This window comes from Marmota flaviventris, chromosome 4, assembly GCF_047511675.1.
Source record: "Marmota flaviventris isolate mMarFla1 chromosome 4, mMarFla1.hap1, whole genome shotgun sequence".
Classification (NCBI taxonomy): domain Eukaryota; kingdom Metazoa; phylum Chordata; class Mammalia; order Rodentia; family Sciuridae; genus Marmota; species Marmota flaviventris.
In genome coordinates, this window is record NC_092501.1 from 73,206,169 (window position 1) to 73,350,347 (window position 144,179).

A 144,179-nucleotide genomic window follows, 5' to 3' on the forward strand; every position below is an offset into this window, starting at 1 on the left:
ATCCCTAGGGAAATCCAAGTCAAAAACCACACTGAGATTTCATCTCACTTTAATAATGGCAATTTGGGGGAATATGAACAATAATGAATTCTGGAGAGACCAAGGGGAAAAAGGTACACTCATACTTTGTTGATGGAGACTTCAAATGAATAAAATCACTCTGGAAAACTGCATGGGAATTTCTCAAAAGCTAGGAATGGAACCACCCAGCTATCCCACTCCTCCTCCCTGTTTATCCAAAAGAGCTAAAATCAGCACAATGCAGTCACATCAATTTTTATAGCAGTGCAACTCATAAGACCAAGATATAGAACCAGCCCAAGTTCACATAAGTAGATGAATGGATGGAGAAGGTGATATGTATAGACAATGGTCTTTTACTCAGCCATAACAGTCAATTACGGCATTTGCTTATAAATGGATTGACCTGGAGAACATTACACTGAGTGAAATAAGCCAGACTCAGAACATCAAGGATGGAATGTTTTTTCTCATATGCAGAAGCTAGAACAAAATGAAGAAATATGGGGAAAAGCCTATGGAAATGGAAGGGATACCAGTGCAATAGAAGAAGAGGATAGATTAGGAGACAAGAGGGACAAGAAAAGTGAGCCACTATGAAAGATGTTGATCAAATTATGCTAGGCACACATATGAATATACCACAAAACATTTCAAATCTGTATCTATGGACAAGCACAAATGTTAAAGACTGTAAATAGATAGGAGGGCCAGTAGAATAGAGGAAGGAGAACAACAGAAGGCAGGTGGGGAGAGAAGGAGGTCCTAGAAATTATGTGGAGCAAATTATATTCCATCCATGTATTGTTATGTCAATAATAAACCACATTATTATATATAGCTATAATGCACTAATAAAATTTTTACAAAGGTTTAAATGTAGCAACATCTAAGACAAAGGTCTTTATAAAAAATTATTTTTCTAGGCTTATAAATGACTTTTATTTTAATCATAGACACTGATTTTCACATTTGATTTTTTTATGTGAAACCCTCCCATAGAATTTGGAAACAAAACAAGGATTGAGAAGTTTGCTTACAATTCAAAAGTTTAATGTAGTTCTTTCCAGAAAATTTGTATAGCAAAATTTACCTGATTAGAATGTCCTTGCATCAATAACTTCCACTACCTCATTTGCTTTATTTTTCTCTTCAACGGCAGCCTTGATGGGTTTGGAAACAAGATATTATATTAAAATTGTATATGTCATACAACATATAGTTAACAATTCTAGAAAAAAAATGAAAACATTTTACTCTAATATGAGAATGTTTCCCTGGAGAGACTGAAAAGCAAAAGGGATAGATAATCAATTATACAGGAATATATCAAAAATAATCATAAATTCAGACAAAGTACAGAGAAGAATTCTTATTCATAGTTTGATGATGAGTACTTTTAGCTTTGGACTTTTTCTTTATGTTTATGGCAAAAACATGACAGAATATACTGTAGAAAAATCAGGAATACAGGTTTAATGAAACCTAAAGTTAAGATTCCAGTATCAAGTTTATGTTTTCAATGAAACTATTATAGGAGCTGTGCATGATGGCACACACTTGTAATCCCAGTTTCAGAGGCTGAGGCGGGAGGATTGTGCATTCAAAGCCTTCCTCAGCAATGTAGCAAAGGCCTAAACAACTCCGTGATACCCTCTCTAAACAGAATACCAAACATGGCTGGGCATGTGGCTCAGTGTTTAAGTGCCTTTGAGTTCAAATCCTGGTACAAATATATATATGAATGAAAGTGTACATATAACAAAGTAAATGTACTGATTAGTGGAGAACAACATGATCCCTAGTCAGAGGAGCAACTCACAACCCTAAGAGTTGTGAGTCAAATGTCAAAGCTTATGTTAGAATGTATGGAATATGTTATTGTTGGAACACATTAGAATCATTTACATGATTATAAGATATGTATACTGCTCCTACAATTGCCCTCTAGTGGAATAAGTGCAAATTATGGCATTTGTTGGTTTCTCCATCTCACATTTTGCTTCTGTGTTAATGAAAATGTCTATAATCTCAAGTCAGTAAACAGCACAAGAATGAGCAGACTTTAAGTATCTTACCATTTTCCTGAAATGCTGAACATCTCCACATACTCTTCCTTTTTCTTCAGGGACATTCTGGGAAGGAAGAAAAGCTTTATGTATAATGAGCATTACATTTGATTGTATCACACTTCAAACTTTATTACCAGAGGTTCAATTTCTCAGCTTAACACATATTCTTAGTTAACTTACTATTCCTGGTTGTCTCAATTTTAGTATTAATAGCTTTCTTAAGTTTAGTTGAATGAAAAATACTGGGTTACATACAACTCTAAAAAGGCCCAAACATTCTTCAACCATTTGCTGATGCAATTACATTATTTATTAAAGAACCACACAAACTTCTAAAAACATCTTACATCATTTTATTTATTACTGCACTTTCCCTAGCCCTTACTCTGGCATTTACAATGTGAATTCCCCTACCCATACCACGACCCTTCATCAACACAAATATGGAAGTACTCTTTATTTTTGCAACCTCAAGCTTAGCTATATATACAATCTTATGAATGAGATGAGCATCCAATTCTGAATATGCTCTAATAAGAGCACTACAAGTTGAAGCACAATCTCACATGAAGTAACTCTGGCCATCATTCTACTGTTTGTTCTACTTGTAAATGGATCATTTACTTTATCAACCCTTATTGCAACTCAACAATTCCTAGGATTATACCACCAATGTGACCTCTAGCAATAATATGATTCATCTCAACAGTAGCAGAAACAAACTGAGCTCCTTTTGACCTGACAGAAGGAGGAACTTGTACCAGGATTTAACCTACAATATGCTGCAGACCCCTTTGCCTTATTTTTCCTGGCCTAATACACACAAATCATTATAATAAACGCTTTAACCACATCTCTTTTTTATAGGAGTACTCTTCAACCCACCAATCCCTGAAATCTTTACATTCAGTTTTGCATTAAAAAAACCTAGTACTAACTTCAACATTTCTATGAATTCAAGCATCATACCCATGATTCTGATATGACCAACTCATACAATTAATGTGAAGAAAACTTTTACCCCAACACTAGCTCTATATGCATACGACACATCCCCCTGTCCATTGTCATTACATGTGTACTCCTAACCTAAAGAAATATGTCTGACAAAAGAGTTACTTTCATAGAGTAAATAATAGAGGATTAAACCCTTTTATTTCTTGAACCATAGGATTTGAACCTAACCTTAAGAATCCAAAATTCTTAAGGCTACCTTACACACCATGTCCTATTAATGAGGTCAGCTAAATAAGCTATCAGGCTATTCCACAAAAAATGTTGGTTTATACCCTTCCTGTACTAATTAATCCCTTAATTGCCTCTACCATCAATTTCACCTCATTTTCAGGAAATTTAATTGCACTATTTAGTTTCCACTGACTACTTACCTCAGTAGGACTAGAAATAAGCATACTAGCTTTTATCCCTATTTTAATTAACAAAGCAAACCCTCAATCCACAGAAAATGCATCCAAATATTTCTTAATTCAGGCTCTAGCCTCACCAGTTTTATACACTCAGGACAATGAACTATAATCAACTCACCCAACCAAATTTCACCCCTAATATTTGCTGTAGTGATGTCAGTAAAAATGGGACTAGCCCCATTTCACCTATGAGACCCAAAAATTACCCAAGGAGTTCCACTTATATCAGCACTAATCTGACTAACATGACAAAAAATTGCCCCAATCTTCATTATGTTTCAAATTGCTCCCTCAATCAATTTGTCTTTATGATAATGATAGCAATTCTGTCTAATGTATGAGGAGGCTGAGGTGGACTCAATCAAACCCAACTACAAAAAATCCTAGCATACTCATCAATCACCCACGTAGACTGAATAATAATAATCATCACATTGAATCCCACATTGACTATATTTAACATGATTATTTACAGTATACATACAATCAACAAGTTCATATTTACCCATTATAACAAGAAAACCACCAAGCTTTCGCTCTTCAATATATGAAACAAATTTCTTCTACTAATTTCGATAATTCTTATTGTACTTATATCTCTAAGCAAACTTCCCCCACTAATTGGATTCACCCCAAAATGAGTTATAATTAAAGAACTTGTATCAAATAGCAATGTCATTATATCTATATCAATACCAATAACAGCCTTACTAAACCTATATTTCTATCTATATACGACTTATCTACTCAACATCGCTAACACTATTTCCATCATCCAACAATACTAAAATAAAATGACAATTGAAAACACAAAAATAAACCCTCTCATGCCAAGTCTCATAATTATATCAACCCTCTTCCTTCCCCTTATACCTTAGCTATCAATCTTAAGCTAGGTTTTAGGTTAAATTTAGACCAAATGCCTTCAAATCTCTAAGCAAGTACTTATACTTAATTCCTATAAGTAATTAAGGAATTAAGTATAAGTATAAGGACTATCTATCTCACATCAACTGAATACAAATCAATTACTTTAATTAATCTAAGACCTAAACTAACTATTTTAATTTTATAGACTGATGGTATTTAAACCCATAAAAATTTAGTTAACAGCTTAATGCCTAACTGAACTGGTTTCAATCTACTTCACCTGCCATAAGAAATAAAAAAGGCCTAAAATCTGTAACATTGTTAGTAGGGAAAAATAGCTCTGCCAAATTGTACCCCTGCCCTACCTTATCTCTACATAGGAAGAAAATGAGTGAGTTGACAAAAGTGGTAGAAGTGAGCATATGCCATGACCCAGATCTCACCTAGTTGCTGAATACTGCATCTCAGAGAGTGTAAGAGGACCCCTATATAGCTGATTTCCACAGAAATCACCAGTGCTATGACCGTATGCAGGGCTGCGAGCCTCTGTGTTCAAGTAGGACTCTGGACTTCTGGCCCCCTAAACCCAAGGCCCGCAGTTCTAGCCCATGTACCACTCTCAAGCAGCTTAGCAGAATCATCTATCAGCACCTCTGCAGAACTCCAGACTGTGCTCCGCTCCCATGTGTGTCACTCGGCTACTCCTTATCCAAAGCACAAAGCAATAGCCCAGTTCCCCCCACCTCACCAGACACCCTGGCGCTGGAAGCAGAATTCCTCCATCTTGGATAACCTTTCTCACCATATTGGGTGGGGGCAGTTCCCAGATAGGATCTTCATCTGGCCAAGTACCAAATATCCAAATCAACCCCTCTCTCCTCAGAAGTGAGAACACGGTAACCACGCAACACAAAAACAGCTCTCAGTTGGGCAGGTGTGCAGTGCAACCAGGGAACAGCCCACCTGGTGTGAGCCTGTGTGTGAGAGGTCTCCAACTGGGAACTGCTAAGTGATAAAGGGAGACAGGGTTAAATCTTGGAGCCTAACAGATAGACCACAAACTGGAAATATCCAGGCAAAAGAGGGAAACAGTACTGAATGTTCAAGTCATATGAATGGTCCCCAAAAAGGACCTGTGAAGTGCAGTCTCCCTACAGGGACTGGCAGGTGGCACTCCCTGCTTCCAGACACCCTACACAAGGACCAGTCTTCCCACCCTGGTTACCTCCACCATCCTGAGGGCAGAGACACTAGCTTACAACAGTAAACTCCGCCTGATGAATGAGAAGAAAAGATAAAGAGTTCTAAAACTAGCCACAATTCTGGTTTCTTCCTTCCAGTATTTTTTTTTCTCTTTTTCTTGTACACCTCTATCCTCTGGCCCTCACATCCCCCAACATATGTGAAACCAAGAACTTCGCATGAAAAAGGATTTTGAGGACTGAGTCTTCTGAATAATATAATATAGAGGTGTTGTATATGCCTTTTTCCTCTCTTTTTTCTTCTTTCATTTTTCTTTACCCCTCCAAATTTTACTATTTTAATATCTGTATTTTTCTAAATACATATGTATGTTTGTTTTATGTACTCTACTATCTTTCCACATACTTATCTAGCTTAAGTTACTTCCTGTCTATTCTCTTGCTACTAACACTGTTCATTAGATTTCTCTTTCACATTTCCTAAGATATATTAATTCTATATCCTCACATTCTCCCTCCTCAGCATATCGTCCAACACCCCACCCACAGTTCAGTGTCCACTGCCAAAAACCGTAAACCTTTTTACCAAACTACTGATTATATTTTAGATAATAATTGAATCCAACATTTCTGTACATCGAGCCTAAGCTGTAAATGTCTTATTAACAAAAAGCTCCACCAGAAAATTTCTAGAACTAGTAAATGAATTCTGGAAAGTAGCAGGATATAAAAACACTCATGAAGGCATTCCTCTATATCAGGGACATATCCTCGAAAAAGGAAGTGAGGAAAACTACCCCATTTACAATAATCTCAAAAAAAGATAACACATGGTAATCAACTTAATGAAAGAATTGAAAGATGTACACAATTAAAAATAAAGAAAGGAAGCAAAGAAGACCTTAGAAGATGGAAAGTTCTACCTTGCTATTGGATAGGCGGAATTAATATTACCAAAATGACCAAACTACCAAAATCACCATACAGATTTAATGCAATCCTGATCAAAATTCCAATGGCATGCCTCATAGAAATAGAAAGAGTAGTCATGAAATTCATCTGGAAAAATAAGAGACCCAGAATAACTAAAGCAGTCATTAGCAGGAAGAGTGAAGCAGACGGCATCACTATACCAGACCTTAGATTATACTACAGAGCAATAGTAACAAAAACAGCATGTATTGGCACCAAAACAGACTGTTGGACCAATGGTACAGAATGGAGGACACAGAGACTAACCCACAAAATTACAATTGTCTTATATTAGACAAAGGTGCCAAAAACATACATTGGAGAAAAGATAGTTTCTTCAACAAATAGTGCTGGGACAACTGTAAATCCACATGCAACAAAATGAAATTAAGCCCCTATCTCTCACCATGCACAAAACTCAAAGTAGATCAAGGACCTAGGAATTAATCCAGAGACTCTGCCTCTAATCCAAGAAAAAGTAGGCCTTAATTTTCATCATATGGGATTAGGCCACAACTTCCTTAATAAGACTCCTCTGGCACAAGAATTAAAACCAAAAATCAATGAATGGGATGGATTGAAACTAAAAAAGTTTCTTCTCAGCAAAAGAAATAATCTGTGAGTTGAATAGATAGCCTACATCCTGGGAGCAAATTTTTACCCCTCACACATCAGATAGAGCACTAATATCTAGAATATATAAAGAACTCAAAAAGCTAAGCACCAAATAAAATAAATAATACAATGAATAAATGGGCCAAGGAACTGAAAAGACACTTCATAGAAGAGGATATACAATCAATCACAAATATATTAAAAAATGTTCATCATCTCTAATAATTAGAGAAATGCAAATCAAAACTGCTCTAAGATATCATCTCACTCCAGACAGAATGGCAGCTATTATGAGGACAAACAACAATATGTGATGGTGAGGATGTGGGGCAAAAGGTACACTCATACATTGCTGATGGAACTGCAAATTGGTTCTGCCAATATGGAAAGCAGTATGGAGATTCCTTGGAAAACTGGGAATGGAACCACCATTTGACCCAGATATCCCTCTCCTTGGTCTATACCCAAAGGACTTAAAAGCAGCACACTACAGGGACACAGCCACAACAATGTTTATAGCAGCACATTCACAATAGCTAAACTGTGGAATCAACCTGGATGCCCTTCAGTAGATGAAGGGATAAAAAATGTGGCATATATACACAATGAAACTTTACTCAGCATTAAAAGAGAATAAAAGCATGACATTTGCAGGTAACTGGATGGCATTGGAGAAGATAATGCTAAGTGAATTCAGCCAATCCAAAAAAAGAGAAATGCTGAATGTTTTCTCTGAAATAAGGAGGCTGATTCATATTGGGGTATGGAGGGGGAGCATGGGAGAGGATTAGATGAATTCTACATAGGGAAGAGGGGTGGGAGGTAAAGGGAAGGGGCAGGGGATTAGCAAGGGTGATGGAATGTGATGGACATCATTATCAAAGTACATGTATGAATAACCTAACTGGGTGTCAACATACTTTATATATAATCAGAGATATGAAAAATTGTTGTATATTTGTATAATAAGAATTTTAATGCAAAAACAAAGTACATGTATAAAGGCATGAATTGGCATGAACATACTCTATATACAAAGATATGGAAAATTGTATTCTATATGTGTAATATGAATTGTAATGCATTCCGCATCCTGTATTTAAAAAAATAAAATCAATAAAACTAAAAAAGAAAGAAATCCATAACAAAAAACTAAACAAATGATCCAGTTTTGCAAACAAATAAGCAGCACTAAAAATAGAAATAAGAACTGTTATAGATTAGAAGACCCAGAAGGTCCACACCAACCAAATATAATGTACAGATTTCTGTTTGAATGTGATTATCAAACCAAACATGAAAAGATATTTTGAAAACCTTTCAATTTCAGACTTACAGAAAGCTTGCTAGAGTACCAAGAATTCCCACATACCCTTCATGTGTTAAGGACTTACTATGTTTACTTTATCTCTATCTTACACTGCTGGGAATTGAACCCACGTTCTTGCACATGCTTAGCACATGCTCTCCCAGTGAGCTATGTTCAACTCCTGAATAATATTTGTAATACCTTTATGTTCCCTTGTTTTAAGACCATGATAAAGTAGACAAACAGAAATGCTCATATGTAGATTGAGTTAAGTGGGCTATTTTGACAGCTGAGCCAAAGTGTAGATGATATATTTTATAATAATTCTCCTTCACTAGCATTTCATCTATTCTGCTTAGTAATTTTATTTTTATTCATGGCAATTTTAGTAGAAGAATTGAAAATCACCATCTCAATTGCTTATGACCACTCACATCTTTCAAAGCATCTACTTTTTGTGAAATCATAATGGGATGGATGGCAGCAAAATCATAGTTGATTTAAGCTACCCATCATTTCTGTCATTAATCATGCATGTTTGCAGACAATTTGTTCAGACTTAACTGTTAGTGTCGTAAAGGATACAACTTCATCCAATGCAAAGATAATTGTAGCTCTCTGTGGTTCACTAATTGGGCATTGAATCTCCATTTTGAGACTAGCAAAGTGAGGCAGGACTCACGTACATCAGGAATGAAGTGAGGAGTGGAGCCAGTTTTAGGAGCTGTGGTCAGGGAAGGAGGTGGAGGCCAGGTCACCTAGGGTCTCCTTTTTATTCTGAGATAGGAATCTTTTGGAAAGACTTGAGCAGAGGAGTTAATATGGGAGGAACTCTGGTGTCAACTTGAGCCTCTAAGAAAAAAGGGGGGTAATGTTCTCTGTAGAATTCACCAGCCCTAGTCCAATCCATATACCCATGTGTATTTGAGAATTCAGTAGGTTGTCAAGCATTGCATCAGGGTAGGAACAGATAGAGGGCTGAATCTGTTGTCTAAAGAACATAAACGTGATCAGACATGAATATAACACTGTCTGTGTCCTCAACAGAATCCAGAAATAAGAGCCATCCACAGAAGATAGATTGATGTATGTGGTGATATTTTTCAGAGAACTATGTAAGAGTTAAGTATGGTTAATATACAGAAATCATAAGGTGATTTATAAAATCATTAACAGAAATATCTTACCAGGTGGCAGTGAGACCACTTCAACAAGAACAGGCTTCACTTAAAGTTTTGTCTGATTGTCACCTTAATTTAGAAGAGGAGACACAAGAATTAAAAAGAAACTAGATAAAGTCACAAGTCAAGTATGTATGAAATTGGACATTTAACATTCAATCTAAAGTTTTTAAAGTTTTAGGATACTAATTTCAGTGCATGGCATTCTTTGGATTTCCATTATACTTGATTTTTATTATAATTTTATTATTCTCTTGATTGAACTTATTTATTTGTTTTTGTCTTTCAGTACTGGGGGTTGAACATGTAAGGAGTGGACTTTCTCATATTAGTCTTTTCATTCTGATGTTACCTGACCATATGAATGTTGAACTGAGGAATGAAGAATGGGGAAAACTGAAGCTCTGATACTCAGCCACATTGATAATTAAATCAGTGTTCAACTATGGGCAAATTATATTTCATAGTAATGTTTTAAATTATGCACAGTAGTCTGTGAAATCTTTGAGAGAAAGAATATAATAATAATTCATTGTTTCCTATTTGCTACAGAATTTGAACCCTGACTTGCTAGAACTTCTGCAAACATTCTAGTAAAAATATCTAGTCATTTTACAATCATTTAAAAATATTTTGTACCATGAGTTTTACTTTTTTTGAATTCTGACTTTATATTTTTATTTTATGTTTTTATAAAGCTTCTCTATTTCTGGTTTAGAATTTCAAGTTTGCTTTTATTTATCATTTCTACACATTTAGTTTTAAATGTTTCTTAGTTATGTTTTTAAAATTATTTCTGCTTTTTTAACTTTGTATTTAATCTTTTTAAACTTTACATATTAATCAGCCTGGTTGATCATTAATTAGGAAACTTCTATTACTCATTATTAAACTTTCCAAAATAAATAGAAGACTATGTGTTCTCTCAGTATAACTTTACTGTATTTACTGTAAGATATTTCTTTGTAGGAAAATGTTTTGTTATTATTCCAAATTCCTCTTTAATCTAAGGGCTACATAGAAAAATGTTTTGTTCTTTTTTTTCCACTCAAGTACATTTAGAGTTAGTTGTTGTTGGTTATAATGGGCAGGTCTATGTATTTGTGGAATACACGATTTCATAAAGTTGAATAAAATGAGCATATATTAAATTTAAAAATTGGAATTTTTCTTGGCATCTACAACTAAATTTGAATTGCAAGTATGTACCCATTGGATTTTTATGTACTCATACTACCCAAATTCCAGCTAACTAAACACTACCCTGACAAACAAGTGGTCATTAATAAATTTATGGTTCTAAATATCACATTATTGATGACTTATTTGTATTTTCCAACTTTTATTTCCAACTATGGACCTAAAGATTTAGACTAATATTATTTTGCTATGCCAGTACTGTGGCCCATACCAATGTTTTAATGTTATTACATTATTACAGTGTAATCAACCTTATATGCTTTTTTCACAATTTTATTTTGGCACATTGAAGTTGTGCACAATGATGAGATTTGTCATTACATAGTCATGCATTCACACACTATATAATGTAACTCTCTAACACTTCCCCCCTCCTTCCCTTACACCCTCCCCTTGATCCCTTTTCTTTACTGATCTCCCTTTTATTTTCATGATTTTAGCCCAACATTTCTCTACTTTTTTCATCTCTAGTTTCTGCATGTGAGAGAAAACATACAACACTTGACCTTCTGAGTTTGATTTATTTTGTTTAACATAATACATTTTGCTGCAAAGGATTGATTTAATTTTTCTTTCTGGCTGAATAACATTCCATTGTGTATATACAGCACATTTTCTTCACTCTTTCACCTGTTGAGGAACACCTAGCCTAGTTCCTTACTTTGGCAATTGTGGATTGTGCTGTTAAAAACATGGATGTGCATGTGTCACTCACTGTAGAAAGATGATGTATAGCTGTGTCATGTAGTGGTTCCATGCCTAGTATTTTGAGAAATCTCCATACTGAATTCCATAGTGATTGTACTAATTTGCCTTCCCACCCCGAGTACAAGTGTTTCTTTCTTTCCACATCCTCACATATATTATATGTGTATTCTTGATATCTGTAATTCTGACTGATTTCAGTGTAGTTTTGATTTCTCTTTCTCTTATTGCTAGTGTGTGAAACATTTTTCATATAATTGTTGGCCATTTGTATTTCTTCTTTGGAAAACTGTCTGTTTACTTCATTTACCACTTACTAATTGGGATATTTGATTTTTTTGGTGTAAAGTTTTTGAGGTTTTCATATAGTCTAGGTATTATTCCTCTGTCAGAAGAGTAACTAGCAAAGATTTTTCTCCCATTTTATAGGCTCTGTGTTTATATTCCTAGCTGTTCCCTTTGCTATGTAGAAGCTTTTATTTTTCCCCATTGGATGTCATTCTATGTATTAATTGCCGACATTATTTCCCAAGATCATCTTGTATTTTCCTTACTCTAGGCCCAGAATCAGTCATTTTTTTCCTAAAAACTCTGATTCCTATTAAGGACAAAGATGTGGGCACTATCTATATGAATATTGTCCTTGGGTTTGTCATGTTAAGTATATTTATCATATATGTAACATACAAAGGTGACTATGTATTTCATATAGATAGCAGGCAAGAAGGACTTACATATGTTAGGGATATTTATCCAAATGTTTCATACGTACATATGTACATTAAATATATTTAGTACAGCATTATCATGCCAAATTGGAGATAGTCTAAATACTCTTCAATAAGAAAATAGTTTTATTTTCATATCCGTAAAATAATGTAACACACAACCACCATTTTAAACTATTAGATCTACAGTGTCCTAATTATTTCACAAGTATAATTAAAGTACTCTAGATTGATGACATATCTGAAGCAAATTTATTCTAATATGTGCATCACCTGCTGAGATGCAAAAGGAAGCTGCCTGCTACTGGCACTCTATCTTATTACCAGCAAAGTTATTGTTTGCTACATTTTTATTTTTTGTTCCCAGTGCATGGGTTCTCAGAGAGAGGGCCATATAATTAATCTGAATGTCACTAAGGGATTACATAAGGGGATCCATATCCCACAAGTACTTCAGTGTGTTTGGTAAAGCCTATTAGAAAGGTAACAGAGGAACTGTGATAAACTAAACAAGGAATTGGCAAAACTTTTCTACAGGCCACATAGAAAATATTTTAGGTTTGGTGAGCCAGAAGTTCTCTGTGGGTATGGTCTGGAATCTGCTGTCAATGATAAGTAAACGTGTGTGAATGTTTCCAACAAAACTTTATTTTCAGGGGATAAGAAGCATAGCACAGTGGTAGAGCACTTGCCTAGAAGGCATGAGGGCCTCAGTTCACAACCACTACAAAACAAAACAAAAACATTCCATTTATAAAAACAGGCAATGGACTGAATTTGGTGCAAAGGACTGCTAATGCTGTGAATCTTCCTTTCAGTGGTACTGTGAACACATGACTTGTTCCTTTTTATAGATGATGGTGTGGCTGTGCAAACCATAAACATAAATTCACAAAAATTTAGTTAATAAAATAAGATGATTTTCCAAATTTCTCTCCCTTGTTAGTATTATTGAATTAATAATCAATGTGACTGCTTACATTGTGTATTTGACAAGATTAAAATATGCTAGAATTAGAGCAATATTATCATTCAAGAAATAGTACCCTCCAAATTTTTATCTTTCTGTGCTCTTTATTCATTAATATGAGCAAATTAATAGATTTTATAAGAAATTGGTAAGAAATATTCAAGGGTTCTTCAGTGTATAATTTTATGAATTTACTCCTTAAAACCTTGGTCTAGTATTTTTAGGGACTATATATATATATATATATATATATATATATATATATATATATGTAATTTTTAAAATATTTGAATTGTTATAAGTATATTACATAATAATTACATAAGAATTGAAAAATATAGTCGAACCAGGTAAAAACTAGATCATATTTATGCCACTTAATATGATGGCATTGATAGGCAGATCTGTACTCACTAATTAATTGTCCATTTTTTTCTAAGTACTTGGGTCAACCCCAGGGCATGCTGGACCACTGAGCTGTATCCCACACCTTCCCTCATTCTTAAACTCTCTCTCATGATTTTCTCTCAAGCACTTCCGCAAAGTTGTTTTACTCAAAGTCACCACTGATTTTCATTTTAGCAAATCTAGATATAACCTCTTGCACTGCATTTTACATGTATACATTGAACAATGAAACATATCCACCTCTAATTCCAAGAATTCTCAAATTACTTAAATGGGTGTAGACTCCATGTAAATAAGAAGTTTTGAAAATGACTTCTCTTTTACAACCACACCTGGAGGTATGTATCACCCTCCATCCCATCCAAATAATATTAATACAACTAAGAAAAATCAGAACAAAGTGAAAAAACAAGAACAGACTATTCAAAATGGGGAGAAACTTTTTAGTTTGAGTACATCCCATTTATTAATTCTTGGTTTTAATTCTTGCATTATAGGAGCCCTATTAAGGAAGTTGGGGCCTAATGTGACATGATGAAGATTAGGGCCTACTTTTTTTCAATTAGACAAGGGGTTTCTGGTTTAATTCCTAGGTTCTTGATCCACATTGAGTTGAGTTTTGTGCATGGTGAGAACAGGGGCTTAATTTCATTTTGTTGCATATGGATTTTTAGTTTTCCCAGCATTACCATTTGTTGAAGAAACTATCTTTTCTTCAATGTATGTTTTTGTTGCCTTTGCCTAATATAAGATAATTTTATTTTTGTGGGTTAGTCTCTGTGTCCTCTATTCTGTACCATTGGTCTACCAGTCTGTTTTGGTGCCAATATCATGGTGTTTTTGTTACTGTTGCTCTGTAGTGTATTTTAAGGTCTGGTTTAGTAATGCCACCTGCTTCACTCTTCCTGCTAAGGATTGCTTTAGCTATTCTGGGTCTCTTATTTTTCCAGATGAATTTCATGACTACCTTTTCTATTTCTATGAGGCATGCCATTGGAATTTTGATCAGAATTGCATTAAATTTGGTAGTATAATCATTTTGATAATATTAATTCTGCCTATGCAAGAGCAAGGTAGAACTTTCCATCTTCTATGGTCTTCTGTGATTTCTTTCTTTAGGATTCTTCAGTTTTCTTCCCAACCAAAGAAACAATCAGTGAGGTAAATAGAAAACCTACATCTTGGGAGCAAATGTTACCCTTCACACATCAGATAGAGGACTAATCTCTAGGGTACATAGAGAAATCAAAAAGCTAACTATAAAAAACAAAGAAAACAAATAAATGGCCAAGGAACTGAACAGACACTTTTCAGAAGAGGATATACAATCTATCAAGCAATATATGCAAAAATGTTCATCATCTCTAGCAATTAGATAAATGCAAATCCAAACTAAAGTTTCATCTCTCTCCAGTTAGAATGGCAGCTATTAAAAATACAAACTGCAGTAAGTGTTGGCAAGGATGTGGGGGGGAAAGCACACTCATACATTGCAGGTGGGACTTTAAATTATTGCAGCCAATATTGGGAGCAGTATGGAGAATCTTGGAAAAATGTGAATGGAACCACCATTTGACCCAGCTATCCCTCTCCTTTGTCTATACCCAAAGGACTTAAAAACAGCATACTACAGGGACACAGCTACGTCAATGTTTATAGCAGCACAATTCATAATAGCTAAACTGTGGGATCAACCTAGATGCCCTACATTAGATGAATGGAGTTTTAAAAATGGGGTATATATACTCAATGGAATATTATTCAGCATTAGAAGAGAATGAAATCATGACATTTGCAGGTAAATGGATGGAGTTGGAGAATATAATGCTAAGTGAAGTTAGCCTATCCCTCCAAAAAAGAAAAACTGATGCCGAATGATTTTTCTGATTTAAGGATGTTGATTCATAATATCCTGTTGGGGGTCAGGGGATGGGAGGATTATATGAACTCTAGATAAGGAAAAGGAAAAATGGAGATGGAGGGGAAGGGAGTTGGGAGAGGGATAGGAAAGATGGTGGAATTCAATTGTCATCTGCCGCAGTCTGGCTGGGCACAAAAGAACCAAGCCACCACAAAAACTTGTAGCTTCCAACAGCAACTCTTTATTCCCAAACTCTCACCGGCACTCTACACACATGTTCTGGGGAAAATACACACCGTCCACCGGGCTCTGCGTACCAAATACCCTCTGAATCCCGGGAGAACTCAAGGGGAACTCAAGGAGCGGGCGCCTGAGGCAGCAGGATACGCCCTATTCCCAGCAGGATCCACCCTAAACCTGGAGCCACCCTAATACAGCAGGATCCACCCTAAACCCGGAGCTGCCCTAATTCCTGAGCAAGGTCACCTTTCAAACCAAAACTCTCAAACCTTCATGCAATGTCACTGCAAATGACCTGGGTCCAAGGCAAGCCCATTTCCACAATGGAGAGTCCTCCCTCTAAGCAACATTGGGTGGGCTGACAAGGAAATTGCCATGAGTCATTCCTACTTGGCTATGGCTCTCAGCAGTCATCATTATCCTAAGTACACATATGAAGACACTAAGAATGTGACTCTTCTTTGTGTACAACTAGAGAAATGAAAAATTGTGCTTTATATGTGTAATATGAATTTTAATGCATTCTGTTGTTATATAGAACAAATTAAAATTTGAAAAAAATTAAACAAAATCCTGACGTTTTTTATTTCATGTTTTATTTTTTATAAAGCTAATGATATACTTCTGGTTTAGCATTTCAAGTTTTCTTTTCTTTGTACTTTATGTACATTTGGTTTTTCATGTATTTTAGTATTTCATTGAAAATTATTTCTAAATTTTTAAACTGTTTTAGTGTACTCATTCTGGTTGATCATTAATTAGTAAACTTATATTACTCATTTTTAGACTTTGAAAAATGAATACATAAGACTATATATTTTATCTTAGGACAACTTTAGCTACATTCACTGTAAAATATTACTTTATAGCAAAATATATTGCCACTATTCAAAATTCCTCTTATTCCAGAGGCTATATAGAAAAATGTTTAGTTAAGTTTTTCCACTAATGTGGATTTAGACTTTATTTTTTGGTGGTGATAATATGTGTGCATGTCTGTGTGTGTGTGTGTGTGTGTGTGTGTGTGAGAACACAGATTTCACAAAGTTGAATAATGTGAACATATATTAAAACAAAAACTATTTCTTGGCATCTACAACTAAATTTGAAGTGCAAATACACAACCATGTGATTGAGTTTTATGTACTCAAATCACCCAAATGCTAGCTGATTAAATAGCACCCTAAAAGCCAAATAGTCATTAATAACTTTAGGATCTAAATATCACATTATTGATAGCTTATTTTAATAAAATAAGTATCATTAATAAAATTTTTATTGCCAATAATGGACCTAAAGATTAGGTTGATATTATTTTGCTATGCCATTTCTGTAACCCATACAAATATTTTAATGTTTTTACAATTATTTTAATGCAATCAACCTTATATAATTTTTCACACAATTTATACTAGTATATTACAGTTGTACATAATGATGGAATTTGTTGTTACATATTGATTTATCCACACAATTTAAAAATATTTTGGCTAATATCACTGCCTGGCATATCCTTCCTCCACCCCTTGGTCCCATTCTTCTACTTATCTTTCTTTGAGTTTTATGAGATCCACCCCACATTTCTTTGTCTTTTTCCTCTCTAGTTTCTGCTTATGAGAGAAAACAGGATCCTTGACCTCTGAGTTTGACTTACTTTGTTTAACAAAATGTCCTCTAGTTCTATCCATTTTCCTGCAAATGGCATGATTTCATTTTTCTTCATGCTGAATAAAACTCTATTGTTTTTATACCACATTTTCTTCATCCATTCATCTGTTGATGGAAACCTAATCTGATTCCATAGTTTGGCAATTGTGAATTATGCTGTTAAAAACATGGATATGCATGTGTAACTGTAGAGAGATGACATGAATTCTTCAGGATAAACACTGAAAGATAGTAGAGCTGGGTCATGTGGTGATTCCATGCCTAGTATTTTGAGAAGTCTCCATATTGATTTCCATAATGGTTGTACTAATTTGCCATCCCACCAACAGTACAAGTGTTCCTTTTTCTCCACATTCTCATGTTTATTATATGGGTGTCCTTGATGTCTGTCATTCTGACTGGCTTGAGATGAGATAAGTGCAGTTTGGTGTGGGGAGCCACCCCTGAGCTATTTGAGTGTCTTTTTTGGCCTTGGAGCCAAGGAGCTTTTGGTTTGGCATTGCAAGCTACTTTGTGGCTCCTTCCACTTAATGGATTGTGCAATGCAAGTGATCTCTGTCGTTGCTCTGGACAGGAAGACTGATCACATAGCTCTCCAGAGTTGGAGGTGACCCATGGAAACTGGACAGCCCATCTCCTACTTTAATTGGCTAAGAACATTCTGTAGAAAACCTTTGGCGTTCCCTGATATAAATAAAGCAAATGCGGGCTTTCAGGCTCTCTTTCCAGCTTGGAATCTGGACCCTTAAGGTCAAAGAGCTGTCCTGACCTTGGTCTTTAAAACTACTTTCTGCGTCATGTGATTTTTCAAGGTATTTCTCAGCCAACCCACTCCCCCAATGGAACCCAGCTTTCATCACCTGCAAGGGCTGCAGGTGAGAGTTTCAGTTTCCTTTTCCCTTATTGCTAGTGATGTTGCACATTTTTCATATATTTGTATTTCTTCTTTGAAAATTATATGTTTAATTCATTTGCCTATTTATTAGCTGTATCATCTAGTTTTGGTATTAAGTTTTTGTTTTGTTTTTTAGTTTTTTATTCTGGATATTAATCCTCTGTCAGAAGAGTAGCTGGAAAAGATTTTCTCCCTTTCTGTATGCTTTCTGTTCATATTCCTAATTGTTTCTTTTGCTATGCAGAAGGTTTTTAATTTATTAACTCTTGGCATAGGAGCATTCCTGAGTCTAGGAGTCCTATTGATAAAAGTTGCCTGTGCCTGTATCCTAGACTGTTGACCCTATGCTTTCTTGTAGGATTTCCATTAAGATATAGTTTAATTATTCTGCATAGGATACACTGGTTTTCCCAGCACAATTTGTTTAAAAGGCTATCATTTGTCCAATGTATGTTTTTGGCTCATTTGTGAAGGATCAAATGTGTGGGATTCTCAAATGTATTTTTCTCTGTTTCTTTGGTATTCCTGTGTATTTTCATGCCAGTACCATTGCAGTTCTTGTTACTATAGCTCCATAATATAATATAAATTAAGGTATTTTGATGCCTCCAGCATTGCTTTTGTGGCTCAGAATTGCTTTGGCTATTCTGGTTCTTTTATACTTCCAAGAGGATATTAGGACTTTTTTCTTGGTCTGTGAAGAATGGAATTGGTATATTGATGGGAATTACATTAAATTTTCATATTGCTGTTGTTAGTATGGCCATTTTAACTATTAATTCTGCCTATCCAAGAACACGGGAGGTCTTTCTAATTTCTGAGGTCTTCTTCAGTTTTTTCTTCATTGTTCCATGAATTTTCGTTTTAGAGGTCTTTCACCTCCTTGACTAAATTTATTCTTTGGTATTTTCTTGAGGCTATTGTGAATGGAATTTTTCTGTTTTTTTCTCAGCAGATTAATTGTTGACATGTAGGAAAACTATTGATTTTGTATATGGATTTTGTAACCCACATTTCCAGATTTGTTTATTAGCTCTAGTAGTCTTTGGGTGGAGTTTTTTTTTTTATCTTCTAGGTATAGGATCTTATCATCTGCCAATAGTAATAACTTGACTTCTTCCTTTTCTATTTTCATCCCCTTTATTTCCTTCTGTTGCTTAATTGCTCTGGCTAGAATTTTAGGGACTATATTAAATAGAAATGTTGCTAGTAGACATCCTTGTCTTGTCCCAGCTTTTAAGGAAAATGCTTTCAGTTTTTCTGCTACTGTGAGGTTTGCTTTGGGTTTTTCATTTATAGTCTTTATGATGTTGTTTTAGTCAGCTTTTTCACTGCTGTGACTAAAGGATGCAATGACCACTATTATAGAGGAGAGAGAATTTATTTGAGAGCTCATGGTTTCAGAGCACTTAGTCCATAGAAGGCCAGCTTCATTCCTCAGGGCTCTAGGTAAGACAGGACCCCATGGTGGGAGAAGGTGGCAGAGGGAAGCAGCTCACATCACGGTGATCAGGATACAGAGAGAGTTTTCCACTTGCCAGATACAAATATGTATGCCTAAGCCATTTCCCAATTCCCACCTCCTCCAGCCACACCCTACCACTTCCATTACTGCTCAGTTAATTCCTATTAGGGGATTAACTCATTGATTGGGTGAAGACTCTCACAATCCAATCATTTCTCCTCTGAACCTTCTTGCATTGTCTCACACGTGAGCTTTTGGGGGACACTTCATATCCAAACCATATCAGATGTTGAAGTAGGTTCCTTCTACCCCTAGTTTCTTCAGTGTTTTTATGGGTGCTGAGTGTTGTCAAAGGCTTTGTCTATGTCAATTGACATGCCTAAGTGATTTTTGTCCTTAATTCTATTTATGTGATGAATTACATGTATTGATTTGTGTATGTTGAACCATCTTTGCACCTCTGGAATAAAACCAACATGGTTGTGATGTATAGCCTTCTTCATAAGTTGCTGAAACCCATTTGCCAACATTTTATTAAGTATTTTTCATCAGGTTCATTGGTCCTTTATTGTGTTTCCTTGATGTGTCCTTATCTGATTTTGGTATAAGTGTGATACTAGCTTCATAGAATGAATTAGGAAATATTCCATCTCTTTCTATTTAAGTTATAATTTGATGAGTATTGGCATTAATTCTTATCTCCCATGTCCCACAGGGCAATGGTGTCAGGGTCACTTTGCGTGAATTGGGCTGGCAATGAAAATACCACACAAACACAGAAATACTTTTATTGGGGTTCAAGGATGGCTCTGTGAATATACTATGTATACAACCAGAGATATGAAAAATTGTGCTTTATATATGTAATAAGAATTGTAATGCATTCTGCTGTTATGTATAAATAAAAAAAATTTTGAAAAGAAAAAATGTTAAAAATAAATAAGTAAATAAATAGCTGATCCACAAGAAAAAGTGTTTCATTTCTTTTAAATCAACTAGAATGCTCAGGAAAAAAAAGGTAAGTCAATGAACAGGGTAAGAAGTGCACCTAATTCTGCCTGTGCCAAATGGCGATGATTCTCCAGGAATAACAGCATAAGTGTATCCAACCCAAGGAAGCCAGCGTTAACTCCCCAAGAGTGTCTGTCCATTTGGTCCAGGAGAGGACAATGACTGATCCATTTAACCTGTGCTGACCTCAGTCCCGATGATGCTTTTAATTTTACATGACTACCAGGTTTGGAGTAGAAGCTCCTGATGGTTTCTAACAGAGACAGAACGCAGAAGACATTGTGTTCTCCTGGGAAAGGCAAGCGCTTCTCCTAGAGACACCTAGCAGCCTTTCCTCGGGAAGGAATGACTGCCTGCATGAATCTGTTATTGAGCAATCAAGCACTCAGGAAGAATTTGGGTAATGAGGTAGAAGAAGTGATACAGAACATGTAGCCACACTGACCTAGATTTGAATCCTGACTCCATTACTTCTAAGCTTGTGATCTTAGGCAGTTCATTCAGTCCCTCTTGTTCTGCTATTTTGAGTACAAAGAGCATTAGAATAGACCACTTTCCTTAGTGGGGTGGGACAACAGCAAGGAGGCGGTATGACTGGAGCCTTGTGAAGAAAATCCACAAATAGATAAAGTCAGTTAGGGTGGAGCCCACTGTATGGACCTCGAGCAAAGATTTAGAGTTTCTTCTTATGAGAAGCCATTGGAGGATTTTAAAAAGAGGAGAGACCTGATCTGGCCTCATTTTCCTAAGCCTTCTCTGGCTATGGAGGTGAAGAAGACTTTAGAAGCAGAAGTGGAAGTCCCACAGGTGGTAGCTGCACAATCCTGGGACAGCACATGCTGGCTTGGACATGTGCAGTGAGAGGAGAGTGCTGGGGAGAAGGGTCAGATGCAGGATCTCCAAGGTGCACTCCTGGATGTCTAGGAGAAAAGAAATCACAGAGGAAGAACCCCAGTAGCCAGGAGAGTGTCATCACACCAACTTGGCTCATGATTTAAACAATGTGCCAGAGAAAAGATGCCTGCTGTACTTGGCTTTACCAGTCCTTGTCCTCTTGGGTTGTAGTTGGAAACAGAATGGCCCAGAAAAACAGTGAGACCATGGAGTCCAGTCTCCCAGCAACTACATATGACCATGTGAAGAAGTGTGGCAGATGGGACATTAGTAGGTGTATTTCTACTTTCATCCCCTGGGACATGGGGTATGCTGACCCAGTCATGACCTGAACTGGAAGAATAATCTGGGATTGTACTGAGCAAAAGTTCCTGCAATCTTGTCAGAAGACTTTGTCTCTGCTGAGCCTGGCTCATACACAGGAGCCCTTGATTGCAGGCTTCCACAGAAAAACTCATAAACAATTTTTTTCAATTTGTTTAAAATGATTTATTTAAAATAATAACACTATTATTTAATAGTAAAAAAGCAAGAAATATTCCCCTCAAAATTATTTTTTATTTATGTGCTCTTTATTCACAAAAATTAGCAAATTAATAGATTTTATAAGAAATTGGTGAAAAATATTCAAGGGGTTTTTGTTTAGTTTGCAATTTTATGAATTTATTACTTAAAACCTTAGTCTAGTATTTTTTGGTACTCCATGTATATAATTTTAAGACTCTTTGAAGTGTGGTAAATATATTGCATGATTATTATGTCAGAATTGAAAGATACAGTTAAACAAGATAAAAATTAGATCACCCACAACTATGCCACTTAGTTTGATGTCACTAAGAGGAGGATCTGTACTCACTGACTTCATTGTCATTTTAAGTCCTTGGGTCAATTCCAGGGCAAGCACTACCATTCAGCCCTCTCAGGCTCTTCATTCACTCTTGAACTCGCTCTAGTGATTTGCTCCTCAAGTACTCCTCTAAAGTTCTTTTAACCAAAGTTACCATTCATTTTCACTTTAGCAAATCTAAACGTAACTTCATTCACCACATTTTACATTTATACACTGAACAATGAAACATATCCATTTTTAATTCCAAGGATTCCCAAACTACTTAAAAAGGGCATAGACTCCATGTATATTAGCAGCTCTGCAAAACGACTTCTCTTTCACAACCATACCTGGAGGTATGGACAGCCCTCCATCCCAATTATTTAACAAATAATGTTAGTAAAACTAAGACAACATCAGCACAAGAGTGCAAAAAATAAGAACAGCCTAATTGAAAATGGGGAGTAACAACTACCCAGAACAGCCTGTTCTTAAGTGGACACAATCTGGTATGATCAGAGAAAATAACAAATTCTCAGTGTTCTCCTCGGGAGTCAGAAAAAGGTAACATAAGTCCAACATTCTGGTTTTTCAGGTGATTGTTTTCTGTCTCCTGTGACATAGAGAGCTGAAATAGAGGCCCCTGAGAACAAGAGAGAACTTGACAACTGGTTGAGCACCCATGTACTGCAGACAAACCACAGGAGGAATAGTAGGTTATTCATTTGTGACAGGTCACAGCTCTCTGCTTGAAAGGCTCAGAGAATTTGAATTTTCAGAAAGGATGGAGAGGTCATGAAATATCTAGTTGAGATTATTAGTGAAGGTCTTCCCCTGCATGAAGCCACTCTGAGAGAGACTATCCAAAAAGAAATTCTTAGTCACAGGTATACCAGTATAAGGACCACTACATGATGAGTCAGAAGACACAGCAGGTATTGTACAAAAACCTGACAGATTTAAAATAGACATCGTAGTATTTATGTTAAGAGATGAGCAAGAGTGACAAAAACATTTCCATCCTTAAAATATCAAAAATATTACTAACAATGAAAGAAATGAATGACTTTGGAAATGTAATATCAGGAATAAATTGATACAAAATTCAAATAATCATTAAATTTGTGGCTCTCAATCTTCTTTTTTTCCCCACCCGCAATGATAATGGAACCCAGGGCACCCACCACTGAGAACAGTCCCAGGTCTTATTTTTAGTTTCTTTATTTTGAGACAGGTTCTCAATAATTGGCCCAGGACACTTATACTTTGGACTTCTCTTGCCTCAGCCTGGGTAATCTCTAGAATTTCATGAATGCACCACTGAACACAGCTTAACAACATTTTTTAATGTTTTTTTTTTCAGTTGTAGATGGCCATAATACCTTTATTTTATTTATATGTGGTGCTGAGGATGAAATCCAGGGCCTCACATGTGCTAGGCAAGCACTCTACCACAACCCCAGTCCCTTATCAATCTTAATTAAGGGAAAAAGAAGGCAAGTGAAACTACAATAGTAGTAAAAAGAAAGAAATAACCACAAGTCTGGAAGAGGTTTCTGAATGTTTTTGTTAATGTCTTACACATAATATTAAATTTTCCTTTTACATAATCGTACATACATAGAAAGTAATTGCCTCCACTTCAGTCCCCAGTACTACTCCTTTCCCTACTCTCCTCCTATCCCCTTTCCCATGCTTCTCATCTACTGGACTTCCTTCAATTTATTTGAAGTGTTTTTAAACTACTGGTATCTCCAAATCAAGTGGAAATGTATGTCAGTTCATGCATTCACAAAACACACACTATTTCTTAAAAGTAAAAGTGTAAGTGAATAAAATGCTTTTGATTGTTTTGAGAAAAATAGATGTTTGAGCAAGAATGTGTCAGAGTCTAGGTGAGGTTTTCTCCAAATCAGCATATTCCAGTTTCACAGAGTATTTGGGAAACAGTGACCACCAGTGAAGAGACTGCTAGTACCCACAGACTGATTGCAGCAAGCTTCATAAACCTGGGCCCCAGCAGTCACCAGGAACTAGGGACTTGCAACACTGACAAGTAGTCTGGGAGGGTGAGGCCAGAACCTGTAGGCATGAAGCAGGTGAATATGAGAGCAGGACCATGTAGAGCAGTTGGATCTACTCTGAGTAAGGAGGGTACCTGACCACTGACCTTGGGGCCACTAGGGTAAAATTCACAAACCTTGATCTCCCATTGCTTTCTGTAGTGAACTGTCTCATAGTACTGAGAGGAGTAATGGGGTTTGGAATCCCTGTCAGTTTGTTCTTACCAATTTGAATTTGTGTTAGCAACCTCTTGGTGGTAATGTTTATAAAATTTCAGGGTCAAAGCACATGCCATGCAAAGGATTCATATTTATATGAATATGCAGAGATGATTTTTATTTCCAGCCATTTTCATTTATTTCTAATGCTTAATTCTGACTTGCTTCTCCTTTAGATGACTATTCTTCTAGGGAGTTTCATCCTTCTGCTGGTTCTGATTCTTATCTTTCTTTTGCATGAAATATTTCATTGAGTAAATGACATAGTGCAGGCTTTCTGGTTATATGAATTATTTTAAATTTAACATGGAAGGATTTTATTTCCTTTTCAATTCTGAAGGACAATTTTTGCTGGATTTGTTAATTTTGGTTGGTATATATGATTCCAAGTACTCCCTGCTTTAAGGGTTTGAACTGTGAAGTCATTTGAAACTCTAATTTGCAAAACCACTTGGGATATTTGCACTGCCCTCAAAACATGACTTCCTTTTTCATCCTGAGACTTTCAAAATTCTAACCTTAATCTGTATATTAGGTATTTTTCTTATAATGTGTATTGGAGAGGATCTTTCTTAATCCTGTTTGTTTGATGTTCAAAGAGGTTCTGTATTTGGATTTTCATCTCACTCTTAAATGTTTTGAAAATTTATTGATATTTATTGAAAAGTTTGTGCACTCCTATATTTTGTATTTTGATGCCTTCATCTATGACAATGATTCTTACCTTTGTTATCTCACATTTCTTGAATATTCTGGTTATTTAACATCTTTACTGTTGACAATATTCTTTGTCTTACTGTTGACGATATTCTTTGTCTTCAAGACCCAAGAATCTGTCTTCAAAGTGGTCTCACTTATTGGTGACGTTTTCCACTTAATTTTTAATTTGATTATCTGAATCTTTCCAGGATTTCTCTTTGGTCCTTTTTCAGAATATCTATCTCTTTCTTGAAATCATCTTTTACCTCCTGTATTTTTAAAATCCTTACATTTTCTTTTAGTTCACTGAACATATTAACTATGAACATTCTAAATTCTCAATATTTTCTGCATTGTGGTGTCAATGGGATCAGTTGTTGAAGTTTTGTAGGTTTTGGGGGGTGGTAGGTTTATATGCTTTTTCATATTATTTCTGTGTGTACCCAACTTCTGAGAGGATGATTACCTTTACTATTGTTTTTTTGTTGTACCAAGGATTGAACCCAGGAGCTTAACCAGTGAGCCTCATCCCCAGTCCATTTATTTTTTTTTTATTTTGAGACAGAGTCTCCCTAGGTTGCTTAGCACTCACTGTGTTGCTCAGGTTGGCCTTGAACTTAAGGTCCTTCTGCAAAAACCTCCTGAGATCCTGGGATTACAGCCATGAGGTTCCATACCTGGTTTTTACTTATATTTTTAAACAAGAGACAATTTAGTGAGCTTCTTTGTGTAAGTGCCCTGGGCTGGGTGAATATCCAGGTATTGGTACTCCTGTTCAACATTTTCATCTGTTATTCCCAAACTCAGCATCACTGAAAGAAGATACTAAAGCTTAGTACCTTCAGAGCAAACTTCACGCACTAATAAACCTTAGGTCAAGTGGGACTTGATGAAAAAATTTTCAACTCTTCTCATATTCTGGGTATAAAATTGCAGTAACACTCTGGAGTAGGTTCGGAAATGAGTTATTACAGATAGTAAAATTACTGTCACATCATGTAGGAGATGAAAAGAAGAGTAGAGATTAAATGGAAAGAAAGAAAGAAAGAGACAAAATAGAAATGAATAATACAAACCAAGTTAAAAAGAAAAGATGGCTGGAGGAATTTGTGTTAGTAGCAGATAATGGTATAGGGGAAAGTGGGACTAAGAGGAGCAAGTGTACATATGACCTAGGAAAACAAAAATAGAATGGTTTCCAGTGAATCTTTAAAACATTACAAGAATACAATCAAATATTGATGAGGGTGTAATATTGATAAAAGACGAACATGTATTGATTCAAAATAAAAAGTAGCATGTAAGATCAAAATTGATATTAGTGCTGTATGTAACTGTAAAGGTCAGGTGAGCGTCGGAGGAAGAGACCACCAAGAGACTGTCTCATGCAACAGCAAAGGGTTTATTGGGGTCCAGCATGCTGGGGCTCAGCGCTCATTTGAATAGAGCAAAGAGAAAGAGCCCTGAGAACAGCTTAAGCAGAGCTTATATACTTTTCTTGGAGAGGGCAGGGAGGGAAGTTCATTGATGGGTCAGGGCGAGTGGGCAGTTTGCCTGCAAACAAGTGAGGGAGTGCATCCTGCAGTTTGGCAGTTGGGGACAGCACATTCTGGGAACAAGATTAGCAAACAGTTCTCAGGATTTCAACAGTGTTTTGTTAAGCATACAGAAAAACGGAGTGACAAGTACCTATTTTATTAACCTTTCATTCCCCACTTCTTCTTCTGGCTACTTTTAATCATAAAAGTGATCATTGGGGGGTGTCACATTCTATGTCTGCTAGTGGGGTATATTGTTGTCTGATTACCATAAGTTTGACTTGTCCAATTTGGGCTTGGGGAAAGGAAAGTACACGGTTGAGCAAACAGGGTCCTAGAGTTAGCAACAATATAAGGATTATTAAAGGACCAGCCAGGGCTGATAAAAGCGTAGTTAACCAGGGGGACTGTGTGAACCAAGACTCATACCACCCTTTTTGGGTTTCTCTCTCTCGCTGACGCTCTTCAAGGCATCTTCTTAATTTACTCATAGATTCTTTTAGAACTCCAGTATGGTCGGCATAAAAACAACATTCTTCCCTCAATGCAGCACAAAGGCCCTCTTCTCTCATGAAGAGGAGGTCCAACCCTCGCCTGTTCTGTAAAACAACTTCAGAGAGAGAGGTTAAAGATTCCTGCAAAGCTGTGATGGAGGTTTCTAATATCTTTAAGTTTTGGTCTATTGCTGCTTCTAATTGGGTCATTTGTTGTGTCCCATGGACCAGGGCAGTGGTTCCTGTGCCCACCCCTGCAGCAACTCCTATTCCTAATAGGATGGCTAAAGTGAGGGATACAGGTTCCCGGCGGAACCGGGTTGTATGTCCCCTTATTTGATCTTCAAATGAACCTGTGTCATGATAGAGCACTCTAGGAAACATCTGCACCATTATACAATTAATCACATCTGTTGACCATTTCATGAAAACATAAATAATGTTTAAGTATATAGAATTATACTGTTGTAGGGACGGACAAGGCAAGGCACCTAAGATAGCACCGAAGACAGGGAAACAGTCCTATTTGGTTGCAACCAGATTCAGAGGGCATTGCTTCTGTTGTAATCAATTAATCCCCTGAACCCCAAGTTTAGGTAGTTTCAGAATTTTGTACTCAACATGTAAGGGAAGGGGCTCAGAAGTTCACAGTCTGCAGAAGTTTATAAAAAAGCAGTTTTTGTTTCTGTTTTTTTTCCTCTGTTCTGGGCAAGTTAACTTTTCAAGGACACCTGGGAGGGGGAAAAATTTTTCTTTCTTTTCTTTTTTCCCCCTGCCAGCTGTTACCATGGAGCCCAGTTGATAACTTTTTTATCTTAGAAATGTAGCCATCTCTGTGAAGCCCCAGCTCAAGGCCAGAGGCCTTGTTCACATATTTTGTGAAAAACTAGTAAGGGGGTGTCCAGCTTAGGAGTGCTGATTTTTCCAGCCAGTGCCCAAGTAGAACAGGGCAACATGAAAAGAGGAAGTTTATCTATACTGAACTCTTTTATAGGGACTCTTTTGCTGAAAGTCCTAAAGTCAGCCATGGTGAAGACTTCTGGAGAAGGTCAGTTAAGACTTTTCTGTGGGCCTGGTACAGAGGGGGAAGACAGGGAAGGCGGTGCTGAGAGCAGCTCCGTGGATCTGAGAATGAGGAAAGAGAGATGTAAAAGAATAATGGGAAAGGGGTTTGGGATTTTCCTAGCAACAAAAACTTGAGTAGTAGAACAGGTAGAGCAGAGGGGAAGACTGGAGTGAGTATCCCAAAAAGCCTGTGAGGGACTTTAAATTTTTAGTAACCTGTTTTCAGTGATGACAAAGCAACTTTAAAGGCCATTTTCATTACATCTTGGATAGGGGTCTGAGGGCTCTCCTCAGCTGGTTTGAGCTTTGGGTTAGCTGGTAAGAGGACCTGGTGGGACCCAGTGTGGGCACTGACAGGAGAAGAGAGGAGTGAATGGGTGGAGGGGTACCTCAGTACCTGTTACTTCAGCAAAGGGGCAATGGTCTGAGAACCGGCGGAGGTTTGGGTTTTGATCTAGTAATTGGAGGGGAGAAATCAGGTTGCTGAGGTGGGAGTGACAGCAGAGAGTCTGGAGAAGAAGGCTAAGGGTGAGGATCTATTGGAGAAGCATAGTTTAGGATGTGAGCGAAGGAGGGAAAAGGCCTCCACATAGGGGAATTTCCTTCTACCCTTTTGAGCACTTGCAGAAGTTAAAAAGGTCATGCAGAATTTGAGGATCTAGAGACCCCTCTGGGAGTCTTCGGTTTTGGTTATCTAATTGGTAATATGGCCAATGCTGTGTACTGAATTTGATGAGGAGTTTGGGTTCCACCAGGTAGCCCCTGTATGCTCACATCCCTATGACTTACAGAAGAAGTTGGCTTTTTCCCCACACAGCCGTGACTGTTTGTGGCTTCGATAGTCCGCTGGGCAAACATAGTAATCTAGGTTAGCCAACCTGCATCTGGCTCGCGTGTCCCTACATCCATAATGTTTGTTTCTATTATCTATGGTACGGAAGGGATTTAATGGAATTTTAGTGGGATCCTCTTCATCAGGGATATCCCAATAGGAAAGACCTATAGCCAGCTGACAAATGTCTGGGTGGAGAGATGGCCACCAGGTCCCTAAGGGGGCTGTATGTGAGATAGACCATACTTCCTGTCCAGTAGGATTTGTGATCAGCCATCGCTGCTGAACAGGCTGATGAGGATTAGGACTACTGGTGGTCAAGGGGAGAGTCTATAGCCCTATCCACATGGTGAATACGCAATTTGAAAGGGTTACCAGTCTTTTTTAGTTTCCAGCCAGAGTCTGGATAGGGTGCAGGCTTGAGATGAGAGGCATGGATCCAGGAAGTGATTCCGTCTACCTTTACTGCTGTAGGTGTTATAAGTAGCACCTGGTATGGTCATTTTCAGCGGGGTTCCAGGGATGACACCTGATGTTGTCTTATGTAGACGAAGTTTCCCACTTGATATTGGTGTGGAGTCCCTTTGTCCCCAGGTTGGTAGGCAGTGGCCAGCTGTTTCCACAGGTATCACTGGGTTCTTTCAAGAGCTTTAAGTCTGTCAAGCAAGGGGGTGTGAAAGGAATCTTTAGGTCTTAGAGTTGGGGTCAGGGCCCTTACTGGAAGAGGGGCACCATAGAGAATTTCATAGGGGGTAAGGTTACACAAAGAAACAGAGGGAGTATTTCTTGCATGAAACAGTGCATAAGGCAGGAGCATAGTCCAATTTTTTATGCCGGTCTCTAAGCTTAATTTCATCAAGATCTCTTTAATGGTTCTATTCATTCTTTCTACCTGTCCTGAGCTCTGGGGTCTATAAGCGCAATGTAACTTCCAATTAATCCCCAGGGTCCTGGTTAACCCCTGACTTACCTGGGCCACGAACGCCAGTCCATTATCAGACCCTATTACCTTAGGCAGGCCGTATCTTGGAAAAATATCTTCCAGGATCTTCTTGACCACCATTTGCGCCGTTTCTTTTGTTTTGTGGGGAAGGCTTCAATCCATCCTGAAAATGTATCTACAAAGATTAGGATGTATTTAAGTTCATACCTTGCTGGCTTAATTTCAGTAAAGTCCACTTCCCAAAATTGTCCTGGTCTGGTCCCTCGAAGGTGCCTTCCTACAGGAAGCTTGGAAGGGTAAGCATTAACCAATTGACAGACCGGACAGGCTTTTGTTACCCGTTCAGCTATTTCCTTTCGCTGTGAGCCGGTTAGTGGAAAACTCTGTTCTTGATCCTTTAGGAATGCCTGCAATTTCTTTGAACCAAGGTGAGTGAGTTGATGTACATTTTTAACGTAGTGTAGGGCTTTCTGAAATTGTAGGCTGGGCTCAGTGAAGTCGAGGAGTTCAGTGTCAGTGTCCTTATGTTCCCCCGGTGTGAAAAGTGTTAACATGGTTACTCCGTTTAGGGCTGCCAATTTAGCCTCTTCATCTGCCCTCCTGTTAGATGGGGGTGGTATCTGCACAACGGTTTGTTTTCTGGGCTCAGTGAGCCATCGTTTACCGCCCCTAAGGGAATAGCCCAGGAAGATTACTTCTTGCTGGCAAATTTGGGCCTTTTTTTGCAGAAGCTTTATATTCGAGTTGAGCAAGCTCGGATAATAGTGCTTGGGTCCCAGACTCACAGTTTTCCTTGGTGTCAGCTGCCAGTAGCAGGTCATCCACATATTGAAGCAGGGTGACTTCGGGGTGCGTAATTCTGAAGTTGTTGAGATCTCTGTGGAGGGCTTCATCAAAGAGAGTGGGGGAGTTTTTGAACCCCTGTGGGAGTCTAGTCCAAGTTAGTTGACCAGACGTTCCGGTTTCTGGGTTTACCCACTTGAAAGCAAACAGCAACTGACTATCTTTATGCAGAGGCAAGCAAAAGAAAGCATCTTTTAAGTCCAGAACAGTATACCATTTTCGCTCAGGGTTCAGAGTGCTAAGCAGATTGTACGGATTAGGTACTGTGGGGTGAATGTCCTGCACTCTGTTGTTGATCTCTCTTAGGTCTTGAACGGGGTGATAGTCCCCGGTTCCTGGCTTTTTTACTGGTAGCAGGGGAGTGTTCCAGGCCGATTGACAGGGCCTTAGGACCCCTAAGGCCAGATATTTCTGAATATGGGGCCTTATCCCATCTTTAGTTTTTTTTTTTTTTTTTTTTTTTTTGCTCAGAGGATATTGTTTAATATTAATTGGGGAGGCTAAGGTTTTTAACTCCACTGTTATTGGAGGTTGTTTTACGGCTAGGCCTAACCCAGCAGTTTCTGCCCAGGCATCTGGGTAATCTGTTATCCATTTCTGGGATAGCTTGCCTGTTTGATCAGTCTTGGGGGGTGTGAAGAGTTGATGTTCATCTTCTACTGGCATAGTTAAAGCCATGACTATAGGAGTTTTTACTGAAGGATTTAGAAATTCCATTTGGGGGCCTTCAGGGTTAAAAGTTATTCTTGCCCGGAAGTCCATGAGCAGATCTCTGCCCATCAATGAGGCCGGGCATTCTGGGATCACTAGGAAGGAGTGATGGACTTTTCCTTTCCCCAGGTCCATGGTCCTCTTAGTTGTCCAAGCCCGATATTTACTGCCATTAGCCCTTTGAACTAGAGACCTTTTATTTGATAGAGGGCCCAATGGGGCCTTAAGGGCTGAGTATACTGCCCCTGTATCCACTTCAAAGTTTACTGGGGTTCCCTCCACTTCAAAAGTTACCCTGAGCTCGGGGAGGGGATCTGAGCCCCGACTTTCCTAGTCATCCTCCAGAGTTAGAATGGCTGGCTGGAGTGGCTGTTTCTTTCTAGGGCACTCTTTGGCCCAGTGTCCTTTTTCTTTACAGTAGGCACATTGATCTGAGGCCAGAGGTGGCTTCTTGCATGGGCCCAGGTATCCCTTTCTGTCTCCCTGTCTCTTAATTTCTGGCCTATTTGTTGTTGTGACCAGGACCTTAGTCAATGCCTTAGTCTGTCTTTTGCTTCTTTCATCCTCCCTTTGTTCCCTTTCTTTCTCCCTCCTTTGTTCCTTCTCTTCCTCAGTTTCTCTAATATAGTATACCTTCTCGGCTTCTCTGACTAAATCTCTCAAAGTCATACCTTATAATCCATCTAAGCTTGTAATTTTCTTTTAATATCCAGGGAAGCTTGCCCAATAAAGGCCATCATGACAGATGCCTTTGATCCTCTGCCTGAGGATCGAAAGGAGTATATCTCCTATATGTCTCCATAATTCTCTCTAGAAACATAGAGGGAGATTTATCAGGCCCTTGAATAATCTCTCTTACCTTGGCCAAATTAGTTGGCCGCCTAGCAGCCGCTCGGAGACCCACTATTAGAGCCCGATAAGTGGACAGATGCTCCCTACCTTCAAAGGTGTTGAGGTCCCAGTTGGGTCAATTCAAGGGGAAGTCGGCTTCAATTATGTTGGGAAGTTGTGTCGGTTGCCCATCTGGTCCAAGGATATTTTTTCTAGCTTCCAGGAGGATTCTCTCTCGTTCCTCTGTCATGAAGAGAGTGCCTAGGAGTTGTTGGCAGTCATCCCAAGTAGGTTGGTGTGATAACGCCAGGGAGTTCTTTTAGCCGGGCCAGCTTCCTCCAGGGGAGGAGGGGCTGTGTGTGCAGTGGGGGAGTCATCTGGAGGGCACTGGGCCGGCTTAGCTTCCTCCAATGGTGGAGAGGCTGAGTCAGCAGCAGGGGAATCATTTAGAGGGTGTTGGGGGTTGGAGGACAAGGGCAGGGGATAAGGAGGGGGAGGAGAATCCAGTAGAGTCAAATCTTGAGACTCAGGGAGGACAGAGGGTGGAGGAGGAGGAGGAGCAGAGGGTTTGAGAGACAGAATCCTGAAGGAAGGAGTAGGAGCGGGGGCAGGGACAAGGAAAGGCTTCACCCATGGAGGAAGAGATTTGCAGAGGTCCTGCCAAGTTAAGATATATGGCTGTTGATCTGGATGGCTATGTGGTCCCAGATGAAAGACAAAGACAATATTTCTGACTTTTTGAATTAGTGGGAAGTAGAAAGATCCTTCTGGGGGCCATCCTACTCCAAAGGTGGGCCATTCTGAGGCACAGAGAGTCTGCCAGGTCCGGCATTTTACTGAAAAATAAAGATTCTGAGCCCTTAAGTGGACTTTGGTCCAGTGATCAAGGGTCAGGGACAGAGGCATTGAAGTGCTCTGTCCCATAATGAAAGATACACAAACAGTGAAAGCAAGGACATACGACACAGACGATAAAGACAGACAGTAAATGTTCAACACTGAGACAGGACTGAGTAGCCGGCAAAACCTGATGGGATGGCAAACCGAATCCGAAGCAGAATACTGCAGAATACTGAGTCGAGGAAACTACTGTTCCTCGATTTCCAGAGTCCTCTGGGGCGTCCCCCAGGGACGTGGCCTGTGGCTCTGTGACACATCTGTCAGCCACTGTTGGAGAGAGCTCACACTCTTCACCAACAGCCACTTTGCCAAGCCCCCCTGAAACCTGAAACCAGAAACCTGAAACCAGAAACCAGAAATCAGAAACCAGAAAGAGGCACCTTACTTACCCCGAGAGGAGCCCGTTGGGGGTCTTTCGTCCGCCACTGCCAGATCTCGGTGGGACCTCCAAATGTAAAGGTCAGGCAAGTGTCAGAGGAAGAGACCACCAAGAGACTGTCTCATGCAACAGCAAAGGGTTTATTGGGGTCCAGCATTCTGGGGCTCAGAGCTCACTTGAATAGAGCAAAGAGAGAGAGCCCTGAGAACAGCTTAAGCAGAGCTTATATACTTTTCTTGGAGAGGGCAGGGAGGGAAGTTCATTGATGGGTCAGGGCGAGTGGGCAGTTTGCCTGCAATCGAGTGAGGGAGTGCATCCTGCAGTTTGGCAGTTGGGGACAGCACATTCTTGGAACAAGATTAGCAAACAGTTCTCAGGATTTCAACAGTGTTTTGTTAAGCATACAGAAAAATGGAGTGACAAGTACCTATTTTATTAACCTTTAATAACAATCCAGGCCAAAGTAGAAAAAATTTCTTATTGAGTCTTGCTTGTTTGGATTTCACCAGAATTGGAGACCTTTAGAAAATGCCCACCAAACTTCAGCTTTACATCTATGTTTCTCTGGGTGTGGCAGTACTGGAAAAAGAACTGGGAGGTTCATCTTCCAAGACCTCCACCAACTTCTGGGTGGAGGGATCCAGTGCTGACTGAGACAGACGGTGGAGCTTCCAGAGGCTCTTGACTATGCTGGCCACTCAGGTGCTGGCCATTACGCAGGTGGGCGGGGGGTTTCCTGATCCTGTGCAGTCAGCAAGCACCTATCCTGGTCGGCCAGTCCAGCCATAAGATAACTTCAGCCCTCAGCACAGGGTTCCAAGATGGGCGTGGCTCTTGAAGCTGCCTGTGCCCACTCCTGTCTCTGTTGCATAGGGTTGCTTGGCAACCATTCTTCATTTATTAGCTGCTACCTGAGTATTGAGTGGCTCAGCCATGACTAGGTACCTGGTGGGACTAGGATGGTTATTCTGTGACTGAAGAAAACGTCTTGTAAAGCCCCAGAATACAAGGCTGGGGCCTGTGAGGCCTAGTCATGGCCTCTAAGTTAGTCAGAACTGAGAGGTCATTCATGAGGAGCCTGTGGAAAATGGGCTTTCCCTATAAATCTACCATGAGACTCCACAGAGCGGCGTTAGAGGGAGATGTAGACAAAGTGAACCACATCTTGACTCATGGAGAAGCTGGCATGGACGACCGAGATAAAAAAAACAGGTAATAATGTCCAGAGGACTAGGCGTCCTAGGGACAGGGTGCTGACCAGGGAAGGTGGGGCCAGTAGGGCAGAAGGCTCCACCTTTCCCACTGGGCCCAGGGTGGGTGGAGGGAAAGGAGGCCAACTCTCCTTTCACCAGGTGCTTGACTTTCCTGTGCTCACAGGCTCCTCAACACCTGGGATCTATAGACCTTGGAGACATCTCCCATCCAGGCGGTCTTATTGAGCACCCAAACAAAAGAGATAGCTTGCTTCCCAGCCACTTAAAATTCATCCTATAAAATGCTTGATTGACTATTTAAAAGTGATTTAAATCACAAAATTTTGTACCAGCACTTTGTTTTAATGTACACATTTTTTTAAAATGTTATGTACATTGTAGAAAAGTGCAGCATGAGACAAAACATTTCCCATAATATAGCAACTTAAGGGCAAAAATAATTCTTTGAACACAATCTGGAATCCATTTGCATCAGTGTAGACCTATGTATATATGTTCTCTCCTGAGGACCCTTACAAGGACATTTTGAAATGGCAAGATGGCTCCTGTCTCTCTTGCGCAGGGTTGCTTGGTAACCATTCTTCATTTGTTAGCCGCTAGCTGAGTATTGAGTGGTAGCAGTGTTTTGTTTCTAATGGTGTTTCACACTAGCATATTTAGGGGTGCCAATTTCAGTCTTCAAAGGATTTTCCTTATTTTGGGGTTGTCCACTTGTCCCCATCCATCAACTTCTGAAGGCTCACTCAGTGTGGTTTTAAGCAGCCAACCATCTTCATAACCAGATTTGCCGAGAAGTCTGGATTTCCTGCAAGCTTTGCACTAATTGCAGGTACTTCCCCTGAGAGAGGATAGCAGTCACTGGGAGATTTCACACTTAATGAAACCGCAAACACATCATGCTTTTTTATCGCACCTCCAGTTCTGTTTCCAGTACTGCCTTTACCACCTTATATCCCAGATGTCCACCTATCTGGTTGGAGGAATCCAGGGTTGATTGGAGAGCAGGTGGCAGGACTTTCAGGAACCCTTGGCCACACTGGCCACACCAATATTGCTGTTTCGCGCAGGTGGATGGGGTTTCCTGATCATGCACAGTCAGCACGCTGCTGGACTGGCAGCCTGGATGATCATGAGTGGAGGAGGATCACTGAAGATATCTACAGTGACTTCTTTTAGGCTTGCTGTAAATCCTGAGGTTCTCATGGGAAACAACTGAGCTTTTCAAGACCTGCCTGAATGTCATTGATTTCTGGTCCATCATGATGTATTATATCTTGGAGCTATTCATAGTGTTTACAGGAGAAAACCCCTCTCCAGAGGGATTGAGTTTCTTTGAGAGCTCAGGTTGAGCTCGTGCAGTGTCACTGTCCTTTAGGCTCTGCAAGCTCACTTGTGTTTAGCTGGGTTGCTTGTGAATGACTATTCTGCCCTTGAAGGACACCAGATCTTGGAGCTGCCTTGGTTAGTCACTGTGGCAGACTAGGTTGGCTCACCTGTTGGTTTCAATGGGTGGTGAAAAGTGCTCTATAATCTCCTAATGAATCTTCTTACTTTCCCAGGACTCCTCTCCATTATGCTTGTGCTTTTGGACATTGGGATGTGGTGGCCCTCTTAATAGAGAAGAAATGCAATCTTGAACTTTTGGATAATGACTACAACACACCTCTGATTAAGGTACACAGTAGCCTAGGGTTTCTGCAGGAGATGGATTTGATTGAAATACATAAATAAAAGGGGCTTAATATAATTTAAATATAACTAATTCGTGGACTCTATAAAATGTTTGGCTTGCATTTCTTGTATCTATGATACATTTCTTGGTACAATACCAACAGGCAGCAGAACACCAGCATGAGCGCTGTGTAAATCTTCTCGATAATGGCACCAATCCAAATGTTCAGGACAAGGATGGTTACTCTCCTCTCCACAGTGCCGTCTGTTCTAGGAACACAGCAATGGCAGAAAAGCTGCTTTCACACAATGCAAATATGGAATTCCAAAACAAGGTACACATCACCCAATTTTATTTCCAGATTATTTGAAATACTTTTGTTTTCATAATGACATATGTTGGGTTTATTTTTATATTAAGAAGCTGAAGCACTCAGTGCAGGAAAATGTGTTGAAATGAATGGACTTTTGAGAATTCACTTCAAATACCAATACTTTAAAAGTATGAGAAGGTACAGCTTTCGGGTATGCACCAATGGCAAATATTTGTAAAAATACTGAATTTTTAAGTTAAAACATTTCCTGTGTCCAAATTATTTTTTGCACCAAGACCTTTTTCTAAATAGTGTAAAAGAAAACAGGGAAGCAAATTTTGCCCTGGAAATAGGGTTTATCTTAAAACTCAAACAAAACAAAGCATTTTACAATAAATGGTGATCTTTTTGACATGGGAAAGGTTACATGAAAGTTAAATATCTCTCTGTGGTAAGGCTTGAGCAGGAAATGTGGAAAAGCAGAAAATTTTCCAATGAGGAAATTTAGATAATTAAGGAAAAAATACCAAGAAGAATTTAGTTTTTGTAATTTTTCTCAGTTTCTGTGTATGGATGAGGTGCTATTTGATCTGGGGAACAACAATACTTAATTTAGGGAAGGAAGATGCAGAGTTGCAAACGTGTTTAAAATGCAGTTTTAGGCGGGTTCTGAGGAAACCATGTTGGCAGTGACTTGGCAGTGATTATGGGGAAGCTAGTGGGGAGAACAAATTATTAACTGATAGATGATGTTTTTCTGCCTGAAACAACCAATTAGATAAGAGTCAAACCATGCTGTCAAACCTACCCCATCTTATTAAAATGTGGGAGCTAAGGAGCTTACATATGAAACCAAGCTGCATTTTGAATTTACTGGTCCTTAGTCTGTCACTGTCTAGGAAAATTACATGGAGTATTGTTAAATCACTCTCTCTCTTGCCTGTTTATTTTTTATTTTTTGGCAACTCTCCAAATTGTAAAGGGAATTGTTCCTGTAAATGAGAGATGAGATGAAGAGATGAAGAGATGATTTTCTGGTTTTCTAGTTCTCTGCTCCAATGGTATCACAAAGTGACCAGGGAAAGATTTAAATATTGTCAAACCTAGGCTTTTCCCTGGAGGTTTATATTCAATAAATCCAATAGGCCCTGGACATGGATATTTACAATATTTCCTGAGATTCTGACCCAACTCCTGGAAAAGAATCACTAAATAGAGAGTGTAATATACAAAATCCCAGATCCCCAAAACTGAAGAAATAACTGGGAGAATTAGAGTTTGACTAGGTACAACTTCCTTCCAATCTCTCGTTTTTGACGAAATTAGTTTAACTTACATTTGTTTTTTTTTTTTTTTTTTCTATTTCCATGGCTGGGAATTTAAAAGAAGTATGATTAGTCTACTACTATCATTGGAAAGGTGATTAAAAATTTTCTTATGGCTAGTCTTTCAATAAACAGAAACCAACTTTTTAAGGATTTTATGTCTCTGTTATAATTCCAATCATTGGGTCAACAAAATCTGACCTGAAAAATGATTGTCTTGGTTAGGAAAGGCAAATGTTGAAGATTTTTAGCAGAGGTTTGATGCTACTCTATATCATTAGGTCTATTTTGTTTCTGGGCCTGACATAATCAGCCTAGCAGTTTTAAAATCTAAAAATTGTAGTAAGAACATCACGGGGGCGCCTCTTAATAATTTAGTGTCAGCATTCCTATGCATCTAAATTCTTATTTAAATAATCATCTGGGAGAACAGTGAACAAATGGAGTATGTGTTTATAGGTGGTAGAAAAAATATTTAAATGAAGATTTTATGAATTGTTTGTATTATATTTTGAGGCCTCATTTTTTGGGTGAAAAATGATATTAAAGAAAGGAAAGATTTTACATGCAAACACTTGCTTTGAACATGACCACTTGTATGCTCACAGTAAAGATAAAATCAAGGGCTGCAGACTAAATGTAACACACAGATATATTTAATTTGCCTTCATTCATTGAGTCACCATTTAAAATGCAGGTGATTTAGTGTCTTTCATGATGTTAAATTTAATCCATGTAGGTCAATGTAAAACTTTTGTTGATTCACAAAATTTTTGAATTAATTAATAACTTTAAATTGCAATTAAAATGGGAGCAGAGTAAATGAGAATTTAAAAAGTAGATGTGGATAGTAATGATAATTATAACCCAGGATTATCATTATAAGTGAGCATATATTTTGTGTTGAGCTTTCTAACAGCTAATACAAACAGTTTTCATTGTATAATATCAGCAAATTCAGGGAACAATTAAGAATGAAATCAAAGGTCATTTTGAGCCTCTTTTAATTCAAAACCCATTTCCTTAGAAATCTATTGGAGCAGGAGTGCCTGACATTGGTATTTGGGATCCTGACACCATAGATAGAATCACATGGGTTTATACAACATGAAGGAAGCTTTCTCCTCATTGGAAAACTCTCAAGAGTTGTCTCCTAGCAACTCTTAATTCCTCAAATGTAACTGTTTTACACAAAAAAATGTTCAAATTGGTATTAATGATGGCAAAGGACTTCTTTAATATCGGACATGTAATGAACAGTTTCATAATATTTCCCTAACAAGGAATCTTTATGATGAAGCTTGGTATTTATGGAAAAGTAGATATTCTTTGGAATAGATGGATAACCCACACTCTAAAAAAGAAAATTTAGCACAATAATTCAACAAAAGTACCCAAATCATTTACCTTTAGGTTTTGGGGTTTGGGGTTTTTGAGATAAAAGATCTAGTCCCTGTCTTCAAGAAGTTCTTGGTTTAGAAGGGAGCTGCAACCACACAACATCAATAAACCAGGACAAATGCTATGATGGAGACCAAGATTTCTGGAACCCATTAGGTCTTTTATAAGTTTTCTGCTTCAGTTGAGAAATTTTATGAATAAATTGTTTTGTTTTTTTCCTAGGATGGCCACACGCCACTTCTACTTGCTTTGAAGCACAACAGACAACAAGTCGCAGCATTGTTAATTCGCAAAAAAGCAAATATACATGTAGTTGACAAGGAGAAAAGGTATAGTAGTGATTTCTTTCAAAGTTTAATGGAATGATAATAATAATTCAAGTAAAAATATTACATTAATGGGAAGAAGAATATTAACTTACAATTATTGGGATAAATTGAAATGTAGGAATACATGTCACCTTTTAGAAAAGTAATTATATGGCTAATATAAATAACATTATATAGTATGATTCAGATTACATTATATTTGTTGATGTTTGTCATGTGTAAACTGATTTGATTTGTAACATTATCAACCCTTTAGCCAAGGATATTTCACATTAATTTTACAAAGTATTGGCTTTTTGTTTACTTTTGCATTCAATACTGAATTGCTTAACCTTTTATCATATTTAAACTTCTGTATCTTATGTATGTTTCCTTTTACAATGCTCTAATGATCATAAGTAGATGTTGAAAGCCATTTACTTTTGGATGATCCTTTGCTTAAACTGCTTTTTGAAGAAAATTCATTTTAGGTTATCTCTAGGTGAGTATTAATTGCTATTGGTAGATTATTTTTAATTCCCCCCTTTTCATTTCTAACATACTTTGATGGCTATATTTTTAATTGACTCGAGCAAAGGGAAGAAAAGCAGCTTTAATGGGATAAACATTTGCTAATAAATGTAAGTCATAGATGGGTGAGCAAAAGACAAGTGATAGGCTTTAGATCCAAACATGACTGTTTTGCATTCCTTCCTTTGCTAATTGCAAGGTGTGTCACCTTAGAAACATTACTCATCACTAAATATGTTTCCTGAAAATGAAGATAATATATACTTGAAGGTGGTTAGAAAATTACGTATATTGCAGAGATTTCAGTGCCTAGCAAATGCCCATCATTATCATTACCTGAAACTTCAATGACTATAATTATCATCATTCTTATTCCTATTGTTTTAAGCTTGCAAAAAGCCTTTTCTTATTTGACTTTGAAGTGAATGAGAGTTATAACATGTTACATTAGACTAGGGTAAAAATGGATCATTCTTCCCTTCAATCTTTACCTATTTCAGCCAAATGACCTCATCATAGCTGTGGTCCATCAAAGTACATTAAATATGCAACTTCTGTTATGTAATACCCAATTGGGATAAGAGGTTTCCTGCTTGTGTTTCTCTATTTGATGTGGAGGTAATATGCAAAGATGAACACTTGGGTGTTAGTATATATAAAGGTTATTTGTACACAATCAAGAACTTAAATTGGTAAAAAGATTAGTTGTTTAAATGATTTTATTAAAGACAATTCATCATTTAAAGTACCTAAGGGTGAAGTTATCTCTCTGTTATTTTAGAACAGCCCTCATACTTGCCACAAAATATGATGCAAAATGTATAGTTGAGCTTCTTCTTCGAGAAGGTATTGATGCCTTTGCTGAAGATCAGTCTGGAAAGAAAGCATTATCACACGCTATTGCTAGTGGTTTCAATGTGTAAGTGTTTACATTAAAACAATAATGATTCAATGGAAGTTCAAAATAATTACAACTAATACATCTTACACACCAATCTGATTTCATAGTTCAGGTATGTTTGGAATGCAGTCAAGACCCCTGCAAAAATCAAGACTCCTTAGAAGGCGCAATGTATGCAGGATTCATTAAACCCCACCCTCTTTCTGATGGTGCTCACAGTAGAACCCAGGGCTTCATGCGTGCTAGACAAGCACTCTAGCCCTGAGCTACTCCACTAGCCCCTGTCTCAGGACTTTTAAAAACTTTATCTAAGCCAACTGATTGATTAGCTTCAGTATAGGAGAAAATTATGTTATTCAATTATATTTAAAAATAAATTGAGTTTATAAATTATTAAATAGCTGATTTATTCTAAGCATTATCCCAGCATTATCCATTATATTCCAAGTATAACCCCTGCATATGGGGCACAAATAACATCATATCTTTGATTTTTTGTTTTGGTTATTTGGGTTTTGCCAATGTCATTTTGAGTTTTGCAAAGCACATTTTCTTTGGTTGTGGGAGGCCCCATGTCAGAGTTTAACAGAAAATCTTACTTTCTCTAGGGACTAGTTGTTCAACCATTCTCCTTGGATTTCTTTGAGGAGTTTCTTATGCCTAAGGAAGAGAAATCTCTTTCACCAGAGGGTAGATAAAAAGGACTTCCCAGACATTCTTTTGTTTCTGTCCATTGGGTTGCTGTAATGTTGCAATTAGAAGTAGTCCTACAATCTGGTAATGATTAACTTGTCCTGACTGATCCAGATCCCTGAGTCTTCATGGTGTTATAAGCTTAGACTTAAAAGTTACAACATATTTTCCTTCTAAGTATCTGTATGGTTATCACCTCATCTATTGTTTCCCAGTTGGCACTCTGCTTTGGTAGCTGGATCTCCTAGCTTTGGTCACCCCAGGGTGAACATGCCAATCCTGCCCTCCCACTCAAAACCTTATGTGCAGTCCACATTCTAGCCCAGACCTTTATGATGAGTGGTCCTTTGAGGGTTTTGTTTGTCTTTTTGGATCATTCAAAATAATCCAACAATCTCAAATAATGTTATAGGAAAAGTTCAGAGTTCCCTTTTATCTCTTCTAACTGATCTGTAGCCCAAAGCCCCATTATATCTTATAAAGCACATTTTCTTTGGTTGTGGGAGGCCCCATGTCAGTGATTCCCAGGGAGGATGCTAATTCTAATTGGTACAGTGAGTGATTTTTTTTTTCCCATGGCAATAAAAATTTTCCATGCTGCTTTCATATGTGCTCATTTTTCAGAACATTTCAAGTTCTTTCTCACAAATAAGACATTAAGCAGCATTCTTAAAAACTAAAGTAAATTCATTGAACCTAGAGCTAAGCCTCATCATGATTTGTCAGTATTCATGTGTAAAAGAGGGTTTTGTGTTTCAAGTTAGCTAGAGATCAGTGTGGAAATTAAGCTTCATTCTGAATAAAGATCTACTGGTTCCATTTGATTAGGTAGAAAAGGAATAGTAATAATCCAAGCTAACTGATTAGTTTCAGTATAAGGAGAAAATTATGTTATTCAATTATATTTATAAATAAATTGAGTTATAAATTATTAAATAGCTGATTTATCCTAAACAATAAAGCACAAGAATAGTACAGTCAATGATCCAAATTAGGACTCATTAGCATTTGTTAATAATTGCAATATTTGATCATTAGAACCTGTGAAAAAACTGAGATTGGATTTTTACTTGAGTTTCAGTGTTCAACATTAACGTACAAATCATTCCATTACTTTACTATTTCTCTCAGCATTGTTTATATTATCTCACTAAATCTTCATAGCAACCTGGTGACCTAAAGCAGTACAATCCTTATTTTTTAGAAGGAGACTTTGAGCCTAAGAGCAATGACTTGTGTCAAAACACAAAGCTATTGTTGACAGAGAGAGGGCATCTTCTGAGTTCAGAATGCTTTCCTTATGTCAAGCTAATATAGTTAATGTTTGAGCAGGTGAAATGAAAGTGAATTATAAATGTGAACATTCATTTCACCTTACTTTGTTTCTCTTTGATTGCAACTTATGGATGCAGTCTTTGGGATGCTGAGGCAGGAGGGTCGCATGAGCCCAGGATTTGAAGACTAGCCTGGGCAATGTGGTAAAACCTCATCTCTAAAACAAAACATAATAAACACCCCCTTCCCCAAACAACCTAAAAATAACTGCAAGGTTAACACCATGCATAGAGAACTTGCACATTTGAAATATGTGGGGTTAAGTACTGATATTAGTTCTGATGCTATCTATAATACTCTTCACAATTTATATTTGGTTAGTGTTTCTCACATCAGTCTTAAGATACTAATTTTATTCTTTTTTTGTACATTGTAATAGGAAAATAATTCTGGCACATACAAGAGCAGTATTTAATGACATGCAAGCCAGGAAAGCAGGTAAAACTTCTGATAGTGAATTACCCTTAGTGTTCCTACCCTACATAGAAAAGTAAGAGTAAGAAAGTGCCATCATAAAGGAGTGGCATCAGATCAATGTGTATATGACATTCATAGTTTACTTAATTTCCTTTTTAATAGCCTATAATTTAGAATTCTTTAAAAATGGTGCAGAATTTTTAATTTCAAACAATTTTTTTCTGAAAAAGATTTCATTATTTAAAATTTGACCTCAGAAATCTTACTTGTCTTTGCATAAATCATATTTTAAAATTAGTATGTTGTGTAATTCTTCTATAGTGACATTACAGTAAATTGGGCTTGTTATAAAACTGGATACTTTTTTAGTATAATTATTGACTCCTGTTTTTGGCACTAACGAGTGGGTTTCACTGTGACATTTCCACACAGGGATATCATATTTGAATCCTCTCTATCCTCCCTACGTTCCCTTCTCTGTTTCTCCCCGGTCTTTTTCCTCATCCCTATAGTCACTTCTATTTTCAGAGCATCCTTTTATTTATTTATTTTCCAGGCTATACATGTGAGGGAAACACAGGATACTTGCCTTTCTGGTTTACTCTGCTTAACAGGATAATTTCCCTTGTATATTCCAGTTTTGTTCCCCTCTGCAGGGCTTGAAATAATCATTGTATACTTATCTGGTTTTTAAAGTTTCAGTTTAAAAATGTACTGATAGCTTTGCCTGTATAACGGGTTCAACCATTCTCTCTTGTAGCTTTCAGTATTCTTTCTGGTTTTGTATTTTTGACAATTTTATATAATAATATGATGTGGAGAGTTTATTTTCTGGTCAGGTCCACTTGGGGTTCTAAACACTTTCTGTACCTGGGTGTCTATATATTTCCCATGATATGGTGTATTTTCTGGTATTATTTCACAGAATAAGTTTGCTATGCCTACAGCCTGTACCTTTGCTCCTTTTATGTACCCTTGATTCACAGTGCATTAATTGCCTATCAGTAGTATAATTGATAGCCAGTGTAGAATAGTCTTCGGGAATGGTCCAAAAGGATTGCTTTATAAGAAAGCATGATTCATGAATTTCTACTATTTATGTTTTGTATTGTTGATAACATATTTATTTTACCATTTGTTTTTATAGTGGGCGATGACTCTTCAACCAGGTATGTTTTTGTTTTTGTTTTTTGGTGGTGCTGGGGATTGAACCCAGGGCCTTTGTGCATGCAAGGCAAGTACTCTACCAAATGAGCTATATCCCCAGCCCTCAACCAGGTAGGATCTTAAAAAAGAAAAGTAATGACCTCATAAGCTAATGAGGGAATGCAGACAGAAAGAAATGAAAATTGTTGGATGTTCTAGTCTGAGCCAGACACCATAATATGTGCTTAGAACTTCATCACACCACCTTTGAAAGTATCTGTGCTATTATAACCTATTAATTACTGATTAAGCACCAGTCATTCAAAAAAGTTGACTAATGGGCCCCTGATCTTATAATCTTATAGCTGGCCTCAAATTTGATTATCAGCCTGTCTGGCTGATAAATTCATTCTATTGCCCTTTTCCATAGATTGATAGGGACCTGTATGACACAAAGGATCAAGATTCAGGTCCATAGCAGATGAATTCATAAGTTCAAATTTATTTGTCTGTTAATGCTTAAATCAGGCATTTTCTAAAAAACCGGTTTGTACTTGAATTTGTGCTAATATTTTTAAAACTTGCACCAGTAAGTGTTGTACCTTTTGTTTAGTATTGGGGATTGAACTCGGGGGCACTTGATCACTGAGTCACATCCCCAGCCCTAATTTCAATTTTATTTAGAGACAGGGTCTCACTGAGTTGTTTAGCACCTCACTTTTGCTGAGGCTGGGTTTGAACTCATGATCTCCTGCATCAGCCTCCAGAGCTGCTAGGATTACAGGCCTGCACCACTACACCCAGAAAATGGTAACTTTTTAACTTCAAACATTTTAGGGCAAATCTCACATACCAGTGGTCATAGGACCATGGGTTTTACACAAGCAGAGTCAGGCAATTGGGTTGGAGTTGTGGCTCAGAGGTAGAGCACTCACCTACCATGTGTGAAGTCCTGGGTTCGGTCCTCAGCACCACATATGAATAAATAAAGATTTTTTTTTAAGTCAGGAAATTACTGATGAGCAATTGTTTTCCTGGAAGTGAAGAATACATATGACCTGTCTGTGATATATAAACAATTATTAATTGTTAATAATGATTACTATTAATATTAATAATATATAGTTATTAATTACATTAATCTTCTTCAATAATTATTTAGAGAATAGTTTAATAGATTTATCTAGTTCTTGATTTCACAGTTGATTGTCACATCAAGCAAGCACCCCTGCATAGTTCTAGAAAGATTTTTCTTTTTTCATCATTTTTTTTCCTATGGCTATGATGTTTTCTTGAAAAAACTTTTAACTTTCTCTTCTGCTTTTGTTGATGTTTGGTCTTTTAAAAAATTACTGTCAGCTAAATACTAAGTTAGTCTCTAGATAAAATCAAAATCACAGAGAATAACAGAATTTTAAAGACTCATAGTCATGAGACAAAGAAACCTCCAATACTTCAAAATATTTTAAACATTCTGCCCAAATGGGTTGTTAGGATGGACAACCTAAAACTTAAATATATTAAACGACCTTATCTGGTTGTAGAAAGTAATAGCAATGACATTTGAACTCATATTCATTAATGGTAAACCAAATACTCTCCTGAATTACGGTACCATTGGTGAGTGTTTTAACAATAAAATGGAAGAGTGAGTCTAGTGAGCCCAAACATGGATGATAGGAAGAGAATTAGTAAGTGAACCTGGAGGGTAGAGGATCATAATAGAACTACGGAGGAGGGCATATTGAAGAGGAAAAACTGAGTTGGGTAGGAATCATTGTTTTCCTAGAAGAAAACAAAATATCTGGGTTTACACCTGGTTTGATGAAGACAAAACAGGAATTTAGGATATGGATTTTGGGAACTCTGTAGAAAATGATATTAAAATAAGGGGTTCAAAAGAGTCCAAAACAAGTTGTTGCTTGTAGGAACTGACAGACTTTCAGGTTTCTGTTGAAAGATGTTAAAAACTTTTGAGGTACTGGGAAGATTCTGTAGAGTACATAGGAACCTGAGGGTGGTTTACCAGACTTCAAGCACCAAGGGACTAGGAGTTGCTCAACCACATGATCTATGGCCCAGAGCAGGCATAGGCTCACTTCTGCCACTTTTGCCACCTTCTAATTTTCCTCCTATGTTTAGGTAGCATAGGACAGGGGTACAATCTGGCAGAGCTATCACGGAGCTTTAGTTGAATGGTTGGTAACATGCTTATGCTGAGACTAGTGACTGAGACTCCATTTAGCTTGTTTTCTAGGAGTGAGGAAGGAGCAGCTCCCACTCATGGTCATTGAAGCCAACCTTGTTCAGGAAAGTATATCTTTATAGGATGAAGCTTGAAAGGTCCTGCAAAAGGAGGACATGGGAGTGGAAGCCCACAGGAAGGAAGATGTTGAGATATTTGAGGACACAGAAGTACAACTTATTTAGATGGTACTTAGGGAAATAGAGTCCCACGTGCAGTACTCTACCTCAGAGGCAATCATTCCCACTGAGTGTCTGAGTGTCTGTGAATATTTTGAAGTGCTTTCATGGCCCTGATAAGGCAGGTCTTGTACTGGGAAATTAATTGAATTATATAATTTATAATGTTTTAATGTGTCTAAGAAAGGAATTCCCAATAACAATATATACAATTTTTTTCTCTTGTGTATCTTCATCTTTCAAACCATTAACATGTTTCAGGGAAATCCCTGTGCTGTTTTTGAGTAAAGAGAGGCAATCTGTACATATTATAAGTGGTTTCCATGACAAAGATCAAGTTAGCCAACTCTGATCCAGGGAGAGACAAGGGAGAAGGAGCAGTATATCTTTCTACCTCATGCTAGATTATCAGGTTTGTTTCAGTCCAGGCCACAAAGGATATGTAGGCCACTGATTGGATTCTTCAATTCAGCCTTCAGGGCAGGAGATAGTTTCTGAAGATAAATGATTCTCAGACTTGGCTAATATATTGGCTCTCACTGTTTGAAATTGATCTAAGTATGACTCCACTGAATGATTCATAGAATGGGAAAAGCGAAGGCAGAAAGAGGTAAACAAAAGTTTTCTTAAAATGGAGGTCATATTTTAATCCTCTCAGTCAAAAACCTGATTCTGGGGCTGGGGATGTAGCTCAAGTGGTAGTGCGCTGGCCTGGCATGCGCGCTGTGCTGGGTTCCATCCTCAGCACCACATACAAATAAAGATGTTGTGTCCACCAAAAACTAAAAAATAAATATTAAAAATCTCTCTCTCTTAAAAAAAAGAAAAAGAAAAAAACTGATTCAATATAGTGATATCCAAACACTCACCAGATTTTATTACTTTAAAAAACCAGACTCACCCATTTTTGTAATACATTTTGCTCTAAAGATTTGCAGAGGAACCTGGTGCTGGTGATACCAAGCCTACTTCAGAAGAGAGCAACAACAAATCTGACACCAAGGTAAATGCCCTAGTGTCAAATTCATTTCTTGATGTGAATTTTGTTTGTGAAGTGTTTAGTCTTTCAATTTACCAATGCTTTTCTTGTCATTTTATTTGGAAATGTTCTAGGAGAAATTATCTGATAACAATGTGTTGGGGTTTTATTTTTATCTTTGGAAGCATCAATGTTCCATCTGATCCTTTAGGCAAGTAGGGGCTTTTGAAAATCCATAACCACAGAAAATTACATTAGTAGAAACATTGTAATTACATTAGTAGAGATTGGGTCAATGATTATTGGATAAATTCACTGTGACTTTTAAATAAGCTTCCATAATTTTTAATACTCAGGACAAAATAAATCTTTAATGAATCAAATAAATATTTATGAATCATGAAATTTTCCTAATTCCTTCAATTTGAACACTCTGCAGAACACTGCACATAGTTTTTTTTCTTGGCCACTTTGTTTTCATGTCATATATTTTTATGAGAGCTTTTCCTCGATTTCTATCCTGGGTTCCATATTTACATTTAAACTGTGAGAATTTGTTAAAAAGTAGAAATTTTAAACCTGTTTCTCAATATTTCTATTGTAACGGTATTGTACTTTGGTTTTGAGTCTTTTCCATTAAGAGTATTTAAATCTCTTAATCTAATTAAAGACTAGATGTCTTTGGCAAATAAATAGTTCTTGAAGCAGAAAGTCTGAAAAACCATATAGTATGATTTGAACTTCTAAAAACTTTTTCATTGCAGTGTTTTAAAATATACACTCTGAATTTTTATGTCATAGTCTATAATTTCAGGTTCAGAAATTTGTGTACTTAGTTATTTAAGTATTCATTTTAAAGCTCTGTTTTCACTCTTGAGATACTGCAAGATAGGAAACATGGGTGTGTATTGGAAAACTGAGAACAGGGTTTGATGTAAAGTCTTTTACATATATTGTGAACCTGAATAAATGGGCAGACAAGAAGATATCTGTATAATGAAGTATTTTAAGTAATAAGCCTGAGGTAGTTAATCATTAAGACTATTGGATTTCTGAAAATATGACTTTGGTATATATTTTCCTTTGAAGTTCAAGAGTTAAAAGTTCTGGTGAATTATCAGAAACTAATGTCACAAATAAGAAGCAAACAAAGTGAGGAAGTGTCACAAATATGAAAGTAGGTAGCAGAATACCCCTTACTTCTTCCAGCTTTGAGCTAAGATTAGGAGTTTAGATCAAAATTTCTTAAAATTTTTAATGCTCAGTCCATGTACTATCAATTATATATTTTTCAGTTGTACCTGCTCATTAGTGTTCTGATTACCAGTTCTCTTTTTCAGAGACAAATTGGGAAAATTTATTTTATCCTACTAAGAATGTTACAGATTTTAAGCATTTTTTTTCCTTAGGGAAGATGAAGTAGATTGAGGCTAGTTCAGTTAGGCATTAAGCTGTTAATTAAATATTTATAGGTTTAAATATCATCTGTTTAGAGAATTAAGATAGCTTTTAGCTTAATTAAAGTAATTGATTTCTATTCAGTTGATGTGAGATAAATAGTCCTGATTGTAGGAATTAAGTATTGGTACTTGCTTAGAGCTTTGAAGGCTCTTGGTCTAAATTTAACCTAAATCCCTAGCTTAAGATTGATAGCTAAGATATAAGGGGAAGGGAGAGGGTTGATGCAATTATGAGAGTTGTCATGAGAGGGTTTATTTTTGTTTTTTGAATTGTCACTTTAGTGTTGTTGGATGATGGAAATAGTGTTAACGATGTTGAGTAGATAATTTGTATATAGAAATATAAGTTTAGTAAGGCTGTTATTGGTATTGATATAGATACATATAATGACATTGCTATTTGATATATGTTCTTTAATAATAATTCATTTTGGGGGTGAATTTTGTTAGTGGGGAAAGTTCACTTAGAGAGATATAAGTACAATAAGTATTACTGAAATTAGTAGAGGAAATTTGTTTCATATGTTGGAGAGTGAAAAGGGTGTATGTGTTCCTAAGTCCCTTTGTGGTCCATGGTCACTCAACTACCTTGTTGTGGGGTGGGGCGGGTAGAGATGCGGAAACAACATACAGACTCTGGGAACTGGTGAGAGAACTGGCTGAAGACTCACCTCAGGTCGTCGTCCAGTAGCTCATTTTAATTTTGGAATGCACACAACTGTTATAGGGTTCAAGTGGGGTGTGCCTGTCAATCATACATAAGCAAGACAATATCCAAAGACAATCATCTTCTGCCTAATGTTACCGCACTGTTGAGAAAACTCTAAATATTGCTGTCATGGTGGAAAGCAATCTGGAAGGGTCTTTGGCCCTTACTGAGTCAGGGGTTTCATGCCCTGAAGCCCCTGACTCTCAGTTTCCTAGCCTGGTAATTTGGCAATGCAAACCCAAGTACTGAGGATGTGGTTTCACCCCATCCTGCATGCGCTCCTCTCAGGCCTGAAGGAAGGTGGATATTTTAGGCACTTCCAAGCTGCTCTTAGCTGCTAGTTGTGACTGAAAATTATTTCAACAAAAGGGTGGTGGTTTTCTTGTTATAATAGAATAATATGAACATGTTGATTGTATGTATAATGTAAATAATCAGATAAAATATAGTCAATGTGGGATTCAATGCAATGATTTCTATTATTCAGCCTATTGGGTGATTGATGAGTATGGTAGGATTTTTTGTAGATTGGTTTGTTTGAGTCCTCCTCAGCCTCCTCATACATTAGACAGAATTGCTATTATTATCATTGCTATCATTGTCATAAGGACAAATTGATTGAGGGAGCATTTTGAAACATAATGAAGATTGGGGCAATTTTTGACATTGTAGTCAGATTACTGCTGATATAAGTGGAACTCCTTGGGTAACTTTTGGGTCTCATAAGTGAAATGGGGCTAGTCCCATTTTTACTGACAGCACTACAGCAAATATTAGGGGTGAAATTTGGTTGGGTGAGTTGATTATAGTTCATTTTCCTGAGTGTATAAAACTGGTGATGCTAGAGCCTGAATTAAGAAATATTTGGATGCATTTTGTGTGGGTTGGGGGTTTGCTTTGTTAATTAAAATAGGGATAATAGCTAGTATGCTTATTTCTAGTCCTACTGAGGAAAGTAGTCAGTGGAAACTAAATAGTGTAATTAAAATTTCTGAAAATGAGGTGAAATTGATGGTAGAGGCAATTAGGGGATTAATTAGTACAGGAAGCATATAAACCAACATTTTTGGGGAATAGCCTGACAGCTTATTTACCTGACCTTACTAATAGGACATGATGTGTCAGGTAGCATCAAGAAATTTAGATTCTTAAGGTTAGGTTCAAATCCTATGGTTGTAGAAATAAAAGGGTTTAAACCTCTATTACTTACTCTATGAAAGTAACTCTTTTGTCTGACACATTTCTTTAGGTTTGAGGGGTACACATGCCATGACAATGGGCAGGGAGATGTGTCATATGCATATAGAGCTAGTGTTAGGGGTTATAAGTTATTTTCATAATAAGTGTATGAGTTGGCCATATCAGAATCATCGGTATGATGCTTGAAGTTAGTACAAGGGTTTTTAATGCAAAACTGAATATAAAGATTTCAGGGATTGGTGGGTTGAAGAGTACTCCTATGAAAAAGAGTTGTGGTTAAAGTGTTTATTATAATGATATGAGTGTATTCGGCCAGGAAAAATAAGGCAAAGAGGCCCACAGCATATTGTAGGTTAAGTCCTGATACAAGTTCTTCTTTCTGTTGGTTTGTTTTTGCTATTGTTGAGATGAATCATATTATTGCTATGTTGGTGATAGTGATCCTAAAAATTGTTGAGTTGCAATAAGGGTTAATAAAGTAAATGGCCTGATTATAAGTAGAAATGACAGGAGAATGATGGCCAGAGTTACTTCATATGAGATTGTGCTGCAACTTGTACTGCCGTGATTAGGGCTGTGAATTGGATGTTCATCTCAATCATAAGATTGTACATATGGCTAAGCTTGAGGTTGCAAGGATAAAGAGTACTTCCATATTTATGTTGATGAAGGGTCATGGTGTGGGTAGGGGAATTCACATTGTAAATGCCAGGGTAAGGGCTAGGGAAGGTGCAATAATAAATAAAATGATGGAAGATGTTAGAGGTTTGTGTGGTTCTTTAATAAATAATTTTATTGCATCAGCAAATGAAGAATGTTTGGGCCTTTTTAGAGTTGTATGTAACCCAATATTTTTCATTCAACTAAAGTTAAGAAAGCTATTCCTCTAAAATTAGGACAACCAGGAATAATAATTTTACTAAGAACATGTGTTAAGAAAAGGAGTTGAACCTCAGGTAATAAAGTTTGAAGTGTTTTGCAATTGCTGGGCTCTGCCATCTTAACAGACCCTGTTCTAGGGCAGGGTAAGTAATGGTTTACTAGGTTTAGATTATTTCATCCATTATTCTAAGGAAAAAGTGTAGAATTAGCCTTAATTTTGTTGTCCTTTTTAACTGGGAGAAATATTTTAATAGCTAGAAACTGACCTAGATTTCTCTAGTCTGAACTGAGATCATGCAGGACTTTAATTATTGAACAAATGAACCATTAATCGCAGTTACATTCTTTGGATGTCCTGATCTAACCCATCAAGGTCACTCCAACCAAAATTTTTGGCCTATAGGCAGGATTTTATATCCCAAGGAGATAGTGTCAAGGGTTCATAACTATGGTTATATAATTCAATTTCATTTATGTTAATGAAACTAAATTATTTATTATAGAATTTTTTAGAGGAAGAAATTGTAGTGTAATCAAAATCAGTATTATCAGTATTATTTGCTTGGTCCAAATTCTGTGTTGTATTTCTTTCCATGCTCTGCTCTTATTTCTTTCCTTTCTTCTTTGGCTTAAACACATGTTCAATTGACTGGCCATGTTTCCCTCTTTCTGTTTGTTTCTTTCTCCTCCCTTACCTTTCTAGAAATGTTTTACCCCTAGGCTCAATATTTCCCTCAGCCACCTGTGCCTCCATGGTGGCTTCTTTAATTAATCTTTCTGTTTTCTATTTGCTGTGTGCACCTGTCATTCATCCATCATTGCCCTAAAGGATTCATTATTGCCTTTGTCAGATGCAGCCAAATGTATGCAATCACTTCTCTTCAGGAATCTGACATACAGGATAAAAAGACTCTATCCCATCTCAGTTGTAAATTGTCCTCAAAACGGAGCTCAAGAGGGACTTTGTGCAAATGAAAATCATGGGAACATGAGTAATTACTTTGAATTTCTTAAATGTCAGATTTTGACAAGTATGCTGAGCTACCGATGGACCAAATTTTTACCCAGGATTATTGTGGTCAAGAAAATAATCTATTGGATATCACAGTATCTGTGTAATAACTGACTAGAGGTGAGGGGAGTAATGTTTGGAGATGTCTCTATCATCTCTCATAATTCTCAACCTATGTGAAAATTCAGGTCATTATGTGGCAGAATTGGGGTTGGAGTGTACATCAGAACAATTCAGAAACCTGTGTTCTTTCCAATGTATCCTGTAGTAATACTGAATATTATAATTATTTTATCAAATGTAATGCTCATTACACATAAAGCCTTTCTTTCTTCCCAGAATGTCCCTGAAGGAAAAGGAAGTGTATGGGGAGATGTTCAGCAATCCAAGAAAGATGGTAAGATACTTGAAGTCTGCTCATTCTTATGCTGTTTATTGACTTGAGATTATAGACATTCTCATGTTTTCATTAACATAGAAGCAAAATGTGAGATGGAAAAACCAACAAATGCCATAATTTGCACTTATTTAACTGGAGGGCAATTGGAGAAGCAGTATACACATTTCATAATCATGTAAATGATTCTAATGTGTTCCTCAAATGCCATATCCTCTACATTCTAACAGCAGCTTTGACGTTTTACTCACAACTCTTAGGGTTGTGAATTGCTCCTCTGTCTAGGGATCATGTTGTTCTCCACTAATCAGCATGTTTACTTTTTTATATGCACACTTTCCTATAATTTTTTTGAACCAGGGTTTGAACTCAGGGGCCCTTAACCACTGAGACACAAGCCCACCCATGTTTAGTATTTTGTTTAGAGAGGGCATCACTGAGTTGTTTGGGGCTTTCCTACATTGCTGAGGCAGGCTTTTAATGCACAGTCCTCCTGCCTCAGCCTCTGAACACTGGGATTACAAGTGTGAGCCACAATATTGTCATTGGAAACATAAACTTGATACTGGAATCTTAATATTATGTTTCATTAAACCTGTATTTAAACCTTTAAAGGGGACATGAGATTGTTTTAGTGCCTTAATTGCCTATCAGTAAATTAAATAATATTCACTCAAGAAGAGTCTCCATGAATGGTCCCAAAGGAATACTTTGTAATAAAATATGTCTCATATACTTTTACTATTTCATGTTTTTATACTGTTGATTAATTTAACCCTTTTCTTTAATAACAGATGAGAGTTCTAAAAATGAAACTTTAACCAGGTAGGATTTTATGGATTTAAAAATTGTATTTGTTGTTAGGGCTAGGATTGTGGCTCAGCAGTAGAGTGCTTGCCTAGCACATGTGAGTCCCTGGGTTCAATACTCTGCACCACATAACAATAAGTAAATAAAATAAAGGCATTGTGTCCATCTACATCTAAAAATTATTGAAAAATGTATTTTTTAAGTATTTAGAGCATATAGAAAAAAGGAGGGTGTTTTGAGTGTTCTTTTCTGAGCTAGAGAACCTATCATGTGCATGGCATTTGTTCTCATTCTCTCTCTCTCTCTCTCTCTCTCTCTCTCTCTCTCTCTCTCTCTCTCTCTTTTTACTTTTGGTACCAGGGATTGAGCCCAGGTGTGCTTAACCACTGAGCCCTATACCAAGTTCTTTTTCATTTCTTATTTTTAGAGAGGGTCTTGCTAAGTTGTGTATGACATTGCTAAGATGCTGAGGCTAGTCTTGAACTTGGGATCCTCCTGCCTCACCTTCCCAGGTCACTTGGATTACAGGCTCTGCCACACCCAGGCACTTTTTTTTTTTTTAAGAGTAATCACAGCAGCTTGAAACTGTGTTTCTCTAACCTACTGTTTACTATTAAAACAGTCATTCAGAGATTTCAACGGATTATTTCATGATTCCCAAACTAACAAGTACTTGGCCTATGATGGCAGATGGATATTTGACCATCTGCCCGCTTGGCTGACTAATCTATACTATCGTCCCTGTTCATGGATTGATAGAGACTCATGGGGCATTATGATCAAGATGTAGATCCATACCAGATGAATTCAGAAATTTAACTCTGAGTTATGTGTTCATTTTGATTCAGACTTTACCTGGGAAGCCGGGATAATACTGAAAGAGTTTGTCTTAATATTTTGTAAAGTGGTTTGATAACCAATACCTTTTAACTTCAAATCCTTGAGGAAAATCTCACAATAGCAATGATTATAGGACCAAGGCAAATCTGGGAGAAAAAAAATATTTTATTGGAAGCGTTTGTATATTTATGTATAGGCCATGTTATATAACATTAATTACATTTGAAATCTTTTTAGAAGATATTTCAATTGATCTCTCTATTTCCTGATTTCTCAATTTGGATTTACCTTCAGGCTACAACCTCTATGTAGTTCTATCTAAACACTTTTTTCTACAGAGTCTTTTAACTTTTATGTAAGTATAATCGTGTTATGAGTATTGTCCTGTGTTTTTATTGTTGTCACTTTTTACATTCTCTTTTTACTTTTCTTTGAGTTTCTTTTGCTCTATTAAGAATATTCTGCCAGCTAAGTTATTCCTGTTTCTATATACCACATCAAAAGCACAGAGAATTTCAGGGTTTCAAAGAATCTTATCAACTAGTCAAAGTAGTACTTCCAAATGTGTTTATCATCATGGGAAAATGGTTGTCATGATCAACAACCTACAACTTAAAGAGTATTAAAGTGATTTTCTGGATATAGTAAGTGCCACAGTAAAATCTAAACTCAGGTTCCTAACTATTAGCCCAATATTTTACAATTTTACTACTTCTGTAGGTGGTTTTTGTTGTTGTTGTTTATTTATTTTTCATTGTTTCTTTTTAGTTAAACATGACAGTAGAAATTATATCACATACTTACAAAAGCATGGAATATATCTGGTTGTAATGCAATTCCCAGTATCTCTTCTTCCCCTACCTTCATCCACTCCAGCCCCTCCCTTTCTCTACTGATCTTTCTGCCATTTTCCCATAGATACTTTTTTTAAATTAAATGATTACAGGTGTGCACAATGGTTTCACTATGATATAATCATATATGTACATAGGAAAATTATGTTAGATTAATTCCAGGGTCTGTCCTTTGCTGATTTCCCATCCCTTCTCTTGACTCCTGTTTGTCTATTCCACTGAAATTCTATTTTTTAATGCTCCCCACCCATTTATTTTGGATTAGCTTCCACATGTCAAACAAAATATTCAAACTTTGGTTTTATGGGAATGTCTTATTTCACTTAGAATGATAGTCTCCAGATCCATCTATTTACTAAAAATTTTCATAGTCATTCATTTCTGCTATTTCTCCATTAGGTATATATACCTCATTTTCTTTATTCATTTATCTGTAGAAAGGCACCAAGCTTGGCCCCATAACTTGGATACTGTGAACTGTTCTGGTATAAACATTGATGTGTCTGCCACACTATAGTATGGTGATTTTAGAATCTTTGGACACATACCAAGATGTTGTATAACTGGGTCAAACGGTGGCCAATTTGTTAAAGACCAAACAAACTTGAATGACAGAGGATGTTGGGGGCTACCTAGAAAGTCATATTTAAAAATTGGTGCCCAAGGGAGGTTGCTGTTGCATGCTTTTCTGCTTTATTGGAGGAATGGGCAAAATCCAAATTTCTGTGGAAAGATCTTAAAATTCTTTGAGCCACTGGGAAGAGCAGAGAGCAATGTGAGGAAGGGTTAGCGTTCCTCAAGCATCATAGGACTCAAAGTTCCTGAACTTCAATTTTCTATGTCCCTGAACAGATGTGTGCTCACATTCATCAAACTCACTGATTCCATTCCTATGTAGGGTCGGGCAAGGTTGTGATTGGATGGCAGAGCCATCATGAAGCTTCAGTTGAGTAGCTGTATAACATGTTCACACTGAGGTCAGTGACTGACACTCATTTAACTCATTTTCCCCCAGGAGCAGGAAGAGAGATCTCCTAACTTTGTCCTTTGAGCCCAACTTTGTTTCAGAAATCTTCATCTTCATAAGATCAAGATTTAAAAGTAGGAGATTGCCTTTGAGTCCTGCAGGAGAGGGCCTTTGGAGAGGGAGCCCATAGGAAGGATGTTATTTAGATAGTACTTAGGGGAATAGAGGTACAGCTTCCAGAACTCTACTTTGCCAATAATCTTTTCTCTTGAGTGTCTGAATGCCTACAGAATTTTGAATCACTTGGTATTTAATGTGGTACTGAATAAGGTAGGACCTATATAAGATCATGAGTTGCATTTTATAATGTATAATGCCTCCATCTTGCAGGGAAAAGTATTCTCAATAACACATTACACATTTGTTTTTTCTATTGTAAGTTCATCTTTCAAACAATTTAAATGGAACAGGTAACTCCCTATGATATTTCTGGATAAAGGGGAGCAATAGATTCTTTTCAGGAAGTCGTTTCCATGCTGAGGAAATATACGTGCCATTTTCAAGTTAATGTGGCTTAGTCTTTGATTCCTGGAGATACTAGGGAGTAGAGACAGTGTATATGAGGTAGAAACCTCATCTGGGTTACCAGTTTTTGTTTCAGTTCAGGTAATAGCAGAGATTTCTCCAATTAGTTGGATTTTCAGTTCACCCTTCAGGACCATTTTTTAAAAAGGTTTATTCTCAGGCTCTGTCAAACTGGCCATCTCTTTGAAACAGAATTAAGTATGTCTTCTTTTACTATTCCATTGATTAGAAAAGTGGAGTCAAGGGGGGTAAAAATAATGTTTTTAAAAACAGAGGTCATATGTTAATTACATCAATCTAGAAAAATCATGTAATATAGTGATATCCAGATATTGACCAGCTTTTATTTCTTTGAAAACCTGGGCTCACTCAATGTTGTTTTTCATTTTTGCTCTAATGATTTTCCAGGGAATCTGGTTCTGTTGAAGATGGGCTTACATACAATGTGGGCACCAATAAATCTGATACCAAGGTAAAGTGCACCATTGTGAAATTAATGTTCTTGGTATGAATTTTGTTTTGTGAAATGTGTACCATTACAATTAGCAGTGATCTTCTGGTTATTTTATGTTGGAATTTTGCAAAATAAACAATGTTATGTACACTTGAAATTTTTCTTTATTTTATTTTTATAGTTTTGTACATAGTTATGGTCTGCAAGCACTTAAGGGTGGTAGCAGCTGGAAAATATGTAGTGATACAAAAACTGGATTATGTAGAGCCTTCCAGCTGCAGAGAATTAATGAGAATTGGTCAGGGATTTTTGTTTAAGTTTATTTACTGTGACCTAAGTCCTACTGATGTGACTTACATCATATTTGGATCTAAATTAATTTTTAATTAGTTTTGGTAATTATTATGGTGACTTTTGTTTGAAAGCTGCACAGCACATTGCCTGTAGTACTTGTTCTCTGAGCCACTTTATATTTTAGTATCACATAATTTTTGGTAGATATTTTTCTCCTTTTGAATCCTTGGTTCTAAATTTACACTAGATATTGTTAAGAACTGTGAAAATTTAGAAATTTTAAATCTGTTTTTCAAAATTTGTATGACAATGGTATTGCCCCCATGTTTTCTGAGTACTTCCATTAAAAGAGTATTTAAATCTCTTCATCCATCTGAAGGATATATTACAAATAATAATCATTTCTAGAAACAAAACTCTCACCATATTGTACAACATTAATTACAAGATTGTTTTTACATAGTTATGTTTTAACATATTCACTCCAAGACCTCATGTCACATTCTAAGATTCAAATTATAGAAGTTTCTGTACTTATTTATTTTATTTTGGTACCAGGGATTGAACTCAAGGGCACTCAACTACTGAGCCACATCCCCAGCCCTATTTTCTATTTTATTTAGAGGCAGGGTCTCACTGAGTTGCTTAGCACTCACCATTCCTGAGACTGGTTTTGAACTTTTGATCTTCATGTCTCAGCCTTCCGAGCTGTCATTGGAGGTTTGCTAGGGATTGCATAAACTCTGTACCACTTTATATGTATTTAGATGTTTTCTCAATATTCTCTGTCTTTTCATGAATATTAGAGGTCTCTATATTTTCTTTTGTCTTGTACAATTTCCTTTTTATAATTATGCAATTTTCTTTGAATCGTTATATAATCTCTTACCTTGGTTAATTCCTATATATAAATTTATTTCTATTGTGAATGGAGTTGTTATCATGATTTCATTCATTTTATTGTATACATATATCATTTATGTTTGTATGTTGATTTTGGTTTTGGCTACTTTGCTAAGTTTGTTTATCCCATCTTAACTTCTTCTGGGAGAGCCGTTAAGATCTTCTAAAAGAGGATCACATAATATGTAAAAAGGGATAATTTGACCTCTTACTTTTTATTTGCTTCCCTTGTCTAATTGCTCTGACTAAAATTTCAGGTGCTATTTTGTACAGGAGTAGTGAGCATGCAGAGCTTATTCTTGTTTCTGATTTTAGGAGAAATGCCATAGACTTTCACCATTCAGTATGCCATTGGCTTTGGTTTTGTCTTTGACATACATGACTGTTGTAATACTATAACAAGTTCTTGCTGTCCTTTGTTTCTTAGGACTTTTCTCATGAGGAATGGTGGAATTTTGTCAGAGGCTTTTTTTACTTCTATTGTAATTATCATGAGATTTTTGTCCTCGATTGTGTATGTGGTGCACTGCATTGATTTGCATATGTTGAACCATTTTGCATTCTTCTAATTAATTGAATTTTATGTTGTTCTATGATGATTAAATGTGTTGTTGAAATTGTCTTCAAGTATTCCATGAGGGTTTTTGCAAATATCTTCCTCAAGTATGTAATTAAATAATTTTCTTTGCTTGTTTAGTTCTTATTCAGTTTTCCTATAATTTCGCAAATATTATGTGTTTGCCAGTCTCCTTCTTTTCTCTCCCATGTAATCTTTGGGGGTGCATCATTATTAGTTGTCATTTGATGGTCTGGCAGAATTCAGCATGAATCTCTCTGAGATATGTTTTTATTCTCCTGGTTTCTGGTGTTTTTATTTTAAACTTGTCAGATGCTTTTTCTGCTTCTATTGAGATAGTCATGGGATTCTTGTCTTTTTGTGTCATGATGTGATGAATTACATTGGTTGTTTTCCCTACAGTCAGCCAGCATTGCATCCCTGGAGTGAAAACCACTTGCTTGTGGTGCACTATCTTATTCATGTGTTTTGGTATGCAATTTCCCAGTATTTTATTAAGAACATTTCCTTTTATATATATCAGACTTATTGGACTGAATTTTTTTTCCTTGATGTGTCTTTGATTTTGAAATCAGCATGATTCTAACTTCATAGAAGGAGTTTGGAAGTGTCCCTCTACTTTTTTTTCCCATAGAATAATTTGGAGAGGATTGATGTTAATTCTTCATTGAAGATCTGGTTGAAATAAGTTGAGATTCCATGTGTCCTTGGCTCTTCTTTGTGGCTGGGCTTTCGATAATATCTTTTATTTCATTGCTTGAAATTGATCTTTAAATTTTCTATGTTGTCTAGGCTCTGTTTGGGTAGGTAATCTTTATGTAGAAATTTCTCAATGTCTTTATGATTTTCTATGTGATTGGAGTATAAGTTTTCAAAATATTTTCTGATTAGCCTCTGTATTGTAATCCAATGTTGTCTGTGGTGATATTTCCGTATACATCATAATTTTTTTTAAAAATTGAATTTTCTCCTTCTTTCTCTGATTAGCATGGCTTAAGGTTTATCAATTTTATCTAATTTTTTAAAAGGAACAACTTTTTGTATCATTGTCATATTAGAAACTTTTGTTGTTTCCATTTCATTGACTTGACTCTGATTTTAATTATTTTTCATCTTGTGCTACATTTAGTGTTAATTTGCTCTTCTTTTTCTAGGGCTATGGGATGTAATCTTAGGTTATTTATTTGGAGAGTTTTTATTCTTTTAATGAATGAAATCAGTGCTCTGAGTTCTCCTCATAGAATCACCTTCATAGTGTCTCAGTGTTTTGGATATGTTGTGTGAGTATTCTCATTTATTTTATATATCCTTATATTTTATCCATGACATCCTCTGCTATCCTTCAGTCATTCAGTAGCATACTATTTAGCTTATAGTTATTAGAGAAGCTTTTATTTTTTATTATGTTGCTTTCTAATTTTATTCCATGATGATCTGACGGAATGCAAGGTAATTTTCTAATTTTTTGAATGATTTAGAGATGCTTTGTGGCCTCAGATGTGGTCTATTTTATAAAATGATCTGTGTGTTTCTGAGAAGAACCTGTTTGTAATGCTTGCTCCTTAGATTTATCATGTTTTTCCCTTCCTAGACTGACTGTGAAGGAAAAGGAGAAGTTAGTAAATATTTTTGGCAATCCAAGAATGATGGTAATCTCTTTGGTGACTTTCCATCCTTGTACTGTTTATTGACTTGAAATTACAGAGAGTTTCATGTGTATTTTACTTTTTTTTTTTCATGAAAGCAAAAAGTGACCAGGACAAGGAAGAAAATCAAGCATCATGTGACAACGATGATTCTGATAAAGGAGCAGAATGTATATTTTGGACTGCTCCTGCCAGAAGAATCAAAGTCAAGAGCTTGCATGGTACTCCTCCTTCGTCACCTGACATGAAGGTAAGGCTCCTTGTAACAAATTTTTCCCAGTACCCCTTTTTAGTATATCATCCACCATATCCTTATAATGGTGATCTGATCCTAAAAAGAAATATAAGGCCCCAAGTAGTTCACAATAGCAAATGAGTATAGCACCAAGAAAGAATTATGTGCAGGATTGAGATTTGTAGATGTTGGTAGAAGAAAAGATTGTCATGTATGCTGTTGTGGAGGGAAAGAAGTAGAAAGAAACCAAATGAATAGCTGAAAGGTGAATTTGAAGGTTAGAAGGCAGAAAAATAGGAAGTAGTCTTTAATGAAGAGCAATATTACTATGCAGATTGAATAAGAGAGTGAACACAAAGGATGTACTGCAAACAACAGAATTAGTGAAGTTAAGGATAGCAGTAACTGTAGACAAGGGTCTTCTGAAACACTTGAAATTCATTTTAACTAATAATTGAAAGACATATAAATCACACATATATGGAGTACTCAAATAGTTCCGACATGGAGAAGTGGGTGAGTGGAATTCTGGAATCAGTGAAGGTCTTTCCATGTATGACATTTAAGTGGACCCATCAAGGAAGGGAAGGGGCCAGCACCATAAAGGTCTAGGAAAGGACTGTGTTCTCTCCAGAGAGAACACTTATCTACCATTCATCTTCTCATATTCTGGAGGGATTGGGAACAGGGTGTGAGATAACATCACCACGATCATTTTATGATTGTGAAATATAAGAACACATTCAAATATATACCTACACATTTTAGATACTTAATAAATTTCATCACTTCCCTTCTTAGTAAGAATTCAAATAATTATTTTATCTTAGTACTAATGAAAATGATTAAGATAGTTATAGTTTTGGACCTGTGCACCTTTGTTATACAGAATAGAGGGTTTCACTGTGGCATATTTTCATATGTGTATAAGTTAGTGTGAAGCATATCACTCCCAAAATATAGCCTTAGCATCTCCTCCTCCTTCAGTTTTCTCTCTTCTCCCTTTTCACTAATTGTCTTCTCTCAAATTTGGTGATGAACCTTTCCACTAATGACATGTTTCTTTCTGTATCTGGCTTATTTGGTTCAATAGGGTGCTGTCCAGTTCCATCAATTTTTCTGCTACATGACACAATTCTTAGGCCTGAAAACTAGTCCATTGTGTGTACACTAACTATGTTTTTTCTGTAAATAGTGGGGCATGTTATTGCTGGGCCAATTGATATTTGTCTTTTTAGTTTTAGAAGTAACCTCCTAATTCCCATAGTGGGTGTCATAATATGCATCCTCACCAATAATGTTGACGAATTCCTATTCCCCAATCATCATCGGTGTTTATTTCTTGAATTCTTGAATACTGCCTTTCTGAATGGGGTAAGATAGACTCTGAATTGAATTTTGATTTGCATGTCCCTGATGGCTAAAGACAGTGAATAGCACTTCATATAGAAGCTGAGCAATTATACATTTTCCTTGGTGACCTCTCTGTTTATGTTGCATTGATTAAGTGGGTTGTTTGCATTTCCAGTGCTGAATTTCTTACTTGTTTATATATTTAATATACCAATCCTTTATCAAAGATTAGCCAGCAAGGATTGCCCTCTATGCTATAAACTTTCTCCTCACTATATTGGTGGGTCCTTTTAGTCTTATGAAAATTTTATTTTGATGCACTTCTGTTTGTGTCTTTGTGCCATTATTTCCTCTGCTTTAATATTTCTGTACATAAAGCCTTAGTCTGTGGTATATAATGAGATGTTTCCCTGAATTACCTAGAAGCATTAGCAGCATTTCTATTACTCAATCTATGTTTTGTATCCATTTATGTTGTCTTGTGCATGGGGAGATATAGAGGTCTATATCCATTCTTCAACATATGGATATCCATTTTAACCAATACCATGTGTTTTTCTATAAAGTGCCTTATGGTTGAACATGAGTTGAGTTCATTGTGATATAATCATACATGCATTTTGTTGGCACCATTTCAGACCCGAGTTCCTCCCTTTCCTTTCTCTCCCTCACCTTCCTCTCCTCTACTGGACACTCTTCCACTCCTTTATATTTTAATTTTTTATCAGTGCTTATTGAGATACACAAAGGTGGAGGTCACCATAATATACTTACACATGCACGTTGAGTAATTATGTCACATTCATTGCCTATTCCCTCAAGGAATCTAACCTTTCTACTTCCCCATCAATCATTTTCTACTTCACTTATCTTCCCTTAACTTCGTGATATCCATTCCACTATTGTTTTTCCTAGGTTGCTTTAGCTTTTGCCTATGAGAGAAAACTTTTCTGTGCTTGGTTTTCTCATTTGACTTATTGCATTTTGTATGACATTCCCAATTCCATCTATTTATTGGCTCATGGCTAAATCTCATTGGAAAAGACAGAGTAAAACTTTTCTATGTATATATACCACATTTATATTCCATTCAGTATGTCTTGGCTACTGTGTGTTGTTTTGCTATAGACATTGATGTATTTGTATCCCTATTGGTCTGCTGATTTTTCCACTTTGGACATATAACTGATGAGTATAAGTCTACATGGTGGTTTCAATCACAGTTTTTTGAGAAATCTCCATTCTCCCTCCCAGAGGGTTTGCACTAACTTGTGGTCCCACCAACAATGTATGAGTGTACCTTTTTCCCACATTCTCACCAACATTTATTGTCTATATTCTTGGTGTTTAACATTCTAACTGAATTCAGAGGAAAATCTCTGTGTAGTTTTGACTTGCATATCCTTGATTAGTAGATACTTAGATCATTTTTTTCTTACTTATTTGATCTTTTGTGTTTCTTCTTTTGAAAAATGTTTGTTTAGTTCTTATTAATTGACTTAATTGTATTTATGGCATTAAGTGTTTTGTATTGTTTGAATATTCTTATTAATGCCCTCTCAGATGAGTTGTAGACAGATTTTATCCTCTTCTATAGATTTTTGTCTTTACTCTCTTTATCATATCTTTTATTGCTTGGACTTTTTTTTTAAAGCTTTCTTTTCCCATGCATTTGTTGTTGGCATTTCTGTCCAGGAATCAGATGACTTCAGATTTGTGGACTTGTATCTGTGTCTTAAGTCAGTTCTGATTGTTTTAATGCCAGGGTCACTGTGTTTTCCTATATATTGCTCTGTGTTATGCTTTGAAATTGTGTACTGTAGTGCATTCTGCATTGCTCTTATGTTTCAAGTTTTCATTTTCAATTTTTTGGTCTTTTTTCAATGATATGAATTTCAGGATTTTTTTTTCAGTTCTATGAATACCATCAGAGGTTTAATAGAAATTGCATAAAATCTGTGAACCACTTTCTGAATATAGATATATTCCCAACATTAAATCTGCTTTTTTTATAATATTAGAAGTTTCTCTAATTTACAATGTCTCTTTTTTTTCTTACTGAGAATTCTTCAACTTTATTTTATGATTTTGCCATTTGCCACTTTAGATTGAATTATGCCTCTGTATGATTTTGCTTTACTATAAATGAAGATGTTATACCTATTTCAGTCTCAGTGGGGTTGTTTGTATTTGTATTGTATTATGCATGCTTGTATTTTGAAGTTGTTTTCAGAGAGTTTGCTAAAGTTCTATATCCCATCTTAACTTCTTCTGGTAGAGCCTTTAGGATCTTCCAAAAGAGGTTAACATGATCTGTACATAGGGAAAGTTGACTTCTTTTTTATTTTCTTCCCTTGTCTAATTGCTCTGACTATAATTTCAGGGGATCTGGTGAAATGTGAAATCTGGTGAACGTGCACACCTCATTTTTATTTCTGATTTTAGAGGAAATGCTGTAGATTTTTCTCCATTCAGTTTGCCCTTTACTTTGGATTTGGAATATAGAGAGTTTGTAATACTATAGGAAGTTCTTGCTGTACTCTGTTTGCTAAGACATCTCATGAAGGACTGTTGAATTTTGTCAGAGGCTTCTTCTATGTCTATTGAGGTCATCATGAGACTTTTGTCTTGTGTCTCTGTGGTTTTCTGCAATTATTGATTTGTATGTGTTGAACCATTTTGCATTCTTCTAATTAATCCAATTTTATGTTGTTTTATGATGCTTACAATGTGTTATTCGAATTATTTTCATTAATTCCATGAGGGTTTTGCAAATATCTTCCTCAAGAATATTATTAAAATTTTTTATTTTCTTGTTTTGTTCTTATGCAGTTTTCCTAAAAGAGTGATATTGCCTTCATTATATTGCCCTCCTAGAATGCATTTGCCAGTGTCCTTCATTTCTATCACATGTAATCTTTGGGGGAGTAGCTGTGTTAGTTCTCATCTGATGGTCTGGCAAAATTCAGCCATGAATCTCTCTGGTACTTGCATTTTTTGAAAGGCTTTTCATAACTGCTTCAATATAATGACATATTATTGGTCTGTTTAAATTTCCAGTTATTCTCTTGAATCAATTTTTGTAAGTCATATAGAGAGAGACATTTATCTACTACTTCCACATATTCTAAATTTCATAATGTAAATCATCCTAGCATTCTCTGGATTTATTGGCATTTAGCTTTTCAGTGTAGTCCTTCATGTTCCTCAGGATTTCAGAAAGTGTGTTGTCTTAAATTTATTCATTTATATCTTCTCTCTCTTTACTTGGTTTGGTTTGGTGCAGGCTTTATCCATCTTGTTTATCTTTTCAAAAACCAACTCTTGTTTCCATTGATCCTTTGTATTTTTTCAATCATTTTCCGTGTTATTAATTTTCATACTAATATTTATCATTCCTTTGTTTCTACTGGAATTGGAGTTGGATTGTTCTTGTTTCTCTAAGTCCTGGAGATTCCACTGTAGTTTATTTAGTTGATATCCCTCGTATTTTTTATGGTATGTAGCCACATTTATAAATTTCCATCTTAGCACTGCTTTCATTGTACCCTATAGATCTGGATTGTGTTTCTCTTTTTAATTGATTTTATGGGTCTTTTAATATTTCCCTGACCTGATTTGTGGATGAGCCATACATCGGATAAAACGGTATTGCTCATCTCTAAGAAGATGTACTGTTTCTGTGTTTTTTTGGTCTCAGTTTGAAATATTATTTTAATATCATCAGATGATATGTGAGGAATTGTTTTGTGTATATGCTACGAATAGCCTTTAAAGCCTACTCTGGAATCTGTTTATGAGAATAATGAATATTATACTCTTATTCTACTGAGTGTATATTCTGTAGACATTGTAAAGTCCTTTTGATCAAATGTACACTTGAAGTTTGTAATTTTTGTTGATTTTTTTTTGTCTGGATGACATAGCTATTTGTTAGAGTGATAAATTGAAGTGACCTACACTTATTAAACTGGTATCCATCTGTTTTTTTCACTTTGAGAAATATTTTCTGTGAAATTAGGGGCACTGATATCTTTACAGCCATTATATCTTCTTGTTGGATTATTCCTTTTACCAGTAGGTAGTAATCTCCTTGTCATGTCTGGTTCTTTGTGGTTTGAAGTCTGCTTTGGCAAATATGAGAAGAACCAGTGCTCCTTGCATTTGGCTTCCATTTGTATGAAATGGAAATACCATTTTCTATCCTTTCATTCTGAGAGTCTCTTTGAATGTGATGTTTTTTTTTCTGACAGAAACGTACAATTGTGTCTTGGTATTTTCCTTCAGTATTCCACTTAATGTCTTTTAATTGAATCGTGAAACCCATTTACATTCAGTGTAAATGGTAGACAGGTACTTATTTTTTTCATGGTACTTTGCTTTCTTTTAACATTGGATTCACTCATAATTCACAGTTGTTTACCTACTCTTGTGACATTTATTCTTTCACATGCTCTATTTTTTTAATCTTCTTTTATATGTAGGATTTCTTTGATTACCTTCAGCAGTGCTGGCTTAAATGGTCATGGATTGTTTTAGTTTACTCCCATGAAAGTGGTTTATGGGGGCTGGGGATGTGGCTCAAGCGGTAGTGCGCTCGCCTGGCATGCGTGCGGCCCGGGTTCGATCCTCAGCACCACATACAAACAAAGATGTTGTGTCCGCCGATAATTAAAAAATAAATATTAAAAAATTGTCACTCTCTCTTTAAAAAAAAAAAGAAAGTGGTTTATGGGTTTTGATTGTTTCCTGCTAATTTGCTGCATTTGTTCATGAGTTTCAGAAGTTTTCAGGTGCAGTTTCTTGGGTCTTGTAAACTTAGAATCATGTTGTTGTGAAATAGAGCATAGTGTTAGGTCTTCTTTACCTGGATGTAGGCCTCTTATTTCTCTTTTGTGGATAATAGCTCTGGTTAGAATGACAAAGGAGTATTTTGAACAGAAGTGGTAAGAGCAGGCATCACTGACATTTTCCAGTTTTTAGAAGGAATGCTTTCAGTTTGTCTCTATATAGAATGAGGTTGGCCTTAGTTTTAGTATAAATATATTTCACAATGTTGAGGTATGTTTTTACTCTTCCTGGTTTCTTGTGTTTTAACTTCTATTTTTTAAATGCTTTTTCTGCTTCTTTTGAGATAGTCATGGTATTCTTGTCTTTTTGTGGCATGATGTGGTAAATGATAAGGGTTGTTTTCCCTATGTTCAGCCAACATTGCATCCCTAGAGTGCAACCCACTTGCTTGTAGTGGACTATCTTTTTCATGTGTTTTACTATGCAATTTACCAGTATTTTTAAGAACATTTCCTTTTTTATATATTTTCTATTTAATTGATTTTATTTCTTTAAATACACAACAGCAATATACATTACTATTCTTATTGCACATATAGAGCACAATTTTTCATATCTTTGTATATAAGGTATGTTCATGCGAATTCCTGTCATTATACATGTACTTTGGTTTTTTGTATTATAAGTCTTATTATTCATGTATACCATAATTTTTCATATCTCTGTATATAAAGTAGGTTGACACCCAATTTGTGCCTTCATTCATGTACTTTGAATAATAATGTCCATCACAATCCATCATCCTTACTAATCCCCTGCCTTCTCCCTTTCTCTCCCACCTCTCTTTCCTATCTAGAATGCATCTATTCCACCCAAGGTCCCTCTACCTACCCCACTATGAGTCAGCCTCCTTATAGCAGAGAAAACATTCAGCATTTGTTTTTGGGGGGGATTAGCTAACTTAGTTAACATTACCTTGTCTAATGCCATCCATTTACCTGTAAATGCCATGATTTTATTCTTTTATTGCTGAGTAATATTCCATTATGTATGCCACATTTTTTTTTTATCCATTCATCCACTGAAGGGCATCAAGGTTGGATCCACAGTTTAGCTATGGTGTATTGTGCTGCTATAAACATTGATGTGGCTGTGTCCCTGCAGTATGTGTTTAAAACAAAACAAAACAATTTTTTAATGTACATTAGGATTATTGGCCTGAAGTTTTGTTTCCGTGATGTGTCTTTGTCTGATTTTGGAATCAGCGTGATTCCAGCTTCATAGAGGAGTTTGGATGTGTCACCTCCATTTTTTTTCTTCATAGAATACTTTGAAGAGGACTGATGTTAATTCTTCATTGAAGGTCTGATTGAAATCCATTGAGATCCCATTGTGTGCTTTTGCTTTTCATTGTGGCTGGGCTTTGAATAATATCTTCTATTTCATAGTTTGAAATTGATCTTTTTAATTTTCTATGTTGTCAAGGCTCAGTATGGGTAGGTAATCTTTATGTAGAAATTTCTCAATGTCTATGTTTTTCTATGTGATTGGAGTATAATTTTGCAAATATTTTCTGATTAGCCCCTTTATTCCAATCTAAAGTTGTCTGTTTGATATTTACTTATACATCATAAATTTTAGACAATTGTATTTTTTCTTCTTTCTCTAATAAGAATGTCTTAAGGTTTATCAATTTTATCTTATTTTTTAAAGACCTACTTTTTGAATCATTTTGTTTTAGAAACTGTTTTATTGTTTCCATTTCATTGATCTTGCCTCTGATTTTAATTCTTTCCCATCTTGTGCTGCATTTAATGTTGATTTATTCTTCTTTTTCTATTACTTAGGTAATTTATTTGGGGAGTTTCTATTCTATGAATGAGATCAGTGTTCTGAGCTCTCCTCATTGAACACCTTCATAATGCCTCTGAGTTTTGGATATGTTGTGTCTCTATTCTCATTTACTTTTAAGTATTATATTTTGTCCATGATGTCTTCTGCTATCCTTTGGTCAATCAGTAGCATGCATTTAGTTTATATTTGTTAGAGAAGCTTTTATTTTTTTTATTATATTGTTGCTTTCTAATTTCATTCTCTGATGATCTGATGGGATGCACGGTAAGTTTCCAATTATTTGGATGGACTGAGCGATGCTTTGTGGCCTCAGATGTGGTGTATTTTATAAAATGATCTGTGTGTTGCTGAGAAGAACCTTTATGTAATGCTTGCTCATTACACTTATCATGTTTTTTTCTTCCTAGACTGTCTGTGAAGAAAAACGAGAAGTTCATAAATATTTTTGGCAATCCAAGAATGATGGTAATCTCTTTGAAGACTTTCCATTCTTGTGCTGTTTATTCACTTGAAATTACAGAGAGTTTCACATGTATTTTAATTTTTTTTCATGAAAGCAAAATGTGATCAGGAGAAGCATGAAAATCAAGCCTCATGTGACAACAGTGATTCTGATAGAGTAGGGGAACATATATTTTGGACTGCTCCTGCCAGAAGAATCAAAGTCAAAAGCTTGCATGGTACTCCTCCTTCATCACCTGAAACGAAGGTAAGGCTCCTTGTAACAAATTTTTCCTACCCCCTTTTTGAACATATCATCTTCAATATCCTCAGAATGGTGACACTGTTCCTACAAAAAATATAAGGCCACTAGTAGTTCACAAGAGCAAATGAGTATAGCACCAAGAAAGAATTATGTGCAGGACTGAGATTTGTAGATGTTGGTAGAAGAAAAGATTGTCATGTATGCTGTTGAGGAAGGAAAGAAGTAGAAAGAAAACCAAATGAATAGCTGAAAGCTAGGGGAATCTTAAGGTTAGAAGGCAAAAAATTAGGAAGTAGTCTGTAAAGAAGAACAATGTAACTGTGTAGATTGAATAAGAGAGTGAAAACAAAGGGTATAGTGCAAACAACAAAATTAGAGAAGTCAAGATTAGCAGGAACTGTAGACAAGAGTCTATTGAAACACTTGAAATTCATTTCAACTAAGAAGTGAAAGAAATATAATTTGTCTTTCTAGTTTTAGGAGTAACCACCCTCCTGATTTCCATAGTGTCTGTAATAATATTCATCCTCATAGATGAATTCTAGATAGGGCAGAGGAGTGGGAGGGAAAAGGAGAGGGCAGGGCATTAGCAAGGTTGGTGGAATGTGATAGACATCATTATCCAAAGTACAAGTATGAAGGCATGAATTGGTGTCAACCTACTTTATATACAACTAGAGATATGAAAAATTGTGCTGTATATGTGTAATAAGAATTGTGATGCATTCTGCTGTCATTTATTTTAAAAATCAACAAAAATAATATTCATCCTCAACAATAATGTTGAAGAATTCCTATTCCCCATATCATCATTGGTGGAGTTTATTTCTTGTATTCTTGAATATTGCCTCTCTGAATGGGGTAAGATAGACTCTGAATGGAATTTTGATTTGCATGTCCCTGAAGGATAAAGACAGTGAATAGCACTTCATATAAATGCTGAGCAATTATACATTTTCCTTTGTGACCTCTCTGTTCATGTGCCATTGATTAAATAGGTTGTTTGTATTTCCAGTGCTGAATTTCAGTCTTATTTTATACTTATTATACCAGTCCTTTGTCAAAGATTAACCAGCAAGGATTGTTCTCCATGCAATAAACTTTCTCCTTACTCTGTTAATAGTTTCCTTTGCTCTTCTGAAGATTTTATTTGAGTGCACTTCTGTTTGTGTCTTTTTGCTATTATTTCCTCTGCTATAATATTCCTGTTCATAAAGCCTTAGTCTAGTTATATGACGAGACGTTTGCCTGGATTATCTAGAAGCATTAGCAGCACATCTACTCTGAATCTATATTTTGTATCTGCTTTGTGTTGTCTTGTGCATGGGGAGATATAGAGATCTATATCATTCTTCAACATATGGATATCCAGTTTAACCAATACCATGTGTTTTTCTATAAACTCAACTTATGGTTGAACATGAGTTGAGTTCATTGTGATATAATCATACATGCATTTTGTTGGTACCATTTTAGACCTGGGTTCCTCCCTCTCCTTTTACTCCTCCCTCACCTTCCTCTCCTCTAGTAGATACCTTTACACTCCTTTAATTTTTAATTTTTAATCAGTGCTTATTGAGATACATAAAAGTGGAGCTCACCATGATATACTTACACATGGACGTCAAGTAATTATGTCACATTCATTGCACATTCCCTCTAGGAATCTAATCTTTCTCCTTCCACATCAGTCATTTTCTACTTCACTAATCTTCCCTTAACTTCATGATATCCATTCTACCATTGTTCCTCTTCGGTTGCTTTAGCTTTGCGTATGAAAGAAAACTTTTCTGTGCTTGATTTTCTCATTTCACTTATTGAATTTTGTACGACATTCTCCAATTTCATCTATTTATTGGCTCATAGAGAAATCTCATTCAAAAAGACAGAGTAAAACTTTTCTATGTATATATACCACATTTATATTCCGTTCAGTACGTCTTGGCTACTGTGTGTTGTTTTGCTATAGACTTTGATGTATTTGTATCCCCATTGGTCTGCTGATTTTACCACTTTGGACAAACACAGAGGAGTATATCTCCACATGGTGGTTTCATTCCCAGTTTTTTGAGAAATCTCCATTCTCCCTCCCAGAGTGTTTGCACTAACTTGTCGTCCCACCAACAATGTGTGAGTGTACCTTTTCTCCAAATTCTCTTCGACCTTTATTGTCTGTATTCTTGATGTTTAACATTCTAACTTAATTCAGAGGAAAATCTCTGTGTAGATTTGACTTGCATTTCCTTGATTACTAGATATGTTGATCATTTTTTTCTTACATATTTGATCATTTATGTTTCTTCTCTTGAAATGTTTGCTTAGTTCTTATTCATTGACTTAATTGTGTTCATTATATTAAATGTTTTGTATTCTTTATATATTCTTATTTATTCCCTCTCAGGGGAGTTGTAGATAAGATTTCTCCTCTTCTGTACATTCACTCTTCATTCTCTTTATCATTTCCTTTGTTGCCAGGTACTTTTTCAAGAAACTTTCTTTTTCCAGAAACTTTCTTTTTCCATGCATTTGTTCTTGAGATTTCTGTCTAGGAATCAGATGACTGCAAATTTGTGGATCTGTCTTTGTGTTTTCAGTCAGTTCTGGTTTGTTTTAATGCCAAGGTCATGCTGTTTTCCTTACCATTGCTCTGTGTTATACTTTGAAATTGTGTATTATATTGCATTCTGCATTGCTCTTATGTTTCAAGTTTTCATTTTCAATTTTTGGTCTTTTTTTCAACCATATGAATTTCAGAATTTTTTTTTCAGTTCCATGAATATCATTGGAGTTTTGGTAGAAATTGCATAAAATCTGTGAATCACTTTCTGAATATAGATATGTTCGCATCATTGTCTGCCTTTTCTTGAATATTAGATGTTATCTATTTTCTGATGACTTCCTTTTCTTCTTCTTTTTGCTCTTGAGACTTCTTTAATTTCATTTTATCATTCTGCCATTGCCTCTTTGAATTGGATTACTCCTAAGTATGATTTTGCTTCTACTATAAATGGAGATGTTATCCTAATTTCAGTTTCAGTGAGGTTTTTTTTTATTGTATGGATGTATTCTTCATATTTGTATTTTGAAGTTGTTTTTATTCCTAAAACTGCTAAAATTCTATATCCCATCTTAACTTCTTCTGGTAGAGCCTTGAGAATGTTCTCAAAGTGGATCACATGATGTGTACATAATAATTTGACTTCTTAACTTTTTGTTTACTTTTCCTGTCTAATTGACTTCTTACTTTTTATTCACTTCCTCTTTCTAATTGCTCTGAATACAATTTCATGGTATGCCTTTAAATGTGAGATCTGGTGTACAAGCACACCTCATTCTTAGTTCTGAATCTAGAGAAAATGCCATAGATTTTCCACCATTCATTATGCCCTTTACTTTGGATTTGGAATACACAGCCTTTATAATACTATAGCAAGTTTCTGATGTCCTCTGTTTTAAAAACTTCTCATTAAAGACTGTTGAATTTTGTCAGAGGCTCCTTCTGTCCTGTATCTCTGAGGTATCCTGCATTTCTTAATTTCCATTGTTAATCCATTCATGAATTTTATTGTATATAATTATGTAAATATGTTGTTGAAATTGTTTCACAGAATTTCAAGAAGGTTTTGCAAATATCTTCAAAATGAATAATATTAAATCTATTTCTTTCCCTTTTGTTTTATTATCCAAGTTTCCTGTAAGTGTGATATTACCTCATTGAATGCGTTTGCCAGTTTCTTCCTTTTTATATCCCTTGTTATCTTTGGGGGAGAATCAGTGTTGGTTCTTATTGGAAGGTCTGAAAAATTCAGCCATGAATCTCTGTGGTCCTGAGCTTTTGTTTTTGGAAGGCTGATTATTACTGTTTCAGTATAATTGCATGCTGCTTGTCTGTTTAGATTTTCAGTATCCTTTTGATTCTATTTTTATACGTCATACATTTCTAGAACTCTATCCAATTCTTCTACATTTTCTACTTTCTATAATGTAAATTATCCAAATAGTGCTCTGGATTTCCCATTTATTAGCATTTAACTTTTCAATATACTCCTTAATTGTCTTTGAATTTCAGAAATTTGTTTGTTTTAAGATCCAAATTTTTGCCTGTAAATTTATTCATTTGTATTTTCTTTCTCTTTACTTGAGTTAGTTTGGTTCAGGGTTTATCATTTTTGTCTTTGCAAAGAACCAACTCTTTGTTTCATTGATCAATTGTATTGTTCAATTATTTTCTGTTTTATTAATTTTGGCAATAATACACTTCATTCCTTTCACTTTTCTTCTCTTCTCTCCTTTTTCTCCTTTTTCTTCTTCTTCTTCTTCTTCTTCTTCTTCTTCTTCTTCTTCTTCTTCTTCTTCTTCTTCTTCTTCTTCTCCTCCTCCTCCTCCTCCTCCTCCTCCTCCTCGTAGTCCTCCTCCTCCTCCTCTTCCTCCTCCTCCTCCTCCTCCTCCTCCTCCTCCTCCTCCTCCTCCTCCTCCTCCTTCTCCTCTTCTTTTTCTTCTTCTTCTTCTCCTTCTCCTTCTCTCTCTCTCTCTCTCTCCCTCCCACCCTCCCTCCCTCCATTTCTTTGTTCTAGATTTGGTGTTGGATTGTTCTTTATTTCCCTAAGAACTCCCAAATCATCTATAGGCTATTTAATTGAGATCCTTCTGATTTTTTTAAGGTTTGCAGCCAAATTTATAAATTTCCATCTTAGAACTGCTTTCATTGTTTCCCACAGATTCTGGGATCCTTTTCAATTGATTTTAAGGGTCTTTTCATACTTTCTCTGATTTCTTTGATGAGCTATGCATCCTGCAAAAGAATATTGCTCATTCTCTCAGTGATGTTACTATTTCTGTAATTTTTCTTGGTGTAGATTTGAAATGTTACTTTATTATGATCAGATAATATGCAAGAATTATTTCTATTGCTTTGTGTGTTTGCTAAGAATAGCCTATAAGAACATTCTAAGAATGGGTTTACTACTGTTCTCTGAGGAAATATTCCATAGATATATGTAAAGTTTTCTTGATCAAAAGGGCAGTTGATCTCTATAGTAACTGTTGATTTTTTGGTCTGGATGACATAGCTTTTGGTGAGTGTGGTGTATTGAAGTAACCCACATTTATTTTACTTGGGCCCATCTGTTCTTTTTCTTTGAGTAGTTCTTGTTTCATGAAAACTTAGGCAATGATGTTCAGGGCATATCGCCTTTATGTTCTTTATTTATTTTTATGTGGTGCTGAGGATCAAACCCAGTGCCTCACCTATGGTAGGTAAATGCTCCACCATTGCACTACATACAGCCCCAGCCCTGATGTTCTTTCTTAAATGAAAAAATTGTACCCACTGTACCTAAAAGATAAGTACTATTATCTAAGTAAACAAAAATTCTTCTCAGTAGTTTATCAGTCTATTGGACTACTTTCTGTTTTAAAAAAAAATGTTTTTTTTAACTCTTGATGAACCTTTATTTTATTTATTTTTCTGTGGTGCTGACAATGGAATCCAGTGCCTCACACATGCTAGGCAAGCACTCCATCACTAAGCCATGACCTCAGCCCTCAACTACTTTCATTTCAATAAAAATTTTGCAAAAAATATTTAAATTTTCCTAAGCCTTTTTTAACCTAAGTGAAGCAGCTGTGACATATTTTAATTTTAGTCCCACATGACATCCTCTGAAGTCTTGTCAGTTATCTTATTTTAGCACTAAAATAGTCTGTCATTGTAGTATTCTGAATGTTGAATGCTTATATAAAAAGTGTATAAAATTATGGTAAACTATGTAGTTTTTAAAAGTTATTGGCAGGGAATGTAAAGTAGTTAGGCATACTGAAGTTGGTTCTTTGTTGAAACATGACACTGGTTTCTATTTTCTCTGAATATGTTTTCTGTGTTTCCTTCCATGCTCAGTGTTCAGAGCCAGTAGCCATATGAAGACAAAAGTTAGGCTTCATCTTGAGTGCTTATATGAAGTTCCTTTCTTGAAAAGATTTGGTTTTCAATAAATAGTTGTTTTTAATTTTCATTGATTTCCAAAATGGTAATTTAGATGTCTTCTTAGCATGTGAATAGGAAATCTTTATGCAACTCACTATTGACATTCATTCCACCAGAAAATTTGTGAGAGTCCTTCACTGAGCTGTGTTGGACATCTATCTGGGCCTTCAGATCAAAGAGAAAAGCGTACAGTAAGTGGTCATATAAAAGGTAAGAACTATATAGTATAACAATTTAGTTCCAAGTTCTTTGAACTAAATGTTTGCTTAAGACATGAGCACTGACATGTTTTCATAACTGACAAAAAGTGACTATTAAATAGTAAGGAAGAAGTGAAATGATACTAAGTGGTATAACTTATTACTTTTCAACTACAGGTTAAATTGGGAATGTCACTAAAGGAAATTAATTATTAGTTCCTTTTCCAGACATGCTAATCCCAGAGGAAAGTTGGGAAATAAGAAAAAGAAAGAAGAGGAAATGGAGACTAAGAAAGGCAAAAGATACAAGGAATAAATGAAGGAAAAATGAGCAGGCTGATACAATTGAATTCATTACTACTTTAGAAAGAGCATGAACAGCATATTAAATGTGGGAAGAATTTGTGAGCTTCCAGAACCAAAACTTGTCTGAGAAGCAGAATAAAATTTTCCCATTCCTCCCATCTCCCTCACTGTTGGAAAAGCATTAGGGATTGAAATACCTGAACACACAAAGCTGTTTAATTTACCACATATAACAGCTATTTGCATCTATAGTTAGGTGTCATTTTAAAGTGTTGCTATTTCCTAGGACAGGATCATATAGTCCAGTACTAGAGAATGGAGAAGAAATTGTAAGATTATTTATGGAAAGACAAGAAAACCACAACCTGATAAAATGCTCATTAGACAGTTTGTGACTTCTTATACAGTTTCAACTTGGGGGATGTGATAGGGAGGAACATGAGGCTAGATTCCAAAAAAAGAGAAGTTAGAGGAAGTGAAGGCAGATTCAGTAAAGACCAGAGCTTCTCAACCTTTAATGAATCATCTGTGGGGGGGGGGGGGACCATGTTAAAATTGCACATTGTGAATAATTAGGATGGTGGTTCTACATTTTGAATACATTCTAAGGTGATTGCAGTAGTTCTGGTTTCCAGATCTCATTCTAATTAGCCCCAGTGTACCTTTAAAGAAATCTGGAAGAAGGGCCTTGGAATAATAGTTCAAGATACAGTAAGATCAAGGCAGAAGAAAAGCTTGCTTTTATATCTATGCATGTTCCTTGTCAAGAGGAACGGGGAAAAAGATACAGTAGTAGAAGTTATAAGCCTCAGATGCTATTGCTGAATGAACAGGGAGAAAGAAAGTAATGGGAATAATCCGTACAAAGAATGTAAAATGGAAAGTATCAAAACAACCAGTCTAGAGATTATTTTTTAAAAGCAGAATGGCATCAGAAATAAGGAAGGAAAGAAAAAAATGTAAGCTAGTTAACTTGGAACTTAATGATGAGGAAATTTGATAAAATTTAATTCATATGGCTTCAGTATATTCCTTCCCTTTCAAACCAAATATTATGTTATGGCTGCTACAGAGATTATTGGAAGCAGGAGGAATTGTTGGGATTGGAGTAATAGGGACATATATTTCATTGATATTAGCTACTCATATAAGTCTTTTGTTGTCATAAGAGCATTGACTGTTTTTGAAATGATAGCTAATTGTTCCCCTAGTATTTTTTACCTCCTTTCTTATTGGGGCTTGGGATGGCACCCCTGCCATTGGTCTTGATAGGAATGAACACTGTTACTGAGCTACATCCCATCCTTGGTAATAAAACCTACTTTTATCTTATAACTTTTAGTTGTGTTTGACAAAATATACCTTTATTTATTTATTTACTTACTTACTTATTTACTTACTTATTATTAGGTGCTAAGGATCAAATTCAGTGCCTCACATGCGCTAGGCAACTACTCTACCACTGAGCTACAGCCCCAGCCCTATAACCTAATTTTTAATGAGATAGTCATTTTACTAAAATCTTTTAAAGACTAAGAAGATGCACCACACCAGAGTAACGCTGGAAACAAAATACATTAGAGAGCTTATTCCTTGAATACCAAAATTATTACTTTGAATATCAATCATGCTGATTTTGAAATATAAAGTGTATTTATATCTAATTTTATGACTCTATTTACTGTTTTCTTTTTGATTATCATATTCTAAAATTGTAAGATTACTATATGTAATTTCTTAGGTGAATTTCATACATCTTCTTACATGAGTGCATCAAGTGACTTGAACATGGTGAAACCAGAGTATATAAGAAATGTAAATGCATCAGGATCCTGCAAGGGTATGTAAAATCAAGAATATTTTTTAGTGAACAGTTTTTCTCAAAGCAAATAGCTAAACGGATCAATTGAGCAAACTTTCTTTAATAAGTGTATATTCATTCCATCAGGCTTTTAGCATACTTTGTACTTCATAAATTGCAGGACAGTTTGAGGAATATGTTCCATACCTGTAATATAAATGTATAAAAGTAAACAAATGCAAAGTGAAAACAAGCAACTTAATCCATGTTATTCGTTTCACATGTCATTTGGTAGCTTTTTATAGACTGAGCAGAGTCTCATTTACCAGGGAATCAGATTTATACATGAATTCATTCAATTAAAATGCATTTTACAAAGGACAAACAAAATATTTTTATAAGAATTCCTTCATTTCAGGCATGCATCATCTGAATTTTGCACTATTCCCTCAGGCTTGTTCATCTTCTTTCATTTATCCAAATGCCCCTGACATTCGCTGTATGCATAGCATTTAGAGAAATGTGTTTATGTAATCTTCTTTCCCTTGCAGTTATGCCCTTGCACCATTCCTTAAACAACATTAATGGGCAAGTGTCAGAAAGGTACCACTAATGCTGTTGTAATATGACTTTTGCCTAACTCTGTCTTTAGCCCTTTCTCCTATCTACCCTTTCCCCTGGTGTTACTCTTCACCAGTAACCTGTATTTTTAAACAAGCACACAACCTGTTTAATACTTGAATGCCTCTCCTGCTATTGCCTGTCATGCTCTCACACTTTCTTGCATTCTGGCTGGCTACCCTCACCCTGTAAGTCTCAGCTCAGGTATTATCTCTAGAAAAGCCACCTTTTAGTCACCCTAGCATTTACAAGGAATTCAATAAGCAATTCAATAAAGAAATAAAGACTGTTTATTCATACCAGGTGACACAAAAGATTGTCCCCACAAGTCTAGGTTCAAATAGGATTGACATGTAAAGAAATAATTTTTTTCTTCAGGTGGTAAAGGTATAGTAGAAAAATCAATAAAGAAAAACCATCAACAAGTGCTGGCGAGGATGTGGGGAAAAGGGTACTCTTGTACATTGCTGGTGGGACTGCAAATTGGTGCGGCAATTTCCCTGGGAAAGCTGGGAATGGAACCACCATTTTACCCAGCTATTGCCCTTCTCGGACTATTCCCTGAAGACCTTAAAAGAGCATACTACAGGGATACTGCCACATCGATGTTCATAGCAGCACAATTCACAATAGCTAGACTGTGGAACCAACCCAGATGACCTTCAATAGATGAATGGATAAAAAAAATGTGGCATTTATACACAATAGAGTACTATGCAGCACTAAAAAATGACAAAATCATGGAATTTGCAGGGAAATGGAAGGAACTAGAGCAGATTATTCTAAGTGAATCTAGCCAATCCCTAAAAAACAAATGCCAAATGTCTTCTTTGATATAATGAGAGCAACTAAGAACAGAGCAGGGAGGAAGAGCAGGAGGAAAAGATTAACATTAAACAGAGACAGGAGGTGGGAGGGAAAGGGAGAGAAAAGGTAAATTGCATGGAAATGGAAGGAGACCCTCATTGTTATACAAAATTACATATAAGAGGTTGTGAGGGGAATGGGAAAAAAAACAAGGAGAGAAATGAATTACAGTAGATGGGGTAGAGAGAGAAGATGGGAGGGGAGGGGAGGGGGGATAGTGGAGGATAGGAAAGGTAGCAGAATACAACAGTTACTAATAGGGCATTATGTAAAAATGTGGATGTGTAACTGAAGTGATTCTGCAATCTGTATTTGGGGTAAAAATGGGAGTTCATAACCCACTTGAATCTAATGTATGAAATATGATATGTCAAGAGCTTTGTAATGTTTTGAACAACCAATTAAAAAAAAAAAGAAAAAAACCTAAACTAAAGAATATAGAAGCATCATGCTTTGGTCATTTTTTTGGACTTCACTCTCTTGTGAAGATCCCCTTTTATATGTACATTTAATGAAACTCATGCTTTTCTCCTGTTAGCCAGCTCTTATATTAATTTGGTTCCTAGAAACAGTCAAAGAACCCCCATAAGGAATAGGGGACATGAAAAGAAAAACTAAGAGGTTATATTAGACAGCTTTTTGTCACCGTGACCAAAATATCTGACACAAAGTCATGGAGGAGGAAAGGTTTGTTTTGGCTCATGGTTTCAGAGGACTCGGCCCGTGGTCTGCCAGTTCTATTGCTCTGGGCTCAAGATGAGGTACAACATCATGGTAGAAGGACAGAAAGTTATTCAGCTCCTGGTAGTCAGGAAGCACAGAGAGTGCACCTTCAGGGCCATGTCCTCAGTGTCCTACTTGGAGGAGTAAAATTTCCAAAGCCTCCAATAGTGCCATCAAATTATGAGAGCCTTCATGATCCAATCACTTCCCCCAAAGCCCCACCTCTGAATATTGCTGCTTTGAGGAACAAATCTTCAACAAATAAGTCTTTGGGGAGCATTTCACATCCAAACCATAACAGAGGGAAAGATAAGATCTCCCTCTCTCTCCCATACAGTGGAAAAGAGGTTTACCATAAGTCAAAGCAAACTTGGTGAGGGGGTGGGGGACAGAGAAAAAACAAAACAAAACAAAACAAAACAAAAACAATTGCCTAGGGAAAGAAATACCAGTTTTTTGTGTAAAACCCATAATAATGGAAGAATTTACTTAGCGGACTGACTCTAAAATTTAGAAAAGCAGTTTGTCAGAAAAGTTCACAAAACTATTTCAGAAATAAGGAACAGGATGTTTACAAATGAAAGTATCAGTAATTTTTGAAAGTATCAATGATGAAAAGTTGAAAGTTGTCAATAAGTTACTCTTATGAGATGTGAGATAGAAAACAGAGGACAGTGTAAACATTTATGTTTCTTTGGTATTTTAATATTTTGTCTCTCAGTATTTGATCATTTCTATTGAATGGGTGCATTTGTGGATGAGTCTTTGAAACCACTGTATGCATGGAACCTGGTGACCCCTAGAGCCTGTCCAAGTGATTTCTTTTGGATAAGTAGAATTATTTCCTGAAAAAAACCACATTTGCTTAGTGACTTGGAGTTCACCTGTAATCTCAGCTACTCAGCAGGCTGAGGTACGAAAATGGAAGGTTTGAGGCCAGCCTACACACTGTGGAAAGACAATGTCTCAAAATAAAATTAAAAGTCATGGGATGGAACTCAGTGGTAGAGTACTTATGAAGCATGTACAAGGCCCTGGGTTCAACCCTGTAGCACATAGGCACACACACACATATCAGTGAAAACCAAGCCAAATTAGATGAACTGCAACAAAATAAAATAAGATAAAAAGAAGTAGATGTTCAAATAAAGATTAAGCTTCATTTGAATTATTTATTGGGAAAATAAATATAAATTTTTATTATGATGATAATGATGATGATAGTTGGCTTCTTTAATTCCAATTTGATAGAGTATTACATTTTCTGATTGTTACCAGTACATTTTTCAACAGCACCACCTTTAGAAATTACATCAGAGGAAGAGCAAAATACACTTGAAGGATCTGAAAGTAACCAGTTACTGGTATGTAAAACATGTACATTTAAATTCCTGCTCTCATATTGTTTTCTTTGCTTAGTAATTAGTATATGCCAAATGCAATTACCATTCAGAATATTCTTTCAGAATCAATAGATCATATTTTAATATTGATTTTCAAAGACTTTTAACTGATGATTAATCTTAAAATATGTCTGGTAACGTAGCAACTTATACCTAAATTTTATCCTTAGAAAAGAGGTCAATTTGTCAGAATATTGCATATAGGAAAACATTCTTGACTCTCTGAGTCTGGCTTATTTCATTGAGCAGGATGTTCTGCAATTCCATCCATTTACCAGCAAATGCCATCATGTCATTATTGCTTACGACTGTGTAAAACTCCATTGTGTACATGTGCCACATTTTTTTTTCTTTATCCATTCATCTGTTAACAAGCACCTGGGCTGGGTTCATATTTGGCTACTGAAAATTGTGCTGCTGTAAATTGTGCTGCTATATAACTATAGTAGGCTGACTTTAGTTCTTCTGGATAATTATTGAGGGGTGGGATAGCTCAGTCATAGGGTTGTGCATTCCTAGTCTCTTGAGGAATCTCCATATTGTTTTCCAGAGTGTTTGTGTTAATTTGAAATTCCACTAACATTTATTATTGTTTGTATTCTTGATCATTTCTAGGGTTGTTGAATATCTTTTCATATACTTGTTGGCCATTTGCATTTCTTTTTTGAGGATTATAAGTTTAGTTATTTTTCCCATTTATTACTTGTTTTTGCTTACATAAGCTTTGTAATTTGATGCTGTCCCAATTAATTGATTATTAATTTCATTCCTTGCCCTTTAGGAGTCTTGTTAAGAAAGTTGTTGCCTATACAAATTTGTTGGAGTGTTTAGCCTATGATTTCTTCTAGCAGGTGCAAAATTTCTGGTCTAATTCCTAGGTCTTTGATCCACTTTGAATTGAACTGTGTGCATTGTGAAGATATGGATCTAGTTGCATTCTTCTTTATATGGTGTGTAGTTTTCCTAGTGTTCAGAGCAAATGCTCTGAGGTTTTTCTCCTTTCAGTATGACATTGGCTTTGGATTTTCATATTGGCCTTTACAATGTTGAGGTTGTTCCTTTTATCCTTAGTTTCTCCAGTGTTTTAATGTTAATGGAACTTCTCTCTCTTTGATTAGTTTGGTTAAGGGTTTATCACACTTGTTCATCTTTTTTAAGAATCAACTTTATGTTGCATTTATCCTTTGTATTGCTTTTTAATTCTCAATTGCATGAATTTAAGCTCTGATCTGAATTATTACCTATCTTCTACTGATTTTGGAATTATATTGTTCTTTTTGATGGCTTTGAAATATAATGTTAGATTTTTTTTGCTTGGTATTTTTCTTTTATTTTAATGTAGGAAATCAGTGCTATAAATTTCCCACTAGGACTGCCTTCATACAGCACCAGAGGTCTTGGTATTGTTCTATTCTCATTTGTTTTTAATAATTTAATTTCTTCCCCAATTTCTTTTTTGGCCAATTCCTGATAGAAAAGTGTATTACTTCATTTCAAGGTGTTAAAATGGTCTCTAATTTTTATCTGGTTCTTAACTCCTAATTTCATTCCTTCATTATCTGATAGAATGCAAGGAATTATCTCTTTTTGTATTTGCTAAGACTTTCTTTGTGCTCCCAAATATTATCTGTTTTACAGAAAGTTTCATGTGCTTTTGAGGGTAAAATGAATTCACTTCAATAGATGAAATATTCTATAGATGTCTGTTAAGTTCATTTCATTAATTCTACTTTTTACTCTTGGTTTATGTTTGAATGACCTATCAAATAATGACATGGTTTGTTGAAATCACCCAGTATTACTGTATTCAGTTCTATTTGATTCTTTATAATATTGAGAAAGGCTTGCTTTTTATTCATCAGTACACCCATGTTTGGGGCACAAAGATAATCATTTCATCTTGTTGTTGGTTGATTCCCATAATAAGTATGAAATAACCCAGTTTGTCTTTTCTGATTAATTCTGGCTTGATGTCTACTTTGATAGAAGAGTAGCTGCCTATAGGACAGGTAGAAAATTATAGTCTCATTCTGTCTGGTAGCTCTTACTTCACTGCTTCCTTTCTGGACTTTGTAGGGGTGGAGGGCTGCTGCCTGCTCTGTCATCTTCAGTCTCTAAAGGACTTAGAATTCTCTGGTTTCCACAGGAAAATTCCAGTAGCCCACATGAAGGAGGAAGGGTGATGAGAAAGTCAAGAGTTACTCAGAAACAGCACCTTAGTAGGGAGAGTTCAGGGAGGGTATTTGAACCCTGAGGAGGTTGGCTCAGGGTTAGAGCTGGGTGTGTGAGGAGGGGCTGCCCAGCTGTGCTGGTAGGAGGGCCCCAACTCACTTTGACAGGCCCATGTGTGTCCCTGCCATCCAGTGGAGACCACCTGCTTTTGCTCCTCAGGTCCTTCACATCCACACACTGTCTTGCTTGGTGCATATTGATATTGGCTCTTAAAATGTGTTAATTCCAGAGGAGGAATCAATTTAAAGGAAAACACTCTCTAATTTGAGGAGTTATGTACTTGATTTGAGGAAAAAGTTGCTTCTGGAGTGTCTATCCCTGTAGTAATGCAGAAATGTCTTAAACACAAAGAACCAAGTCTTCAAAATTCTCTCCTTCTCATATATGCTCTGGGTCCCTAAAACATTCTCACCAGTCATTTGCTAAGATGCATCGAAGTGAAAATAAATTAAAGCCTGGACATAACAAACTAGAAACTGAACATTCTTCTAACACTGAGGAGGAGAATTTTCATAATAATACAGAAAATTAAAAACTAGAAGTTGTTATAGTTACAATGAGAGAAGACCAAGTATTTGATCTACAAATAAAAGTAAGTATGAACATAAGTACTCCTAGTTGGAATTTAAAATCTGGACCCATGCTTAGGGGTCTAGTAAGTCAAAAGCCATCGTGATTCACGTCTTACCTAATCCCAAGAAGTGAATCAGATTACTCAAATAAAAAGGCACAGTATTTATACTGTTAATGACACTTGTAAGAAAACAAAATCAAATCAAATTTTGTCCCAGAATCCATCATGTGATGCAGTGCTATAGCTGTAAGAGCATGGGAACTGAATTAGAAAAGGTGAGTTTCTCTCTACCACTTAGTGACAGAATAATAAAAGGATGTCTAGGTGAACACTTACTGCAAAACAAGGGAAGGTTTAGGAATGAGATAGGCATGTCACAGGTAGAGGTCTTGACATTAGAGAAAGAAAAAGTTCACCTTCAAAATGGGAGAGCTATTCTCTTGTTGCTACTCTTGGTTTTTCTCAGTATCAATTGTATTCTGATTTCCTGCTTTGAAAAAGCTCATGTATTAAATGGTGTTATCTAAATAAGAAATTCTGTCGGGCTTGGGATGTGGCTCAAGCGGTAGCGCGCTCGCCTGGCATGCGTGCGGCCTGGGTTCGATCCTCAGCACCACATACAAACAATGATGTTGTGTCCGCCCAAAACTGAAAAATAAATATTAAAATTCTCTCTCTCTCTCTCTCTCTCTCTCTCTCTCTCTCTCTCTAAAAAAAATACTCTTTCTCCCCCAACCCAGAAATGTCTCTTAAAAAAAAAAAAAAAAAGAAATTCTGTCCAGAAATTTAAACTTTCTTCTCTCTCCATAAAGAGAATTTCAGGAAAACATTCTCATGATCTTTCTTTCTCATCATCTTAAGTCAATCAATCTTACAAGTGGCCTGTGAACTGGGAAAGTAATTTAGTCCTATACCATATGACCTTCTGAACCAAGATAAGCATAAAGAAGTTGCTGACAGAATGTAATAAGCTTGAGGTTTGTTTGTTTTTTTTTTTTTCTCCCTCTTGGTGTAAAATTAATTCACATTTATTAACACATAGACACACACAAACACACAACACACACACACAAAGGAAATGTAAGGGAAAGTCATGGCTGAGATGGAATATATCCATGTGCCTAGTTTTGAGATATGTTTTCAGACAACCTAATCTGTTTATTGTGCTTTTATCTGTATAAATTTATCTGTTTTACCAAACCATTGAAACATAATTCTAATATGAGCACTTTAAATATCTTTTACAAGTATATATACTTCTTTTAAAGTCACTTCTGTTAAGTGTTTCTGTTTCAGTCAGCCCTTTACTTTAGGTTGTTTTGAAAAATTTGTTAATCTTGGTATGTTTGATCTTATCATATAAAGAAGCATTAAATCTCAGCCCCAAATTTTGTACTTGACTTCAATGCAGAACATGGATTTCTGAAATTCTAAGTTTTAAATATAGGCAAAATCTAGACATATCCTTTTAAAAATAAATGCAGTAGCATATGAACTAGGAGGCTTCCCATCTCCCAAGAAATAATTGGTTTACTTTTTCTGGATAATTTGTCTGATCCAGAATTGTGAAATTGTGGTAACTTTCCATGCCACCAAAATCCTAGGTAATGCCAATTGGGAGTCATTAAAACTTTCTTGGTTTTACTCCCAAGTAGATAATGGGGCTAATGCAGATAACCAGTCTGGAAAGCATCTCATTTTCCAGCATTCCATAGTTACAAGGTAGCAATTTTGTCCTGCTCCTAGTGTTGCAGCAAACTTTAGTTCATATGTTGCAATGAGCACCTTCACTGTTTTGCTCTCCCTGGATCCAAATGACAAAAGAATTGCACAAGGCAAGGTGGGGGAGGTTGGAGACTAGCTTAGTGCAGAAAGGGGAAATCTTCCTCTTTACTGAGGCCCAACAATGACTCAGTCCCTGAATTTGGGTGTTTAATGTACAATCCAGGTAGGAAAGACAGAAGAGGACTCCTTTCCTATCCTTTTCTTTTTATGTCTGCCAGAGCTACAGGGAGTGTAAATGCTAGATAGCAAAAATGGCTCAAAATAAAAGCATGGAATGAAAAATTGTTCTATTTGAAATTTTGGAAAACTCTTGTTATTCCACTCAAACAAAAATGAAGCAGAATTGGCAAAAATTTTCAATGATATTTTATAAAATTAAAGGAAGCTCAAAATATTTTATGGGCTGAAATAATGACAATTAAACTAAATCAGGAGGTAAAATCAAGGATAAAAGCAGAAAAAAAGAAACCTTTTTATTAGAAAGTAGCATGATCATCCTTATCATTCATTAAAGGTGGAGGAAAAAAAGATGAAGCACCCAATTGAAACAAAAGAATCACAAAACCTATGTGAAGGTACTGAAGACACTGATTATAATGATGAACCCATGAAACAGAGAAAGAGCAGAAAAAATGATCATGAGCCTTTTTCTCTTACAAAGTGTCAAGAACATGATGGGTAAGCGTGTGGCAGTACTCCACAGTAGATAATTGTTATTCTCCTCTAAATCTCATTCTAATTTGGTCTAACATTCACGATTGAGAAATATTAAGCTTTACCTGGGAATATTCAACCTTGCAATGTTTCCAGAAAAAATGAAAGTAAACAATGAGATACCATGTTGAGAGCCAAAGCCGAGTTTGGATGGCGCCTAGCATTTTGCCAGTAGTTTTGAGTTCTCGCGGAGTTCCTGTTGAGTTTGCGGTTGAGCTCTCCCGGGGATTCCTGGAGAGTTCGCGTTGGTTGGTGAAGTTTGGGTGGAGGCTCGTGATTTGTGCCCAGCCAGACTGTGGCAATACCATTTTATTATGAATATTTTGATGAATTTTATTTAAAATGTAATAACTAAGATAGGGAACTGTGATGAAGAGAACATTCTCATACAGTGTTTATAAATTAAATTGATCAGCACTTTTTGAAGGGTAATTTAGAGGCATGTACCAAAGATTTAGAATATTATTCGTCAAACCTAACAGCCTCACTTCTATTCCTGGATCCTTCTTGGAATGGAAAATATACTTGTAAATGCATGCTTGCCCACATATATTAAGGACCAGTATTATATGATATACATAATGCATATAATATATATGAATATTTCTCATATGCATAACAGGAACATTAAATGCAATATATGTGTTAAGGATACACACACACACACATATATATATTTATTTATTTACTTAAGGGTATTTATTATAGGACTGTTATATCATTAAGTGAGAATCTAAATTCCTATCAATAAGGAAACAGTTAAATTTCCATATCTATAAACTAATGTAGTAAGCAATCATTTAAAAAATGAGGTTGGTTCTATAGCATACTGTCAATTTCGCATTAAAGTACACTTACAACAGTTGCATGACACCTCTCAAACAAATTTTGTTCTAATTCTTGAGAGTATCATCATGTATAGATATGATTTTGTATGGTACTCTAAAATAACTTGATAGGTGTTTAGATTCTCGGGAAAATGGAAGGTTTTGTTGGTGCACAACAGAAAAGCGAACTATCCACAACCTACTACTAAATATTGCTTTGATATTTTAAAGAATACAAACCTTGTTTCCCCATACCAACAGTGGCATTGAAAATGGATTTTGTGCTCAGGAAGTATTTGTGAAATGCATGAATACACTGTTGGATTATCATGCCTGTTGATAAATTTCTTTAGAAAAAAAAAAATCTTTAGTTTACTGAAACTAAACAAGGTTTTAAACTATGTTTTAAAACATATTGGCACAATTCACAAATTATTATTTATAATTATCACCAGATATGGAATGATAATGTAGATTGATCTGCTATTCTGTGTCTTAAAAACACCAGAAGAGAATTATTACTTTTCATAGTATATTGTGATACACACGTTTAGAACCTGGAATCTATATTTGGGATTTGCTGCTGACCATCTCTATGCCTTTAAGCAAGTTACTTGGCCTTTCTTTGCCTAGTTTCTTCCTTATTTAATACATAATATGGTATCTGCCTTATGGAATTATGAAGATGATAACAAGTTGAACCCATGTAGAGTGTTAGAAAAATGCACAGTAATTGCATTGTAGGTTTTGAAAAATTAACTCATATCATTATACAAAAAGACTTTCCCTTATATAAGGATTTAAGCCATATTTTACTAATGGGTTTGAGTCCTTGGTAAAAAATTGTCTTTTATTTTGATTATAATAGCAGAATCTGCTGTATTTATTTCTATTAAAGAATTCAAGTAACATGATACTTTTCCTTTGGCTGTCAAATAGTGTGATCTAAATTTTATTTTTCTAATGTTCTTTATGTAGTATTATTCTTTGTCCCTTGATGTTCCTCTTTCTGTTTATGATTGCAGAAAATGATTGTACTTTAAATAGCCTGCAAAATTTATGAATAGGAGAAATAATAACAAATGTAAAGATTTTTACATAAAAATATATTATACATTCTTATTAACATATTAATATTTACCTGAAAGGATTTTGTGTGTGTGTCTTTTCTTTTATTAGGGCCAGAGAGAAAGCATCTAACTCAAAGAGAAAGGTATTGTTAAAAATAATAAAAGGTAGTATTTTATTCAAAAACACACTGTGAAAGGCTAAGTGATATAATTTTAAAATTTATATTGTATTGTAAAATGTAACATTAACCAGGAATGGTAGTGCATCCCTGTAATCCCAGTGGCTGGGGAGGCAGAAGCAGGAGGATTGAGAGTTCAAAGCCAGCCTCAGCAAAAGCGAGGTGCTAAGCAACTCAGTGAGACCCTGTCTCTAAATAAAGTACAGAATAGGGTGGGATGTGGCTCAGTGGTCAGATGCCCCCGAATTTGATCCCCAGTTCCTCCACCCTACCCCCAGAAAAAAAAATCATGTAACCTGAAATAATAGAGAATCTTTTTAGGTAAAGACTTCTACTTTGGGAAAGTGATTAAGAAACAGTCACCATTGATAAAGACATCCTTTTGACAGAAACTAGCTCTTATTTAACAAATACCTGTATTTTGCATATAAAATAACAGACAGATGTTCCCTCTATGAATTTAGTACATGGTATAAATATTTGAGGGATATTTAGAAATCATATTATTTTTTTACAGGTCAAAACACCAGCCAATGCCATGGAAAACCTTGATAACTTAAATAAGTTATGTCAAACAGCCTCAGAGAATTGTGAGTTGGCTTACCCTAATGATAAGGAAATTTTACAGTTGATTGAACAACATAAAACATCATGTAAAGGTAGGGCCTTTGCATAAAAATTAGGCCTTTTGTGTATATTATAATAATAGATGCATAAATAATAAATATTATTATGTTATAATAATAATACAATAACATTGCTTAGCAGTGCACCAGGGAGAGGTGATGTTTTATAGCTGTTCCTATCAGAAATATGCGTTATATTAAAATAGATGGAAAACTGGGTTTCACTCTGAGCCAAAGAGCTAGGATAATTCCCACTGCACTTTTCTTTGTGAATGGCACCCTGGCTCCTTTTGTTGGCTGTGTTGCTCTCTTGTGCCTTGATCATGATCTTTGTCTCTTGTGCCTTGATCATGATCATTGTCTCTATCTGAAGTCTGCAGTAATCTTAAACCTGTTTTTCCTGCTACCCCACCTCCTAAAACCATGCCCTAGCCTGCAACCATAATTATACATTTTCAAAAATTCAGATATGATCATGTTAACCCTACCCTTAAAACCTAGCTCTCACATATTTTTGCTATAAGGTGAAAAAGATTTCAGTCCTCTAGCTTATCCTGCATTGCTGTGTCCCAACCACTGTCTTACATGATTGTCCTTACAGTACAGCTTTTTGTTTTAAAAGTTTCAATGTGAGATATTATTGAAAATATGATAAACTGCACATATGTAAAGTATGCAATTTGACAAGTTTTAACATATGAGTTAAACACATTTAAATACCATAATCAAGATGTTCAACATTTCTAGCAATTAGAGAAAATGCAAATTAAAACTGTACTAGAGATTTCATCTCACTCCAGGTAGAATGGCAACAATCAAGAATACAAGCAACAATAAATATTGGTTGAGGTTGTGGGGAAAAGGGTACACTCATACTTGCTTGTGGGACTGCAAATTTGTATAACCACTCTGGAAATCATCATGGAGATTCCTCAGAAAACTTAGAATGGAACCACCATTTGTTCCAGTTATCCCACTCCTTAAAATCAACCTACTGTAGTGACATAGCAACATCTATGTTTGTAGCAGCTCAATTCGCACAATAGGCAAGCTATGGAAACAACCTAATTGTCCTTCAACAGATGAATGGATAAATAAAATGTGGTATATATACAAAATATATACAGAATGGAGTATTACTCAGCTGTAAAGAAAAAATTAAAATAATGGCACGTGCTAGTAAATGGATAGATCTGGAGAATATTATGCTAATTGAAATAAGCCCATCCCCCAAAAAGAAAGGCCAAAAGTTCTTTCTGATATATGCTAACACTAAACAAGGAGGGTGGGGAGGGAAAGAATAGAAATCCATCACTAGATAAAGGGAAATGAGGGAGGGAAGGGGGGGGAAGGACAATAGAATTATCAGACATAACTTTCCTAGCCTCGTATTTGAATACATGACCAGGGTAACTCTGCAGCATGTACCACCACAAGAATAGGATCCTAAATAAAATGAATTATACTCTATGTATGTTAATTTCCAAAAATGTATTCTAGTGTCATGTATATTGAGAAAGAACAAATTTTAAAAACACAGTTAAGAAACCCACTAATCACAAAATACTCCTCATGCCGCTATATATTCCCTAATTAAGAAATCTCAAACAGCTTTCCAAAATATTTCCATCTTTTTCAATGCCCATGGTATGAAAGGTCCCATTCTTTCCTATCTTCAATATCAAGTCGTATGGTCAATTTTTAATAATTATAACCTTTCTAAGAGGGTGCTCTTCACACATGCACACATCAGTACAGTTTCAATATGCCTTACACTAATGACCAGGTAAGTTGAGGATGTTCCAGTGCTTATTATTAATTTGGATGACATTTTTGGTCACTTATCCTTTTAATTCTCTGTTATTTTGTTTGTTCTTTTAAATTATTCATTCCAGTAGGATCCATTTTGATATATTCATACAAGCATGGAATATATTTTATTCTAATCAGGCTTCCAATCTTATGGATGTACACAATGTTGAGATTCACTGTGGTGTATTCCTGTATTTAGATAGGAAAGTTATGTCACATTCATTCCACTGTCTCCTCAGGATACCATTCCTTATCAGCTATTTTTTTGCAAGAAATTTTCACCACTTTGTGTCTTGATATTTTCTCCTCTTAACAGTTGTTTTTAAGAGCTTCAGTTTTAAATTTTGATGAACTCTAACTTATGTATTTGTGCAAATAACAGATTTTTTCATTTGTGTCATAGCATTTTAATTTCTTTTGTAAACCATCTGATTTTAAGCTGACATAGTAGGGGGACATATTGATGGGGTACACTGTGTAATAATAAGAGCAGAGTGATTAAGATATCTCATATCTCATATATCTCTTATCACTTTTAGAATCATGCAAAATCCTTTCTAGGGAATACCTATTAAGAAACCAACCTATATGCCTTTCAACAGATGAATGAATAAAAAAATGGGATATATGTATGCATATACCTATACATATGAAGTAAATAGACACACACTCAATGGAATATTAGTCAGCCAAAAAAAGAATAACTTTGTCATTTGCCAGAAATATTTTGTTGTTGATTTCTGATCATGACTTCATAATCAGGGAACATATTGTGCATGGTTAAATTATTATGACATCTTAAATTACAATTTATTGTCTGATCTTAGCATCTGTTCCATTTTGGTAGAGAATGGTGGTGTTAAGCTTTTCTACATTCTTGCTGACTTTCTGCCTAATTTTTCTACCACTTATTGAGTGAGGAGTTTGGCCCCTCAAATGATAACTGTAAATTTGCTTATTACTGTTTGGAGCTCTATCAATTTTGTGCCTCATGAATTTTGTATCTATATGGTACACAAAAGCATTGGTGATCATATAGATATATCATCTTTTTCATCAATTGAATCTTTTATCACTGTGCAATTGCCATGTTTATTGCTGGTAGGGTTTTGTAATATGAAATCTCATCTGGCCTTTATGTAGCCAATCCCATGAAGCCTTCTTTTATCAAGTGTCAGTGTGGTTTATCTTTATATTTTTAACCAATGTGTGTCTACATTAAAAAAGTATTTCCTGTAGGAAATGGGAAGCACATAGTTGTAGAAAGCACATTTCTTGTAGAAAGCATAGAGTTGAATCAGACTATTTTGTTCATACTAACAACCTGCCTTTTAATTTGAATTTTTAGAGCTTTTTGTTATATACATTTGGCCCTTGAACAGTGTTGGTGTCAGGAGTGTCACCCACCTGTGAAATCAAAGAAAATCTGTGTGTGTATTTGAATCTGCAAAAATCAGAGGTACTAATAGCCTGCTGTTGACCAAAGCTGTCTTCCTAAAAGAAACAATTAACATATTTTGTATGTTAAAGGTGTTGAATATGAGGGAAAATGTATAAAAACTGTGAGAGATCATTTTTTACTGTCATAGCCAATTTGCTGGAGACCAACTACTCCCATGGAGATAATTAGCATCATGGGGCCTTTTATGCAGCAGTTCATAACAACTCAGTACCCACAGGAGGTGACTACATAATTATTTGAGTAGTGCAGTTATATACTGTGACATCTCCTGACTTCTCTGAGATCTTTCAAATTGTTTCTAATTTCCTAAAACAAATAAACAAATCTGTGTATAAGACAACTCCCAGAGTTTAATCCTGTATTGTTCAATGGTTAATGTAGTTGGACTACCCTATCATCATGCTCTTTCATTTCTATCAGTGTTCCTCCCTTCAAGTGTAGTTGGCATTTCTTTTTTAACTATATCTTTCATCCTCCGCTTCTCCTTCTGAATTTTATTTTGGAAGTCATCAGGTTACTAGTAATGAACTTGATATCCTTCCCAGTCTTGTTTTTGTGATTGTTCAGGTGATCAGCTGGTTATGAATTCTCCACTACTGGGAGTTGCCGATGACTCTACCTTTATTCTGTGAAATATCTATTCTTCCAGATTGACTGATGGGCAGAGACACCCTTCTTGGCACTCTGTGAACAGGAGACGGTTCCTCTAACCTTAAGCAATGCTTTTTCTTTGGGTCTCAGGTTGCTTCTTGGCACTCCTTTGTCGTCCATTAGTCTGCTAAAAATTCAAAGGGGGTCCTCTGCAGATGTCCAGGATTCTTTCTCTGTAGTACTTTCTCCTCTCCTGCTCTATCCTGTGATGTCTCTGTGTCTTGGTTTTACCAGAACCTCAGCTCCATCACCTCAGCTCAAAGAGGCTAGTAGACTCTCCTTCTGCTTGTTCTTCTTGAATCACCACCTTGAAGCTCTCACAACAGGGAGATGGCACACTTACAAAGCTTACATCATTTGTTTCCTGTCTACTGGGGATCATTTTCCTCATTGTCTGAAGTGTCCACGGTCTTGGGAAATGCCGTTTAATATCTTTGGCCTGTTTTGGTTTGGGTAGTTTCTGGTGGGATCAGGAATCAGTACCTGTTACTTCCTCTTGGCCAAAAGCAGATTGTCATAGAGCCTCAGTACATGCTGTATGTTGGCTGGAATGCTCTTCTTCACCCTCTGCCCAGCTGCTTCCTGATAATTTTCATTTCTCTGGGGAGTCATGTTTTTCTCAGGGAAAACTTTCTGTAGCTCTGATTCCATAATGTGATTACAGAACTCTGTTTCCCTACATTATCCATTTATTTGTCTGTCTTCTCCTCTACACTTTAAGCTAAAGAAGAACATGGATCTCATCTGGTAGGTTTTTCTACAGAATATATTATAATGTGCCAAAAGTTGTAGGCACTCCACGTGCATTTCTTCAGTGCATGAGTGCCTGTGAAAATGTACAGTCCTTCATATATGAAAAACATTCACATATTTGATTTTATCATGTTTGTTTTAAAAATTTATTGTTGTTTGTTTTAAAAAAATAAATTTTCGACTGTATTTTATTCATTTAAAAAATTTGCATTGCAATCATTGCTTCATGTTTTTTCCATTATATAGATTCTGTGAGCCTATCCAAAATAGAGGATGCAGTTATTTCATCTCAAAGAACAATGGAACATAGAAAATGTCACTGTTCACAGTGTTTACTATTTATAGAAAAACTTACAAAGATGGAAACTAAAGTTTGTAGACTGAAAATGAAGCTATCAGATGCAAAAAAAAGTAAATGCCATGCTAGAGCATGAAAAAGCAGAGTGGAAACAGGAACTCTCTAATTTGAGGTATGATATCCTAACTTTAAAGAAATGTTTGAATGATCCTTTTTTTTTTTTTTTGCTGGAAAAATAATTTTATTAGTTCTTCTTAGTTACACATGAGAGAAAAATCCACTTTGATAAAATTATACAAGCATAGGACATTTTATATTTTCTGACCTACCTTTTGGCATTTCATAAGGGAAAAAACTTCTAATTCTTCTGGAGTGTGAAAATCTTGGAAATAAAAACAAGTTGGTAGGAATGATTACTTCCACCAATTAAATGCATATTCTTCCCAATCACAATTCTACTGGCTACATAAAAGCCCACTTTACAGGAATCTCAATATTCATTAAGAAATAATGAATTTTCTACTGTATTTTATTCATTTAAAAAATTTGTATGGCAATTATTGCTTCAAGAAACTTCACTTATAGGAATTGTTTTCTATATGTTTATTTTGACTACATCCTTCAAAATACAATTATTTATTTAAAGTAGAGACATTTCTAAAAGGTATTTGATCAGTATTTCTAAATTGTACTCTAGAAAATTTATGTAAATTTACAATTCCAAGAGAGGATGAAATGGGCATTTTCCTCAATGAAGAAACATGTTTTGAAAAATCACACATTTTTTTCTTCTTATGCCTGGGATGGAACCCAGGATTTTGTTCAAGTGTATAGGTCTGCTCCTGCTGAGCTATATCCCCAGATGCTGTCTTATTCTTAAGACCCATGAAATAAAATATGAATTAAAAAGTGATGACTATTTTATTCAATTTATCTCATATAAAAATAAAATAAGTTCAAATTTCTCTGGTAAAAGGACCTATACTCTTTATTATTGGATTAAATATAAGGTTCTGTCTTGTTTCAAGACTAATTTCTACATTGTTTATAAAGTACATAATAATCAACAAGATCACTTGAAAGTGTTACCCAAAAAGAAATAACAAAAAGTGTAATACAAGGATTTATACTCCTTAGACTAGGAGTATAATATAGTAATGTGCTGTTGTGTGTTGTGTGAAAACCTATGAAGGTACTATATTACATTGTGAATCATTTCAAGGGATATGTTTCATATTTCATGAAGATAAACCTTATTTCCAATAAACTTATAAACTGGTTTTTAAACAATAATTTTTTAAAACAACTTTAAATCATATTTAGAATTCAGGAGGAATTCTTAAGTTTCCACTTGTGAATTTACAGAATCATCTCAAAATTTCTTTTGCATAATTTCTACCAGAGTTACTAGTAACAGAATCTTACCCAATCACAGAATGTTCTTTATTACCTTTATATATCTAAACCTTTTATTTCTATATATAGATATATCCCCTTAGAGAGTTATTGAAGTAGGAAATAAAATGTGAGAACAAGAAGGGAAGTGTATTTGAGAACACAGAATTTGTATTAGGATAATAAATTAACATATGAAGAGCAGTTCATAAAGTGAACTTTTTTCTTTCTAACAAAATGAATTTTAAGATAACTTATTTAACTGCAGATGTGAACTACAAGAAAAAGAGAAGAAGAGAAAAAATGCTGATCATCTTTTGAAAAAAATTAAGCACCAGTTAAGAGAAAAAGAAGAGGATTATAATAAAGAAATGGAAACAAAAAGACAACTTGAAATGGCTCTGAAAACAAGAGATATGGAACTGAATACTGAAAGAAATAAGTTAGAGCAGGTAAAATAAGTGTCAAATTTCTTACTTTATTTCAACATTAATTATATTATTTGTATAATTTAATATATGTGGTCATGTTTCACTTAATGATCGGGATAAGATCTGAGAAAGGTGTCCTTCAGTAATTTCATCATCGTGCAATCATAAGCTTGAACTTGCACAAACAGAAGATGTCTACCCTGAAATATAACCTTATGAGTCCACTGTGGCATACCAGTCTGTTGTCTAACAAAGCATTGTTTGCCATGCATGACTACATAATTTAGGTTTAAAACAAAAGGCATCTTTTGGCTTTCATGGCTAAAATTTTTTATTGCAATGTTGACATCTAATAGATGTTCCACATGATTTCTGAATGTAGTAATGGAAGCTGAGTAGAGTTAACTCATTAACATAATTGTTAATTTGGGCATTTTATGTTATAACACAGGCTAAATTACTTTGAAACTATCAGGAAACTTATTAAATGTTTTGTAAAATATTGTATTTCATGATGCTGTCTCACTCTGCTTTTAGGAGATGTTTTTACTCTGAGAAATTTATCTGTTATTTATGAGATTAAAATTTGAGCTATCCATGTAGGATAAAGTTTCATGTGCTTTAATAGCCTCCTTCTTTTAAAAATATTTTTATCAGAGTGCCATAATTATACAGAGTAATTGGGTTCATTTTATCAAAATCATATGTGCAAGGAATTTGATTTCAAGCCCCATTCCCCCTCTTTTCCTCACTTTCTCCTTCCTGTTATCCTCCTCTCTTCTCTATTAAGCATCCTTTCTTTTCTACATGCATTAAAGTGAAATTGCCTTTGGTATCTTTATATATGAAGATATAACATGATTTTGTTAAATTCATTCCATTCATCTTCCCCTTTTCTTCCTTCCTACCTCTCATTCTCCTACATCTACTTCACTCATCTTTCCTGTATCTTTCTGCTCTCTGATCTCCTCTCCCACTGGCTTCTTTCCCATATTATGCTCTAGCTTCCACTTATGAAGGAAAACATTCGACCTTTGATTTTCAGTTGGGTTTATTTCACTTATCATGATTTTCCCCATTTCTATCCATTTACTAGCAAATGCCCTTCTTACATTCTACTTTACGGCTGAGTAAAACTCTGTGGTGTATGTTTACCACATTTTTTTAATCTGCTCATCCATTAATGGACATCTGGCCTGGTTCCATAGCTTGGCTACTGTGAACTGTTCTGCAATAAACCTTGAAGTGTATTGCTGTGTGGTATGCTGATTTCAGATATTTTGGATATTCAAGGAGGAGTTGGAATAGCTGCATCACATGGTGATTCCATTCCTAGTTTTTTGAGTAATCTCCACTTTGCTTCTGAGACTGGTTGTACTAGTTTGTAGTCCCAGCCACAATGTAAAGAGAGTGCCTTTCTCCCACATCCTCACCAACATTTGTCATTATTCATGTTCCTGATCATTGGTATTCTAACTGGAGTGAGATGAAATATTAGTGTAATTTTGATTTGCATTTCCTTAATTTCTACAGATGCTGAAGATTTTTCATATATTCTTGTCAATTTGTGTTTCTATTTTTGAGAAGTAGAATGTGTATAGAACATTTTCAGAAATGGAGAACCAAAAGAATTTTGGAAAATTTTTATCAGTCAAGTATATGTACAGCTAAGGCTCTTACTATGGCTTGGTTCTATATATTAGAATGTAAACCTTTTTTTAGACATGGTCACAGCTATTAATCACTGATTCTATGTCTTGGGTCTGTTGTACTTCAGGAAAAGTGTTCTTTAATTCTGAGATTCTTATAACTTATCATTTCTTTTGTACTCTTATAGATTCCCTTTCTTCAATTAACTTTTTGAACTTCTGGGAATATATGCTTTTATAAGGTCTGAAGTTTAACTCTAATTTTTCTCCATATATATAAAGTGTTGCAATGAATGGATATCCAACTGGAGAAAATTATATATATATATATATAAATTTTGGAATTGAGTGCTAGCTAACTATTTCCTTGGTTTTGCTTAGGTTTCTACTAGCAATAAAATGGGAAAAGATCTGTTGGATAAATATCACAGGATAAAGGATATAATTGCTAGGAAAAGAATAGAAATAGACACAATAAAACATGAGAACCAAGAAAAGGAAAAGAAATACCTTGAGGATATTGAAATTTTAAAAGGTAAGTATGATGACCTTCAAAAGACAATCAAGCAGAAAGAGGAAACAGCTGGAGCGAATCCATTCCAGGATAATGAACAATTTAATAAGATGGAAGGTGAGATAACAATGCTAAAATTTCAACTGGAGTATGAAAAAGAAAACAGGGAAAGACTGGAAACAGAAGTTAAGTCGTACCATGCCACATTGGCTGCTGCACCCTTCCATCATTATGAAGGCCAGACATCAAAAGGATACCAAGAATTTGCTTTCCAGTCAGCCAGAGAGGAATACTTGCGTTCACAGGCCAAAATGAACTTTGATATCTCTCGCCTAAAAGTTCATAGTGAGGTTGTTTCCAAAGAACTTGTTAAGTATGAAGAAAGATGCTGTAGCCTAAAAAATAAAGTCCGTCAGACAAGACATGCTGTTAAAGAAATGACTTTGAATTTAGAATCTCTACAAAGAGACCTACGGCAAACACAGTGTCAGATAAAGAAAATTAAATACACATATCACAATGAACAAACTAAAGTGAATAAATATGATGGGAAGCAGGATTCCATAGAGGAGAGACCACAACCATGGACTGAAAATACATTGCCTCAACAGCAATTGCACAAACCTCACAATGAATCTGTCAATAAAGACACAGTAATAAGTATCCAACAGCAATGTCATGATATTGTAGAAAAACTTCAAGCTGAGACTAAAAACCACTATCTCATTCTGGAAAACATAATTAATAAATTAAGCAATAAATGTGATCATATTGAAGAAAGACTGAATCAATATGAAAATTAAAAAACAGAAAGAACAGTAAGTATCAAGCATAAAAACATATGAATTACTTTTAAAGGAGAATTCAAAGTAATGTTTGCTTATGACTAAATGTTGAATCTAATTGTGTGGAAAAATCCATACACTATAAATGTATTTGCTCTATCAACTCCAAAACAACCTCACTTCTGCCAAATTCACATTTGACCTAATTCCCAACACAAAGAATTAATCCATGTTTGAAGTGATGTCTGCTAATTTCCCTGCTCTGGTCATTATTCATTGTACACATGCTTTGGAATATCACACTGTACCTTATAAATATGTACAATTACGTGGTGATTAAAACTAAAAATTCAGAGGTACATAGTACTGCATTCAAAATTTACCAAAAACAATTGAAAATGTTGAATCCAAGATATTTGTACTCAATGCTGTACATTGAGTAAAAAAGGCATTGTGTTTCCTATGAAGCTTGAAGATGTTAATTTACAAATATTTAATATACCTATACTGATATTAAAAATGTAGTTATTCACTTGAATTCAAATTTAATTAAGCTTTTAGGTCTTTTGGGTATAGTCTGAGAAGAGGAATAGCTGGGTCAAATGGTGGTTCCATTCCAAGCTTTCCAAGGAATCTCCATACTGCCCTCCAAATTGGCTACACTAATTTGCAGTCCCACCAGCAATGTATAAGTGTACCTTTTTCCCCCGCATCCTCACCAGCACTTGTTGTTGTTTGGCTTCATAATGGCTGCCATTCTTACTGAAGTTAGATGGTATCTTAGAGTAGTTTTAATTTGCATTTCTCTGATTGCTAGAGATGGTGAGCATTTTTTCCTGTATTTGTTGATTGATTGTACATCCTCTTCTAAGAAGTGTCTGTTCAGGTCCTTGGCCCATTTGTTGATTGGGTTATTTGGTTTTTTTTTTGTTATACCCTAGAGATTAGAGCTCTATTCGATGTGTGAGGGGTAAAAATTTGTTCCCAGGATGTAGGCTCCCTATTCACCTCACATATTATTTCTCTTACTGAGAAAAAAACTTTTTCGTTTTAAAAACAGCACACTACAGGGACACAGCCACATCAATATTTATAGCAGCATAATGTACAATAGCTAGACTGTGGAACCAACCTAGATATGCCCTTCAATGGATGAATGGATAAAAAATATTGGCATATATACACAATGGAATATTACTCAGCACTAAAAAATAACAAGATCATGGCATTTGCAGGGAAATGGATGGCATTGGAGCAGATTATGCTAAGTGAAGTTAGCCAGTCCCTAAAAAACAAATGTTTTCCCTGATATAAGGGGGGGTGACTCAAAATGGGGTAGGGAGGAAGAGCATGAGAAGAAGATTACCTCTAGATAGGGAAGAGAGGTGGGAGGGAAAAGAAGGGAGAAGGGGAATTGCATGGAAAATGTAAGGAGACCCTCATCGTTATACAGAATACATGTATGACGAAGTGAGGAAAAAGAAAAAAAAGTGTGTCACATTAGATTGGGTAGAGAGAACTGATGGGAGGGGAGGAGAGGGGAAAGGAGGAAAGGAAGGACAACAGAATAAAATTGACATTATTATTGCTGTATGTATATACATGACTGCATGACCAATGTGATTCTGCAACCTGTACACTCAGAAATATGAGAAATTATACCCCATCTGATTCAAATGTATGATATGTCAAGATCATTGTACTGTCATGTGTAACTAATTAAAACAAATAAAAAATAAAATGCATTCAGAAAAAACAATATTAAATCAAGCTATGAAATAGTTTGCAGGAACATGTCATGCAAGGAAAAAATCCAAACCAAACTAAACAAATGATCCACTTTCACACACAAATAAGCAGCACTAAGAAAAGAAATATGAACTGTTGTAGATTAGAAGACCCAGAAGTTCCACACCAACCAAATATCATGTATGGATTTCTATTGGAATGTAATTAAGCAAACCAAACATGAAAAGATATTTTGATAACCTTTCAATTTCAGACTTACAGAAAGCTTGCTAGAGTACCAAGAATCCCCACATACCCTTCATGTGTTAAGGACTTACCATGTTTACTTTATCACTCTCTCTTACACTGCTGGGAATTGAACCCAAGTTCTTGCTCAGGCTTAGCACATTCTCTCCCAGTGAACTATGTCCCACCCTTGAATAATATTTGTAATACCTTGATGTTCCCTTGTTTTAAGACCATGATGAAGTTGACAAAAAAGAAATGCTCATATGTAGATTGAGTTAAGTGGGCTATTTTGACAGCTGAGCCGAAGTGTAGATGATATATTTTGTAATAATTCTCCTTCACTTGCATTTTATTTATTCTGCTTAGTTCTTTTATTCATGGCAGTAGTAGTAGAATTGAAAATCACCATCTCAATTTTTTATGACCACTTACCTCTTTCAAAGCATCTACTTTTTGTGAAATCATAATGGGATTAATGGCTGGAAAATCATAGTTGATTTAAGCTACCCATCGTTTCTGTCATTAATCGTGCATGTTTGCAGACAACTTGTTCAGACTTAACTGTTAGTGTAGTAAAGGATACAACTTCATCCAATGCAAAGATAATTATAGCTCTCTGTGGTTCACTAATTGGGCATTGAATCCCTATTTTGAGACTAGCAAAGTGTGGCAGGACTCACGTACACCAGGAATGGAGTGAGGAGTGGAGCAGGTTTTAGGAGCTGTGGTCAGGGAAGGAGGTGGAGGCCAGGTCATCTAGGGTCTCCTTTTTATTCTTAGTTGGGAATCTTTTGAAAAGACTTGAGCAGAGGAGTGAATGTGTGAGGAACTCTGGTGTCAATTTGAGCCTCTAAGAAAAAAGGGGGTAATGTTCTCTGTAGATTTCACCAGCCCAAGTCCAATCCACATACTCATGTATGTTTGAGAATTCAGTAGGTTGTCAAGCATTGCATCAGGGTAGGAACAGATAGAGGGCTGAATCTGTTGTCTAAAGAACATAAAAGTGATCAGACTTGAAAAGAACACCTTCTGTGTCCTCAACAGAATCCAGAAATAAGAGCGCATCCACAGAAGATAGATTGATGAATGTGGTGATATTTTTCAGAGAACTATGTAAGAGTTAAGTATGGTTAATATCCAGAAATCATAAGGTGATTTATAAAATCATTAACAGAAATATCTTACCAGGTAGCAGTGAGACCACTTCAACAAGAACGGGCTTCACTTGAAGTTTCATCTGATTGTCACCTTAATTTAGAAGAGGAGACAAAGGAATTAAGAAGAAACTAGATCAAGTCACAAGTCAAATATGTATGAAATTGGACATTTAAAATCTAAAATCTAAAAATTTTAAACAATAAAAAGCATTTTAGGATACTAATTTCAGTGCCTAGCATTCTTTGGATTTCCATTATACTTGATTTTTATTATGATTTTATAATTATTCTCTTGATTGAACTTATTTATTTGTTTTTGTTTTTCAGTACTGGGGATTGAACATGTAAAGAGTGAACATTCTCATAATAATCTTATCATTCTGATGCTACCTGACCATATGAATGTTGAACTGAGGAATGAAGAATGGGGAAACCCGAAGCTCTGTTACTCAGGCACATTGATAATTAACTCAGTGTTCAACAATGGGCAAATTATATTTCAAAGTAATGTTTTAGTAAACTGTGAAATCTTTGAGAGACAGAATATAATAATAATTCATTTTGTTCCATTTGCTATAGAATTTGTACCTAGACTTAATAGAACTTCTGGAAACATTCCAGTAAAAATATCAAGTTATTTTATTATTATTTAAGAATATTTTGTACCTTGGGTTTTACTTTTTTAATTCTGACCTTATATTTTTATATTATGTTTTTATAAGGCTTCTGTATTTCTGGTTTAACATTTCAAGTTTGCTTTTATTTACGTTTCTACACATTTAGTTTTACATGTTTCTTAGTCTTGCTTTTTAAATTATTTCTGCTTTTTTAACTTTATATTTAATGTACTCAGCCTGGTCAATCATTGATTAGTAAACTTATATTATTCATTTTTAGACTTTCAAAAATAAATAGCAGACTATGTTTTCTCTCAGTACAACTTTACTACATTCACTGTAAAATATTTCTTTGTAGCAAAATATGTTGTCATTATTCCAAATTCCTCTTTAATCCAGGGGCTATATAGAAAAATGAATTGTTATTTTTTCCACTAAAGTGGATTTAGAGTTAATTGTTGTTGGTGATAATGGGTATTTCCCTAACCCTAACCCTTTCACCTTTGATGAACACCTAGGCTGTTTCCATAATTTGGCAATTGTGGATTGTGCTGTTAAAAAGATGGGCATGCATGTGTCACTGCACAAAGATGATGTTAATTCTTCAGGATAAATAGTGAAAGATAGTATTGCTGGGTGATGTGGCAGTTCCATGCCTAGTATGTTGATAAAACTCCATACTGAGCAGTGGTTGTACTAATTTACCATCCCACCAACAGTACAAGCATTCCTTTTTCTCCACATCCTCATGTTATATTATTATATATGTATTCTTGATATCTGTCATTCTGATTGGTTTGAGATGAAATCAGTGTAGTTTTAATTTCCGTTTCCCTTATTGCTAGTGATGTGTGGAACATTTTTCATAAAGTTGTTGGCCTCTGTTTACTTTATTTGCCCACTTACTAATTGGGTCATTTGATTTTTTTGTGTGTAAACCGTTTAAGGTTTTCATATACTTTTATGTATTAATCCTCCATCAGAAGAGTAGCTAGCAAAGATTTTCTCCTGTTTTATAGGCTCTGTGTTCACATACCTAGTTATTCCCTTTGCTGTGGAGAAGCTTTTTCATTGGATGTCATCCCATTTATTAATTGCTGGCATTATTTACTAAGCTTAGGGGTCCTAAAATGTTTTGTTATATTTTTTCCACTACAATGGAATTAGACTTTCTTTTTGGTGATGATAATGTCTGTGTGTATGTGTGTGTTTGTGTGTGTGTATGTGTGAGAGTGTGTGTATGTAATATACAATTTCACAAAGTTGAATAAAGTGAGCACATATTAAGTTAAAAAAATTTAAACTTTCTTAGTACCTACAACTAAATCTGAAGTGCAAGTGCACATCAATTTGAGTTTTATGTACTAAAACTGCCCAAATGACAACTGATTAAACATTACCCTAACAACCAAGTGTTTGATAATAATTTTACGGAATTAAATTCACATTATTAATGGCTTACTTTTATTTTCCAATTTTTATTTCTAAATATGTACCTAAGAGTTTAGACAGACATTATTTTGCCACATCAAGACTGTGGCTATAGCAATGTTTTAATGTATTATAATTATTTTAGTGCAGTCAACCTTATATACTTTTTCTAAGTTTTCATTTTAAGCATTGACATGTTTTTTTTTTTTTCCTGATGAGAAAGAATGTCTAAAGCCTTGAAATATTTCCCTTTTTGTTTGGTTCTTCAACTTTAATTTTTTGGAAATAATTTTAAAATAAATGTTCCAGGTTCTATTAAAAAGAACTTTGTTTCTCTGAACCATTTGAGCATAAATTTCTGAGACTTGCCATCATTCTAAAATATTTCTTCTAAGTCAGAACATGCTCCATAACTTCCAAACAACTTTCACAAGAAAAAGTTAACACTAATACATTCTATCAATCACTTAATCATCAGATTCTTTTGAAGTTTTGTGACTTGTCTAATAGTGTCCTTTCTAGCCAAAGGGATTTCATTTGGATCTGGAGAATGCACTTAGTATTGTATTCCTTAGATTCCTGAAGTCTCAAACATTTCTCAGTCTTTCCTTAACTTTCATGACATGGATGGAATCTTTTAAGGACATCTCTTTTAGAATTTATCTCAAGTGGATTTTTTTCTGTGTTTTTTTTTTTTTATGATTACACTTAGATCACACTTTCTGTGAAGAGTATCAAATAATTTTGTGATTCTCTTCAAATCCCATCATGTATCCTATAAGTTTAATTTTCCCATTACTGATGATGTTAACCTGGGATCACTAAAAAGGGGAATCTTGAGATTTTTCTCTTGTGTGATGTTGTCTTTTCACCTCATAATTATTTCATGTTTTATGGGTATATAACTTGAGACTATATAAATGTTTGTGCTCCTCATGCGACTTTGAATTTATTCATTTATTTTACCCATATGGATCCAGGGCTTATCTTATTCAGTGTACTATGTGTTAGTATCATTTTATACTCATTTTTCTTTTTATAAATGCCCTGGTTTAATAATTTCAGACTTATAGACATTATAATGTGTGTTCTCACTCATCTTTGAGTACTTTCTGACTCTCTGGCACAACAACATCTCCCCAGATCATCTTGGATTTTCTCTACTCTGAACCCAGAATCAGTCTTTTTTTTTTTTTTTTTCCGAGAAGCTCTGATTCACATTCAGGGAGAAAGATGTGGGCACTATTTGTTGTAGCTGTGAATATTGCCCTTGGAGTTCTTGTGTTAAGCACATTCATTTTATATTATATATAACATACGAAGCTGAATATACATTTCATATAGATAACATGCATAAAGGATATGTAAAATATGTGTTAGGAACATTTATACAAATCTATTTCATATATATATGTGTGTGTGTGTGTGTGTGTTATAATTGCATTTATTATAGTATTTATCATATCAAATTGGAGATAATCTTATTACTACTCAATAATAAAACCATTCTATTTTCACATCCATAAAACAATGTAGTATGCAACCATGTTTAAAATTTTAGAACTGTAGAGAATAATAATAGTGTAAAGTATAATTAAAGCACTCTAGATAGATGACACATTTTAAGCAAATTTATTTCAAATACCTGTAACAATTGCTAAATTGCAAAAGGAAGCTGCCTGCTACTGACACATACCTTGTTACTAGACTAATTATTGGTTGTTATATTTTTGTTTTTTGTTTTTGTTCCCAGTGCATGAGTGCTCATATAGAGGGCCATCAAATTAATCTGAATGTCACTAAGGGATTGCTCATGGGGATCAATGCCCCAGTAATACTTCAGTGTATTTAGTAAAGCATGTTAAATTGGTACTTTGACATACTAAACAAGGGACTTAAAGGGACTTTGATATACTAAACAAGGAGTTGATGAAAGTTTTCTGCAGAGCGCCAGGTAGAAAATATTTTATGCTGTGTGGACCAGAAGTTCCTCTGTGGGTGTAGTGTGATTGTGCTATAAATGTTAAGTGAAGGTATGTGAGTGTAATCCAACAAAACTTTATTTTCAGGGATAGAGGCGCATAGTACAGTGGTAGAGCATTTTCCTAGAAGGCATCAGGCTCTGGGTTCACTACAACCACTGCAAAACAAAACAGAAAAAAAAAAAAAACCTCCATTTACAAAAAAAAAGGCAATGAACTAGTTTGGGTGTAGAGGCACTAATTTTCAGATCTTATGTTAAACCCAAGGGACTGCTAATGCAGGGAATCTTCCCTTCAGTGGCAATCTGCATGCATGTCACGTTCCTTTTTATAGATGATGGTGTGGCTGGGCAAAACATATACAATTCACAAAAATTCAGTTTATAAAATAAGATTATTTTCTGAATCTCTCTCCCTTGGTTACTGTTATTAAATGTAGTATCTCAATATGATTGCATACTTCGTATATTTGATTAGCTTAAAATATCCTCAAATTAAAGTACTTTTATCATTCAAGAAATATTGCCCTCAAATTGTTTTTTTAATATGCTCTTTATTCACAAAAACTAGTAAATTAATAGATTTAATAAGAAATTGGTGAGATACATTCAAGGGGGTTTTGTTTAGTTTATAATTTTATGAATTTATCACTTAAAACCTTAGTCTAGTATTTTTTGGTACCCCATATATGTAATTTTAAGACTCTTTGAAGTGTTGTAAATATATTGCATGATTATTATATCAGAATTGAAAGATACAGTTAAACAAGATAAAAATTAGATCACTCACAATAATGCCATTTAGTTTGAATTCATTGAGAAGGAGGGTCTGTACTCCCTGACTTCATTGTCCTTTTAAATCCTTGAGTCAATTCCAGGGCATTCACTACCATTCAGCCATATCTCAGGCTCTTCGTTCATTCTTGAACTTGCTAAACATTTGTTCATAAGTACTCCTCTAACTTTCTACTACCCAAAGTTACCATTGATTTTCACTTTAGCAAATCTAGACAAAACTTCATTCACCACATTTTACATTTATACACTGAACAATGAAAAAAGAGCATAGACTCCATGTAAATTAGCAGTTCTGCAAAATGACTTCTCTTTCACAACCACACCTAGAGGTATAGACAGCCCTCCATCCCATCCAAATAATGTTAGTACAATTAAGACAACATCAGTACAGAGTGCAAAAGTAAGAACAACCTTATTGAAAGTGGGGTGGAACAAGTACCCAGAACAGCCTATTCTTAAGTGGACACAATCTGGTATGATCAGGAGAAAATAACAAATTCTCAATGTTCTCCTTGGGAGTCAGAAAAGGGAACATAAATCCAACATTTTGGTGTTTCAGGTGATTGCTTTCTTTCTCCTGTGACACAGAGAGCTGAAATAGGGGACCCTAAGAACAAGAGAGAATTTGGCAACTGATTGAGCACCTGAGTACTGCAGACAGACACCAGGAATAGTAGGTTATGCATTTGTGACAGAAGGTCACAGCTCTCTGCTTGGAAGGCTCAGAGAATTTTAATTTCCAGAAAGAATAGAGAAGTCATGAAATATCTAGCTGAGATTATTAGTGAAGGTTTCCCTGTATGGATATCCAAACAGAAATAGTTAGTCACAGGTATGTCAGTTTAAGGAGCACTACAGAATAAGTCAGATGACAGAGCAGGTATCGTACACAAACCTGACAGATTTAAAATAAGACATCTTAGTATTTATGTTAAGAGATGAGCAAGAGTGACAAAAACATTTTCATGTTAAAAGTATCAAAAATATTACTAAAATGAAAGAAATGAATGACTTTGGAAATGTAATCTCAGGAATAAATTGATAAAACATTCAAATAATCATTGAATTTGTGGCTCTCAATCTTCTTTTTTTCTTCTGCAGTAATGATGGAACCCAGGGCACCATGCCCTTGACAACAGTCCCAGGCCTTATTTTTAGTTTCTTTATATTGAGACAGATTCTCAATAATTTGCCCAGGATACTTAAATTTTGGACTTCTCCTGCCTCAGCCTGGGTAATTTCTAGGATTTCATGCATGCACCACTGCACACAGCTTAACAACCTTTAATTTTTTTTTTTAGTTGTAGACAGACACAATACTTTTATTTTATCTGTTTTATTTATATATGGTGCTGAGGATGAAACCCAGAGCCTCACATGTGCTAGGCAAGCACTCTACCACTGAGCCACAACCCCAGTCCCTTGTCAATCTTAATTAAGGGGAAAAAAAAGGCAAGTGAAACTACAGTAATAGTAAAAAGAAATAAATAACCACAGGTATGGAAGAGTTTTCTGAATGTTTTCATTAATATCTTACACATAATATCGGAATTTTCCTTTTACATAATCATACATACATAGAACGTTAATTGCCTCCACTTCAGTCCCCAGTACTACTCGTTTCCCAACTCTCCTAGTACCCCCTTTCCCATACTTCTAATCTACAAGCCTTCCTTCAATTCATTTGAAGTGTCTTAAACTACTGATTTATAGATAAAGGTGAAATTCATTCATTGTATGTTATTTACATATATGTCCATAGCATTGGTCAAAATTGTTTCTTTTTCTTTCTTTTTTTCTTTTTTCTTTGTCTTTTTCTTTTTTTTTTTTTTGGTACTGGGGTTTTAACACATGGTCACTTAGCCACTGAGGCACATTCCCAGAATATTTTTATGTTTTACTTTGAGACAGGGTCTCCCTAAGTGGCTTACGGATTTGCTAAATTGCCAAGGCTGGCTTTGAAATTGTGATCCTCAGCTTCCCAAGCTGCTGAGATTACAGGTGTGCACCACCGGCACATGGCACACTGGTCAGTTTGGTTCCAGCAATTCTCAATTCTCCATTTCCCATTCCTCTTCCCTGTCCCTCAACCCTTTTTGCTCTGCTTTGAGACTTTAAACACAATGTAAACTGATCAATAAAAACAGTTTGTAATCATGTCTGGGTATATTGGCAGTGGAAAATTCGTAACTCAATGTAGCTCTTATAGGAAAGTGAGGGAGAGGCGATCAACTGTCATTGAATCCAGAAATGTGTCCAAACATAACAGTGATTTCTTGACTTTGCAGAAGACTTTAAGCAAGCCAAGGAGTATTCCTTCCAAAGGGCACTAGTTTCCTGAGGTCCTCCTGAGCCTATGCAGTAAGTAGTCTCTCAAGGAGCACCCTGGATTCTAGAGCAAACAATATGTGTTCTGTTTGACATAGTGCTGTATGAAGCACCATCTAGTTGGCCCAATACTTTGCAAAATCACTTGGGATATTTGCACTGTCCATTGAAGCCAAAAGTGTTGGGCAAAACCAGATCCTTCTGAGGTATGTCTGGCCTTCAAGCCAAGGTCCTCCCTTATCAGGGAGGCCCCTCTTCAGTTCCACTGGGGTAGGGGAATGGCTTTATGGATGATGGTTAATGAATCAAGTAAATTACACACACAGGAGCATGCTATCAGATGCAAATGAAACTGCAAAGCCTAACTCTACACACACTGTGAATAATCACTACTGCAGTTTCCAGGACTTCCTAACAATATATGTGCACTGGAATATTTACCAAAGTGTCTTTGCCCAGTGGCAAATATGTCACTAAGGAAATTCCTACAGGCTTTTGTTTTCCTACGGGGATATTCTCCATGAACCGAGGTTATAGAGTGAGGAGTTCAGAGAAAAGTTCTGTTTCTAACACCTAATACCATCTTACTAGTGTATTCTGGGCTGGAAGACATATTCTATACATTTATAATACAATTCTGGAAAATTCCATGCTATTTGGAAAAATGCATCAAACATCTGACTTATTAATGAAGAAAAACAAATGTTTAATTACAAGCACTCAAAAGTCAAGTGCAAAAGTTGTGATCCAACCACTGTGAGAATACATCCTGTCAGATTTAAACTGTTTGATATAAGGATATTTACTTTCTTGGGTTTATTGTTCTCTTCTACATAAATAAATATCTCCAAATCAAATAGAATCATGCACTCACAAAATACACACTATTTCTTACAATTAAAAGTGTAAACATGCTTTTATGATTGTTTTCTTTGAGGAAAATAGATGTTTGAGCAAGGCTGTGTTAGAGTCTAGTTGAGGTTTTTTTTCAACTCAGCGTATTCCAGTTTCACAGAGTATTTGGGAAACAGTGACCACCAGTGAAGAGGCCGCTAGTACTCACAGACTGATTGCAGCAAGCTTCATAATCCTGGGCCCCAGCAGTCACCAGGAACGAGGAACTTGCAACACTGACAAGTAGTCTGGGAGGGTGAGGCCAGAACCTGTAGGCATGAAGCAGGTGAATATGAGAGCAGGACCATGTAGAGCAGATGCCATCTACTCTGAGTAAGGAGGGTACCTGACCCCTGACCTTGGGGCCACTAGGGTAAAATTCACACACCTTGAGCTCCCATTGTTTTCTGCAGTGAACTGCCTCATAGTACTGAGAGGAGTAATGGGGTTTGGAATCCCTGTCAATTTGTTTTTACCAATTTTGTATTTGTGTTAGCAAACTCTTAGTGGTAATGTTTGTAGGATTTCAGGGTCAAAGCACATGCCATGCAAGGATTCTTATTTACATTGATAATATAGAGATGATTTATATTTCCAGCCATTTTTATTTATTTTTTGGCCTTCAAGCCAAGACTTGATTCTCTTTAGGTTGAGTATTCTTCTAGGGAGTTTCATCCCTCAACTGGTTCTGATTCTTTCTTTTTCATGAAATATTTCATTGAGTAAATTTCATAGTGCAGGCTTTTGGTTATTTGAATTCTTTTACATTTAGTATGGAAGTTTTTTATTTCCTTTTCAATTCTGAAGGACAAATTTTGCTGGATATGTTAATCTTTGTTGGTATATATAATTCCAAGCCCTCCCTGCTTTTAGGGTTTGAACTGTGAATGCATTTGAAATTCTAACTGGTTTTCTTCAAAATGTGACTTCCTTCATCATCCTGAACCTTTTAAAATTCTAACCTTAGTCTGTATATTAGGCATTTTATTATACTGTGTTTTGGAGAAGATCTTTATTGATCCCTCCTATTTTGGGTTCTAAGAGGCTCTATATATGGATTTCCATCTCATTTTAAATGTTTTGCAAATTTTGGTATATTGAAGTTTGTGCATTCATATATTTTGTATTTCGGTGCCTTCATCTATGCCAATGATTCTTTGTTATCTAAAGTATTCAGGTCATGGTCTCTTAACATCTTTACTGTTGACTTTATTTTTAAAATTATATACTTTGCCTTCAAGGTCTGAGAATCCATCTTCAAAGTGGTCTAATTTATTAGTGATGTTTTCCACTTAATTTTTAATTTGGTTTACTGAATCTTTTCAGGATTTCTCTTTGATTCCTTTTCAGAATCTCTTTTTTTGAAATCATCTTTTACTTCCTGTATTTTTAAACTCCTTACATGTTTTTAGTTCACTGAATATTTTAACTATGAACTTTCTTAATTCTCAACATTTTATTCACTGTGGTGTCAATGAGATCAGTTGAAGTGTTGTGGGTTGTTTAGGGTGGTAGGTTCACTTGTTTTTTATATTTGTGTATACCCATCTTCTGAGATGATTATTACCTCTACTATTGTTTTTTGTACCAAGGATAGAACCCAGGAGATGAACCAGTGAACCTCACCTCCAGTCCATTTATTTTTTTATTTTGAGACAGAGTCTTCCTCAGTTGCTTAGTGCCTCATTATGTTTCTCAGGCTGGCCTTGAACGTGTGATCTTCCTGCAAAAATATCCTGAACTCCTGGGATTACAGGCTTTTGAGACTCCACGCCTAGTTTTTATTTCTACTTTTAAACAAGAGACAATTGAGTGAGCTTCTTTGTGTAAGTGCCCTGGGCTGGGTGAATATCCAGGTATTGATACTCCCATTCAGCATGTATCATCTGCTGTTCCCAATCTCAGCATCACTGATGCAGCCCTACACCAAAAACCCCAAACCTGAAATCCAGAACCTCTGAGCACTGACATGACACCCCAAGTGGAAAATCCCACACCAGACCTCATGAGATGGGTGCAGTGAGAACACAGGCACAAGCTGCGTGTGGCACACACCCATGATTCCAGCCACTCCGAGGCAGAGGCAGACAACAAACCCTAGACAGCACTTCTTCCTCCAAGTCTTCACAGTGAGGCTGCCCACAGGATGGCCATCTTACCTTTTCAATCAAGTATAAAGCCCAGTGCCAATAATTATGACAAGCAAGCATATCCGAGTCCTGTGGAAAGAAAAAGAGAAAGAAACAGCTGGCAGCCCCAGGAGAAACCAGTACCATCCTGTGCTGCACAGAACCAGTCACCTCCAAGGGCAGCCCAGCAGCCCTGCCAGGCACTGGCTCCCAGGCCGCCCTGTGCTGGGCATCTGTACACTACCTTATGGCCCTCAGGGCTGAGGGGCAGCAACCATCACTCCTGCTTTTACAGAGGGGAAGCTGGGGCTGGGGCAGGTGGATGCATTGTCAGCCCCCAGCTAGGAGCAGCAGTCCTCGTATGGGCCACCAAATGCTGCAGTCTGGCTGGGCACAATTCACGAGCCACTTATCAAACAGGAACGAACTTTATTTTTAGAACGCACATGCCACTCCATGGGACCTCTTCAGGAATTCCGTCAGGGCTTCCTGCGAGCCTCTCAACCCCCTCCTTTCCCGCTCTTGAGGCTGATAGGCTGGGTCCGTGGGCAGAGCCAAAAGTGTACCCCAATGAGCAGCTCCGTGGTCTGAAAGGGTGGGGAAACAGCCCAATGAGCGTCACCGAAGAGGAGCCAATCACCTGGAAGTTTGCTGGGGCCATGGTGAGCCAATCAGCTGGAAGTTTGCTGGGGCCGCTAAAAAGCATTTTTCACTTTTTTTTTTTTTTTTTTGGTACCAGGGATTAAACTCAAGGGTACTTGACCACTGAGCCACATCCCCAGCCCTATATTGTATTTTATTGAGAGACTGGGTCTTACTGAGTTGGTTAGCACCTCACTATTGATGAGGCTGGCTTTGAACTCACCATCCTCCTACCTCAGTCTCCTGAGCCACTGGGATTACAGGTGTGCACCACCATGTCCAGCCATCTTTCACTCTTGATAAGTGGGAGTCATGTGGATTGTGGGTAGTTTGTGACCAGTATACTTAGTATCTTCAGAGCAAACTTCACACTAATAAACCTTAGGTCAAGTGGAACTTGATGAAAAAATTCTCTACTGTTCTGATATTCTGGGTATAAAATTGTAGTAACATTCTGGAATAGGTTCATATTCTGGGTATAAAATTGTAGTAACATTCTGGAATAGGTTGAAAATGAGTTATTAAAGATAGTAAAGTTACTGTTACATTATGTAGGAGATGAAAAGAAGAGATTAAATGGACAGAAAGAATGAAAGAAAAAATAAAACTAAAACCAAGTTAAAAAGAAAGATGGATGGAGGAATTTGTGTTAGTGGCAGATAATGTAAGAGGGGAAAGTGGGACTAAGAGGAGCAACTCTGACCTAGGAAAACAAAAATAGAATTGTTTCCAATCTTTAAAACATTACAAGAATACAATCAAATATTGATGAGGATGTAATATTGATAAAAGATAACATTTATTGATTCAAAATAAAAAGATCAAAACTGATATTAGTGCTCTATGTAATATCCAAGCCAAAGTGGAAAAATTTCTTATTGAGTCTTGCTTGTTTGGATTTCACCAGAATTTGGGACCTTTAGAAGATGTCCACCAATCTTCAGCTTTAAGTCTATGTTTCTCTGGGTGTGGCAATAGTGTGCACACCAGCTCTAAAAATATTCTAGGAGGCTCCCTCCATCTTTGGTATATTTGGGTCCCTATTAGCTTCCTGTTGGTTCAGAGGAGAGGGCACCTGATTTTCTGTGAGTAAGCAGCCTAGTTATACCATGTTAGGGGGTATAGTCTTGTGTGCTCTGCTGAAGAAAAACTCCATGTATCCAGGGCTGTCATATCCAAGGTGTGGTACCAGTGTATATTTTGGAGGGTGTAAGGTGTGGCAGTGTAAGTTAGAGGTATTTTAACTTGTTTGATATGATGCTGGGTGGCCCATGGGGCAGAATGGTACTTGGCTGAACCCCTCTCTGGGGTGCACAAGTCAGTATCCTTGAACCTGGGCACACTGGGAGGTAGATGGTGTTTGTGGGATGTAGTGTCTGGTATGCATGTGGTTTTCTGCTGGCCACTGTGGCTTGACAACCACTGTTGGGGCACAAGAAGAGTTCTTGCCCCAAAAGGCCTCCCAGTCCACAGAGTGTTTGGGACAACAGAATCCGCCTTAATAGAGACCCTTCCAGATTTTGACAGGTTAATGGGGGGAAAAATAACTTACTTATTCCTGGAACAGGCCTTTGACGTGCATCCCTTTTATTGGCTGGTACCCATCCCTAATCAGTAGGATATGGGTAATTCTCTATCTTATGATGCTCAAGGACATCATCAAGCTGAGCTTTCCCTCCTACTTCCCAAGACTGGACATACCATACATAATGCTGATCTTACTGCCTTGCTGACAGAGATAAGCTCTTGCTGTCCTTTTTTCCCAGAAAGCGGGACACTAAATTTGAAAGACTGGGAAAAAAATAGGTGAAACACTTCATGAGAAGCCACAAACTTCTATACCAGTCCTTCAAACTTGGTTTCTTTATAGAGATGCAATTGACAAAACCTCTCTTTTTCAACCTACCTGCTCTTCTCTTTCTGTGCCTAACTATGCAGCCCCTTTAAATCCCCTGCTGCTCCTCCTGCAGCTGCACAACAGCCCTGGCAACAACATTCTGCCTGGAGTTGTCCTGGAGTCTCCCATGCATATATATGACTCTTCTGACAAATTCACTGCCATTGCCTCTGTGGCTGGCTGAGGCAGACGCCCAGCCCCAGCTAGTTCCCAGTTAATTTAGTGTTTCAGACAAGCTGTGGAAGAGGGGGAATCTCATAGCTTACCTGTCTGTCCTATTAAGATAAACTCTGCTAACCAGCCAAAATATGAACAGTTACCTTTTGCTATATTGAAAGAGTTACAACCTTTAAATGAAAGAGGAAGTACAAGATTTGACTCTAATGTCATTGAAATTGTTTATCAGTTACTATAAGTAGACCTGAATTAACTATTTAAATGAGCAGTCAATTACAGGGTTATCAGACACAAATACTAATGTCATGGTAATATTTTTATGGTATGGCTTTATGTATGGGCTCAAGAGGCCACCCAGTCTTGGGCAAAGGAAATAAAAATAAAAAATATCCAAAGGCTCCCTGGGGCTACCAGGCTCTATCCTTTCTAATCCACAACAAATCATCACTTATATTCAACTGTATATGGAAAGTGTTACTAGATTTGCAAGATTTAAAACAAAAAAGAAAGAACTCTCCATAAAGTATATAAATTGCAACACCATGCTTTAAGAAAATTATAAAAGAAAAAAAAATGGTTACAACAGTTTTACTTACCTTTCAACTTCTGCTGGATCTCTAACTTTCCTAGCCTTATATTTAAAATATAAATTACAGGACCTACAAGATTTACTAGACTTATAAAAAACTAGTTAAGCCAAAAGGAGAAAGGTGTCTCTCTTAAATCCAAACTACTTGGCTAGCTGTCTATGTTCAGCTGGCTTTCTTGACTAATTCCTCCCTAATGTTACAGCACAGAAATACAAAAGGAAAAACATTCTAAATATACAAGCTTTCTTTTTTTTTAAAGAGAGAGAGAGAGAGAATTTTTTAATATTTATTTTTCAGTTCTCGGCAGACACAACATCCTTGTTTGTATGTGGTGCTGAGGATCGAACCTGGCGCACGCATGCCAGGCGAGCGCGCCACCGCTTGAGCCACATCCCCAGCCCACAAGCTTTCTTTTTGAGAAAAAGTTTTTTCTTAAAAATTTCACAGGCTTCCAACTGACTCTTATCTAACTACAAGTACACTCTGACCTGATAAAGTCAGTATTACGGCAATATAGGTTTTTAAGTATTCTATTTAAGCTGGTGTATTTTTCTGATCAGTCTTATTTCATCTAACTATACAGGTTTTTACATTCTGTCTTTATCCAAAGGCCAATTTCTCCAGAGTTAACTCTCACATACATTTGAAATTTTCTTTTAATAAATCCTTAGGAAGATATGGACTTGATGATGTTGGGCATGTTTCTGATAAGCATCACAGACAAATAGCCGCCTATCTGAAACCATTGATTTCAGTATCCATCATAGCTGTTAGGTATTAAACCTAGCATTTCCAATTACACAGGCCTATCCTATGTCTATATATTATGTACTTGATATCAAAGTTGATATTTAGACAAAGGAGCGTTCATGAATAAAAATTGAAAGTAAAAATGAATCCAAATAACTTAATTCAAATCAAGTCATCAAATAAAAATATAAATGTCTTTAAGGTTCTAACTTATGGGTTTTTCTAGTGACCAAAAAATAAAATTTTAATTTCTAAAAAAATGTCTATGATATAATGTCCATTACTTCTAAAATTTTTTCTTCAAGAAAACAGGGATGATTAATACTTTTCAACATGTTTTTCCTATGTTTTCATGTTACATTTAAAATAGTAAGTTAAGTTTAACATAAAAGGGATAAAAGGGATTAATCATCATGAGTTTAGTTTCTTCAATATGTAAATTAAAAATTATAGCTAATGCCAAACTGATCTCTGAGTTTTTCCAGTTGTTAAAGGAACAGAATGCTACCTCTTTTTTTTTAATTTAACTCCTTCTTTAAAGAGGCTTTACAGAAAATTAAGAAGGATTATAAACAATAATGATGGGTCAACTTTCAATATCTAATGTGCCATTGTCATTGCTTTTACAACAGTAGTTACTATTATAACCAAAAAAATTATATATATATATATATATATATATATATATACACTCTATATATACAAATACTATGAAATTCAGGGTCACAAGTGAGCCTTTGCAACATAAATATATATATATATATATATATATATATATATATATATATATATATATTCCTCACTTTTCAGGCTATAATATTTTGCCTTTTACTGACATGTATACTCAATTAATTACTAAGGACCATACTGAAATTTTATCCTTAACAGGCATAGACATTTATGTTTTATACCTTACTTATAAAAAATTTCATATCTCTACCATCGAGTCATATTAACAGATATTTTAACACCAATTAATTCTTACATGCCTCACTTACACATACTCTTTCTTCCTTGATTTCTACTGTTCCTCTTGTAGATGAAATAACAATATATACGGGTGGAGGTAAACAAAAAATAATAATATTGGTTCTTATTAATGAGAAATAGACTATTATACCCTACCTCAAATCTCTCCACAACAAGCTAAGTTAACTACCATTATCCTGGCACTAAGACTCTTTTTTAATACTTTAAACATTATTACAGATTGGCTGTCTCTTGTCCATCAAGGAGGTCCACGGAACAGGGTAGAGGATGTGGCTGCAGAGTCGCTAATCAGAAAGCAGGTCTCATTTTATCATGCAATTACTATATATATATTCAGGCAGTAGCTAAGCAGAATTCAGGCAGCCACCAATGCAGTTTCTTCTAACTGTCCTTCCAGCGACCAATTCAGGAGTAGGCCATGGAGCAAGTGCAGAAACTGCAACAAATGACCTCATGCCCAGGGCTGTGCCTACAGGGTAAGCCGCCTGCCACTCATGCACCTAGCATGAGCAGAGCGGCCTGCCACTCAGACGCCATTAACCTATGCCATATATGCAGTAGTCCATGCACTTGTCCCCAAAGATAACTAAACTTGTTCCTCTTATTTTTATAGCTGTGTTATGTCCTCATTTGGATTCCAACTTACTATCTCTTTTTTTAACCCTTTATCTCCCTCTCGTATATTAAAAAAAAAAAAAAAAACACACACCAAAATTGCTGGACCTTTGACTAAAGGTAACACTCATGCAGATAAAGCTGTGAAATCCCTTTGTCTTTTAAGATGCTATAAAATCCCATGAATTTTTTTCATCAAAATACTTGAACACTAATGAAGATGTTTTCCATCTTTTTACAACAGGCTCATGCTATAGTTAACAACTATTCTCAGTTTGTACCCTACCACACCCCTATGTGAAAATCTATAAATCCACAAGACCTACATTGTAATGTACTTTGATAAATGGATGTTACCCATTTCCCTCCTTTTCATCCTTGTTCCTTTCTTTATGTTTTTATTGATACTCATTCTGAGTTCATTAGGGCTAGTGCCCATAGGTCTAAAAGGGTATCTGATTACATTTCTTATTTATTAGTCTGCTTTGCCACCATGGGCAACCCTGCTCATTTAAAAACAAATCTGCCCCTCCATATACATCTTGTGCTTTTTCACAATTTTGTAATAATAAAATATAATTTTAAATTATAAAATTCCTCATAATTCTACCAGACAAGCTTTGGTTAAATGAGCATATCATACTCTTAAAACTTGCCTTTTAGCAGTTGAAGACAGGAAATAATTAAAATTAGAGCTGAAATCAATGAAATAGAAACAATTGAAAAAATCAACAAAAAGTTTGTTCTTTGAAAAAATAAAGAAAATTAACAGACCTAAGTTATGCTAGCGAAGAGAAAAAGAGAAAACTCAAATTACTAGCAAACTTGATGAAAAAGGTAATATCTCAAAAGACACTACAAAAATAGAGAGGATAATTAAAAATTACTTTGAAAACTTAAACTCCAATAAAATAGAAGATATTGAAGGCATCAACAAATTTCTTAAGTCATATGATTTGCCCAGATTGAGTCAGGAGGATATACACAATTTAAACAGACCAATATCAAGTGATGAAATAGAAGACACCATCAGAAGTCTACCAACCAAAAAAAAAAAAAAAAACCCAGGTCCGGATGGATACACAGCAGAGTTCTACAAGACCTTTAATATCAATACTCTTCAATTTATTTCATGAAATAGAAAAAGAGGCAGCACTTCCAAACTCATTCTATGAGGCCAATATTATCCTGATTCCAAAACTGGGCAACAAAAATAAAACTTGAGACCAATATCTCTAATGAAACATAGATGCAAAATTTCTCAATAACATTCTGGCAAATCAAATGTAAAAACATATCAAAAAGATAGTGCCCCACGATCAAGTGGGATTCATCCTAGTGATGCAAGTTTGGTTCAACATACGGAAATTAATAAATGTAAATCATCACATCAATAGACTTAAAAGATAAGAATCATATGATCACCTCAATAGATGCAGAAAAAGCATTTAACAAAATACAGCACATCTACATGTTCAAAATTCTAGCAAAACTAGGGATAACAGGAACATATCTCAACAACATAAAGGCTATCTATGCTAAGCCTCAGGCCAACATCATTCTAAATAAAGAACAATTAAAGGCATTCCCTCTAAAAACTGAAACAAGATAGGGATGCCCTCTTTCACCACTTCTTGAAACACTAGCCAGAGCAATTAGAAAAAAGAAATTAAAGGATACGTATAAGTAAAGAAGAACTTAAATTAGCACTGTTAGCTGACAATATGATTCTATAACTAGAAGACTCAAAAAGCTCCACCAGAAAACTTCTAGAACTAGTAAATGAATTCAGCAAATTATCAGGATATAAAATCAACACTCATATATCAAAAACATTTCTGTATATCGGTGACAAGTCTTCTGACAGGAAAATGAGGAAAACTACCCATTTACAATAGCCTCAAAAAAAATACTTGGGAATCAATAAAAGAGGTAAAAGATCTATACAATAAAAACTACAGAATGCTAAAGAAAGAAATCAAAGAAGATCTTAGAAAATGGAAAGATCTACCTTGTTCTTGGATAGGCAGAATTAATATTATCAAAATGATCATACTTCCAAAAGCACTATACAGATTTAATGCAATTATGATCAAAATCCCAATAGCATTCCTCATAGAAATAGGAAAAGAAATCATGAAATTCATCTGGAAAAATGAGAGACTCAGAATAGCTAAAGTAATCCATAGCAGGAAGACTGAAGCAGGTGGCATCACTATACCAGACCTTAAACTATACTACAAAGCAAATAGTAATAAAAACAGCATGTATTGCACCAAAACAGACTGGTAGACCAATGGTACAGAATAGAGGACACAGAGACCAACCCAAAAAACTACAATTATCGTATATTAGACAAAGGTGCCAAGAACATGCATTGGATAAAAGACAGCCTCTTTAACAAATGATGCTGGCAAAACTGGAAATCCATATACAGCAAAGTGAAATTAAACTTCTATCTCTTACCATGCACAAAATTCAAGTCAAAATGGATCAAGGACTTAGGAATACAACCAGAGACGCTGTGTCTAATACAAGAAAAAGTAGGCTCTAATCTCTATCATGTGGAATTAGGTCCCAACTTCCTTAAACAGACTCCTGTGGCACAAGAATTAGAATCAAGAATCAATAAATGGGATAAACACAAACTAAAAAGTTTCTTCTCAGCAAAAGAAACAATCTGTGAGGCAAATAGAGAGCCTACATCTTAGGAGCAAATATTTACCCCTCACATATCATATAGAGCACAAATCTCTAGGGTATATAAAGAAAGAACTCAAAAAGATAAGCACCAAAAAAAAAACAAATAATGCAATTAATAAATGGGCCAAGGACCTGAACAGACACTTCTCAGAACATGACATACAATCAATCAACAAATACATGAAAAAAATGTTCATCATCACTAGCAATTAGAGAAATGCAAATCAAAACCACTCTAAGATTTCATCTCACTCCAGTCCAATGGCAGCTATTATAAGTGTTGGTGAGGATGCGAGGGAAAAGGTACACTCATACACTGCTGGTGGGACTACAAATTGCTGCAGCCAATATGGAAAGCAGTATGGAGATTTCTTGGAAAACTTGTAATGGAACCACCATTTGACCCAGCTATCCCTGTCCTCTGTCAATACTCAATGGACAGCATACTACAAGGACGCAGATACATCAGTGTTCATAGTAACACAATTCACAACAGCTAAACTGTGGAACCAAATTAGATGCCCTTCAGTAGATGAATGGATGAAAAAAAATGTGACATATATACACAATGGAATATTATGAAGAATAAAAGAGAATAAAATTTTAGCATTTGCAGGTAAATGGATGGAGTTGGAGAAGATAATGCTAAGTGAAGTTAATAAATCCCAAATTAAAAAATGCTGAATTTTTTCTCTGATATATGGTGACTGACTCATAGTGGAGTAGCAAGGGGGAGGAGCATGGGAGGAATAGACAAACTCTAGATAGGGCAGAGGGGTGGGAAGGGAATGGAGGGGGCAGGGGATTAGCAATGATGGTGGAATGTGATAGAAATCATTATCCATTATCCAAAGTACATGTATGAAGACATGAATTGGTGTGAACATACTTTATATACAGAGATAAATTGTGCTCTATAAGTGTAATAAAAATTGTAATGCATTCTACTGTCATATACTTAAAAATCAATTTTAAAAAGTTGCTTTTTAAAACAAAAACAAAAAAGGGATAAAACCTGTCACATATGAATAATGCTTTAAATATTGTTTTATTTGCAGTTAATGCACTCAACGTGCAATACAAAGCTAATACTCAAAATTGGACATCTGCTTTGGATACACATTTTATTCCCAAACAGCCATTACCATAAATTTATATAAAATATATAGGACTCCACCAGACCCAGCATGAGAAGACCTTATGCCTCTGATCACATGGGGAAAAGGATAGACTGCTATGCCGACACCCACAGGTCCAGTTTGGATTCCAGCTCAGTGTGTGAGACCTATCAGTTATAAATGGACATCAGGGACTTCACAACCTGATTCCCAAGTTTTGTTTGATTTTGCATGAGGAGAATCCCACCAAACAAAAGGACAATGATCACTCTCCTCGAAAGAGAAGACACACTGAATGAGAATACCAAGCTACTAGACTTTCAGTAAATTGGGTAGATATAAAATCATTAATAACATCAGTTCAACAGCTGTTGGCTCAAATGAGGTTAAAATAAACTCTGAAAAACTTACTGCTTTGATTGCTAAACTCACACAAAGTATTTACATACTTTGGTCTTAAAATAATGTTGTTCTGTTGTCGTGCCCCAGTTATGGAAATTTAGTACAGTCAGACTCCTTGACTTCTAAAACCCATTATAATAATATCTGGGTTCACTTATCTAAAATTGTTATATACCTGCAAAAATGTCTCATGGTACCCACTGTTGTCTTAGCAGACTGTGTTCTTACCATCCCCACAGGATTTAATAAACTACCATCCTGCACAACATATCCATAAAGATCTAGTCCACTTGATGAAAACTGTGATGATTCAGAAAACTCTCTCTCTAAGGAAGAATTTAACACTTTGACATTTTCCTTAGTGGTATAGCTAGACTCGGTGTCGGGGTTTACATAACCACTATATAAAACTTGCCTGTGCTGTGGTAAAAAATATTAATCATACCTCTATGGCAATTAATATACTTAATGAAGAACAACAACATTGTCAATCCATACTTGACAATCGGGCTGCAATTGATTGTTTGGTATTATTGCATTCTAAAGGATGTGAGGAACTTAATAATATGTGTGGCTTTAACTTAATGATAAGAGTAAATTCTATTTCAAAGTAGTTAGATTACTTTAATGATATCATTGATAAGGCCCAACAAGATGATGGAGGTTGAGACTTTTTGGATTGTTAACTTCATGGTTACCCAACTTTACTTGGGCCAAACAATTATTCATAGGTGGATGTTCACTAATATTGTGATTATTATGTTGTGCTTGCTGTTGTCAATTCCTAGCCTATTTTATACCTCCACCAACATTATATATATACACATACATACATATACATATACATATTTCATCTGATCCGAAAGGCCTTAAAAACTAAAAAGGAGAGATGTTGGGATGCTGATTGTGGAAATATACAGGGAAGCATTTCCCTGGTTAGAATACTTCCAGAGGGCAAGAGGCACCCTGTTTCCCACCCTTAGAATGCCCTGTAATCTCTCTGAGGATCTAATAATACAGCTAATATATGTGCAATGTCTAGTTGGCATGGCAATGACCTGGGATGCCTCTGTGTTAAGAGCCTCATCAAGCCTTGATCTTTTTTGAAGGCACAAAACTGCTGGAAATAGAAGAACTTTCTTTGTTTGCTAGATAACTACAGTGTTTCACCAAGTTTCAGTGCTCCTGGAGCTGCCCGCCTGACAGTAACTTCAGACACTGGACATTCTTGAGAACTGCACAAAGCTCCTAACATTGCGTATTGTAACTGTGGAATGTAACTGCAGAATAAGCAACCTTATTGATACTCTAAACAATAATGTGGTTATGGTGCTAATGACTTAATGTAACCTATTGGTATAAATAATCTTGGCTGCTTGAACAAAGAGCCACTCTGCAACCTACCCTGCCTCTGCACCTTGTCTCTGTGTCTCTCCTTATTGTTGTTATTCTTTAGAGTATCCTCAAAAATGACCTTTCCTGGGTCCTTGATCCTGATGAATCTTAGTGGCACCTGGTACTGGCTGTCCAGGAGCTCAGGAAGGACTTCTTGCACTTCACACAGGATCCTTGGACTGCTATCAGAAGGCATTTGGTTTCATCCAGCTCTAAGTGAGCCTCCACTGCAAGCCCCACTCCCTTGGTTTGGACAGCAAAGAGGAACTCTCCTTCAAAGGGACTTGGAATCTTGCAACTCCAGTTCTGCTTCTAGTGCCTTCCCTTTCACCTTCCAAATCTCCACCAGCTTCTGGGCGGAAGGGCCCAGTGCTGACTGAGCACAGGCAGTGGGCCTTCCAGGGTCCCTTGGCCATGCTGGCCGCTCAAGTCCTGGCCATCATGCAGGTGGGTGGATATTTCCTGATCCTGTGAAGTCAGCAAGCACCTAACCTCCTAGGTCCAGATCTCAGAAGGGTAACTGAAGCCCTCAACACAGGGTTCCAAGACAAGTGTGGCCCTTGAAGCTGCTCATGTCCACTGTTTCTCTGTTGTGCAGGTTTGCTTGGTAATTATTCTTCATTTGTTAGCCGATACATGACCACTGAGTGGCTTAGACAGTGACTAAGTGATGAGACTGGGTTTGTTCTTCTGGATTTCAGAAGTATTGAAAAGCTCTAGCATAGAAGTCAGGGGCCTGTGAGACTTAGTAATGGAATCTAAATTAATACCAACAGATAAGTCTCTTGTCTGGAGCTTCTGGAAAAGGGTCTTCAGGTATAAAGCTCAAACCAAGATTCACATGGCTGCATTTGAGGGCAAAGTACCAAGATCCACAGGGCTGCTTTTGAGGGCAAAGTACCAAGATCCACAGGGCTGCATTTGAGGGCAAAGTACCAAGATCCACAGGGCTGCATTTGAGGGCAAGATACCAAGATCCACAGGGCTGCATTTGAGGGCAATGTACCAAGATCCACAGGACTGCATTTGAGGGCAATGTACCAAGATCCACAGGGCTGCATTTGAGGGCAATGTACCAAGATCCACAGGGCTGCCTTTGAGGGCAATGTACCAAGATCCACAGGGCTGCATTTGAGGGCAATGTACCAAGATCCACAGGGCTGCATTTGAGGGCAATGTACCAAGATACACAGGGCTGCCTTTGAGGGCAAGTTATCAAGATCCACAGGGCTGCTTTTGAGGGCAAAGTACCAAGATCCACAGGACTGCTTTTGAGGGCAAAGTACCAAGATCCACAGGGCTGCATTTGAGGGCAAAGTACCAAGATCCACAGGGCTGCATTTTAGGGCAAAGTACAGAAAATGAAGCATATCCTCATTCACAGTAAGCTGGTGTAGATGATAGAGACAAGAAAAACAGGTAATTGTGTCTGAAGGTCCTGAGGACAGGCTGCTGACCAGTAAGGCAGAAGCCTCCACCTTTCCCACTGGGCAAGGGGGCAGGAGTGAAAGGAAGCCAGTTCCCCTTTCACCAGAATGCTTGACTTTCCTGCGCTCACAAGCTCCTCAATAGCTGGGATCTATAGACCTTGGGTGCCGCAGTCTGGCTGGGCACAAATCACGAGCCACTGAATCAGGAACAAACTTTATTTCTGAACTCTTGTGAATGCCAGGCACGCAGCCTTCTCCTGGGACACACCAGACCAACCGGAAATCCCTCCTCCAGAAATCCCTCCTCCCACAATTTCCCAACCAATGGGAACTCTCCGGGAATCCCAGGGAGAACTCCAAAGTAGCCTGAGAACTCCAAAGTAGCAGGCCATGGAAGATAGCAGGGTTCTAATATACAATTAATTACACAGCTTAACATAACCATTATCATCTCAATGGCTTGCTGGTGTCACCTCTCAACCACTCTGTTCTGGCAAAAATGCCATGCACTCGGCTATGGCTCTCAGCATCTCACCCCCCTCCGTTTAATTAAATACCAAGCATGTGGCTTAGGGACCATGCCTGTTAGGCTGTCCAATACTACATATGGTCCTTACCCATCATCGGATGAGCTGACCTCAAGGCGTCAGCCTCCTATCTTAGGTTGGTACCACTGCAGTTGGATCTTACCCGTCACTGACTATCGGTCCAGCATACAGCCATACTTGTAGATAAGCCTATGCACCAGTGGGGGGGTTAGGTTCTTTGCCTCACCTCTGTTGGCCCCCATATTTGGCCTTTGCACCAGTGTGGGGGGGTGAGGTTCTTTGCCTCACCTCTGTTGGCCTCCAAATTTGGCCTTGGTTTCAGTGGGGGGTGAGGTTCTTTGCCTCACCTCTGTTGGCCCCCAAATTTAGACTATCACTAGCAAAAGGGAGGAGGACACAGAAATGCCACGACACCAAGCCAATTGACAGCTCCTTTGGAAAAATTGTATCACCGGTGACACCATCAGCAAAGATACGCCAGCACTACCACAATTTGCTGCACCAACAGATAGTTCACAATGTATACAAGTGATACATAGTCCAGGCAAGTTCTGCAAGCAGTTCAAAGCAGAGGAATCTATCAATATGTCCATTTCCTCCCAAAGTAAATCGACTACTTGATTGAACATTACTTGTTGAGTTATTATTCATTGATGCATCAGTATATACAGTTTACTGTGATAGCTATCGAAGAAGCTGTAGTTTGGTTTTATTTTTGTCTTCACTGGCACTGGGATGAAGATAGGAATTCTGGCAATGATGGCTAAAAAAAAAATTATGGAACATTCCAACAGGTACTAAGAAAACAATTTTCTGAACAATTTACATTATCCTGAACAGAATTATTAAATATAATGAAAAGGAAAGGTGAAAGTAAACAAACACATCTGTTAACCTCCTTATTTGTTCACATATTAAAACAATCCTCAACAGCTGTTTACCCAATTTAAATTAAACCATTTAAATCACATGAATAATAAAAATATTTGGATCCATTTTTTCATGAGCATTCCTCATATATGATATATGGACATACGCATATACAGACAAACAATACAATACACAAGTGTGCACTCATAATATACAACACATAAGACAATAGTAAAGGCCTTGTAGCTTTACACAGGTGAAATATCCATTGCAATGTTTAAAAACTCCACAGTCAAAAAATAAAACTGATCAGAAAAACATTAACCTAGGTCTGTATGAGCTCAAAAAATAAAATAGAACTTTATGATGTGGGAAAGGGCAATAATAAAATAGATATTGAAAAAAGACATCCTGGTTACCACCTGGGTTTGACTCTTATTTGGATATACCATCCTTTTTCCTGTAACTTGCATAATGGGTCTGAAGGTATTCCCACAAGCAAACCCCAAGATTTTTTTTACATTTGAAATAGGCTTTAATGGTGTTCCTTATTCCTTAGCTTCCAGATGTGGGAGAACCACTGTTGCAGATGTAAGAATAGCCAAGCTGGAGCTCTGGATATCAGCTATTATGGATTTGAGTCAAATCATCTTCTTTTTGGTCTGTAGACATCGCTTTGTTTAGTCTCTCTGGAATCCAAATTGGCTGTGGTTCTCCCTGTGGAAACACACAAACAGAATCCTGACTCCAGACAATCACTGTGTCAGCACCTTTCCATTGTCCTGTTAAAATATCCTTCCAAAGTACCTTAGGCTTATGTACATTTTTTGGATACATATGTCTTTCCGCAGCACTAAGCCCTGATGAATCCAAATTTTAAAAGTTTAGAGTAAAAAGGTTATTTTAAGTTTATCTTTGGGGGATATATACCCCTTTCCAATTCCCTCTTTTTGCTTTAATAAGTACATTTTAATAGTTTGATGATCTCTTTCAACTATGCCTTGTCCCTGTGGATTGTTATATGAGTAATGCCAAATGATGAGCAAAATTGTTTAAAAGAGGTTGAAGTATAACCAGGACCATTATCTGTTTTCAACTGTTTTGGAACGCCCACAGTGGCAAAATTTTGTAAGCAATGAGCTATAATATCTTTAGTTTTTTTCTCCAGCATGAAGGAAGCCCATCAAAAATCTGGAAGAAGTATCAACTGTAACATGCAAATATTTTAATTTTCCAAATTCTGGCAAGTGTGTGATGTCCATCTGACAAATATGGTTAGGTATCAATCCTCTAGGATTGACTCCAAGATTAACTTGTGGTAAAAATGTCACACAATTTTGACATTGTTTTATTATTTGTCTAGCTTGTTCCTTAGTTATTTTAAAATTCTTTTGTAAAGTATTAGCATTGACCTGGAACCTTTTATGAAAATTTATAGCTTCTTCTATTTTAGAGAAAATATGTATGTCATGTGTAGTTTTATCTGCTAAATCATTGCCCAAACTAAGGGCTCCAGGCAATCCTGTATGTGCCCTGGATATTTTCTGTCCCAGATTAGACTTCGTATAGTGGAAAACAAAGAGAAAACAGTAGAGGAAGGGGAAATCCTACCAGCATCTTCAAGGGATACTATAGCATTAACTATATACTGACTATCAGAAAATAAATTAAATACAGAATCTTTAAACATCTCAAAAGCTTGTAATACTGCATTAAGCTCTACCTTTTGAGCTGATTGTTTGGGTACTAAAAATGTAAAAGTTTGATCAGGGGTAACTACTGATGCTGTACCATTATTTTACCCATCAGTGAATATATTTAGAGCATTCATGATAGGTGTTTTTCTTATCATTTTTGGAAAAACTATAGGTTGCGAAGCCCAAAAAGACAACAAAGGATTAGATGGTGAGTGATTATCAAATGAAACATTAGATTTACACATGATTATCACCCAAGTATTTAACTCATTAGCTAACTCATCAATTGGATCCATAGTACATGGAGTAATAATTTTATTGGGAGAAATTCCAAATACTCCCTTTGCTGCTTTTATTCCTTTGAGTATTATTTGTCCTACAGCCTCAGGATACCTAGTAAGAATAGTTTTTGGAGAATAAGATAAATGTATCCACAATAATGGACTTTCTTGCCAAAATACTCCTGTAGGAATATTTTTTGTTGGTATTAAAATAAATAATAAAGGCAAACTTATATCAATTCTATCCAAATGCATATTTTCCATATATGTTTCAATGTTTTTTAATGCCTTTCTGGCTTCAGGCGTTTACATGCAGGGTGAATTTGGATCTGATGGACCTTTTAGGATTTCAAATAAAGGTCCCAACTCTCCTGTTGGTATGCCTAGATAAGGCCTTATCCAATTTATGTCTCCTAATAACTTTTGAAAGTTGGTAAGTGATTTGAGTTGATCTACTCGTATTTGAATTTTTGGTGGACGGACCATGGTTGAGGATAATAGAACTCCTAAATAATTAATTGGAAAATTTAATTGTACTTTATCTATTGCTATCTCTAGATTATAATTTTTTAATAAATTTGTGAGTGTGGCATAACATTCTAGCAATATGTTTTTATCTATATGTGCTAATAATACATCATCCGTATAGTGAAATATTTGTAGTTCAGGATTTTGATTTCTAAGTGGCTGGATTGTTTTGTTAACATAAATTTGACACATAGTTGGGCTGTTAGCCATCCCTTGAGGGAAGACTTTCCATTCATATCTCTGATCAGGACCTTCATGATTCAGTGCAGGGATAGTAAATGCAAAACGTGGACTATCCTCAGGATGAATTGGAATTGAAAAAAAAACAACAACAATCTTTAATATCTATAGTTAAAACATACCAGGTTTTTGGCAAAGCAGACAATTGTAGAATCCCTGATTGCGCAGGTCCCATAATAACCATCTCATTATTAATGGCTCTTAAATCTTGCAATAATCTCCATTTACCAGATTTCTCTTTGATGACAAAAATGGGAGTATTATGGGGAGATATGGAAGGTTGTGTATGTCCCTCCACTAATTGTTGTTTGACCAGGTCATGGGCTACTTGTATCTTTTCTTTAGTCAGGGGCCACTGAGGAACCCACACTGGTCTTTCTGATTTCCAAATAATTTTTATTGTCTCAGTGACCCCTTCTGAAAACCCAATCCATATCTATTTATTCCTTGATCTATTTGAATTGGTGCTGCTATACCTTGTTCTTGTTCTCCTAATCTTTTTTCTTTCCTAAAACCTTGTCTAGTCCTAATAGTGGGCACATTTGGATTGATGTTATTTGTTAATGTCAAACCTAATTGATCTAGGACATCTCATCCCTATACATTTATAGGAAGATGATACAATACATATGGCTGTATAGTTCCTTCACATCCTTCAGGATCCTTCCAATCTAATACCATTGCACTTCTATGGGGATTAGTCGCCACTCCTAGGCCTTGAAGTGTTTGAGTGGCTTGTTGAAATGGCCAATGTTTTGGCCATTCTTGATGAGATATGATGCTAAGGTCTGCACCTATATCAAGTAGCCCATTAAATTCATGTCCTTCAATATTTAGTTTTAGCATGGGGCAAGAATCTAAATTTAAAGACAGCATAGCCCAATCAACACCTGTGGAGCCTAATCTCCTGGAACCTCTTTGTACTATACAGCTGGAAAATTTATCATGCAGGCTGGGTATTATTAATAACTGTGCTATTCTGTCTCCTGGTGAAATTACTGATATACCTCGTGGAGAACTAGCTATAATTTTTATTTCACCTTTATAATCAGGATCAATTACCCCAGGACTTATCATAAGTCCTTTTAGAGTGGAAGAACTGCGTCCCAATAGTAAGCCTACTGTTCCTTGGGGAGAGGTCCTTTTACTCCTGTGGGAATGATTTGAACTCCCATCTCTGGAGTTAGTACTGCTCTGGCGGAGGCGCAGATGTCCAACCCTGCACTCTCTCTGGTTTGTCTGATGAGGGATCTAATGGATAATGTGTCCTGGGCACTACCCTGATGGTGTTGCTGGGTTCCTCCAGTGTCCCGTATATTTATGGTTGTGGGCCCCGGAGCATTGGGCCACCCTGTCTGTTTTTTGGCAATGGAGCCCGATGCTTTTCTCCATGATATCGTGGGTAAACACCTGGTCCTTGTCTGTTTTTTGATAACAGAGTACCCTCTATGGTGGTTTGAGAACGGCATTAATTAGTCCAATGTCTCCCTTTAAGTCATCGTGGCAAATACCTGGTATTCTACTCCTTTGGTACCTAGCTTTGTTAAACCCTCCTCCTTTGGGGCAACTCCTTTTAAAATGTCCTGTTTGTTCACAATTGTAGCATGTTTTCGGCCTGGCATCTAAAGCCTGTTTTACTGCAGCAGCCAGGACTTGCCCTTGTTCATTAATTAATGTCTCTACATAATTTAATATATGTGTTTAAATCTCCATGTTTCCATGGTCTAATGGCCTCTTTGCACCATCTGTTTGCTTGCTCAAAGGCTAGCTATTTAATTAATGGCATTGCTTGCTCTGTATCCCCAAAACACTCTGGTAGCTCTTTGAATAAGCCTATCTATAAATTCTAAGGTTCATTAGCTCCTTGTATTACCTTAGATAATTGACCTTGTAAATCTCAATGTCCCAGGGAGAACTCCAAAGTAGCAAAGAACTCCAAAATAGCAGGCCAAGGCAGACATCAGGGGTCTAATATACAATTGAATACACAGCTTAACATAACCATTATCATCTCAATGGCTTGCTGGCATCACCTCTCAACCACTCTGTTCTGGCAAAAATTCCATACATCATTCTGACTCAGTTATGGCTCTCAGCACTTGGGGACCAGGCAGACTTATTGAGCAGCAAAAAACACACACACACACACACAAAAAAAAAAAAAAAAAAAAAAAGAAAGAAAGAAACATTAGCCTGCTTCCCAGCCACTTAAAATTCTCCTAGAGAATGCTTGAGTGACTACTTAAAAGTGATTTAAATCACAAAATTTTGTACCCACACTTTGTTTTAATGTACACATTTTTTAAGTATATTATGTATATTGTAGAAACATACAGTATGAGAAAAAATGTTTCCCATAATATAGCAACTTAATGGCAAAAATAATTCTTTGAATACCATCTGGAATCCATTTGCATCAGTGTAGACCTATGTATAGATGTCCTCTACTGTGGACAATTACAGGGACATTTTGAAATGGCAAGTTGGCTCCTTGTTCTGCTTTTTGTTTCTAATGTTATTTCACACTAGCATATTTAGTGGTGCCATTTGCACTCTTAAATAGATTTTCCTTTTTTCTTGTATACTCCACTTGTACCCATTTAGTAACTTCTGAAGGCTTACTCAGTGTTGCTGTAAGCAGCCAACTATCTTCATAACCAGATTTGTTGACAAGCCTGGATTTTCTGCAAGCGTTGCACTAATTGCAGGTACTTCCCAAGAGAGCATAGAGTTCATTGGAAGCTTTCACACTTAATGAAGCCACGAACACATCATGCTTTTTCATTTCAGTCATGGGTCTCTGCTGTGCAAAGGGTGGCAAGGCAGCTGCCTTAGCCAAGCCAGGTACTGAGCCCTCCTATCAGTGTCCTTTGGCCTTAGGGAAGTCCAGGCTATACCCTGGAGAGGGCACCCCTGCCTGAGTGGGGGCCATCACTGGGGGGAAATGGACCGCGGTGCTGTCACAGCTTGTCTCCGGGACCTTGAGAACAACACAGTGCATAAAGGGTATCCTTGGCCTCCCACAGGTAGCTCCACCTGGATGCAGCACCCCTGTGACTCTGGGCTACCTAGATGCTAGAACCCAGGGACTCTGAACCTTAGTCCAGCCCAGTAGGATCACAAGCCCCGACTACAACATTGTAGATGATAGGCTCCTGGCGAAGGCTGTCCATGACTGTGGGGTACAGCAAAGCAGCCTGGATGCTGCAGAATTTGGGAGGTGTTGGGTACTGGTCATCCAAAACCCCAGGAAGGACTTCTTGCACTTCCGTCAGAAATTCTTCGACTGGCACTGGGAGGCTTTGAGATTCCTCCAGCTCTACCTGGGCTGCTGCTGCAAGCCCTGCTTGGCTTTGTGCAGCAAGGGGAAAACTCCTACAAAGAAATGGTCTAGTGGGACCTGCAGTCTTACACCTCCAGTTCTGTTTCCGGTACTGCATTTACCACCTTATATCCCAAACGTCCACCTACTCTGGCCGGAGGAGTCCAGGGTTGGTTGGAGAGCAGGTGGCAGGACTTCCAGGAACCATTGGCCACACTGGCCACGCCAAGACTGGCCATTTTGCTCAGGTGGGTGGGGCTTCCTGGTCAAGTGCAGTCAGCACGTTCCTGGACTGGCAGCCTGGATGATCATGAGTGGAGGAGGATCACTGAAGAGGTCTACGGTGACCTCTTTGGGGCATACTGTGAATCCTAAGGTTCTCTTGGGAAACAACTGAGGTTTTTAAGACCTCCCTGAAATGATTTCTGGTCCATCATGATGTATTATATCTTGGAGCTATTCATAGTGTTTACAGGAGAAAACTCCTCTCCAGAGGGCTGGAATTACTTTGAAAGCTCAGGTTGTACTTTAGGCTCGGCAAGCTCACTTGTGTTTAGCAGGGTTGTCTGTGAATAACTATTCTGTCCTTGAAAGATACTAGACCTTGGAGCTGCTTGGTTCTGTCGCTGTGGCAGACTAGGTTGGCTCACATATTGGATTCCATGGGTAGTGAAAGTGCTCTATGATCTCCTAATGAATCTTCTTACTTTCCCAGGACCCCTATCCATTATGCCTGTGCCTTTGGACATTTGGAAGTAGTGCGCCTCTTAATAGAGAAGAAATGCAACTTTGAACTTTTGGATAATGACTACAACACACCTCTGATATTGTAGTTAGTAGCCTAGGGTTTCTGCAGGAGGTGGATTTTATTGAAATGCATAAAGGGGCTTAATATAAATATAATTGAAATGCATAAAGGGGCTTAATATAATTTAAATATAATTAATTTGTGGACCCTGTAAAATGTTTGGCTTGCATTTCTTGAATTTATGATACATTTCTTGGTACAATACCAACAGGCAGTAGAACACCACCATGAGTGCTGTGTAAATATTCTTCTCAATAATGGGGCCAATCCAAATGTTCAGGACAAGGATGGTTACTCCCTTCTCCACAGTGCCGTCTTTTGTAGGAGCACAGCAATGGCAGAAAAGCTGCTTTCATACAATGCAAATATGGAATTCCAAAATCAGAACACAAAACCCAATTTTATTTCCAGATTATTTGAACTACATTTGTTTAAATAATGACATATGTAGGGTCTATTTCCATATTTGGAAGCTGAAGCACTCAGTGCAGGAAAATGTGTTGAAATGAATGGACTTTTGAGATTTCACTTCAAATATCGATACTTTAAAAGTATTAGAAGGTACAGCTTTCCGGTATGTACCAATTGCAAATATTTGGAAAAATACTGAAAATGTTTTAAAGTTAAAACATTTTCTGTGTCCAAATTATTTTTTGCACCAAAACTTTTTTCTAAATAGTGTAAAAGAAAACAGGGAAGCAAATTGGAAATAGGGTTTATTTTAAAACTCAAACAAAACAAAAAATTTTACAATAAATGGTGATATTTTTGCTGTGGGAAAAGTTGGATAAAAGTTAATTATCTCTCCATGGTAAGGCTTGAGCAGGAAAAGTGGAAAAGTGGATAATTTTCCAATGAGGAAATTTAGATAAATTAAGGAAAAATACCAAAAAGAGTTTAGTTTTTCTAAGTTTTTCTCAGTTTCTGTGTATGAATGAGGTGCTATTCGATCTGGGGAACAACAACATTTAATTTAGGGAAGGAAGATGCAGAGTTGCAAACGTGTTTAAAAGGCAGTTTTAGGAGGGTTCTGAGGAAACCATGTTGGCAGTGACTAGGCAGTGATAATGGAGAAGCCTTAGGGGAGAACAAGTTATTAAGTGCGAGATGACACTTTTCTGCCTGAACCAACCAATTAGATAAGAGTCAAACCAGGCTGTCAAATCTACACCATCTTACTGGAATGTGGGAGCTAAGGAGCTTACATATGAAACCAAGCTGCATTTTGAATTTACTGGCCCTTATTCTGCCACTGCCTAGGAAAATTACATGGAGTATTTAGTAAATTACTGTCTCTTGCTTTTTTTTTTTTTTTTTTTTTTTTTTGCAACTTTCCAAATTATAAAGAGAATTGTTCATGTAAATAAGAGATGAGATTAAGAGATGATTGTCTGGTCTTCTAGTTCTCTGCTCCAATGGTATCACAAAGTGACCTGGGGAAGATTTTAAAATTGACAAACCTAGGTTCTTCCCTGGAGGTTTATATTCAACAAATCCAATAGGGCCTGGACATGGATATTTATAATATTTCCTGAGATCCTGACCCAACTCCTGGAGAAGATAAGTGTAATATACAAAATCCCAGATCCCTAAAATTGAAGAGATAACTGGAAGAACTGGAGTTTGACTAGGTACTACTGCCTTCCAATCTCTCCTTTCTGACCAAATTAGTTTAACTTATATTTTTTTTTTTCAATTTCCATGGCTGGAAATTTTTTTAAAAAGTATGATTAGTGATAAATTTGTGGCTTACAGAATACAGCCTTTTTCCTTTCAACCACATTAATCATCTACTATCATTTAAAGGGTGATTAGAAACTTTCTTATGGTAGTCTTTCAGTAAGTGGAGACCAACCTTATAAGGATTTTATGTCTCTGTTATTTAGACTATTGAGTGAACAAAAGCTGACTTTAGAAATGAGTTTCTTGGTTAGAATAACAGCAAATGTTGAATTTTTTAGCAGCAGTTGGAAGCTAGTCTATGTCATTAGGTCTATTGTGTTTCAGGGACTGGCATAAAGAGCCTAGCAGTTTTAAAAACTGAAAACCATGTAGTAGAAACAGAAAGGGTGCTCCTCTTAATAACCTGTTGTCAAGCATTCCTATGCAACTAAATTCTTATTTAAATAATAGTCCAGAAGAACAGTAAACAAATGGAGTATGAGTTCATAGGCAGTGAAAAATTTGAAATGAAGATGTTATGAATTTTTGTATTATATTTTGAAGCCTAATTTTTGGGGCAAAATATGGTATTAAATAAAGGAAGGATTTTACATGCAAATACTTGCTTTGTGCATGAGCATTTGGAAACATACCCACAACAAAGTTAAAATCGAGGACTGCAGACTAAATGTAACCCACAGGAATATTTAATTTGCCTTCATTTATCAAGTCACCATTTAAAGTGCAGGTAATTTAGTGTATTTCATGATGCTAAAGTTAATCCATGTAGGTCAATGTAAATCTTTTGTTGATTCAGAAAATTTCTGAATTAATTAATAACTTTAAATTGCAATTAAAATGTAAACAAAGTAAAAGAGAATTTAAAAAATAGATGTGGACTATGAAAGTGATGATAATTATAACCCGGGATTATCATTATAAGTGAGAGTATATTTTGTGTTGAGCTTTCTAACAGCTAATATAAACAGCTTTTATTTTATAATATCAGCATATGCAGGGACCAATTAAGAATGAGATCAAAGGTCATTTGAAGTGTCCTTTAATTCAAAACCCATTTCCTTAGAGATCTATTTTAGCAGGAGTGCCTAACATTGGTATCCGGAATCCTGACACCATAAATACAGTCACGTGGGTTTATACAACATGAAGGAAGCTTCATCCTTATTGGAAAACTAACAGTGTTGTCTCCTAGAAACTCCTAATTCCTCAAATGTAACTGTTTTATACAAAAAGTTGTTCAAATTGGTATTAATGATGGCAAACACTTCGGTAATACTTGACATATAATGAACAGTTTCATAATATTTCTCTAACAAGGAATCAAGGAATCTTAATGAGGAGGCTTGGTATTTATGGAAAAGTAGATATTCCTTGTTACACAGATTGATAAACCAGGCCCTTGAAAAGAAAATTTAGCACATTAATTCAACAAAAATACCTAAATCATTTAACTTACACTTATTGGGATAAAGTGAAATACAGGAACACATATCACCTTTTAGAAAAGCAATTATATGGACTGGGAAATACAAATAACATTATACAGTATGATTCTATGGCCCAGAGCAGGCATATGCTCACTTCTGCCACTTTTGCCAACTGACTAATTTTCCTCCTATGTAGAGGTAGGGTAGGACAGGGGTACAATCTGGCAGAGCTATCACAGAGCTTTAGTTGGATGGTTGGTAACATGCTTATGCTGAGACCAGTGACTGAGACTCTATTTAGCTTGTTTTCTAGGAGTGAGGAAAGAGCAGCTCCCACTCATGGTCATTGAAGCCAACGTTGTTTCAAGAAAGTACATCTTTATAGGATGAAGCTTGAAAGGTCCTGCAGAAGAAGGACGTGGGAGTGGAAGCCCCCAGGAAGGAAGATATTGAGATATTTGAGGAAACAGAGGTACAACTTATTTAGATAGTACTTAGGGAAACAGAGTCCCATGTGCAGTACTCTATCTCAGAGACAATCATTCCCACTGAGTGTCTGAGAATATTTTGAAGTGCTTTTATGGCCCTGAAGGACATTTACTGGGAAATTAATTGAATTGTATAATTTATAATGTTTTAATGTGTCTAAGAAAGGAATTCCCAGTAACAACATATACATTTGTTCTTTTCTCTTGTGTATCTTCATCTTTCAAACCATTAACATGTTTCAGGGAAATCCCTGTGCCATTTTTGAGTAAAGGGAAGCAATAGGTACATATTCATATGCGGTTTCCATGCCAAAGCACTAAGGCTACCACGTTCAAGTTAGTCAACTCTGATCCAGGGAGAGGCAAGCGACAAGGAGCAGTATATCTTTCTACCTCATGCTAGATTATGAGGTTTCTTTCAGTCCAGGCCACAACAGTTATGTTGGCCTCTGATTGGATTCTTCAGTTCAGACTTTAGGAAAGGTGGTGTTTGAAGATAAATGATTCTCAGACTTGGCCAATTTGAAATTGATCTAAGTGTGACTTCACTGAATGATTCATAGAATGGGAAAAGTGAAGGCAGAAAGAAGTAAACAAATGTTTTCTTAAAATGGAGGTCACATTTTAATCCTATCAGCCAAAAACCTCATTTAATATAGTGATATCCAAACACTCACAAATTTTTATTTCTTTAAAAAATTGGACTCACCCATTTTTATAATGCATTTTGCTCTAAAGATTTGCTGAGGAACCTGGTGCTGGTGATACCAAGCCTACTTCAGAAGAGAGCAACAACAAATCTGATACCATGGTAAATGCCCTATTGTCAAATTAATTTTCTTGCTGTGAATTTTGTTTGTAAAGTATTTAGTCTTACAATTTAGCAATACTTTCCTTTTTATTTTATTTGGAAATGTTCTTTGAGGAATTATTTGATACAATATGTTGGGTTTGTTTGTTTGTTTTTGTATTTCTTATATACATGCAACAGTGGAATGACTACATTCATAATTATCCATTCACAGCACAATTTTTTTAACTCTGTATATAAAGTATGTTCATGCCAAATTATGACATTATACATGAGCTCTCTTTTTTTGCATTACAATTCTTAATACACCTTTATACCACACCAGTGTTCCATCTGATAATTTAGGAAAGTAGGGGCTTTTGAAAATCCATAACCACAGCAAAATTACATTAGCAGAAGCATTCTAATGTCACAGGAAATATGAGATTTGGTCAAGGATTATTTGAATAAGTTCACAGTGACTTTCAAAATCAGATTACATAATTTATAATACTCAGGACAAAATAAATCTTTAATGAATTAAATAAGTATTTATGAATCTTGAAATTTTCCTAATGCCTTTAGTTTGAACGCTATACAGAACACTTCACATAATTTTTTCTTTTGGCCACTTTATGTTTTCATGTCATATACTTTTCATAAGAGCATTTCCTCAATTTCTATTCTGGGTTCATATTTACATTTAAACTGTGAGAATTTGTGAAAAAGTAGAAACTTTAAAGCTGTTTCTCAATATTTCTATTGTAAAGGTATTTTATTGTACTCTGGTTTCTGAGTCTTTTCCATTAAGAATATTTAAATCTCTTAATCTAATTGAAGACTAGATGTTTTTGGCAAATAATAACAAGTTCTTGAAGCAGAAAGTCTGAAAAACCATGTGGTATGATTTGAACTTCCCAAAACTTTTTAATTGTAGTGTTTTAAAACATATACTCTGAATGTTTAAGTCTTCGTCTATAATTTCAGGTTCAGAAATTTGTGTATTTAGTTATTTAAGTATTCATTTTAAAATTCTGTTGTCACTCTTGAGGTACTGCAAGGTAGGAAACGTGGGTGTGTCTTGGAAAACTGAGAACAGGGTTTGATGTAAAGACTTCTACATATATTGTGAACCTGAATAAGTGGGCAAACAAGAAGATATCTATATAATGAAGTGTTTTAAGTAATAAGCCTGAGGTAGCTAATCATTAAGGCTCTTGGATTTCTGAAAATATGGCTTTGGTTTATATTTTCCTTTAAAGTTCAAGAGGTACAAGTTCTGGTGATTTATCAGAAACTAAAGTCACAAATAAGAAGCAAACAAAGTGAGGAAGTGTCACAAATAGGAAAGTGTAATGGTGTGAACTGATCAATATAATCAGTAAGTCATAGATATAGTTTATAGGTATAAGGCAAGATAGAATACATAATCAGCAATAGACATGGATTAAAGAGTATAGGAATAAAGTAAGATAACATAGATAAGTGATAGTAAGGCATAAGTTTTATCAGGAATAAGCCTAAATAATAGTAGGAAAATCATGTAACTGTAAAATATAGGATTTAAGCTGTAGGATAAGTCAGTGTATCAGTATAGTTATAGAAAAAATAAGCAAGTAGGTTAATATAGATATATAGATAAGGTCAGATTAACATAGCAACTTGATCTTGTATCTTGAATATAATAAAGGATTTAGGGTTTATAGATAATAGTAAATGGCCACATGAAATGTGTATGTTGGATATAAGAGAACTGTAGTTTTAAGCAGGCATCAAATAAGTTACTAGTACTGAATGTGTAAAGCAACTGCTTTGGTAGAGTCTCATTAGTCACTTGCAACAATTCCCACCATGCTGGGATTATGGGAATAGGGTCATTGTAGTCATTTGAGTAAAAAGATGTGACTATAGAAACTCCATTTTAGTTTCTATATTTGTTACTGTCTCTGTGAAGAGAGGACTGCTTGTCTCATTTTTAGGAAATAGAAATAAAAGCTGTTTTCTTAGAAAAATTGCTATTCTAGTCTTTGCACCTTACAAATTGTACCTCTCTCAGGATGCAGTGGTGGTCATTGTTGAGCTAGATCCTGGGTTTTAATGCCCTCATGGGTCTACATGACTTTGATGTAGATTCTTACCTCACCGACACCCCACCCAAATTCAGGATATGACTGTCTAACACTTGCTTGAATCTGGGACTGTGGTCAACTGAACTGCAAAGCTAATGCTTTTTTTAGCTTCTGTTTATAGCTTGCTTGCTGGATGGAAAATTCCAGTCTTGCTTAGAGCCCACAGGTCCCATTTATTAATGTTTTAATTTCTGTCATTGGCTTGCTTATATGATGATAAGCACGTCACTGAGTTGTGTTTTTTGTCCTTATATTCTCCTTGAATGGACCAGAAGTTGCTGTCCTCCCACAGAGCTTGAGTCTCTATGTGGGTGACAGTCCCTGGTCAGGTAAATAAAGATCTTTTTAGATTTGAATTTGGACTTAGAGTGCTTTCTGAGGCTTCTCCCCATAATAAAAGTAGGTAGCAGAATACTCCTCACTTCTTCCAGCTTTGAGCTAACATTAGGAGTTTAGATCAAAAGTTCTTAAAATTTGTGAGGCTTCATCCATGTACTATTAAATATTAAATACCTTTTTTTTAGTTACACCTACTCTTAAGTGTTCTGATTATCAATTCTCTCTTTCAGAGGGAAATTGGGGAAAATTTATTTTTCCTTACTAACAATGTTATAGATTTCAGGTCTTTCTTTTCTTATGGCAGGTGAAGCAGTTCGAAGCCAAATTCAGTTAGGCAGTAAGCTGTGAACTAAATTTTTATGGGTTTAAATATCATCAGTCAAGAAAATTAAGATTGTTAGTTAAGTGCTTAGCTTAATTGATTCGCATTCATTTGACATAAGATAGATAGTCCTGATTTCAGGAATTTAAATCTTAGTACTTGCTTTAGAGATTTGAAGGCTCTTGGTCTAAATTTAACCTAATTCCTAGCTTAAGATTGATAGTTAAGCCATAAGGGGAAGGGAGAGGGTTGATGTAATTATGAGAGTTAGCATGAGAGGGTTTATTTTTGTGCTTTTGAACTGTCATTTTATTTTAGTATTGTTGGATGATGGAAATAGTGTTAGGGATGTTTGCTAGATAAGTCGTATATAGAAATATAGGCTTAGTAAAGCTATTATTGGTATTGATATAAGTATAATGATGTTGTTAGTTGATACAAATTCTTTGATAATAATTCATTTTGGGTTGAATCCAGTTAGTGGGGGAAGTTCACTTAGAATATATAAGAATTACTTAAACTAGTAGAGGAATATTGTTTCAGATGTTGGAGAGTGAAAGGGTGGTGGTTTTCTTATTTTAATGGAATAATATGAACATGTGGATTGTATGTATAATGTAAATAATCATATTAAATGAGTCAATGTAGGATTGAATATGATGATTGCTATTATTCAGCCTATGTGGGCAATTGATGAGTGTGCTGAGATTTTTCATAATTGAATTTGATTGAGTCCTCCTCAGTCTCCTCATACATGAGACAGAATTGCTATTATTATCATTAAGGACAAATTGATTGAGGGGGAAATTTGAAACATAATGAAGATTGGAGCAATTTTTGGTCATGTTAGTTGGATTGGTGCTGATATAAGTGGAACTCCTTGGGTAACTTTTGTGTCTCATACGTGAAATGGGGAAAATATTAGGGCTGAAATTTGGTTAGGTGAGTTGATTAGAGTTCATTGTCCTGAATGTATAAAACTAGTGATGCTAGAGCCTGAATTAAGAAATATTTGGATATAGTTTCTGTGGATTGATAGTTTGCTTTGTTAATTAAAATAGGGATAATAGCTAGTATGCTTATTTCTATTCCTACTGAGATAAGTAGTCAGTGGGAACTAAATAGTGTAATTAAAGTTCCTGAAAATGAGTTGAAATCAATGGTAGAGGCAATTAGGGAATTAATTAGTACAGGAAGGGTATAAACAACATTTTAGAGGGTATAAACCAACATTTTAGCTTATTTAGCTGACCTTGCTAATAATAATGATGATGATGTGTAAGATAGCATGAAGAATTTTGGATTCTTAAGGTTAGGTTCAAATCCTATGGTTGTAGAAATAAAAGGGTTTAAGCCTCTATTATTTACTCTATGAAAATAACTCTTTTGTCAGACATATTTCTTTAGTTTTGAGGGGTACATATGCCATGACAATGGGCAGGGAGATGTGTCACATGCATAGAGCTAGTGTTAGGGGTTATAAGTTTTCTTTTATAATAAATGTATGAGTTACAAATGTTGAAATTTGTACTAGGGTTTGTAATGTTTTAAATGTAAAGTTTTCAGGGATTGTTAGGTTAAGAGTGCTCCTATGAATACTCAATGTAGGAGTGAACTTTTTTCCCCACTTCCTCACAAATATTTATTATTACCTCCATTCTTGATAATTGCTATTCTGAATGGAGTGTGATGGATTCTCATTGTAGTTTGAATTTCCATTTCTCTAATTTCTAAAGATGCTGAACTTTTTTTCATATTTTTTTTACTATTATATTTC

General features: G+C 36.1%; 1 protein-coding gene across 1 annotated transcript; it reads left to right on the forward strand.

Moving 5' to 3' along the window:
• The first annotated feature begins 35,171 nt into the window (after positions 1 to 35,171).
• LOC139705499 (ankyrin repeat domain-containing protein 26-like) lies at positions 35,172 to 100,927 on the forward strand. Its single transcript, XM_071611722.1, has 19 exons — positions 35,172 to 35,272; positions 36,834 to 36,948; positions 37,110 to 37,280; positions 40,208 to 40,314; positions 41,606 to 41,743; positions 48,671 to 48,743; positions 54,322 to 54,379; positions 55,174 to 55,204; positions 58,844 to 58,907; positions 62,255 to 62,312; positions 62,408 to 62,559; positions 70,950 to 71,007; positions 71,100 to 71,251; positions 77,348 to 77,441; positions 79,479 to 79,577; positions 83,043 to 83,113; positions 88,258 to 88,421; positions 97,799 to 97,982; positions 99,992 to 100,927. Exons 1-19 carry the CDS (start codon positions 35,172 to 35,174, stop codon positions 100,925 to 100,927), a joined length of 2,826 nt encoding a protein of 941 aa, XP_071467823.1.
• The last annotated feature ends 43,252 nt before the right edge of the window (positions 100,928 to 144,179 follow it).

Bases quoted from the DNA above. Each gene is read 5' to 3' on its own strand.
- LOC139705499 (XM_071611722.1), top strand. From the start codon at position 35,172: ATGAGACTCCACAGAGCGGCGTTAGAGGGAGATGTAGACAAAGTGAAC. The intron at 35,273-36,833 runs GTAATAATGTCC...TTACTTTCCCAG, and splicing joins GACCGAGATAAAAAAAACAG to GACTCCTCTCCATTATGCTT. The intron at 40,315-41,605 runs GTATAGTAGTGA...CTGTTATTTTAG, and splicing joins GTAGTTGACAAGGAGAAAAG to AACAGCCCTCATACTTGCCA.